The sequence below is a fragment of the Pteronotus mesoamericanus genome, unplaced genomic scaffold (genome assembly GCF_021234165.1).
Source record: "Pteronotus mesoamericanus isolate MK-2021 breed Mesoamerican mustached bat unplaced genomic scaffold, CSHL_Meso_final contig_52, whole genome shotgun sequence".
NCBI classification, from domain to species: domain Eukaryota; kingdom Metazoa; phylum Chordata; class Mammalia; order Chiroptera; family Mormoopidae; genus Pteronotus; species Pteronotus mesoamericanus.
This window is the reverse complement of record NW_026555189.1, coordinates 7,546,092-7,678,648: the sequence shown is the minus strand read 5'-3', so window position 1 is coordinate 7,678,648 and position 132,557 is coordinate 7,546,092. Positions and strand designations below refer to the sequence as shown.

General features: G+C 41.6%; 1 protein-coding gene across 5 annotated transcripts; it reads right to left on the bottom strand.

Annotated features, from left to right (window-relative positions):
* Positions 1 to 60,376: 60,376 nt before the first annotated feature.
* WDR59 (WD repeat domain 59) lies at positions 60,377 to 132,324 on the bottom strand. Of its 5 annotated transcripts, XM_054579187.1 has the most exons (27): positions 132,208 to 132,324; positions 123,974 to 124,023; positions 115,844 to 115,979; positions 112,426 to 112,511; positions 111,224 to 111,304; positions 108,204 to 108,241; positions 104,721 to 104,809; positions 101,463 to 101,579; positions 97,803 to 97,880; positions 95,040 to 95,196; positions 91,730 to 91,809; positions 90,603 to 90,732; positions 90,351 to 90,475; positions 88,540 to 88,704; positions 85,868 to 85,963; positions 85,559 to 85,715; positions 84,789 to 84,858; positions 79,956 to 80,109; positions 76,487 to 76,543; positions 70,803 to 70,936; positions 69,532 to 69,613; positions 66,745 to 66,857; positions 65,218 to 65,368; positions 65,051 to 65,123; positions 62,382 to 62,508; positions 62,084 to 62,226; positions 60,377 to 61,165 (listed from the first exon to the last, which is right to left on the bottom strand). In XM_054579187.1, the coding sequence occupies exons 1-27, from the start codon at positions 132,259 to 132,261 to the stop codon at positions 60,930 to 60,932; spliced, it is 2,979 nt and encodes a 992-aa protein (XP_054435162.1). In that variant the 5' UTR covers positions 132,262 to 132,324; the 3' UTR covers positions 60,377 to 60,929. The 5 variants fall into 5 exon arrangements, 4 of the variants coding, with proteins under 4 accessions (XP_054435162.1, XP_054435159.1, XP_054435160.1 ...); XM_054579184.1 differs by lacking the exon at positions 76,487 to 76,543 and having other exon boundaries at positions 60,377 to 61,241; XM_054579185.1 differs by lacking the exon at positions 76,487 to 76,543.
* Between the last annotated feature and the right edge of the window lie 233 nt (positions 132,325 to 132,557).

Here is a 132,557-nt window from a genome sequence, read left to right as displayed (position 1 = left end):
TCTCTCCGTTTCACAAGGGAAATATGGACCTAAAAGAGAAGAACCCACTGGTCATGCTAGATGGAAAGGAAAACAGTGTGCTCTCCAGTTTTATTTATAAGAGGGAAGCACTGCACACAATGTTACTTGCTCAGCAATTGGGGAATCTCCCTTGAATTCATGATTTGTAATCAAGGGATCCTGGTACTGAGGCTGCCCCATCCAGCTGACCTCAGTCTCTCTCAGGAAAAGGTATTTTCAGGGGCACTCTTGTTTATGCTCTTCTGGGGCTGAGCATCTATACCAGGCCAGCACCGCAGGGGAAGCCTGGCCCAGATACCTCGGGCAACAACAGATGTGCCCAAAGTCAGGAGAGTTGTCTCGTCCCTCTCTACCAGGCCTCTCCTGGCTCACCCTCAGGGATTAGGCAAGAGTTCGGCTGAGTCTATTGATCTGCTGTGGAAGGGTTGGAGGCCTTAGGTCACTCATGTTGCTTTTCTCAAGTGGAAAATACATAGTCACCCTTATGCCACTTCCACACCTACTCTGTTCCAAATACCATGCATATGCAAAAGCAGACACAGAGTCCTAGGTGTCCTCAAGTTCTTTCTGCTGCCAATATCTGAATGGCAAAATCCATTTGGATTTCTCACCATCACCCTAAAGTCCTATTGTCTCAAGTTAAACAAGCAATTTAGCCATCTATTCAGAATTGTAACACATTTCTTGCCATAGTTAATTCCACTGATAGAAATTTTATCCTAAAGATACACCATATAAAGATGTATGCATAATAATATTAAGTGCAACTTTGCTTACAGACTAGAAACAACCCAAATATTCATTAGAGAGGACTGATTAAATAAACGGTATATTCAGACAATTAAGTACTATGTAATGAGATAGATTTATGCATACAGAGAGGGACTAATCTCTAGGACGTTGTGAGTGGAAACAACAAGAATGGTGGGTATAGTGTACTAACAACTATTTTGCTATTTTTTAACCTTTAATATTTAAAAATATTTTTATGTATTGATTTGAGAGAAAGAGAGAGAGGAAGGAGAGAGATAGACAGACACATCAATTTGCTGTTCCACTTATTTATGCTTTCATTGGTTGAACTGGTTGATTCTTATATGTCCCCTGACTGGGGATTGAACCTGCAACCTTGGCATATTACTATGATGCTTTATCCACCTGAGATATCTGGCCAGGGAAAAAATATTGTTAATGCAAACAAAAGTGTATATGTAAGATATAAAACAAAAGTAATATAATTAACTCAATGAATTTGCCAACCAAAGAGCTAGGACACCTACTTCTATACTTCAAAACTTCCATCACTCCACCTCCTCCCAAGAGGTAATCACTGTCCTGACTTTTGGGCTTATCCTTCCCTTGCTCTTTTTTAAATATATTTATCACATCTATGTGTATGCCTATGCAATATGTTGTTTTGATTAGCTTGTCTGAGTTTTATGAAAATTACAGGATACTGTATTTTGCTTTATGTTGCATTATTGCATGTTTTACTCAATAGCGTTTTAAGATTCATCCATGTTGTTGAGAGTCACTGTAGTTCATCAATTTTCACTGCAATGTCATATTCTACTATATGAATTTCTTTACCCAGTTTCCTTTACTTATATATAGGAATTTGAGTTGTTTTATTTTTTTCTGTTATAAGCATTCTTGTCCATATGGGTAGGAGTTTCTATAGCCTATATACCTAGGACTTGCATATGTTATGCAAGCATTCCCATTTACAAGAAAATGTAGGTTAACTTCTAAGTGGCTGTACTATTTTACATCCCCATGAAAAATGAATGAAAATCCGCCAGTGTGGCTCAGTTGGTTGTAGTGTCATCCCATAAACCATAAGGTTGCAGGTGAAGTTTGAGGTCTGGGCACACGCCTGGGTTTGCAGCCCAGGTCCCTGGTCAGAGTGTAAATGAGAGGCAACTGATGGATGTTCCTGTCTCACATTGATGTTTCTCTCTCTCTCCCTCTCTCTCTTCTCCTTTCTCCCCATTCCCCTCTCTTTAAAATCAATAACCATGTCATCAGGTGAGGATAAAAAAATGTTTAAAGAGGTACAAATATCTCTAGTCCTAAATCTGGGAACAAGATGAGGATGCCCACTCTCATCACCGATATTCAACATTATATCACAGGTTCTACCCAGTGATATAAGGCCAACAAAAGAAATGAAGGACAAAAAGAGCAGAAATGAAGGCTTTAAATATTCTCTACTTATAGATAGCAGGGTTGTTTACATAGAAAATCTCAATTAATTTGCAAAGCAACTAGAACTATTAAGTGAATGTATTGAGTTCATAAGAACCCAAGTCAAAATACAACAAAATGAAATGAGTTGTATTTTAATTGTCAGGAGCAAACAAATGGAAAATGAAATTTTAAAACCCCACTTATAGTAATGTAAAAACATAAAATATATAAAAATAAATTTGATAAGTACATCCAAGACATCCAGCTGCAAACTATAAAATGCTGCTTAGAGAAATTAAAGAATATCTAAATAAATGGAGTTCATGGATATAACAAGTTCCCACATAATGGACTGGATTATTCAATATGAAGATCTCAAATCCTCCAATTAATCTACAAATTCAACACAATCCCAGTCATGATCCCACTAAATTTGTTGAGATTTTTTTAGAAACTGACAAACTATTATGTAATTGAAATTTACTAAGAGATTGGAACTCAAATGCTCTCACCAAAAAGAAAAGAAAAAATTTGAGCGACTTCTAAAATTTATATGTAATGTAAAGGACCTAGAATATCCAGTGCAATATCGAGAAACAACAAAGTTGCAGGACTTAATACTTCCTGACTTCACAATTTAATACATGTAAAACTACATATTCAAGACAGTGTGGTACTTGCATAAGAACCAACATGGGACAAACAGGAATCCAGGAATAGACCCAAACACATAAGATCATTTTGTTCTTTTATGGAGATATAATTACATACAGTAAAATTTGGCCTTTTTAATGTACAGTTAGTTATATAAGTTTGAGAGCATCTTTATACTATTGTGAAACTGAGTTTGTCTCTCCCTCTGCTTGTAAGTACCATGTTTTTATTATTGCTTTATAATAAGCTAACAGAGCTTCTGACACCTAATAGGTGCTTAACAAATACTTGTTGAAATTGAATTCCACTCTCTAATTCAGATGTTCCTCTCATGCCTATACTAGTGCAGTGGCCTGACAATCTCTCTTCCTTGAAGCCCCACTTCTTCCAACCCTTTTTCAACATCACCAAAGAACTGAGACTCCGTTTAACACGTCATCACCCTGTTCAGAAACTGTCAGCGACTCTCTCCTGCAAAAGTGATGAGATCCATATTGACCTGGGATGCAGGCCCTAACTAACTCTTCACAGACTCACCCCCTCTCCTGCAGAGGGAAAGGTCCTTGTGTCTCTCTGCCTGGCAGGCCTGACCCCTAGGTTCAAAGAGCCCCTGATTCCTTTACTGCCTGTAACACTCGCATTGCCCTCAGTACACGGTCCCTGTCCTATTACCCTCACTCCCTAACTAGACGGCGCCGGCTTGAGGGTAAGGAATGTTCCTCATGTTAATGTGAACCTCCAGCACTTTACACACAGTAGAAAAATCAACAAATATTTACTAATAATTGTACTAGTAAATATAAACACAAACTCCCCTCAAGCATACAGGCACACACAAAAAACACACATATATGCATACATTCTAAGCACTCTTGAACACTAACTATTTTGCCTATGGTAGGAAATCTGAAGTTAATATGTATCTTTTGTTTCCACATGTTATTGAATATGTACCTCATTCATTGTAAGATAAATCCTAGGTTTATTGTCTCTTTTTTAATGTGAGGTTTTTGTTTGTTTATTGTTTGCTTGATCTCATTTTTATGTGGAATCTAAAAACGAAAGCCCAGCTCTAGCTGGTGTGGCTCAGTGGATTGAGTGCGACCTGTGAACCAAAGGGTCGCTGGTTCGATTCCCAGTCCAGGGCACATGCTGGGTTGCAGGCCAGGTCCCCAGTAGGGGGTGCACAAGATGCAACCGCACATTCATATTTCTCTTCCTCTCTTTCTCTTTCCCTTCTCTAAAAATAAACAAATAATTTTTTAAGCCCAAACTCATAGAAAAATAGATCAGATTTGTGGTTCCAGATGTGAAAGCAGTCATTTTTGAGTCGAAGCCCTGAATTCACTGTGGGTCCTAATATTGACCCTGGTACTCAGCACATTTCTTAAGTTAGTGAACACCAGTTCCTCACCCCCCCGAAATTTTTTGGTTTAATTATTAAACAAGAAATATGAATAAGCAATGCATTCACATCATTCAGTATTTTAAAAGAGTAAATGTCCCCCAGCATCTAGTTTGTTTTTTTTTTAATGAGGTAACATTGACAAGAAATAGTATATAAATTTCTGGTGTACAACATTATAATTCTATATCTATATACTCTGTTGTGTGTTTACCACCAAAATTCTAGTTTCCTTCCATTACCATATATCTGACCCCTTTATCCAATTAGCCCTTCCCCCACTCCATCCCCTTTGGTTACCACCATTCTATTGTCTGTTATCTATGAGTTTGTTTTTGTTCTGTTAACATAAACTCTATCATTTTAGTCATTTTGACATCTGCAGTTCAGTGGCATTGAGTACATTCACAGTGTTGTGCAACTATCACCTCTACCAAAAGGAAACTCCATACCCATTAGCAGCCACTCTCTGTTCCCTTCTGACCCCCACCCCCACCCCAGCCCCTGGTAACCAGTAATCTGCTCTCCGTTTCTATGGTTTGGCCTATGCTGCATATTTGATATAAATGGAATCATAAAACATGTGACCTTTTGCATCTGCTTTATTTTACTTAGCATAATTTTTGAGGTTCCTCCACATGGTAGCAATTTATCAGTATTTTATTCCTTTTGAAAGCTGAATAATAATCCACCATGTGAATATAGCACATTTGCTTTATTCCTTCATCAGCTGATAGACATTTGGGTTGTTTCCGTCTTTTGACTATTGTGAGTAGTGCTGCTATGAATATTTGGATTCTTCCTATGTAATAAAGGAATAAAGACAACCCTGGCCTGGTTACCTCAAGGGCTGTAACCCAAATGGGAACACATGAAAGCACCTCGTGAGCTGCCTGGCCCCATGCATATGTGTAGTGGGAGTTGCTGGTGGTGAAATATTATGGTTATAGTCAGGATGATGGATATGGTATGGGCAGGTTCACCTGTTCCGGCCTCAGGGACAGAAAAACAGATGTCTCTGGCCCCAGCGCCCCCTCAGTGCCAGCTTATCACTGACTGCCCAGTGCCGGGTCTAGTGGAGACCAGCTGGTCACAACTGAATCTAGAAGTCCATGCTTGGCCATTTCAGATAAAGCAATCAGGGCAAAAGGGCCAACTATCTATGAGGACAATAACTTGCTTTGGGGATCTGAGTCATAATTTGGCCTTGCTACTAGGGTCCGAGTTATTTGCAGGTGAGTGGAATAACATTTAAACAAATCTTCTGGGTGAGGTGCATCTAGACAGATGGGATGGGCATGAGTGATCGGGGTTATTGAGAAACTCCTCAGTGCTCAATGCTAGACCAAACTACAGCACAGAGGGGGACCTTCATTGCCTTCATCCTGGCCAAGTGCCCACAACTCTTGAACAAGGACACCAAAGAAAGAGAAGATATCATCCATATGCCTCCCCACCCCCCGCAAAAGGGAAACGAATGTGTGGGCTGGGGAGTATTTGTGAAGCAATTCATTAAGAAGAAAAAAAAACTGTCTAAAGTGCTATGGTGCTAAGTGCAGAGAGCAGAAGGAATATATACACTAAGAAATGATAGTTTAGTGGAATTAAATAGGAAAGGCCCCAGGCAGTGTGTGCTCAAATGACAGCAAAGGGAAGGCTGGGATGGGTATAAATGACTCTAACAATCCCAGGGTATTTGCTTGGGGGTCAGGATCCTCATCTGATCTTTTGTGACATCTGTACACTTGCCGGGACACAGATGCTGTGAGGGGCTGGAGTTTTCCTCCCTGTACAGCAGGTGGTAGGGCCGTCCTCACCACCCACGTCTACGTTCCCATGCTCACTCCCCAGATCAAAGATGGAGAGGGAGCAAGGGAAGCTGGAGCCATGGAGTCTTGGCACCTTGGAGGCAGTTGGGGGCCTCTCTACTCTGTGACCTGAGTTGGCCACAATGTGATGGCACGAGCGTGCCCACCAGCTTCTTAATGCTGGCAGCTCTCATTCCACTCTGACTCTTGGCTGTTGAACACAACCGCCTCCTTGTGGATTCTAGCCCTTTCCCTGACGTCCATTCTCCTAATTCTCTGCCAGCCTCTTCGAGGTTACCTTCTTCCTCCCCCCCGCATTGGCATATTTTCTTTTTCCCACTTCCTCTGGGAGAGGGAGCTATTTAACAAGGTGGCCCCCATCTCATTCTTTCCCATACTCTTTCCCTTGGTGATGGTATCTACTTCCTTCATATTAACCCCTTCTAGTTATTGAATTCTGAATCCATAGCTCCATCTCCAACCTTTTCTCTGCCTAGAGAGGTATTTGTGACCACATGTGAACCGCCTACCTGCCCAACATGCCAAACCCAAACCCATCATCTTGCTCATAAAACCAGCTGTTCCTGTGTCCGCAGTGACATCATGAAACTTTAAAGACTTAGGGAGGCACCTCAGAACCCCCTTTTATTTCTCCTCTCCCACACTCCCTAAACCAACCAGCCACTGAATTGTGCCCATTCTACCTCTGAGATGTCTCTCATCTTCACCCATGTTCACCATGTGGGTACAGATCCTTATATCACTCACCTGGACCATGGAACCTCACACTATTTCATTCAACAAAGGGTGCTGGGGTAACTAGTTAGTGACAAAGGCAAAGTAAAGTATATGCATTGATTTGGAAAGTAGGAAGTAAACACTAGGGAAGCGTAGTAGAGCTGCCTGGTTCAGCTGAATATCTATCTGAGACAGTTGGGAGAATATGCACCAAGATGTTATTGGAAGTTACCTTCCATTTCCATATTTCTATTTCATGCTCATTTTTCTGAAACAAGCATGTGTAGATACTGGGATGAGGAAAAATGACCTTATTTAGATTAACCTTTATTTACACAGGTGACACACAAATGTGCTATTACTACATAAAAATTCTGCAAGGGACAAAAATCAGATCAAGGACTGGGTGAGGGAGAGGACTGAGTCCACAGGGGCATGAGGGACCTTTCTGGGGGCAATGGAAATATTCTATATCTTGATTTTTGGTGGTGGGAACATAACTGTATACATTTGTTAAAAACTCATACCTAAAAATGTATACCTAATCAGGGTGAATTTTACTGTAAGGAAATTACACCTCAGTAAACCTGACTGAAACCTAAAGAAGAGAGTTACATAATATAGAAGCTTTTAGAATGAATCAGGCAAGCTTTTTTTTTAGCCATCATGTCCCCAGACTGGTCCCTCCAATGTTACCTTCCTGACAAGAAATAGCCACTATTCACAGTTTGACCTATTTCTTTCTAGTTTTCTCCCCGCTCCATCCCCCACTTTGTACCCACATATAGTTTTTTCTTTAGATGCAACTGACATATAACATTGTATTAGCTTTAGGTGTACAACGTAGTGATTTGATATCTGTGTATATAGTGAAATGATTACCACAAAAAGTTCAGTTAATATCTGTCACTATACATAATTATAATGTTATTGTATCAGAGCTTTTAAGACCTACTCTCTTAACAACTTTCAAATATACAATACGGTATTGTTAGCTATAGTTGCTGTGCTGTACATTACATCCCCATGACTTACTTATCTTATAACTAGAAATGTGTGCCTTTTGACCACTTCACCCATTTTAGCCAACATCCCATCCCCTGCCTCTGGCAACCATCAAACTGTTCTCTGTATCTATGACTTCACTTTTTTTAAAGATTCTACATACAAGTGAGATCATATTGTACAATATTAGTCTCTCTCTGTCTATTTCACTTAGCTTTCAAGGTCCATCCATGTTGTCACAAATGACATTTCCCTTTTTATGGTTGAATAATATTCTATTGTATAAATGCATCTTTTTCTACTTACTAACATAGATTAGAAATCACTTCATATCAATTCATTTTCTTCTACCACTTCACATTATTCCACTGTGTGGCTATGACATAGTTTATTAAACCAGTCTCCTTCTTGCATGTGTACATTCGGATTATCACTGGTATTTTGCATTTATAAAATATTCCAGAATGAGTAGTCATATGCATATTATTTTCATATAATGATGAATGTCTTCAGGGTAAATTCATAAAAATGAAATTCCTGGGTTAAGGGCTAAATGCATTTATAGTTTTGTTAGGTAGGACCAAATCCCATTCCACAGAGGTAGTGCCCTTTTGCACTCTCACCGCTAAAATCTGAAAGTCAATAGAGTGTGTAGTCAAACTTTAGAATGCTTGCCCATCTGATAGGAAAGATATTATGTAGTCTTCATTTGCATCTGTCTCGTTATGAATCAGTGTAATTGTTTAAAAGCCTTTCTGCTGTGAGTATCTTTCCATTTAAATACTTCCTACATACTAACTGTTGCCATGTTCAGTTCTTTCCTAAAGCTTGCTCGCTATAACTCCTTCTGGCATTCAATATCCTCTGCCATTGATCTCAGTCCATCTTTCAACTGTATCTCCAATTCTTGTCCCATATCAGAAGAGCAGACAGACTGGATTCATTACCCTTAATAACACGCCAACTTTTCTTTCCTCTAAGGCTTTACTAATTTGTGGTAATACCTCTTTGGGGATGGCAGCTATTCTCTTTCTATGAGCTGATGTTTTATCTATATTTCAGTTTCCAGCTCAAACATCCACCCTTATTTCCCCCATTCATATTTTTTGTATTTGTTTTTAAGACATTCTCCTAACCGGATAGTAGATATTATACCAATGACTTTCTTTAGGGAAAGAGGGACATATCAAATCACTGGAGGAGGATTTTTCTTTTAACAAACATACTTGTATGTTCAGCTTATCACTCAACACCAGGTATATGAAAATATCTGGAGAAATTTGGCATGTTCTAGGGGATGTGGATACAGTGATGAAGAGAACAACAAGTTCTCCCTCCTTAGGAGCTTATATTCTGTGGGGGGAGGCAGTTGAATAAATCAGTAAATAAACAGGAAGTCACAGAGCAAAAAGCACCAATCAGAGAATTAAAACAGGGTGATGTGGAGACTTCGTCTTCCATTCAATATAGAGTAAATCAATGAAACCAAAACTAGTTCTTTGGAAAAATCATTAAAATTAATAAATCTACAGCCAGACTGATAAAAAGAAAGAGAACATAAGTTACCAATGTCAGGAATGAGAGAGGTGAGATCAATATCAATTCTACAGCTATTAAAAAATTAATGTTTTTATCATAAATAATTTTTCTCTAATACATTCCAAAATTTAGATAAAATGAACTCATTTAAGAGACACAAACTAATTTAGGAAGAAATAGATCACCCAAATAGCCCTACCACTATTAACAAAGTGAGTTTATAGTTTAAAAGTTTTTTTTTTGAGAAAAGCTGTGCACAAATAGTCATAGCAGCATTATTTAAAATACAGAAAAAAGTGGACACAGCCAAAATGTTCATCAGCAGATGAATGGATAAACAAATGTGGTATATTCATACAATGGGATACTATTCAGTCATAAAAAGGAATGAAGTTCTGATACAGGCTACCATATGGATGCACCTGGAATATACTACGCTAAGTGAAAGAAGCCAGACACAAAAGCAACATATTGCATGATTTCACTCATATAAAATGTCCAGAATAGGCAAATGTGGAGACAAAAAGTAGATTAGTGGTTGCCAGGGCTGGGACTGGATGGTTTGGGAGTGATTGATAATGTGTATAGGGTCTCTTTTGGGGATAAATGAAAAGTTTCTAAAATTACTTGTGATGGTTGCACAACTTTATGAATATACTAAAACCACTAAATTATATACTTTAAGAGGGTGAATTGTATGGTATGTGAATAATATCTCAATAAATCTGTTATAAAACAAACAAAACCCATCCTGCACAGAAAAACATGTCTGTTAAGAGAATGAAAGAATGAATAAATCTATTTACCCTGTATACTCATTAAAATGTATCTCAGAGTTTGTTCCAGAGTCAGTACTTTTAAAGTACCAGATGGGTGTGCAATAATTCTTTATTTTAAATCCATGGTGATGGAGGTTTAAATAATTTCTGATTTTTTCTATGGTAGACAATGCTGCATTGAATATCCTCATAGACAGGTCATTTCATAACAGCACTGTTATTTATAAGATCAATTCCTAGAAGAATAAATGCTAGGTCAAAGAGAATTTGTATTTTATTATTTTTTTCAATTTTAACCTAATTTTACTTAAAAACTATTTTTATTGTTCAAATACATTTGTCACCATTTTCCTCCCACCACTTTCCCCTGCCCCACCTACCCCCACCTCCCACCCTCAATCCTTCCCCACTATAGTTTAAAATGCTCTCTCAAAAAATATTTTAGACCCAGATGGCTTCCCTGATTAATTCTACCAAACATTAGCTTCACTGATCAATTTACTAAACATTTAAGAAAGAAATAATACCAATACCATGCAAACACTTCCAAAAACTGAAGCTGAGGCAATCTATTAACTCATACTTCGAGACCAGCATTACTCTGATACCCAAAGTAGATTTAAAAATCCCAAGAAAATAAAACTACAGACCAGCATCCCTCATCAATATCACTGCAAATATTCTTCAAAAACCTTCAGCAAAATGAACACAGATAATACGTCACCAAATGGGGTCTACTAGAAATTCAAGCTTGGCTTAATGTTAAAAAATTAGTCAATAATATCACCATATTAACAAGCTAAAAATGTAAAACCAAATGATCATCTCAATAAATGCAGAAAAAGCACTTGACAAAATCGAATATCCATTTCTCTTTTTTTTCCCAATTTTTTTTATTGTGGCATAATGCACATAACATAAAATTTACCATCTTAACGATTTTAAAGGGTACACTTCAGTAGAATACATTCATATTGTTGTGTATCCATCACTGTTCTCCATCTTTGTCACTCTTTTTGTCTTGCAAAACTGAAACTCTCTACCCATTAAACAATAACTTCCCATTCCCTCATGCCCATGGAAACCACCATTATACTTTCTATTTGATTTTGACTAATCCAAGTATATCATAGAAGCAGAATAATACAATATTTGTCTTTTATAACTGGCTTATTTCACTTAATGTCCTCAAGTTCATCCATGTTGTAGCATGTCAAAATTTTTTCCTTTTTAAGGCCAAATAATATTCCATTGTATGTGTATACTACATTTTGCTTATCCATTCATCTACCAACCAATACCCATTTCTACAATCCAATAATATTCTCTCATCAAAGTAGAAACAGAAGGAATTTATCCACTCATCAGTTGATAGATCTTTAAGTTGTTTTGACTTTTTGGCTATTATGAATAATACTGCTACGAACATTCATTTACAAGTTTTTGTTTGAACATATGTTTTCAACTCTATACCTAGCAGTGGCATTATGGTAATTTTATATTTAACATTTTCAGGAACTGTCAGGCAGTTTCCCACAGTGGGTGCACTATTTTACATTCCCAGGAGAAGTGTATGAGAGTTCTAGTTTCTCTGCATCCCACCAACACGTTATTAGCTGCTTTTTGTTTGTTTTTTAAATTACAGCCATCCTAATGGTTTGAAGTGGTATCTCATTGGATTTTGCTCTACAATTCCCTGATGGCTAATTAAGAAAGTATTAGCACAAGCATAGACAAATTGACCAATGGAACAGAACAAAAAAAACCTTAGCATTCCTCATTTGTTGCTGGGAGAGGTTCTCATTCATATGGGTAAAGAAAAGTATATCCTTATTATATGCTCATTGGCCATTTGTATATTTTCTTTGGTGCAATGTCTATTCAGATCATTTGCTCATTTTTAGATTGAGCTATTTGTCTTTTTATTATTGAGTTCTTTATGCATTCTGGATACAAGCACTTTATCAGATATATGATTTGAAAAAAATTAATATTTGAAAAAATTTTATCTTATTCAGTGAGTTGTTTTTTTTTCACTTTCCTGGTGGTGTCTCATAAGGCATAAGAGTTTTTCTTTTTTATAACATCCATTTTTCTATTTTTCTTTTGATGCTTGAGCATTTGATGTCATAAATAAGGAACAATCACCTAATTCAAGGTCATGAAGATATACTCCTTTGTTTTCTTCTAAAAATTTTATAATTTTTATTTTCACATTTAGGTATTTGGTTCATTTTGAGTTAATGTTTGTATATGGTGTGAAGTAGAGATAGAAACTCTTTTTTTTTTTTTGCATGATTTCTAGAACCATTTGCTAAAAAGGCTGTTTTTTTTCCCCCATTGAGTGATCTTGGCATCCTTGTCAAAAATCAATTTACCACAAATGTGAGGATTTGTTTCTAGATGCTTATTGTATTCCATTGATCTATAGGTCTAGCCTTATACTAGTACCGCACCATCCGATTCATGTAGCTCCGCAGTCAGTTTTGAAGTCAGTAAGTGTTAGTTTTCCAACTTTGTTCTTTTCTCAAGATTGTTTTCATTATTCAGGGTTCTCTGAATTTCCAGGTGAATTTTAGGATCAACTTCTCAGCTTCTTCCAAGAAGTCAGCTGGGATTTTGGTAGGGATTACAGTGATTCTGTAGATCAATATGAGGAGTGTAGTGGTCTGCTCAGGCTGCCATAACAAAATATAATAGATTGTGTGGCTTAAAAAACAGAAATTTATTTCTCACAGTTCTGGAGGCTGGGGTGTCCAAGACAGAGGTGCTGTCAAGGTAGGTTTTGTTCTGAAATCTCTTCTCTTGGTTTATAGGAAGCTGCCATTTCTGTGTGCTCACACGACTTCTTCTTATATATGTTCAGAGAGAGAGAGAGAACAAGCTCTTTGGTGTCTCTTTTTGTGAGGGCACTAATCCCATCAGATGAGGGCCCCACACTCATAACCTCATCTCATCTTAATGAACTCCCAAAAGCCTTATCTCCAACTGCCATCACATTGAGAGTTAGGGCTTCAGCGTATGGGTTGAAGGGAACAGGGCACAAACATTCAGTCTATAACATGGAATAGTGCTGTCTAAACAATATTAGGTCTTCTGATATTTTTCAGGATATCTTGGGATAGTTTTCCATTTTTTAAGTCTTTAATTTCTTTTGATAATATTTTGTAGTTTTTAAAATACAAGTTCTGCACATGTTTTGTTAAATTTATTCTGGAGTATTTTATTTCTTTTGGTACTATTTTAAATGGAATTGTTTTCTTTTTTTAAAAAATCTATTTTATTGATTATGCTATTACAGTTGTCCCAATTTTTGCCTTTTGCTGCCCTCTGCCTAGTACTCCCATTCCCTACAGCAATCCCCCCCTTAGTTCATGTCCATGGGTCATGCATATAAGTCCTTTAGCTTCTCCATTTCCTTTACTGTTCTTAACATCCCCCTGTCTGTTTTGTACCTACCAATTTATGCTTCTTAATCCCTGCACCTTTTCACCCATTCTCCCCCATTTCCCTCTCAGCTGATAACCCTCCAAGTGATCTCCATATCTATGATTCTGTTCCAGTTCTGCTTATTTGCTTAGTTTGTTTTTTTAGATTTAGTTGTTGATAGTTGTTAATTTGTTGCCATTTTAGTGTTCATAGTTTTGATTTTCTTTTTCTTTATAGTTCCCTTTAACATTTCATATAATAATGGCTTGGTGATGATGAACTCCTTTACTTTTACTTTGTCTGGGAAGCACTGTATCTGCCCTTCCATTCTAAATGATACCTTTGCTGGACTGAATAATCTAGATTTTAGGTCCTTGTTTTTCATCACTTTGAATACTTCTTGTCAGTCTCTTCTTGTTGGCAAAGTTTCATTTGAGAAATCAGCTCGTAGTCTTATGGGAACTCCATTGTAGGTAACTCTTTGCTTTTCTCTTGCTGCTTTTAATATTCTCTCTTTATCTTTAACCTCTGGCATTTTAATTATGATGTGTCTTGTGGTCCTCTTGGGTCTCACCTGTTTGGGACTCTCTGTGCTTCCTGGATTTGTATGTCTATTTCCTTTGCCAAATTAGGGAAGGTTTCTTTCATTATTTTTTCAAATAAGTTTTCAATTTCTTGCTCTTCCTCTTCTCCTTCTGGCACCCCTGTGATTCAGATGTTTGTATGTTTAACATTTTCCCAGAGGTTCCTAAGCTTACCTTCTTTTTTTTTAAATTCATTTTTCTTCTTGCTGTTCTGATTGAATGCTTTTTCTTTCCTTGTGTTCCAAATCATTGGTTTGTTTCCCTACTTCATCCTCTCCACTGTTGGTTCCCTGTAGATTTTTCTTTATTTTTCTTAGTGTAATCTTCATTTTTTTTCCCTTATGTATTTGCCATACTCAGTGAGTTCTTTGAGCATCCTGATCACCAGGGTTTTGAACTCTGCATTTGATAGGTTGGCTATCTGTTTCACTTAGTTCTTTTTCTGGGGTTTTGTTCTGTTCTTTCATTTGGGCCATATTTCTTTGTGTTCTCAATTTGGCAGCCTCCCTGTGTTTGTTTCTGTGCATTAGGTAAAGCTGCTTTGACTTCCTGTAAATTGTGTGGAGCAGAGCCTTAGGTAATCACCAGGGCAGGGCAACCTGCTTCACTGCTTTGTGGCTCTGTATGAGGAGAGGGCACAGAGAGGTGACAATGCCACTTCCTGGCTTCTGAAGGTTTGCCTGGCACTCACCCCATTTCCAGTCACTTCACCCACTTCCTGAATGTGACTGGCACCCTTCTAGCTGTTGCTTTGGTGGTGAATCCCAGTGTGGATGGGTTTATGGAAGTTCTAAGTCCACATGGGCCCTTAAATGGACTCTTCTGAAAATCTGGCAGTTTCTTCCACTGTCCCAACCTCCACTGGTTTTTATAGTCAGAAGTTACGGGGATTTATCTTCCCAGTGCTGGAACCCTGGGCTGTGCAGTCTGGCCTGGGGCTGGGATCGCTCACTCCTGGTTTTTATCCACCACACGTGAATGTGGGACCACCAGTTCAGCCACCTCTCCACACTTCTTCACCTATCTCAGCAACTCAAACCCTCCTACCCGTCTGGATGATTGTGGCTTCTTGAAATCCCTGGTTGTTGGACTTCTACACAGCTCGATTTTCTGACAGTTTTGGTTGTTATTTGTTTTGAGATATGGCTGTAATTCTCTCTGTATTTGCACAAGGAGGTGAAGCATGTCTTACCTATGCCTCCATCTCGACCAGAAGTCCTGGAATTATTTTCTTAACTTTATTTTCAGACTCCTCATGGCTAGTGTATAGAAATACAATTGGCTTTTGTATATTGATTTTGTATTGCACAACCTTTTGGAACTTATTTATTAGTTCTAATAGTTTTTAAAGTGAATCCCTTAGGATTTTCTACATTCAAAGTCAACATCTGCAAATAGAGATAGTTTTACTCCTTCCTTTTTTGGTCTGGATGCCTTTTACTTCTCTTCCTTGCCTAATTGCCCTGATTAGAACCTATAATACAATATTGAATGAAAATGGTGAGAGCAGACATGCTTGTCTTGTTCCTAATCTTAGTGGTAAGGCTTTCAGTCTTGCACGAAGTGTGATGTTAGCTATGGGTTTTTCATAGATGTCCTTTGTTAGGTTGAGGAAACTCCCTTTTAATCTTACTTTGTTGAGTGGGTTTTTTTTTCATCATGACTGGTATTGAATTTTGTCAAATTCTCATTCTGCATTTATTGAAAATTCATGTGTTTTTCCCCCTTTCCTCTATTGATGCAGTGTATTACATTATTGTTTTCAAATATCAAATGAATCTTGCATTCCTAGAATTAATCCTACTTTGTCATGTTGTATAATCCTTTTGATATGCTGCTGGATTTGATTTGCTAGTATTCCGTTAAGGATTTTGTTTATATATTCATAGGAGATATTATGTAGTTTTCTTTTGATGTGTTCGGTGTGGGTATCAGAGTAATACTGGCCTTTATAATGAGTTGGGAAGTGTTCCTTCCCCACCTTTTTTTTTTTTATAAATTGCAAGGAATTGGTATAAATTCTTCTCTAAATAGGTAGAATTTACAAGTAAATCTGGGCCTGGGCTTTTCCTAATGGGTGGTTTTTCAAATTAGTATTCAGTATCTTTACCTTTTTAGGTCTATTCAGATTTTCTACTTCTTGAATTAGTATTAGTAGTTCACATCTTTCTAGAAATGTGTCCATTTCATATAAGTTATCTAATTTGTTGGCACACAGCTGTTTTCTGTAAGGTCCTAGTAATGCTCCCTGCTTCATTACTGATTTTTGTAATTTGAAGTCTCTTTCTCTTTCTGTCTCTCTCCCCCTTCTCCCTCCCCTCCCTCTCCAGTCTAGCTAAAAGGTTTGTCTATTTAGTGTATTTTTCTTTAGAGAATCAATGTTTGGTTTTGTTGATCTTCTCTATGTTTTTCAATTCTCTATATCATTAATTTTCACTCTAACCCTTATATTTCTTTCCCTCTGTTTGCTTTGAGTTTAATTTGCTCATCTTTTTGTAGTTTCTTAAGGTGTAAATTTAAGTTATTGACTTGAGATCTTTCTTCTTTTTAAATATAAGTATTTAATAGCTATAACTTTCCCTTCGAGTACTGCTTTCACTACATCCTGTAAGTTTTGGGATGTTGTATCTTCATTTTCATTCATTTCAAAATATTTTCTAATTTCCCCTGTGATTACTTCATTGACCCATTAGTTATTTTAAAGTGTGTTAATTTTTACATATTTGTGAATTTCCCAAATATCCTTCTGCTATTAATTTCTAATTTTAACGCTTTGTGTTTGAAGAGCAACCTTTGTATTATTTTGAACATTTTTAACTTTTTGAGGCTTGTTTTATGGCCTGACATATGTCTATCCTGGAGAATGTTCCATGTCTACTCGAGAAAAATAAGTATTCAGCTACACTGAGTGGAATGCTTAGATATGTCTGTTAAGTCTAGTTGTTTTATAATGTTGCTCAAGTCTTCTATTTTCTTGTTAATTTGCCTAGCTATTCTATGTATTGTTGAAAGTGAAATACCATAGGCTCTAACTATTATTGCTGAATTGTCTATTTCTCCCTTCAATTTTTCCAGTGTTTGCTTTATTTATTTTTGGGCTCTGTTATCAGGTGCTTATATACTTATAATTTTTATACCTTCCTGGTAGATTCATCCATTTAATATTACAAAATGTCCTTCTTTATCTCTAGTAACATTTTCATTTAAAAATCTATTTTATCTGGTATTAGTACAGCCACTTCAGCTTTCTTTGATTGCTATTTGTCTGATACATGTTTTTTCATCCTTTTACTTTTAATCTATTTCTATTTTTTAATATAAAATATGTCTCTTAAAGACAGAATATAGTTGAATCTTGTGTTTTTTCTCAATCCAGTTTTACAATACCTGCCTTTTCACTGAATTGTTTAATCCTTTAACATTTAATGTTATTCATGACATAGTTGGAATTAAATGCTGTCTTACTGTTTGTTATTTATGTTTCATGGCTTTTTTTGTCCCTTCTCTATATGTTTCACGGCTTTTTCCCCCCTCTATACTTTCTTTACTGCTTTCTTTTGCATTAAGTGAATGTTTTCTAGTATACCATTTTATTTCCTTTAAGGATTTTTTTCCACTATATTTCTTTGCATTATTTTTTAGTAGTTGTTCAAGGGCTTATCCTATATATCTAAATTTACCACAATCCACTTCAGCTTTATATTAACTTAATTCCAGCAAGATGTAAAAATGTTACTTCTATATAGTTCTACTCACTCTTCCTACTTTTTTGTGCTAGTATTGTTACATATACTATGTCTATATGTGTTTCAAACCCAACAGTACATTGTTATAATTAATAGTTTATATAATTTTGTCTATAAAAGAAGCTAAAAAATAGGAAAGTATATATTTATATATTTACAGAGCTATGTTAACCTTATTTACCATTTCCAGTTCTCTTTTTTTGTTCCTGCATATTCCAATTACCATCTGGTATTATTTCCTTTCTGCAATACAACTTTGGTACTATCCACCTCCTATGTACTGTTATTATCACTTATACTAAATTTCTATATGTTATAGTTCCAAGAAAACAATTATATACATATTGTTTTATACAAACAGAGAGGATGGCCTATCATCACAGTAAAGATGACTCATCCATGGCAGAGAGTCTGGCACAGATGTAGGCAGATGTTTTGACAACTTAGATAGAGAGTCATTGTCTGAATCTTCTACTTTCTTAATAAAGTATGAAGCAAGGCCCCAAGTGATGATGGAGCATGGAACCGAAAGGGAGGCGCAGCTTAGTACTGGTGCTGTAGACAGTTGGCCAACAAGCTGGGCAATCATCTCTATAGCTGACTATTAGGAATAAAGTTTGTTGGGTGAAGTTCCAAGTCTATTAGTAGGTACTAAACTGACTTAAACAATCAAACATAATACTATGTTTATATACACGTACGATGGTTACTCTGGCTGGAGATAAGCCCCCAACTGTGCATAAAATCTGTACATATGTTGAACCCTTCCAGTGCCTGACACAGTAGAAGCTCTAGGGAGGTTATTGAATTGATTTGGATATAGAATGTACATTTTCTTTGCCTACAAAGAGAATCTTCTGATGAACTATCAGAAAACATAGACTTTGAGATATATTTCTAGGGTTAAGGATAACTTTCCGGAGATCTGTCCCCACACTCTACCCAGAATTCATAGCACACAGTAGGGACGCAGACATAAGTATCTGTCTACACAGGTATGCACAGTATGAAAATAAAGCTGGACAGTAGTTAAAGCAGTAAAAACAGATTTTACTCAGAAACTACTGATAGTAGAGAAAAGAAGTGACCTCCGTTTTTGATTTGTGCAGATGTGACTTGGCATTTCAAAGGGAGGGGAAGAGAGTGGGGACTTAAGCAGACAATGACAAAGGATTGGTCAGTGTAACTGTTGATTACACCAGCTGTGTCCATTGGCCGGCAATTATGAAAGTTAGGACTCTATCTTATCTCAGAGACTGAGGGATAGAAGCCCTTTCCTTCCTAATAGGAATGGCTTTCTGGTCCTTGGGGAAGACTCCTGAGTTGCAGGGGATACGTATATACATCCAAGGGACAGAGGAAGGATTCACAATTATAAGCCCTTTTCAGTAAATGCTCTAAGAAAGGGTGATCAAGGAGGGCCTAGAACGAACAGTAAATTTTCCTGGCAGCCTCAAGCTTTCTTAGGCAGACACTTCAGGGGCAGGGGCGTAGGGGAGTTGGAGGCACACTGGAGTCATCCTAGGGACTGGCCTTATGCTGCTAGAAGCCATGTAAGAGTTTGGACACAGTCCTTATGTGCTGAATTCTGCAGTTCAACACACAGGTGTATGCACACACTCACATTCTCATTCTGTAACTCAGTTCCCCCAGCTTTACAAGATCCATATTAAAATTCCTCCTCTCCTTTGGAAACCCCATGGGTAAGTCTTGAATGGAGCAACGTGTAGTCCTGAGGGCCGAGTCCTGGCATAAACGCAGGGCAAGGGCCTGCCAAAGAAGGAGATGGGCCACACAGTGAACTTGTGCAAGACCCTCCTGACTGCTTCCACTCCCATCTTTGGAGCTTGCTGGAGCCCAACCGCTGCCCAAGGAGCCCAAGGAACACAGCAAGTGACTTCCCAGCTCCAGTCTAGGATGTGGGCTTGCAGGTCCACATGGGGGAAGGGAGAAGCTCTCCAAAATGCCCATCAACCACACAGCCTGGGAATGGCTTGTCCCTTCTGCACTAAGGGCACCTAACCCAGGACCTGGCCTGCATGGCCAGTCCCTCTGGGCACTGCTGCTAAATGCTGATATGCCACCCTCCACCCTGCCTTCCTCCTTCAGTGTCCCCGAAATGGTCGGATGATCTTACTGTAACAATATTGAATGCTACAGTATGCAAGTCACTTCCTTGTCAATTGCACCCCATCATTCTGGTTATGTCAAAGACAGCCTCTGTCTGAGGCTACTAAGGTGTCTTTAACACCTTGCTGGAGATTAGAGTCTTGGGTAGTGAACCAAAGCCCAACTAGAATTTATTGACAACTATGTGACTGTTTTGTTTTTGTTATATTTTTATTTATAGTCACATTTTTTTTTTGCAAGGAATACTGGGTTTTCCTTTAGTGATAGTGATGTCAAGTTTTCTTTCTATACCATTTATTTTGGTTAAAAAAAAAAAAGTGGGTCCTTTAAAGAAAGTTACTACATATTTAAATAATGATGGGGTGGCAAAATCCATGAGGGTAGTTCCACTGTGCTTAGAGATCAAAAAGCAAGGCCCCCCGTATGTGTTCCAGGTGCGTGTCACCACCCGTGTGAAAGCCTCTTGGGAAAGGAAGGCTTTCTGCACACCCACCAGGTTAGAATAAATTGTAACTCTCCCTCTGCCCAGTGACCTTTGGCTGTATCCCAGCACCATCTGAAAAAGAGCCACGTTTTTGCAGTCATGCACGCTAGCACCTGGAGGGAGATGCAGGGGAGGAAATTTAAATGGGAATGGGGGGATCATCAGCTTTTGGGGTCCTGGGAGCCGCGGTCGTGTTGGGGCGCAGGATGGCCGCAAGGCTGGTGCGGACCCGGAGCGCAGGGCCCGCGCTCACCGCCCTACACCACTAGGTGGCGGACTCGCCCTCCCAGCAGGAGAAGCATGGGCGCAGTGGCCGCCTTGCACCTTGGATCAAGCCACTTGCATACCCCTGTCACAACCCTGCCCACGGGTCCTTCAGGCGGCTAGGCACCAGGAAGGAGGAATTCGGTCACATTCCCCTTCAAACCAAATTCCGGAACACCAGGCAAAGAACATGATCCTTTCCAGGATTCTTTACCTTTTTCGTACCTAGACGCCTTTAGAAACTTGGTGAAGCTTTGGTGCCCTTCTCTGAATAATGTTCTGAAATCCACAAAGTGTACAGGAATGAATAACAAGCCCAGTAATTGTGGAAAAAATGATGGGTACAAGTGATTTCTCTAGCTCTCTGCAATGACTGTAATGACATGAAAATGTCTTCAGTTTCCATTGGTACTGTTAATACCACTATGGTTTATTTGTTGCCTATATCCATCATTGAAAAAAAAATGAAATATCACTTAGGATATTTAGTTAATATAAAGACTTAGTTATTTTCCCATATTGGTTCAATGACTTCATGAATTCTATCTGTAAACCCCACATTAAGAAACCCTTAGCAGAAACAGAGGTCGTAAAGATGGGAAAACTGAGTGCCTTACATCCCACATATGGTAGCTCCAGCCCCTCCATGCCAGGACTTGTGGACAATTTCCTGATCTGTCCCAGCTTCGGTGCTCAGTGCTTCCTCAACCTTGACCCTGTGAAGCTGGCTATGAGAATCCCTGGACAGAAGCACAGCCCAGACCACCAGGGATGTAGGGTCATTCCTAAAATAAGTGGAGATTGGCAGGAGCCTAAAACATCATCTAGATGCACCCATTTGATCTCGAGCATTGAGGCACAGGAGGAAATAAGTGCCCAGTGTCTCACTGCTCACTAGGGGCAGAGCCAAGGATCCGCCTTCCATATCCACATCCCCATTTGAATCTAGAGGACAAATGGGGAGGGAAGTGTTAAGGAAGGCCTCCCCGAAGCAGGCCAGGGGACTCTCCAGAGCCAGCCTAAGTGCCCAGGTAGCCATGATGGGGAGTCTGGTTTCTGTGGGAGTAGGGTTGAAATTCTGAGGTGCTCACATAGACCTCCCCAAGAAAATGACATTTGAGCCAACACTTGGAAAAGGGAGGAACTGAGCCAGGAGGATTGCAGAAGAAAAAGTGTTTTAGAAAGTACAGAGGCAGAAATACACCTGGAGTGATCCAGAAGGAAGCCATGCAGCTGAAGCAAACAGAGCACGGGATGAGCAGGGGAGAGAACAATAGGCAATGAAGTCAAGGGGTAACTAGAGGCCGTGTCTACAAAAGCATCCCAGCCCTTGGCGGGACTTTGGCCTTTATGTGTGAAACATGGACCCAGCAGAGGGTTTTGAGCGGAGAAGGAACGTGATCTGACTTCTGTTTTAACGAAGATGATTACATGTTCCAGTTTGCCAGGGCCAGTACTGGCTTACTCCTGTTGCCCAGTGTAATTATTATTGGCATTCCTTTTTGTTCTCAAAACAAAGTAACTCATAGTCACCTTAGCAAGATCACCTGGATGCTGTGTTGAAAACAGACCGAAGGGGGCAGAGGTGGGAGGAGAATCAGTCAGGAGACCCCAGCAGTGATCCAAACAAAGGGAATAACTGGCTTTGACCAGGGTTGTGGTAACGGAAGTTCTGAGAAATGGAGGGATAGATCTACACTTTATTTATTTACTTATTGAAAGATTTATTTATTTTTAGAGGTGAGAAGGAGAGGAGAGAGGAAGAGAAACATCAATGTGTGGTTGCCCCTGCTGGAGACCTGGCCCACAACCCAGGCATGTGTCCTAGACTGGGAATCACACTGGCGACCCTTTGGTTCATAGGCTGGCACTCAATCCACTGAGCCACACCAGCCAGGGCTAGAATTTATTTTTTTTACATGTTAATTCAAGATGTCTATTAGACTTCAAAGCAGCCATTGGCCAAGAGGCAAATGTTGATGGTCCATGATGAGTTTCTTGTGCCTTGTCCCTTGCACCCCTTGCTGCCTGGCCCACAGAGAATTGTTGAGGAGACAGTTGGATATAGAAAAGAAACGATGCTGCAATCTGGGAGCGGTGGAGGCAGCCCTTGCACAGAGCTGGGAGCAGAGAATCCCTTATGTCCAGCAGTGAGCCAGCTGTGGGTGGCTGCGTTCTGCCAGCATCTTCCCACTCCAAGGAGAAGCTTAGAGTTTAGAGGGCACTTTATTCATTGTTGCAATATCCCTAATTGGACCTTCCTCCTGTGACTTCTCTTAGTACGTCCCTGGACTCCCATCAGGAACCATTTCCTTTCAGCAGGTTCTTTCCATGTCCATCCCCCAGGGTTTCTGCAGGTGTTTTATGAGAGAAGATCACTTGACCCATTATTTGCATTCTTATTTTGCACTAGGCCCCAATGCAAAATGCAGGGCCCCGTGTTAAAAAAAAATATTAGAAATATCAAGATGGGGGCAGCAGAGCATTAAACCAAGTATGAGGCCCTGTGCAGTGACACAGGTCACACATCCATGGAGTCAGCTCTATCTATAACAGAAAAGTGTGCCGTAGCATTCTGGAACCTAGGAGTAAAGGTCATGTGTGTGAGAAAGGAGAAGAGGATGTAAGCCAAGGTTAACAGAACTCTAAATTTCCATTTACACCTCCACCATGGATGCAGCTGCAAATGTTTCTTTTCTTTTTTAATTATGTTGTATTGATTATGCTCTTACAGTTGTCCTGATTTTTCCCCCTTTGCCTCCCTCCACCCAGCACCCCCACTCCCTCAGGCAATCCCCCCACCTTTGCCCATGTCCATAGGTCATGTGTATAAGTTCTTTGGCTACTCCATTTCCTACACTGTACTTTACATCCCCACGGCTACTTGTGCTGGGCTTGGAGGTTCCCAGGCAAAGCCAGGCTGTGAATCTAGGCTGGCTGCTGCTAGTGCCAGGCCTGGAGCTCAATGAGGCCTGTCAGTTGCTTGTTCAAGAGGATTTAGGAAGTTGAGAAGCATCAGCCAAGACCAGCCATGCATATGGAAGGTGGGCCTCTAAGTTGGATGGGTGAAGTCTCTGGGGATCTCCAAGGTGGGTCAAACAGTGTTAGCCAGGTTGATGGAATCTCAGATATGGCACCAGCTTGCCAGGTCTGTGGGGGGAGGGTTTAGAAAAGGGACAATGGCCTCTTCTCATCTTGCTGCCAGACACTTCATTTTCTCCTATATACCACTGCTACCTTTCAAGCTGCTTCCCTGTTGCTGGAGCTCAGAGGGAGTGAGTCTGAGTAGGAGAGTCTATGTGTGGGTCCTTTAAGAGGAACTGCTTGGGGCTCCAGAAGTTCCTTCCACCCACTCAGTCTCCACTGGTTTTTGCAGCCAGAAGTTGTGGGGACTTTTCTTCCTGGCACTGGAACCCTGGGCTGAGGGGCTTTATATGGAGCTGGGACTCTTCACTCCCAAGATATCCCTCCCAAATTTTTGTGTACCACACGTGGGTGAGGGACCAGCCCATTTTGCCTCTGCGCCCCTCCTACCAGTCTGGATGAATGTGGTTTCTTTAATTCTGTAGTTGTCGGATTTCCATTCAACTTGACTTCTGACGATTCTGAGTGCTGGTTGTTCTATATTTTAGCTGTAATTTTGACGTGGTTGTGTGAAGTGGAAAGCTCTGCCTGCCTATGCCACCATCTTGACCAGAAGTCCCCAAATGTTTATTTTCTGATGGACTTCCTGTTGAAAGTGAGTAGGTCAGAACCAGTGGGTGTCTCTTTTAAGCTTCTGGGTGACCTAGAAATTTGGGTCAACCGATCTTCTCTGATAAGACACCCATAGAAACCCTAAAGGATGGACATGGAATGAACCTGCTGAAAGGAAATGGTTCTTGATGGAGCCCAGGGAGGAAGGGCCAGTTAGTAACACTGCAGCAGTGAATAAAGTGCCAGGAGCCCCCTGCCCTGCCCTAACCCAATCTGGTAGGGTAACTGGAAGTCCAGTGAGGCCTAAGGAAGGTAACGCACAGTGAGTCAGGTGTGCAGAAATGAGAACAAGACAGGTCCTACCAAGGTCAAGGGTTGTAGGGATACTGCTTAGGAAGGGGTTAGGGAGACAAGATAAGTTTGGGGATCTTCTAGGGTATTTGCTTAGAAAATCATGATGGTAACTAGGCAAAGAGAGTAATTCTTCCAGATGTTCCCCAAAATCGAGGTCCAGATTCTTTTTCCCATCAATCAAGCCTGATCTGATTCATTCCTTTTTTTCTTTTTCTTTTTTTTTTTTTTGGCTTATGATCTTTGCTCTAACCTATCTCATTTGCTCTGAGCTCCCAGAAGCACTGCAACCTTTAGTTAAGAGTAGCAGGCAGGGGCCATTCAGGAAAACAGCAACCACAGTAGTTATTTTAACAGAGATAATTTAACAGGTATTGGGCATATAAAAAGCGAAAAGGGAATTCTGACCTGACACAGACAGCATAACCTCAGGAAGCAGCTCCCAGGGGGCTGAGAGAACTAAGGGGAGAGGCCAGAACCCAAAGCCTGCGGGAAGGGCTCTGGGGAACCATGGCCCAGGCCTGCGAGGAGAAGCCACTGCCAGGCAAATGAGGCTACCGTGGCCAATTCCCTTGGCTGGCACTGGGCAGGGAAACCCCATTTTTACTCCCCAGTTTCTACCAGGAACATAGGTAGGCACCTAACAGCAGCTGCCTAAGATTTTGCAAGAGCCTCTACATGACAACAGCTAAAGCTTATAAAGTCTAAAGGAAGAAGGTCCAAACATCATCCATGCCCTGGAATGGCTCAGGCCTCGGGATTCCCCAGAGGTCTTGGGCCTGAGACCCCAGTGTCACCTGGAGGCACAGAGGGTCCCTTGCTGCGCAGTCCATCACATCTGATCAGAGAACATGCGCTCCCTGGCTGCTCCCCATGGAGGAAGTTGGGCCTCACTGGATGAGCAGTGAGCCCGAGTGCCTAGGGACCTACTCTGGGGAGCTCAAGACTTGAAAGAGCTCCTGAGTGACGTAGCTGGCGTCCACATCCAACCTCCAAGGCTACCCTGAAAACTCTGAGCCTCCAAACCTGCAAACTGCAAATAAAAAGCCAGACATACTGAAAAGAAGAATTTGAAATGTCTGAATATCTGATTACACAATACCACTTAAGAACATACTGTCACACACAAAACCTACTTGAACAAGCCAGCTTATACTTAACAAATGATCGAATTGTCCCCAGATGTGAAAAGGCCATGGAAACTAGTGGCTTGGATGTAGGCCTGAAAAATAAAATTAAATTAAAATAAATTTGATCAGAATACCAACCCGTGTTGACTGGAAGTGGGTACAGGTCTAATAAAAGACATAATAACAAATGTTGGTGAGAATGCGGAAAAGCTGGAACCCGCATACACTGCTGGTGGGAATGTAAAATAACGTAGCGACTTTGGAAAACAGCCTGGCAGTTCCTCAAAATGTTAAACATAGAGTCACCATATGAACGAGAAATTCAACTCCTAGGTATACACTCCTATGTGTTTTACCCTCTCAGAACATCTTAATTTGGACCAGCCACATTTCCAGTGCTCAGCAGCCATATGCGGCCAGCAGCTATCATATTGTGCCATGCAGATGTAGGGCATCTGCTACACAGTTGCCACTCAGCTGAGTACTTTATATCCACATCTCCACAATAAAAACAACTATAATCAGCCCTTATTGCATTCTTCACACTTAATGCCATGCCAGGCATTATCCTAAGAGCTTCACTTGGATTATTGCATTAATCTTTATAGCAGACCTGTGATTACACACCATTGTTATGTTCACTTTCCACAGGAGGGAATTGAGGATTAGAAATGTTAACAAACTAGCCCAAAGCTGCACAGCTACTGAGCAGAGGAGCTGGCCAGGAAGCCTTAGGCAGAAGCCGCATTTGTGATAAGCCTCCACATGCTTGCCCAAATCCCCACACCCACCTTGCAAAGCAGGTTCGTGCTATGAGTCTTTTTGAAAAATATGTCGACCTATGTACTCTTCAGGCTGAGGTAGTAAAGACTGAGCTTTAAATATGCATTCATTTTGGCCAGCTTTATCCTTGCTACCGTAACATCACTGACTACTAATATACAGGTTCCGGCAGAAGCAATGCCCACCTGAGTGTGGTCGGTACCGTACAAGAATGTCTTGCACAAGATGGACAGCAGTTTGAACATCTCACGTAAAATGTCATGCAGTGTGCTTGAGTGTGATGGTGTTATGTTACCAAATTACATGGTTATGGTTTTGTAATAAAAGATTTGGTATAGATTACCAGCTCATAAAAAGGGGCGTTATTTGTGTCGGGCCCTATATTATTAAAAAATAGAGTGTAAGCTTTATTGCATCCATCTATTTGCTTTTAGCTCAGAAGCAAAAGACAATAATTTACATCCCTATTCATTTGATTTTATGGTTTCCAGTTAGGCAGGTTGTTAATTTTCAAGCAGAGATCAGAACAGGAAAGAGCTGTTTTTATTTCTATCCATGTTTTGCAATGTGATTTAAATGGTTCTCACAAAGGCTAAAATCCCTTAAACCATATCACCTTCAATCTTCTCCAGTAGCACGCAGGGCATTGCAAAACACGCGGGGCGTTGCGAAAGTAGCTATTTGATGGAAAGCAAGAGTATTACGCTCTGTGGCAACTTCTACACCACTTGGACATGGGATCCCTAAGATTAAGGAGGTTTTCTATTCTCTTTAGGGAGGAAAAAGCAAGAAAAGAGTGACATGATCCTTAGTTGCAGGTTCTGAAGCCCTTAAAATTTCTGGTATCATGTATATTCCAGGATTTTGCCTGCTCAGAATGGCTGACTTTAAAACATGGTGGCCAAACCACGATTTTGAAGTAGTGGTTTCTCAAATTTTAGGATTTGGAAAGAATCACTTGGAGATGTTTATAAAAAAACACACTTTTACCCCAACCTTCTGAGATGCTGATTCAATATCTTTAGGGTAGGCTCATGAATCTGCAGAATCTCCAAAAAATTCTCTCCTCCAGAACACAATTAGAAAATGAGCAAAATTGTTCAGAGTTCTATAAATTAGCCAAAATCTTGCAGAAATCCAGGGAGAATTTATTCAAGAAAAGTGGCCAAATCTTGGCAAGACTTGTGGTGTTTTTTAACTTGCCCTAGTCCTGACCCTCTCTTTCTCCTTCCATGGTAACGCTGAAAACCAACAGCCTGAAATAACGGGGAGATCCAGTAACCTGGCTGGTGGTTCCCTGGAAGACCACTTGTGAAGTTGTCTTATTTCACCTGACTTGGAGCTCATCTATTGAAAGAAACCTTTCCCCCTGGGGCATCTGTCAAAAACATTTAGAGGCAATTGTTTAATTTAATGGTTGCTTGAGGTGGTGAATAATGGCTGGGGCAAACAATATGCTTTATTTTTAAAAGGTGCTTCAAAGGAAAAGCTGGGTTATGAGATTTTCATAGAGTTGTGATGAGCGCCAGTAAATTCTTGGGCCTTTAGAAAGCCATGCATTGTGTTAGGTTGTGTGCATGCTCAAGAATGACATTACAGAGCCCTAAATTCTCACCTCTCACTGACCTTAAAGCTCTGCACAGGCAGGAGGTGAAAGCTGATAGAGTTATCAATTGCCTGGCTGAGTCCTGAAAGCAAACCCCCACAGGCACACACAACCCTTTGGCAAAGACTTATTGGTTCCAGGCATTAAAGAAAATCTCTGTCTGGTAATTAATTGACACTAAGCAAACTGAGCAGAGGCATCAATGGCCAAGTGGGAGCAAAAAATACAGAGATACTTTAGAAAGGTCACTAAACAACAAAACCAAACCCTGGTGGAAGATTGTAGAGGGAATTGATTTCCATACTTGCTGAATTAAATGATTTAAAGTGTCCAGTCTTCAATTAAAAATGATGAGACATACAAAGAAACAAGAAAGTATAGCCCACATACAAGAAAAAACAATCAACAACTCTTCTCAAACAATCAGTCAACAACAATCAAGAAAAACTCTTCTTGACAACACCCAGACAGTGGACTTACTGACAAAGAATTAAAATCAGCCATTTTCAACATTTTCAAATAACTAAATAAAACATTTACAAAGAACTAAAAAGAGAATTAAAGTTTGAGAATGCAATCTCACCAAATAGAAAATGTCAAAAGATAGAATTTATTTTTCAAAGAGGCAAATACAAATTCCAGAGTTGAAAAGCACAGTAACTGCAATGAAAAATTCACTCGAAAGGCCCAACAGCATATTAGAACAGGCAGAAGAAAACAGACACATAACTTGATAAGTCAACTGCAATTATCCAGTCTGAGGAAGAGAAAGAAAAATGGACAAAAATGAACAGAGCCTGAGACACCCCTGAGTCACCATTCCGTAAGCCAACGTAAGCGGAAAAAAAGGAAAGGAGCAAAAGGAATATTTGAAGAATATGTCTGAAAAGCCCCGAATTTGATTTAAAAAATTAACCTGCACATCCAAGAAGCTCAACAAACTCCAAGTAGAATAAACAGAAAGGAGCTCAAACCAAGACACATCATAATGAAACTTTTGAAAGAGAAAGAGAATATCTATAGCATTGAGAGAGAGGCGACTTGTCATGTTCAGGAGGCCTCAGGAAGTCTAACAGCTAAAGTCCCATCTGAAGCCACAGAGGCCAGAAGATTATGGGATGACATGTTCAAAGTGCTGAAAGAACAAATCGTTAATTAAAAATTCTATATTTGGAAAACTACCCTGCAAATGAAGGAGAGATTAAGATATCCTCAGAAAAATAAAAACTGAGAGAATTCATTACAAGCAAACCTGCCCTGCAAGACATACTACACAGAGTCGTTCAGGTCAAAATGAAAAGACACTATACAGTAACTTAAGTCTACATGAAGAAATAAAGAAAGTAAAGGCAACTACATAGGTTAACAGAAAATCCATTATTAATGCATTTTTGGTTGATTTAAAAGACAACTGCATAAAGCAATGATTATAAATCTGTGTTGGCATGCACATAATTTGTAAAGATATAATCCATATGACAATAATAGCATGAAGAAAAGGGTGACGATGAAGCTATATAGGAGCAAAGACTTGTGTATCATTGAGATTAAGTTGTACTAATCAGAGCTATATTCTTTAGGGTAAGATGCTAATTGTAGTTCCCAGGGCAAACATACACACACACACAAAACCTCAAAAATCCAATAAAAGTAATGATGAATTAAAATGGCACACTGGAAAATGTCTATTTAATGCAAACAAAGGCAGTAATAGGGGTGTATTTGAGGAAGAGTTAGAGGACCAGAAACTTGGGGAAGACTAATTTTTTAATCAAATTTGAGGCATTTTCAGTCATTATTCTTCAAATGTTCTTTTTGTTCTTTTCTCCCCTTTTCCTCTGAGACTCCCATGATGCAGTGTGAGAAGATAAAATGGAGGTGTGGGTGGGATCTCACTCATCTTGCAAAGCCTTGTAAGCTATGGCACGGAGTTCGGAGACTGTTCAAAGGACAGAGGTACAGTGGGTTCTGGCCTCGGACTCTCACTCTCTCTCTTCGCCCCGCCCCACCCCTGCCCCTCTCTCCCATAGATAAAATAAATAGCAGGCAGAGACTCTTGAGTGTCCCTCTCAGCTCCTGGAGACCTCTGACTGATACAAGTGTAACAGTGTATAGCCCCAAACTAAGAAAGTCCAGCTAGATTTAGATCATCAAATGATTATTCAAGGAAAGAACAACTTGAATAAGCAGAAGTGAGGCAGGAGATAGTCAGGAAGCAGGAAACTCCAGAGGTGCCCCAGGGCTAAGACAACACGGATAAAGGGCGGAGACCCTGTTCTAAGACTGGTAGTTTCTGCATCTGGAAAAGCACTGCATCCTCGTGGACCAGGAATGCACCTGTGCAGAAGATGCTACCTGACCCTTGCTCCATTATATATCATTATAATAAATTAGCATTGTGGGGGGACCCACCCTAAGGAAAAACAGCCTCTAGCCCCTGAGTTCGGGGCTGCTGCTACTGTGGCTGCTGCTGCTGCTGCTGTTAGGCTCTGCTCTGCTCTTCTCCGTTCTGCTCAGAGTCGGCCTGCTCCCATGTTCTGTATGGCTTAATAAATCTGCCTTTTTTCGCTTTCTGCTATAAACTCTGTGTTCGGTTCAATTTTTTGTCCACGATCACCAAGAACCTGGTTACTTGTGCCCACCTGCGACAGAAGAATAACCATGAGGGTTCATTCATTCACTCAGCAAACATTTACTAATGCCTTGCCCCATTCTTTTAGGTATTCGGGGATGACTATGCTAGTCATGATTCTTGGTTGCCATCAGAAGAAACAACTCTACACAAAAAGAGAATATTCTGGAAGAAGTAGATGGAAGGCAGGAGAACTAGGCTTGGAAAACAGACAGGAAACAGGGAGGCTGTGGACAACCAGTGAGCAGGAAGACAACCATCACTTTTTCGCAGAAACCGCTTGGTCGGGATGCTACCTCCACTCCCACCACAGGCCACTGCTGGACACCATCACCAGGACCAAGGTCTAACCTTCTCATTGTCTTTGTGTTGCGAGCTCAATATTCTGTGCCTGCCCCAGGTGGGAAAAGTCATTGGCCAAAGCAGGTCCTACGTCCATGCCCTGGTGACTGAAGACAGGGAAAGAGTGTTTCTTGCACTTTTACACTTCCATGGCGGGGAGAGGAGGGAGCTCAAAATTAGGAAGGGCCTTGGCAGCCAAAAACAACTACACATTTCAGTAAGAAAGGTGCTGAACTTGTCCTTTAGAAGTACCCAATCTTGGAGGAGACACAATAAATAAGTCAAACCCAACACAGAATAATAAACACAATATCAGAGACGTGATCAAGTGAAAGTACAGTGCCGAGGTTCTGAACACAAGCTCTGGGTACAACCTCCGGTTGCTTCCTAACTTGTTTTTTTTTTTTTTTTTTTTTTTTTTATCTTTTAAATAGATTTTATTTTTTACAACAGTTTTAGATTTACAGAAAAACTGAGAAGATAGTACAGAGACTTCCCATATACCCCACACCCCACCTCCCCTGTAACACCTTTCATTGGTACAATGACTTATTTGTCATGAGTAATGGACCCCTATTGGCACATTATTATTAACTGAACTCCATAGTTTATTTAGATCTCCTCAGCTTTTCCCTGTCTTTTTTTTTTCTGTTCCAGCATCTCACCTATACCGTATTACATTTAGTTGTCATATCTCCTTAGGCTCTTCTTAGCATGAGTTTCTCAGACCTGATTTCATTGCTCCTAGTGTTCCAGCTCTGGCCGCTGGGAACTCTTTCCACTGGCTCCTGTGTTCCTTTGACATATCCCCATCAAGGTAGGTTTATTGTTCGTTTGATCATTCTTTAGCCCCCCCTTACTTCCAGGCTCATCTTGTATATTTCCCCGCTCCAGTCCTGGAATCAAGTCATCTCTCTGAGGAGCTCGCGTTCCTTTGTGACATTAGAAACCAAAAGCAGGGCACCAGGTGTGCTCATTGCAACTGGGGTGTCTTTCCTTTTAGGCCCTCTTGGCTGACAGAGCAAGGAAATATATGTGTCTATACCAGTGCATGTGTATACACATATCCATAAATATTTATTTAACAAGTTAGGTTAAGCCAAACAGGAGTTCATAAGGATGTCCCCAACTGTGTGTCATTCCTGCATGGGCCAGGAGCAGTGCCTTTTGTCTCAGAACTGTCCTGTCCCCACCAAACACAATACCCATTCCTAGTGTGTGGTTTTTTAAAAGCATCTTTTCAGAAATGAATCACATCTGATAATGAGACCTTATCCATATTTAGACCTAAATGTACTTTTTGGAAATGAAAAAAGATTATTTTTTTTACTGCTAAAAAAGAAAAAAGAAAGAAAAAGAAAATGAAAAAAAAAAAGTTACCATGTGTTTATCGGTGAATTCACCTCAAGTATCAGATTTATAAAAAGGCTACTTGAAAGAGAAGTTTCCTCCTGGTAAGAATAGCCAGGAAAACTCTGAGACAGGTCAACAAAGGATGTGCCAGCCCTATCAGAAAGTAAAATGTGGCAGATTGTATTTTTCCCAAATCAATTACACCAGTCTTTTCTGTTCCACATGTTTTTCTTACAATGTGACCTTGCCATTTGTCCCACTGAGAGGAGGAGTCACGTCTCCTCTCCTTGGCCTTGGGTGGCACTGACTCACTCATCATCCGATGACTGAAGAGGATGTGAGGCTGCGTGGGTCACAAAGGTGAGGCGGCTCCTAGTTTCTTGGAAGCACTTGCTCGGTTACTCTGAACTACCAGGTGAACAGTCCGCCGTGCTGGAGGAGCCCAAACGAGCTCATACAGAGAGACCACAGAAAGACACTTCGAAGCCATGGAAGGAGAAAGAGGTTCTTCCTCCCCACCAAGCCTTCCCGAATTCCTGACTTACAGAGACTGTGAGATATAATAAAACAATTGTTGTTTTAAACGACTAAAGTTTTGGGGTGATTTATTTCCTAGCAATATATGCCAAAACATAAAACGTATATATAAAGTCTCAATAATTAAAGCAATGTGGTACCAGCACCAAAATAGACCAAAAGAAGAGAAAGATCAGAAATGGACCCAAATACACATAGGAATTTAGCATACTTAAAAAATGGCATTTCAAATCAGCAGGAAAGTTGGTCTCTTTAATAAATGATGTTGCAACAACTGGTACCTGTCTTATAACTTTGGAGTGGGAAGCCTCTGTAACTAAGCCTCCAAATCCAGACCTTTCCTTCCTGCATGGTCTTCGCATTGTTCCCTCGTGGCTTGGAGCGAACCACCTCCGAGCTCTCCTGCCTGCGAGCAGTAAGGGGTGGGGGGCGGTGCACCTGCATGGCTGTTACATCTTGCTTTCCTGCTTCCTAAGCTTCGTGGTCAAAAGCCTTGGGTCCAAACCCTGGCACGAATCCTCCCCAGCAACACCAACTCCATCTCTGATTCCTTCGGCTGGCACTGCAACTGGGTCTGCTTCCTAACTTGTTAAGAAAAGTTATTAACAGTAATCTCTTTGGAGGACTGTTATTAAATAAAGTATGCAAAGCAGTTAGCATAGTGCCTGATACACAGTGACACCCGAATAAATATTAGCAATAATTATTGTCATAGAAAGCCATGGGAGCACTACCAGACTGGCTGAAAAGTTCTTGATCACTCACACAAAACTCAGACCTAAGGGTTCTATCTACTCATTTTAACTTTGTCATTGGAAGCAGGTAAGTGACTCTGCCTAAAGCAGGGCCATGAACTACAATCGAATCTTCCACTATTTCCCCCAGTACTTCATTTAATTCATAGAAAAATGAACTGCATGGGATGGAATGTGTGTCAGGTTCTCAGAAGGTTTAGCAACTTTATAAACAAAATTGGGAGCCTCCACACTAGAAGGAAGCTGTTCAGGAAGCTTTTGAGAATCATGATGTTGGGGAGGAACTGGAATTGCAAGCACACACCCAACTATGCATGTCCAAAAAGGCCAGTGGAAATTCTAAAAACATTACCGCCTTCCCTGGCCCTCTGTCATTTTGTCAGTCTTATATTTGGGGATTAGGAGAAGAGTGTTTCCGTTTATGCTTCTACAGGCTTGTCCTGTGCTCTCTGTAAAGTCAAATAATGATTTCATACCTTGGTTTTATCCTGTCAGCAACACTATCCACTAGAACTTCCTGCAGTGGTGGAAATGTTCTGCATCTGCACTGTTCAACATGGTAGCCACAGCTATTGAGCACTTGAAGTATTGCTAGTGTGATTTAGAAACTAAGTTTTAAATTTTAATTAATTTAAATGTAAAACAGCCACATGTGACTAAGAGTTACCACGTGGGATGGTTACTTTTATATATCAACTTATGTGGGCTATGGAATGCCCAGATAGCTTTTAAGACATTACTTATGGGTATGTCTATGAAGGTGTTTCTGGAAGCAATTAGCATTTGAATCAGCAGACTGAGTAAGGAAGATCACCTTCACTACTGCAGGTGAGCATCAGCCAACCTGCTGAGGCACCAAACATAACAAAACAGTGGAGGAAGGGAGAATCACAATGCCTTTAGAGCAAGACCCTGTCATCCTCCATAGATAACTAGCCTTTTGAGAAACAGCTCTTGCCTGCTACTGGGACTTAGTAGAGACTGAACATGAGCATGGACCGCCAAGTTCCCATGCAATCTGAGCTGCCTATCAACATGAACTGGGTGATTGTTATGTGACTCACCAAGCCATTAAGCTGGGTGTGCACGGCAACACTTCACCATCAAATGGAAGTGGTATATGTGTGATCAGGCCAGCACAGGCCTTGAAGGCACAAGTTGCAGGAAGAAGTGGCCCAAATGCTCATGGTCCTAACTCCTATTATGCTGCCTTCTCTCACCCAGGCTGCATCTATGACTTCATGGGGAGTTCCCTATAATCAGTTGACAAAGAAAGAAAAGACTCAGGCCTTGTTTACAGATGGTTCTGTATGTTTTGTGGGTACCCTCCGAAAGGGGACCGCTGTGGCACTACTGCCCCTTTCTGGGAACTCGCGGCAGGATAATGGTGGAGGGAAATCCTTCCAGTGGTCAGAACCTCAGGCAGTGCAACTGGTTGTTTACTTTTCTGCGAAGGAGCAATGGCCATACAAGAAATTACATACTAATTCATAGTCATTGGCCATGGTTTCGGTGGATAGTCAGGGACTGGGAAGGAACATGACTGGAAAATTGGTAACAAAGGAATCAGGGAAAAGAGGTATGTAGATGGACCTCTCTGAATGAGCAAAAACATATGAAGATATTTATGTCTCATGTGAATGCTCACCAAGAGTGACCTGAACGGAGTTCCCTTGCTTTAATAATCCAAGCGGACAGGATGACCCATTCTGTGGATACCGGTCAGCCTCTTTCCCCATCCGCTTCTGTCACTGCCCAATGGGCTCATGAAGAAAGTGGTCACAGTGGCAGGGATGGGGGTTATGCATTGGCTCAGTAACATGGACAGCTACTCAGCAAGGCTGGCCTGGCTACCGCCGCCACTGAGGGCCCAACTGGCCAGCAGCGGAGACCAACACCGAGTCCTTGATATGAGACTGTCCTCTGGCTGGGTGCCCAGCCAGCCACCTGGTGGCAGGTTGATTACATTGGACCACTTCTGTCATGGAAGGGGCAGCGTTTTGTCTTTACTGCAAGAAATGGTTACTCTGGATACAGATTTGCCTTCCCTACCTACCGTGCTTCTGCTAAAACTACTGTCCATGGACTTCCAGAATGCCTTACTGCCATCGTGGTAATCTACACAGCATTGCTTCTGATCAAGGAACTCACCTCACAGCAGAAGACATGCAGGAATGGGACCAAGCTCATGAAGTTCGCTGGTCCTACCATGCTCCCCACCATCATGGAGCAGCTGGCTTGATAGAATGATGGACCAGTCTTTTTAAGACTCGGCTACAGTGCCTGTGAGGTGGCGATACCCTACAGGGCTGGGGCAAGGTTCTCCAGAAGGCTCTGTGCACTCCGAGTCAGTGTCCAATATATGCTGCTGTCTCTCCGATAGCCCAGATTCACTGGGCCAGGAATCAGGGGGTGGAAATGGGCGGGAGTGGCACCACTCACTATAACCCCTAGTGACCCACTAGCGGCATTTTGTTTCCTGTCTCTACCACTTTATACTCCGCTAGTCTAGAAGTCTCAGTTCCAGAGGGAGAAGCGCTTCCTCCAGGAGACACAACAATGATTCCTTTGAGTTGGAAGTTACGCCTGCCACCTGGCCACTTTGGCCACCTCATACCTCTGAATCGACAGGCAAAAAAGGAGCTACAATGTTGGGTGCTTGATCCTGACCCCCAGGGGGAAACGGACTGCCATTCCACAGTGAGCATAAGGAAGGGAATGCCTGTGGTCCAGGAGATCCCAGAGGGCATCTCGGCACAGCACCACGCCCTGCGGTCAAGGCCAACACAACACAACGACCACCAAATCCAGATAGGACTACTGCTGGCCCAGACCCTTCAGGAAGGAAGGTCTCAGTCACCCTGACAGGTAGAGAACCAGGACCAGCTGAGGTGCTTGCTGAAGGCAAAGTGAGTGCAGAATGGGAAGTAGAAGGTAGTTATAAATACCAGCTACAACCATGTGACTGGTTACAGAAATGAGGACTGCAATTGCCGTGATTATTTTCTCCTTATATTCTTATGACTATGTCTGTGATATATATCACATATATCATGCAAATACATATGTATGTATATATATATACATATATACATACACACACATATATATGTACTCACTCTCTCTGGAGAACCCTAACACAAGAACCAAGAGTCACCCTTAGAAGGAGCCTTTAGAAAGGACTTGGGTAATGGCAGAATAGATTCTAATAAGCTCAGTGGAAGACACGTTCTACTGATAATCATGATAATAACTAACATTTATGATGCTCTTACTTGTGTAGACACTGTTCTAAGCATTTTATGTGACTCATTTTTATACTGCTTTATTAAGATATAATTAACATACCATATAACTTATCCATTTAAAGTATACAATTCAGTGATTTTTAGTATATTCACAGAATTGAGAAACTATCACCATGATAAATTTTAGAACATTTGCATCATCCCAAAAGGAAAGCCTGTACCCATTAGTAACCACTTCTCATTTACCCCAGGTATCCCATCCCCCAGAAACCATTAATATACTATCTATTTCTGTATCTGCCTATTCTGGACATTAATTAATGCAGGGGGTACTGTTATTGCCTGCATAAGGAAAGAGAGACACAGAGAGCTTAACTAACATGTCACAGGCAACACGGGTAGGAAGTGGTATAGCTGAGATTTGAACCAGTCTGTCTCTAGAGCACACACGACATTCCCCAATTCTCATCAATGTGAGCAGCCCATGGTTACTGGGCTGTGTTTGAGCAAGCCACTCCCTGCATCCCAAGGAACTTGCAGGCAGTGCACAATACAAACCCCATATACCACAAAAGGAACGACATCTAACATATCTGAATGGAATACTGCAAACTAAGCACTCACAGTACAAAATAACCCCAGGAAGGAGATGGCCTCAGTTCACCAGCAAGATTGCTCCTGTCTTCCCTCCTAAGGATGCGGCTATGTGAACATTTAAGAGCAACCTACAGAACAATCAAAACGACGTTAGCTGGGGGAGGAGGGGTGTCCCAGCTTGAGTCTGAATTCTGTCCACCACTGAGACTTGGCTAGGTCTAGGCACATCTTGGCAACATTAGAGGAAGAAAAGAGCTGGCAGCCAGAACACCGGGTAGCTGTTTGCACAAAGGGCTGAGAAGCTTATGGGAGAGGCTACCTTTGACGGAAGGAGTAGCAGAACTGAACTGAAACAAAGCCTTAGCCACAGAACTGAGTCACCCCAGCACTCCCAGCTGCCTCGCCCTCAACGCGCCCCTGGCCCAATCCAGGACCCACGCCTGCATCCTAGGGCTGGAAATGATTCATCTGGTTGGTTCAAGCAGGGCTATTCGAGACAGTACACTAGCAACTCAGGCCCTCTCTATCTACTTTGTCTCAGGCTACAAGGTAGCCTTGGTCTCTCTGGGGTTCTAGAGCATCACCAGAACCCTGGTGTGAGCTGGTGGGAACAGCGGCAGGATGTGATGAGCAACTGGCTTTCCCAAGCACAGCTCTCACAGGAGGACCTGGAGGACCAGGAGGACCTGGGGGAAGGGAGCAGGCCTGTGCCCATCTCGAGTCCACCAAGAGGATACCTTCTGGCGGCCAACTGGATTGTGCACGCTCACACGCCGATGAGAGTCCACCACCACCGCCCCAATGCCCCCGCCCCCAGCCCTGCAAGCTCTTAGAAACGCTTAGGGGCAAGAATCTGTAGATTTTGGCTTATAACTGCTATGGTGATTCCTTGAAATTTCCTGTATCCAGCCTCTGGTTTGATGTTAAAGAGCAGAAAACTTATTCTAAACAGCTTTCCTACTTTCATTTTCTTTTCTCTGGATAACTTTTGTTTAATCCTCACCCAAGGGCATTTCATTTGCTTTTTTAGAGAGAGAGAAACAGAGAGAGAGAAATATGGATGTGAGAGTGGCATCAATTGGTTGCCTTTGTGCGCACCCAGACCGGGGGTCCACACTGGGACTGGGGATCGTACGCGTCCAGAGTGGGGCCGCAGACCTCTGTGCCCCTACCGAGGATGAACCTGAAACCTAGATACATGACCTTACCAAAATCAAACCCGCAACCTTTCGTTTGCTGGACAATGTTCCATCCACTGAGTCATACCAGCCAGGACTCCTCTGAATAATTCTTTACACTTTGCTCTACATTTTTGTTGTTGTTCAGCTAAAGTACTTACAACATGCCTGGGGTTATGCCAGGTCTGAGGATGTGGGGGGGATAAAAGGGGGCCCTTTCCTGGGTAGCTTATAGTCTCGGGAGAGAGGAGATGCCACATGGACGAGATCACACTGGGAGGGGAGAAAAGCCCAGGGCGGGGTGGGTGACAGGCACCCAACGTGGGGGTGGAGGAAAAGCACACAACATCAAGGGCCTCTCCTCTCTTTTCGGAAAGCCAGTTTTCCTCCTCGATGGTCCTGTTCCATTGCTTTATTCTTATGATCACCACATATAACCTTACACATTCTATTAGAATAAAAATGGAAAGACTATATATTATCTTCATTAGGTTACTCTTGAAAAATACACCCCTGAAGGTGGTAAAAAGATACAGACTTTATACGGTCAGTCAGTCCTGGGGATGGAAAGTACAGCACGGTAACTGTACAGGGCGGGGCAAAAGTGGGTTTATAGTTGTAAGTACCTGAAACAGAGTTTATTCTTGTATTATTATTTACTAATTATTGTATTATTTTCTATAGGAATAAGTGTTCCTACTTTTGCTCCACCCTATAGTTAACAATACTGCATTGTATACTAGAATTGCTAAGAGAGTAAATCTTAAAAGTTCTCATCACAAGGAAAGAATTGTATCTATATGTGGTAATGAATGTTAGCTAACCATTTTACAATATATGAGATCTGGAAAAAGTCCAGCCATTGTTAATATAATGAAAACAGTTTGCATGATACTGACTTAACCTGGCAGCCAAGGAGAGGGCACTGGAATGCACATGCATTAACAATGATGACTTCACTGTTCTAGTCAGTGTGGGTGGTAGATGCCATTGACTGAACATGGGTACTGTGTGGCTGTCTCATTCAAAATGACTAAGTGAGTAGAGCAACGAATCTGCATCAAATTTTGCGTTAAGCTTGAACATTCCTCCATGGAAACTATTCAGATAGTTCAGGAGGCTGCAGCTCTGGGCAACTGGTGATTGGCAGCTCCATCACGACAACACACCTGCTCATGCATCACATCTTGTGCATAGTTTTTTGGTGAAACATCAAATCACCTAGGTGACTCAGCCCCGCTACAGCCCAGATATGGTGCCCTGTGACTTCTGGCTTTTCCCAAAACTAAAATCACATTTGAAAGGGAAGAGATTTCACACCTTCTATGAGGTTCTAGAAAATATAACAGGGCAGCTGATGGCAACTGGGAGAACTGTGTGGTCCCAAGGTGCCTACTATGAAGGGGACTGAGGTGTCATTGTCCTATGTATAGTGTTTCTTGTATCTTGTATGTTTTTCAATAAATGTCACTATATTTCATATTACATGGCTAGCTATCTTCTGAACTGACCTCATATACATGTAAATCCATTGTATTGTATACCTAAGACTTATACAATGTTATATGTCAATTTTATCTCAATTTTAAAAATTGAAAAAATACATCATTAATATTTACTCTTTCATTAAACAAGGTTGAGCATAGCTTACAAAATTTGGTAGAGGAGTCATTCAACATTACCAAATATTTGGTAATAAGCAACCAAATATTTACCCCTTAGCATAAATCAGGGAAAAGGAAAGACCTGGTTAAGAACCAATTTCCCACTAATAACAATGTTTACCTTATTGACAATACCTGGTTAATAACCTAATGAGAGTAATCACATTATTAATAATGCTAACAATGTTGTTAATCAACACTAAACACTCAATAAATGCACCCATTTAGAACGTAGATATTCATTAGCTACTCAAATGCTGTTCAACCAAGCCTCCTTTTATGAGATCTTTAGAACTTGTACAGTTTAAAAGGAGAGAGTGTTTTCCTACAAAGCAAAGGCTCTTTCTAATTATACTTTTTGAAAAGCATTTCTAGCTAAAACTAGGAGAGTCTAACAAATTGATTGACCCATATTACCCGTTAACAGGAGTTTTTTGCTTCCATATGGAGAAGTAATAGTCCAGGATTTTTTTTTAAGTACATTCAGTTTATTATCATTTCATTTATTTTACAGTTTCTCATAAATAGATATATTTAAACCTGAAGTATTAACTTTATTGATTGATTGACTTTAGAGAGAGAGAAAGAGGGAGAGAGAGACATCGATTTATTGTTCCGCTTATTGATGAATTCATTGGTTGATTCCTGTATGTGTCCTGACCTGGGATCGAGCTCGCAACGTTGGTGTATCAGAATGACACTCTAGCCAACTAAGCTACCCAGCCAGGGCCTAAAGTATTAACTTTAAAAGCGCTGCAGTTATAAAGAGTTACAAATAGCTTGAGAGGAAGAATTAACAAAGGCTTAGTTTACCCATGAGAAAGTAGACCTTGAGTTACACTGTCATCATTTTCCTAAGGCAACAATTGTCACATCTGCCTTCTCAATATCAACTGCTTATCTGCATGGCCAGCAATCCTGGCTATGGTTCTAGCTTTTGAAAGTTTTTCCTTGTTTCCTATGTCCTTGGGCATTAAATTCTCCATCTAAAAGGTGGACGGGCATTCGGGACTCTTTTGCTCTCTTGTCCCTGCCTCGATCTATATATTCTAGGCCAGGGGAAGAAATTATAAAAGTGCTATCTATCTATCTATTTATTTATTTATTAGTTATGCTTGCTTGACACTACTCAAATTTACTATATTGCAATTCTGGAGATCAGAAGTCCAAAATGAGTCTCTTGGACCAAAGTCACTGTTTTAGCAGAACAGTGTTTCCTTGCCTTTTCCTACTTCTAGAGGCCACTCATATTTCTTAGCTTGTAGCCCCTTCCTCCATCTTCAAAGCACATCGCTCTGACAGCTCATTCCATCTTCATGTCTCTCCTCTACTTCTTATAAGGATGCCTGTGAAGGCACTGGACCCTTCCTGGCTAATAATTTCCTTATCTCAAGATCCTTAATAACATCTGCAAAATCACTTTTATCATATCCTATAGACTGAAATGTTTGTGCACATCCCCCCCGCCATTATTCATATGTTGAAACCTAATCCTCAATGTGAACGGGGATGAGAATGGAGCCCGCATGAATGTGGAGCTCTAATAAAAGAGCTCCCTCACACCTCCCCCATGTGAAGATGTAGGAAGAAGCCCGCTGTCTATAAACCAGGAAGCAAGTGCTCTGATTCGACCAGCCTCCAGAACTGTGAAAAATCGATTTCTGTTGTTTATAGGCCACCCAGTCTGTGGCATTTTGTACGGCAGCCCAAATAGACTAAGACACTGTGTAAAACAATATATTCACAGGTTCCTAGAATTAGGATGCACACTTTTCTGGGGGGGTCACTATTCAGTCTACCACAGTGAGATTTTATACTGTAAGCTGCCTCTAATAATACTTTTACAAATCGGTAGAAAGTGGAATTTGACTTCTGGTCTTGATTTTATTAGCTCAGCTCTTGTTGCCCAACTTGGCCAGAGCTAACCAGCCACAGGAACCTCTGAGAGTTTGCAAAAACCCTCTAAGATTGAGATGCATAAATATCACTCAAAAAGGTTAGAATGCATGTGATGGCCTCTCCGCTCTATGAGCTGAGCAAGGCATGGCTGGCTTACTTCTTTGCGATATTTCCAACTACACTGCCAAGATTATACACAATGTTCTTAATGACAAAGTCTTAAGAGATCATCAGAGTTTGTAAGGGAAAAAAAAAAGCTACTATAATAAAAATGATAGTCATCTTTTTATAGTCACTTCTATGAAAATAATAATGCCTCAAGCATTATTATATAAAATGCCATAATTTAGATTCTAGCTTGCATTCTCTTTTTAAAGAAGTACTGGTATACAAAATTTTTTAAGCTACCATATATATAGAATTAAGCAAGTATATGATTTTTTTTACATTTTGTAGTTTACAGAATAGATTATTTCAAATGTAATGGAAACTTCAAATGTTTCTATAAGACAAAGATAAATCAATGATAGAAATGGGCTACTTGAGCCAAGAGACTTTAATAATCTCCATTTAGATTGGGAATGCATTGTTTAATAGTAAAGGAAATAGTACAGGTTACTTTAAACAATAACTTTATCCAAAAGCCCCGAGGCCCACTCCAACAATCAGCGGATGTTAACAACCTATACAACTGAGTGAACAATGCCTATAAAAATGCTTTTGTGTCCAAGGTATGCAGATGTCACAAGCAATTTGTTGCACCACAGTATTTGTGTAAATGAGCTTTCTTCAGTGATCTCTCACCTACACATATGAAGAAATGGAAGGGTAGAAGGTAGAAAGTTAGAAGAGACAGGACATCCACCTGAGACAACTAAGATGTGTACCAAATACCAACGTCAGGTCACGGATTGCCTACTTCTGACTTAGTAATATGGTGGAAAGGTAGTCCTGAATTACTGTCCTGGCTTTTCAACGGAAAACTTGTAGTGAGAGACACTTGCTTCATTTCTCCCTGGCTACTTCTTTACCTGAAAAACATCAGTAAGAATGAGAAACTTTGAGGCTGGGTGAAAAAGATGAAATTAAGAAGTACAAATTGGTAGTTACAAAACAGTCACGGGGATATAAAGTACAGCATTGGGAATATAGTCAATAATATTGTAATAATTATGTAGGATGCCAGGTGGGTACTAGAATTATTTATCAGGGGGATCACTTCATGAATTATATAAATATCTAACCATCATGCTGTACACTGGAAACTAACATTTAATAATAATGAATGCCAACTGTAATAGGGGGGAGAAAAAGGAATGAGAAACTTGACCAGGGAACACTGCTCACACTTTAATTGGAGTTCTAAGTTTGATTTAGTAACAAATGACTCTGAAATGGGGGCTGATGAGGTGGATACAGGAACAAACCATAAGGATAGTGCAGAATTCAACGAGCTCTGGGCAGGCGGCAGCAGGACGGGCTGCGACCCAACCTGGGGGTAAGAGAAGAGGCACCAAATTCCATCTTCCTAAATCAGAAAGTAAAGATAGGTAAGGATGAAACCTGAAAGAGGACCAAAAGGTATGATGCCCTGGGTCAAGAAATGTATAATGAACTCCAGTTCAAAGATGTTGAGTTGAGAGCCACACACGTAGAAAGCCCTGAGCTTGTCCTTCCATGGTTTGGTGAACCGAAGTTCCCCCGCCCTGGCGGCCCTTCCCGGCCAATTGCCCTGAATACCTCTCACGTGGGGTGACGAGCTTGCGATGCTTACTCAGCTCCCCTTAAATAGATAAATGAGGCCTTGGCCGCACAGCTCGGTTGGAGCACTGTCCCATACACTAAAAGGTTGTGGGTTCGATCCCCGCAGAGGGCACGTGTTGGGGTTGTGGGTTCAACTCCCAGTTGGGGCCCATGTCGGGGGCAACTGATTGATGTTTTTCTCTCTCTCTTTTCTCCTTCCTCTCTAAGATCAATAACTGTATCCTTGGGAGAGGATTTTTTTTAAAAAATAGGTAAGTGAGTTTGCAATCCTAGGAAGGCATAAATAATAAACACACAGATGATGAGGAAATAAAGTTTTGATATAAACTGTGTCAACCCTGATGTGAAAAGGTGTATAATTGTTGTACTTCTTTTTATAGGCTTTATCCAGTTTTCAGTGGTTTGAATGAAGCATGTCAGACAATCTGATATACTAGAGAATTTAACATATACTTTTAATTGTAAAAGTTTAACTAATTAAGTGTACAGTCAACATTTAAATACAGAAAAATCTGATTTTCTAAATGTAGATGTTTGATTTTTAATGTATAGAAATGTTTTCACATTTTTATCTTACTAAATGTATATTTTGATTTATTGGACTTGTAAGAGTTATCTAAATCCCTCGCAAGACTTCGTTGTTAGATTTGTAAGGCTCTCTCTTATGTGTTTGCAACATTCAGACTTAAGGAAAGAACTTAACTTTCCTACATAAGCTGACCAGGAGAGTGGTTCTTTACAGAAGAAAACCAGCTAATGAATACAGAAAGGCTGACAGACTTGGAATAGCATCGTTCTGCAAACCCCAATAGACTAATGATTCTGGGCAACGACCCTCGCCTACCAAAACCACCAGGTGAAAACCACCAGGTGAAAAGCTGGGGTGTTATATTAACAATGGATGCATCCGGCTGACGAAACCTGAGCCCACAGACCATTTTTCACATCACAAAAAGGGAAACAACCAGATATTATGTGTCTCCTGATGGAAATAAACATTGTATTGAATGTATTTTTGCCAAAACCAAAGCTGAATGTGATTGAGTCTCTAAATTACAGTTGTCACATTTAGCAAATAAAAATACAAGATGACCAAACACTGCATGAAACATACTTACTCTAAAAAAAAATGTTCATTGTTTAGTTGAAATTCATATTTAACTGGGGGTCCTGTGTTTTGCCTGGAAACCCTACACTAGCTCTAACTTCCAAGTCACAGAAAATACACAGGAATGTAATCAGCAAAATTGAGAAGGGAAAAAACTCCACAAGACAAATGTCCTTTGATAAGTAAATTGCAAACAATAGTTTATTTGCTAATTGGAAGAAAAACTACTTGTTCTTTGATAGATGCATTGCAAGAATGAAAGGGGGAAACCCATGGATCCTTTGGATTAAAAAAGACTGTAGAGTCACCGCAGTAGTTTGATGTGTGGACTTTGGATCCCCATCCCTCAGTATCTGTGGGGAATTGGTTCTAGGATACAAAATCAACAGATGCTCAGTCCCTTACATAAAAAAAAAGAAAAAAAGTAGTATTTGCATATAATCTATGTCCATCCTCTTATATGCCTTAAATCATCTCTAGATTACTTATAATACCTAGAACAATGCACATGTTATGTACATAGCCATGCTCTATTGTTCAGGGATGACAAAAAGTCTGTACACGCACAGTACAGGCGCAGTGTCTAACTGCATAGCACACATACATCAGCGATCGTGTAACACTTTTTTCTGAGTATGTCTGACCTATGGTTGGGTTGACTCTGTGGATGGAGGCCTGAATGCACTAACTGAATATGTTAAAATTATTGTTAAAAGTAGTAAGTATCATGGTTGTGCTTCACAAAAGAATTATCTTTTAATGATACATACTGAAGTGTTATGGATAAAATGACACGATGTCTGAGATTTGCTTCCAAACAATCTTATGCAAAGTGGGATGGGAAAGGTGACAGGAACAGAGGTAAAATGAGATTAGCAGGTGCTGACCATTGTTGAGGCTGGGTGAGACGTATGTGAGGGTTCATTATACTATTCTATCTTTGTATATAGTTGAAAGTTTTAAAAAGTTTTTAAAAGGCGAGTGTTTAAGACAAACTAAGGCTTACATGTATAATTTAAATAGAATATCAAGACCCAATGAACTATAAATTTGCATGTCTCATAACAATTGAAAGAAATGATAAATTTAAATTATAGTTTAGTGAAAATTTTTATACTATATTTCCCCCCATCTGTTTACAGGCCGGTTAACTCTACCCAGTGACGCCTCTGGAACCCTGAGGGTCTCAGATGAGGAACTCCAAACTTGAGCAAAACAAGAAAAAAGGTCTTGAAGTTCCCAGGAATGGAACTGAAATGTACATGAGTAGAGCCAACTTAAAGATGGGGGACTAAGTGGAAGAAACATTATGGAAACAGAAAAATTGATGCCCCACATTCTTTAATTTCACAATGGCTAGAATATACATCCGAAGTCAGAAGCCTTCTAGCACTTAGAAAACTTGAAAATGATAAGAGCACACTATTAGTGCACCATCACACCGGGTTAAAGAACAATTTGGCAAATATTTATGAATCATTTCCCACAATAATTCATTTCTGATACCATAACTTATACAGAATACCATAATGATGCATACATGTTACACTACACAGTTGTCCAAACCCACAGAATGTACCCCAAGAGTGAACCGTAAGGTAAACTATGGACTTTGGGTGATTATGGTGTGTCAGTGTAGGTTCATTGATTGCAACAAATGTACCACTCTGGGGGGGGGTGTTGATAATGGGGGAGGCTGTGTATCTGTGGGGAGAGGGGGTATATGGAAATTCCATACTTTCCACTCACTTTGCTATAAACCTAAAACTAAAAATAAAGTCTATTTTTTTTTAAAAAAAGTGAGGTTCCTTTCAACCATCACTACCAATCTTGGTCTCCCTGCAGTTCTAAGGTAACCATGGTTATTGGTTTAATGTGTGTCCTTCCAGAATGTTCTCTATGTATTTATAGCAATATACATGTGCCATAGAAAATGCACAGTGTCATACTGTGGGCTTCTGTCTGCTTGCCTTGTGTCCTTTTCTTGCTGTCATTTGACTGTTAAATAACCCTGATTAAATGGTAAGTGATTATTAAGCTACTGACTGATACCACTTTGCTCTGTGACCCTTTTACACATCATTTGCTAAAAACAAAATATTGACTTTTACAATAACAAAGGCTACCAACATGTTAACAATTTGGCTGCGTAGATAAAAACTTGCTCTGTTACTTTGAAAGTGGCCATCAGTCTAACAAAATGTGTCGTACCTGTGGGTGAGACAGAGGGAAGCAGGGCCTGATGCCCACAGGCTGGCCTGGCACCTGCGGCCGGTCTCGCTGTTCTCCTGGGGGACGTTGCCGTCAGACAGGGCCACTTGGGAATCATGTTGGGACACAGATAAACCCTGAACACCACCCGGACCACAAAATACCAACCATCCCCCTCTCCCAGCCAACAGGAGTAAGTGCTGCTTCTTCGCCATGTCCAGCTGTAGCCCGATTCTGGCCTCCCCTTCTTGTAATTGCTTCATTAACATATCCAATCACAGAATTATCCTTGCTTCTGACAGGAATATAACATCCAACCCAGACAAAACCTCCATTCCATGAACCCTCATCAAGATTACCTCACGCCCTAGCTGGTGTGGCTCAGTAGATTGAGCCCTGGACTGCGAACCAAAGGGTCGCTGGTTCGATTCCCAGCGTAGACATGCCTGGGTTGCAGGCCAGGTCCCCAGTAGGGGGCGCACAAGATGCAACCACACATTGATGTTTCTCTCCCCCTCTCTAAAAATAAATAAATAAAATCTCTTAAGAAAAAAAAAAGATTACCTCACGCCAGGGAAAACCCTGTGGTAAGGTCCTTGTAGCGCCCTCTCACCGAGACCCCCGGCTCCACCGTGGGCACCGTCCCTCTGCAAGGCGCCACAGGCCCGACTGTCCGCCCCACATGTGGGCCTCGTGATCTTCATCTAGGCGGTATTGCCAGGGGTTTTCTTAAAAACTTTAAAAGCAACGGATCCTGTCCCCAAATACTCATGGGTCAACCCTCATTAATGATGGCCTCCCACGGTGGATTCCGCGATCGCCTTCCCAGCAGCCGCCTCCCACCTCTCTTTGTAACCGCCACTAATTTCATTCTTTCACTCAGCCCACCTGTTCAACGCCTTGGGGTCCAGGGGTCCCCCAGACCCAGATCCTCTCTACGGGGCCAGGGTAGACATCCTCTCCCAGGGTGCGCAGGACTTTCTGCGTGGCCCTGTGGGTCGGCGGCCACATGCTTTCCCAATGGCTGGGCAGAGGCAAGTCTCCACTGCGCCCAGCAGCGCGAAGCCCTCAGCAGCCGCCCAGGATCGGAGGGGCGGAGGGACTGGAGTTGGAAATAGGATTATTATTATCCCTGATTAAAAGTGTGTATATGCACAGTTTTTGGTTTTAACAGAATTGAAATACTAACATAAATATAAGTTCTTTACCATTGCTTTCTTACTTAAGGTATTACCATATTTTGCTCCAAATTGTCCCAAACATCTTAAAATTCAAATTTCTTGAAATAGTCTTCGGCTAGCTTGTTTGAGGTAAAATCTTTTACTTTTTATAATGGTCTTTTGAGACTATTTTGGAAGACGAGTCAAGTTCCTTGGTGGCATTGTTATTCCAAGGACTACGTAATGTATACATCAGGACAAAACTCTTTAGGGAAGGACTTTTAAACAATGATTTTAATTGTCACTCCCTATTAACTAAGCTATTAACCATAAAGTAATGACAGGTTGATTACTTCAGACCACAACAATGTCACATCTGAAATGTAAAACACACCCATAGATTTACCTTGTAATAAATCTGTTCAATAAAACTCTAAAAAATATAAGCGCTTATCTTTGAGTATGTGCTTTTATAACCCATATGAACATTTTGTCCCAGGTACAGAAATCCTGTTTAAAACAAAATTGAGGAAATAAAGTGGTTTGCACTCAGCTGCCTCTAATACACAAAATTCTTCTTAGCCAAGCACCGAGCAGTCAGTAAAACTTTGCCTTGTATTTTTTAAAAAGTTGTTTGTTCATTTTTGGCAAGGAAACCTTACAATATTTAACTAGTTTTTTCTTTTCTTTTTACATTGAAAAGTCAAGGCAACATATTAAAACCTCACACTACAAAAACTAAAAGTTAAAAAGTAAAACTATGTTCCACCCCAAAACCCTCTAGGCCTATTCTCCAGAGAACATTCCTTTTAACAGTGTATCCTTCCAGAAATTTTCTATGCATTTATAAATGTATATATCATAAAAAAGAAATAGGACCACCCTTTACACATGGTTTGTCAGTGCGTTCTTTCACTTGACGTATACGGCAGCACAGAATCTGCATCCATGCTTTCTGCTGCGGCGTAATATTCCACTGCATGGACACACCAGTTATTTAATTAGTCCTCTATTTATGAACATTTAGGTTGTTTCATTTTTTTCTCTATAATAAATGATATTAAAGTAAACAGCCTCATACAAACATTTTTGTGCATTTGTGTAAGGGCATCTGTGGAATAAATTGAGTCAAAGCGTTGGGTATTAAATAGTTTGAGAACTATTAACAAACTGTTATCTAGAGAAGTCTACACCAATAATGTGTTTTTCTCAATTTTTTTATCTTTGCCAGTCTAAGTGGAAAATGGCATTTCCTCTGTGTGTGGGCGTGCGTGTGCATACATACTCTTAGCAGGTACCCAAGGAGTGAAAGGCTCCTGCCATTTCTGAACACGGTGACCCAATGAAATAAATCAGGGTAGCAACAGGGATGGATACTATTTCAAAAGTTTATCCTTATTTCTAAGAATGATTAATCGGCTTTTCAGCCTAATGCGGAGAGATTAATTATATACTGAGCAGTGCTTTGGTGTCAGTTTCTGATTATTCCTTGCTCTTAAAATGTCAAGCTAAGAATTAAGGGATCTGTCTAGATAACATAAGGAATAATTACAGTTTTGATTCAATTATTTAGAAATGTCAGCACATGTCACTTGAACTCTTGATAATGAGGACAATTCATATTGTATATTTATGTGAAAAAGGCAGTGTCGAGAATCAGTTGAATGGAGAAGTGAGCATAGTAAATCCTCAAACTTTTCTCACCTCTTATGAATAGCTTTGGAAGTTAGTAACTACTACCACTAAGGGAAATTTTAAATCCCTTACCGAAATACATTTAAGTAACTTTATTTTTTCAGATGTGTTTTAGACGGATAGAAAAGTGACAAAGAGAGCACAGTTCCCATATGCTCCCCACACAGGGTCCTTTTGAATTACACCTTACATTATATTTGCCACAATTAACGAACCAATATTGATATGTTACTATTCACTAAAGTCCATACTTTATTCAGATCTCCTAAATTGCTCCCTCTTGTACTTCTTCTGTTCCAGGATCCTGTTCAGGATGCCACATAACACTTCCTTGTAACTTTGGCTCCTCTTAGCGGTGACAGTTTTCCAGACCCTCCTTGCCTTTGATGACCTTAACAGCTGAGAACTACTGACCAGGCACTTTACAGAACGTCTGGTGTTATGGCTCTGGGAGAGGATGACCCTAGGGGTAAAAATGCCCTCGTTATCACACCATATCACTCTCATATCACACTGTCCATGCAACTAATTACTGTTGCTGTTGACCTTGATCACCGAGCCGAGTGAAACACATTTATAAACTTCCTGTGTTGACAGAAGTGAAGATACAGGACATGATGAGTTGAGTCCTGAGTGTTTCCAAAGTAAACCCTCTGATGGTGGGGTGCTTAGGGGGCAGGAGACCCCTAATTCTCCAGCAGACCCTGCTAAGGGAGCAGTTAAGAACTCTATGCCAGAGCATAACAAACTCTGAAGCAATATTGGAAATTTTGAAATACATTGTTCAGGGGATGTAAAGTACAGCATAGGGAACACAGTCAATATAATGTAATGACGATGTGCACTCCCGGATGGATCACTTCATGAATTACATAAATGTCTAATCACTATGCTGCGCACCTTAAACTCATGTAAAATAATACTGAATGTCGACTGAAACTGAAAAAATAAAAATTAATTTTAAAAAATTAAATAAAAAGAAGCACATTGTTCAAAATAACCCCATTGAGGCAAGTCCTGTCGCTCATACCTCTGAGAGGGGGACACCGAGGCCCAGAGCAGGGGACACAGGCCGGCCGAGACGCAGTCCACGCGGCCTGGCCACAGGGTCCGGGCTCTCACACGGCGGCGCACGCTGCCTCTCCAATGCTGTCTTCTGTCTTCAGTTGCACTTCCCGGATTACAGGTGAGGCTGGGCACTTAGAAAGAGAGTCAGGGCGAGACCCCAGAATCAGAGTCGGGAGAAACGGGGGTGGAGGGACACCACGCTCAGAGCAGGGGCTGAGCAGCACCCCCGGTGCCAGCAGCAGGGGTCCCCTCGGGGTACAATTTAGACATGACCCTTGGCTGGGTTGCCAGGTTTAGTAAATAAAAATACAAGATCTCCACTTAAATCTGAACTTCAGATGAACCAAGAAGTGGGTTCCTACTGAAAGGGAAATTTGCCGGGCATCCTGTATTTCATCGGGCAGGCCTCCCTCCCTCCCTCCCTCCCTCCCTCCCTCCCTCCAGCTGGGAGCCCTCGGGCCTGACTTTCTAGGCCCCCTAGAGCTTCTGAGTCACTTTCCATAAATCTCTTTCCTGCTTGACATAGTTATGGTGGAGTCTGTCATGTGCCACTAAAGCCCCTCACAGTGTGACTCTATCAGTGCGGGACAACGAAAAAAAGATCTTCAAGGTCATGTTTCAAGAAAAAATAATGGGAGTGAATACAATTCGTGGTGTAAGAGAAGAGTGCCATGTGCTTAATGCAAAGCGTCTTCCTAGAGAATTCCACCTAAGGTGTCATAACATCTGCTTGCTTCGTGGCCTTATGCTACATGCCTAAACTTTACTGGCTTTGCAGTTGGTGACATCTGGAAGACTTGTGCGCCTTTACTTTATAGGTGAGTAATTAGAGATGTTCAGAGGGACTGTGCCTTCCCTAGGCTCACGTGGCAAAAGCTGGGGTGAGAACAAAGGTCTGCAGAGTCACAGATGCTATTCCCACTGCTCCAAATTCCTAACCCAGAAAGCCCTTGTTACAATAAGCTTAGTGGATCCTAAAATGTAAGCTCATAAAATGCCAGGAATCATGTCTAATTAACAAATGTGTTCCTACAAAAGGTAGGCACAATTCCTAAAATGAAACATATGTTAAATGGAGGAATGGAAAAGTAGAATCAGACCTCAAAAGGTCAACAGTTATTTAAGTATTAATGTATTAAGGCACACGGAATTCTTGCCAACCTAAAGTTGGTCTTTGGATGAAAGCACATAATAAGGCAGGCAGAAGGAAAGGCAGTGAGTTTCATTTATCAGGATTTTTATAGCCTCCTGGTGCAGCCTCCTAACTGATGCAAGAATTCTCTCTACAACACCTTTAACAGATGCTACCAAGAGAAGAACCCTTCTAGTGATGGGGAGCTCACTACCTTACATTGGACAATTTTAAGTTTCCCTGGTGTGATCCAGAGACCCCAAATCCCTCCACCGTGCTGAAGTCGCCTTTATCTTTAATACCCACATAAGGCAGTTCTGGGCTGCCTCCCCCAACATTCTCATGGATTTCCTGGCACCGATAATCTAGGCACTCTAGGCTAGAGCTTGTTCGCACACACCTCAGTGCCCGCCTTCACTGTCTTCTCTTACTCGTCACTTCACACCGTCCTGAACCTCATTCTTCTTTTTTCATTCCCCGCAAACCCTCAGGACACAAAGTCACTGTGTGTGGCAGACTTACTGTAGGGTTAGTAGCAGCTGAGGGCAATTACAGCACAGAATAGAAAATAACATGGAGTTGAAGGTTAAGGATCACTGCTCCGGGAAATTGTTCAGCCTTTCCCCCCGAGCCTACTTCTCACTCAGGTGTCCCGCCAGGGGCTGCATTTTCTGCCAGGTTGCTCTCCCCCCGCCCTCCTCACCTTGCTTCCCTCTTCCCAGTGCTCTACAGGGGACATAAAAACGCCTCTCATCTTATCAGAGAGGAATAGTGAGCTCTAATTTTTGTTTATTTTCCTCTCTGACCACACTGGAAGCAGCACATCTTTCATACTCAGAGAAGCTAATCAGAGTTATTTTCCTACGTAGAAATACTCTAAGATGCGATAGGCAAATTAGTAATGTCATGACAATCAATTATTTTATTTTCCTGCTACCACTGATCTATTTCCTTGTAACCTGTTTCCATTAATTCCACTTTTGACTTCTGGAATTACAGAATAAATACAATTTACTTTTAGCCATTATAAGTCAGTGTTTCGTGTCTTCTCTGTAGCTTCTCTTTGGCAGGTCAAAACTTTCAGATTTTTATAATAATTCTTCATTTTATAGTTTCCAAACTCTTAAACATCTTTCTTATTCTTTGAACACTCTTCCTGTAAAAATGCCCCAGAATTGAACAGAATGGTCTACATGTGGGCTGATAAAGTGACAAATAAGAGTATTACTACCGTGCCTGGTGTGGCTTAGTACATTGAATGCTGGCCTGCAAACCAAGGGGTTGCCAGTTCATTTCCTGGTCAGGGCACATGCCTGGGTTGCAGGCCGGGTCCCCAGAGCGGGGCACGCAAGACGCAACCACACATTGATGTTTCTCTCCATCTCTTCCTCCTTCCCTTCTCCTATCTCTAAAAATAAATAAATAAATAAATAATCTTTTTTAAAAAGACTATTACCTCTCTTCATCTAAGCAATCTAAGAGTTCACTGACTTTTTGGCTATAGATGCACATTGTTGGCCCATACTGAGCACAATGCTAAAATTTCTATGTCTTTTTCACAAGGACTCCCTCATCCTGAACTTTCTACTGTTAATTGTTTACAACTTCAAACTTCGCACTCAACCTTCATAAAACGTATCTTTTTAGTCTGAATCCATGCCCATTATGTTTAGTTCTTTTAAATTTTGATTTGATGCAATTATCTGACATACAAATTAACCATCTCAGATCTGTTTTATTGACCAGTCCTATACAAACATGTTTTCTAGTGAGCCGTCAGAGGTTGGCTGCACATTCTTCCTGGTAAAACAACGTGATGCGGCGAATGTCCGGCTAAACTACAGGAAATCCAGGTTCCAGTCCCAGCTTTGTCATTCCTTCTGTCACCTTGAACATAAAGTCTCTGAGCCTCAGTCTCACCAACTGTAAAATGGGCTGTATCCCTGGTAGGCCCGTGTGAAGGTCAATGGTTAAAATAATGAAACTACATAAAAAGACATCTACCTGACTTCAGCTTAACATTTTTATTTTACTTCCTCCTTCGTTCAGCTTCTGCCTTTCTCATTCGCTTCTAGAATCAATATTGGTGGAATCCTCTGAACCACCTTACTGACCAGGTGCCTAGATTGATGTGACCTCATCCATATCCTTAATAACAACTATATTTTAACTAGGTTTCTCATTTTAAAAGGCAGTTTAAAGTTAATGGTAGAAGCTCAGATTTTAGCAATAATGTGTGAGAAATGTTCATACTTAAGAAGGTGAGACACAGGATTTCAAAGGGCTTTGCTTTTCTGATGGCATGTGTTTGTTCAATCCCTGGATCGATGACTCTAAGGAGAATTACAAATGAGTAGATCCTTCATTGCATGACTACAGAAACAGACATAGACTAGTCTAGATTAAATTTCATCCTCAACCTCATTTCAAACTGAAAAAAAGTCACTTGGATTCACCAAATCTAGATCTCTGCTGCCACCTAGTGTGAATAATTTCTCAGCTTTGCAGATGTAAATAAGGACGTGTTTGCTCTAACAATTCCACTTCGAGTTCCTTAGGCCATCCATCTCTAGTTCAGGATTTCCAACTCTGTCAAAGCCTTTTGTGAGGAAAACAAGGCAGAGTATATCATTAAGGTCTGTTGGATCAAATGTGTCCAAAATTTTTACAGAAGGAAAAAAGTTTGATTCCTTTAAGATACAGACTGGCTCAAGCCTTCTAAAGCCATTAGGCGTATTAGTTTCTGGGACATTCTGCTGATGGAAAAGGAAATCCACTTCTTGTAGACATAAATGTTGATCTTTTCTCCCTTTCTTCCATTTCTGATCTCCATTAGGAAAAGAACAGAGACAGTCTTGAGGGTGCTCTCCATCAACAATTCTATGTTAAGGAAGTGACAGAAGAAAGTCAAATCTGGTCTGGCCTCAGCCTAAGCCAGAATTATCCCTCCTTTGGACAAAGGCACCAGAGCACCCCAGTGGCACGGGCCAGTTTATGCCAGCAGAACTTTCCACCTTCTGAAAGCATGGAGGGTGAGAGGTGTATAAGAATAAGCTGGTTGCTGGAGAGACAGCAGGAAGATAATTTTCTTTATTTCATTGCATTGTTTCACTGATTGCAGTGAAAATCTTTGTTTTTAAAGAAACTAAGAAAATGATACCCAAAAATCAATTCTGAAAACTAGAAACAACCCAAATGTCCTTCTGATGAGGAAACTTAAGAGTTAAGAATTTTTAGCCCTGACCTGCATGTCTCAGTTGGTTGGACATCACCCCGCACAGCAAAAGGTTGCTGGTTCTGTTCCTGGTCAGGGCACAGTTGCAGGCCAGGTTCCTCTCTTTCTCCCTTCCTCCCCCTCGTTCTGAAATTCATTGCCCTTAAAAATAAAATAAACCCTATTTAGAAAATCACCTAACAACACGGTGGATAAAACAAAATAGCAACAAAATTTAAAATATTTCTATAATTTAAAAAATAGCCCTGGCTGATAAAGCTCAGTGGATTGAGTCCCAGTGAACTGAAGGGTTGCCAGTTCAATTCCCAGTCAGGGCACAGGCCTGGGCTACAGGCCAGGTCTCAGTGGGGGAACATGAGAGGCAACCACACATTGATGTTTCTCTCCCTCTCTCTAAAAATAAGTAAATAAAATCTTCTTTAAAAACTAAAGATTATAAAAATCTTCTCTTTAAAATGTGTGGGTTGCCCTGGCTGGTCTGGCTTTGTGGATTGAGTGCCAGCCTGTGAACTGAAGGGTCACTGGTTCAATTCCCAGTCAGGGCACATGTCTGGGCTACAGACCAGGTCCCCAGTTGGGGGCTTGTGAGAAGCAACTCAAAGACATTGATGTTCCTCTCCCTGTCTTTCTCCCTCCCTTCCCATTGCTCTAAAAATAAACAAATTTTTTAAAAAATTTGGCGGCCAAATAGACTCTGTGAGCTCAGATGTTACTTTCCTTCTCTGTGCTTTCCTTCCTTCTGAGCAATGAAGGACTAAAGTGTGGAAGCAATAGTGGGGGTTGCATTTCAGCACAGCCCCAGGCCAGCTGGGGGAGTCGGAGGGGCTCCAGCAAGCCCAGATAGATCACTGAGGCCTGGGAGTTGAGTGGTTAGGATGGTTAGGGAGGAGGCAGAAACCCAACAGTGTCTTAGAGCCCAGGAAAAGACCCCCTCAGGGGCTCCTCGCCCCAAAGACAGCCTTGTTTCCCGTGCCTGGTAGCAACTCCCAGCTGTATCACCTGCAAAAAGAGCACTCTGGGGAGATGGGGACGGAGCCTGCGAGGACTTAGACAAGGGAAAAGTGAGGCCTGATGGGTGGGAGGCCAGCAAAAGAGTCTGCTCTCCTGGAAGGTGGGTGGGTAAGGGGCAGCCGGGAACAGCACTGCCTGGGGACAGCCATCAGCCACTCCTCTTGTGCCGAGCTGAGTCTTGCTGATTTTACTCCCTAGAGATCTTTGGCCCTTCCACCCTCCTCTCCATTAAGTTGGGGATTTTCCAACTTAATAGGGAAAAGAGAATAAAAATTCAAATAGACCAGATATGGAACCTTGCCTATCCTTTATGTTATGTATCATCAAGCCAAAGATACTGTCTTTGATGATGACTGCTGTGACTGATTTGAACAGTTAGTGGTTTTTTAAAAATTAAAAGCAGTGCTCTGTTATTTGTGTGGACTATCCCTTATGCAGTTGGTAGATAATAGAAGCCTGAGAAGACCTGGCTTACAGGTAGAGTTCAGACTCCCGGCACAACGTTCGGGACCCACTGTGCTCCGACTCCAGCCCTGCTCCCCAGCCTCAGTTTTCAGCGCCAGCCCAAGTTTTACCTGTACCTTCACCTGTACAGCGCCTCGAAGTGCCATGCTTGCTTGTCCATCCTTGCCTTAGCCCTTCCCATCCCTGCCTCTTGTCTCTTCCCCACCTGAAGAACACTCACCCTTAGATTCGGCCAAAGCCTCTTTCTCTGCACAGTCTCTGCCTGCAGGGGAGTCCCTCCTTCCTTCCCGCACACTGCACACTGCACACTGCAGTGTATGCGTTTATGTAAACCTTGAATCCCTGCTACAGTCTACCCTCCAGCAGGGCGGGGACCACGTCTTTTACGTTCACCTTTGTCCAAGTGCTCCTCTCATGGTAAATACGTGATGAATTAAATCAGACCTTCTTAGATTTAAGGGAAAATATCAAATCAGTGATATTGCAGCGAAATAAATGTGCCAGTATTATGGAACGCCAACGGGATAGACTTAGTTCTCATTCTGATAAGGACAGTAAGCTTGAAGGAGAATGAGGAAACTAAGGTGTGTGTTTTCTCTCCTGGGATCTGTCCTTTGAGTGTGTGTATAAGACCCTATTGCCAGCTCCAACTCTGAGTGAGGTATGAAACGGTAAGCCATAAAGTAGAGGGTGTTATTTATAACCCTGTTTTCTTAACTATCTTTCCACTGCCAGCAAAATCAATCTTCTAAGAAATTGTTCTGTTGCATAGAGACCACTAATGAGCTCCCCCACCCATCAGCGTTGGTCTCCTGACAAAATGAGCGACTCCTGTCTTTCCCTCAAGCTCCTGCTACATTAAGCCACTGAAAAGGAACCAGCTTCCTCCTAAATTCCGCCAGCCACCCCGGGAATCGCTGGACACTAAGGAAAGGAGCTCTTAGCATGTGAACTCAGCATTTTTATATTAGATGAAATTTTTCCAAAAAAAGTGAATGCACCATTGATTCTATTTACGTAGCATTACCAAGGAAAGTATCATAGGTTTTATGGGGGTTTGAGGACAGGGGAACAACATCAAGTTGGTGGTTACCAGAAGGCTCAGCCCTGCCCCCATTCTTTCATTCTCAGGCCACCTGAGCAACTTTTTGTTTCTGGTGCACAAATAAGGCTGCTAGCCCTGTTTTCTTTGCCAAGTTCAAGGGTACTTTGGGACATAGCTTGTACTATTTGTTTAAAACAAACAAACAAACAAACAACAGAGGACTTCAGTGCTTGTAATAATCTATTCTGAGGCACAGATAATACTGGCCATAGCCAACGTCCAGGCCAACATGTTTTCCAATAGTGAATATTTTTAAAATATTAGACTTTAGTTCTGGTAACTCAGCAACTCAAAAGAAATATATATATATATATATATATATATATATATATATATATATATTTCAAAAGAAAAATATATATATGAAATATATATATATTTCAAAAGAAAAATATATATATATTTGATATATATATACTGAAAAAAGACAGAGATGGTATGACTTTGGGTATTGGACACACAGTGCAATATACAGATCTAGTATCAGAAATCTACACTTGAAACCTATATGATCTTATTAACTGGTGTTACCACCATAAATTTAATTTAAAAAAGAAGACATTATAAATAGTTTAAGCTTTCAAGTTCTTAATACCCATTATTAAGTTTTTTTCAGTTTAGAAGACAAGGTACCTGTAACAATAAACTAAGACAATAAACACATCTCATTCTTGATGGGGACAGACAGGGACATATTTTTACATTAGCTTGAACAGTGGGGAACAGGGAAAGATTGTTCTCTGCAAGTAGTCTGATTTCACAGAGGACCACAACAGACCCTTTATCTCAGTGAAATTAGCCAATCTAGTCTGTGATCTCCATGGTAGCAGTGTCAACAAAAACAAGCGAAAGGCAAAGAGTGAACAAGCTCAGGTTTCCTTGGCTGCCTCCTTTACCAGCACCCAATGTGCCTGCTGTACCTCGTTACTCAGTTCCCTCCGCGCAGACCCTGGCTTCGGACCCCAGGGCAGAGCGCAGGGCTGAATCTCTGCTCTCACTGTACAGGACCTTGGCTTTTCTTATGTCACGTGGTTTTGTGCCCAGTCATACAAGGGACAAAGTATACACCTCATCCAAAGCAGTGTTTTGAAAATATTTTGACCACAAGCCTCAGTAAGAAATTAATTTACGTTGTGACCCACTATACACATGCACAAGTGTGTGCATATACACTCTGAAAAGTTACGCAAAACAATGTCTACCCTAACTATGTATGGTAATTCTGATCATTTTTCTTCTATTTTATTTCATTTTTTTAAAATTAAGGTTAACACCTTTTAATGCTGGTTTTTGTCCACTAAATTAATTTCACAATCTATTAATGAATTCTGACCTGTAGGTTAAAGCACAATGTAGTTTAAAACACATCGTGAGACATGTAGCTGCATTTTGGAAGTTAATCAACTTGAAAAGTCTAAGAAACAAATACAGATTTCAGTAGCAATATCAAGAAGATTACATTTTCCTGCCACATACGAAATGCAAAGCGTTGAAAATGATTCTGAAGGACTGGTAGGTATCTGAGTCACGACAGTTGGAACGCAGATAAACACGGGGCAGAGTCTGTGAAGGAGCCCAAATGAAGAGCGAAGGGACTCACCAGAGCTCAGCCGACCTGCCAGCGGCCACGGAGACTGTTACACCAACTCTGCGGTGCCCCCTCGTTTTCCTGTTACTGAAAGAAATCATTAAAAGACTCTTGGGGTTGAGAAGCACCTTAAATGTCAAACTCTATTTTCTTCTGCCAGATGACAAAAGTTAGCATTTCCTTTGAAAATCTGAGCACTGACTTTGTTTCTGTCCAAGAGTTCACTTCAATTAGAAGAAGGGTGAAAAAAAGACTCACGAAATCATTGTTCAACTTACTCTTTTTTAAAAAACAATTACTAGAATTTTATTAGCCAAGGGAGAGCAAGGGCAAGAGAGATAACGAACAAAAAATACATCTTAAGAATCATTAAGTACACCATATATTTACAATTAAGTATATTTTAGAAGACCACTGTCCATCAGTTCATGAAATGTACCAACTTACATCATAGGCCCACGTGTCAACTAAATTAATGTCCACTGTCCTTTGGCTCAGGAGACTGTCCTTTGCATCTGACCTTGGTCTCTGTAATGGCATCAGAAACGATGCTGTTTGGTGGCTTAAGGTTAACACGGCTCTGGAGGCAGGTGCTTTTCTTCAAGGAAACTTCTACTTGGCTACACAGCTCTGCACACCTGCCCTCATCCACCTTCAGCGACATTCATGCCACCAACAACCAAACCGAAGACAGCGCCAAGGCTCATGAAGCTGGTGAGGGGAACACACCCCGGTCTAGTTAGGAATGGGTTCTGCGGCCTCTCTCCCCTGGCAGAGAGTCTGTCACCTGGCACTTGTGGGGTCCTCCGGGATTTCCGACAATTCCCACAGACTATAAATTCAGAACGTGCTTTCGAGCAGGCAGTGACACCCACACCCGGTGGGACACACCTCCTGGGTCCGAAACCACTCCATCATGTGGCTTGTATGTCCCCCATGCCCGCAGGTCAGGCAGAAATTGGACGATCCTCGAACTGCCACGTGGCAGATGGCGCACTGGAATGTGAAGCCTTTGCAGATGGTGCACTGCGTGCCGCGAACCTCGCTCCGGCAGTGGCTGCAGTACACGCCAAACTCTGGAAACAGTTGGGGACGGCCAAAACAAGAGACATCGTGAGTTTAGTTCTGCAGAAGCAAACCGGGCCCTGTGAGCTAAGGAAGATGAACACATCTTAGGACTCTGTAGTATCCTATTAGGCCAATGATTTTCAATTTTCTTTTTTTAACCAGCGGAACACCTTCTTTTACAGCCTCAGTAAATGTTTTACAGAGGAGCTGCTGTCACGGGATGGCAGGGTGTGGGCAGCGGGCGCGGCAGGTGCCTGGCCCTCACAGATCCCGGTCAAACCCCCCAGTGCCTGCAGCGTCTCATTCCGCTTCCCACCTCAACGGCCGCAGGGGCCTGCCGCATAGAAGGCGATGAACAAATGTGTGTGCAGAGAACTGAAGGACTCAGTAAACACTCAGATGAGAGCTAATTGGTCTTCCAGTCTCTTCCCTACCTGCCTGCCAAAAGACCAAGCAGCAGGGCAGGACACCTCAGTGCCCTGCCCACCGCTGGGGAGGATGTCAGGGCCAGTCTGCTGGGACTGGCCCTCAGCCTCCTGGAAGAGACCCTGAGGGCTGATCCCACCCCCCGCCAGCACAGCCTGCCAGGCGGCCCATGTCCACTTTCCGCCTCCCCCTGCTCAGCTCCCTGCTGCCCTGGGGACCCTTTCTCCACCCCTATCCCAGCCCTCCACTGCGCTACCTCTAGTGCAAACGTTCCCGTGTGCCCTACATACTCTTCTCTGGGGGAGCAGGGGCAGGAGGGGTGGGCGCTGTGTCCCATTACTGTCTCCATCCTGTCACTTTTCCTCTTGAGGCTAATGCCACCTGGCTTCACCAGCTTTTCCTCTTTTTCTCAGCTGTCATTCCAAGTCTTATGTTATGGATAAGTTAAATTATAGAAGCTTTCAGATAATGACAGAAAAAGAAAAAAAATGCATAGTCACCGATGCCTTTGTGGGGATCGGGGGGACAGGAAACAAACTTCAGCACTTCGGCTCGCTTCTCCCTGAGACCCCAGCGATAGAGGATTTCTCCATAGCATTTCTTAAAGTCATCAAATTGCTGGGTATTGGCGGGGTCCAGAAGCCTGGATAAAATTCAAAAGAATTCCTGTCAGTTCCTTCAAGAAGAAACAAGCTCAATACCAAACGGCCCTTTATATACCTTTTAAAATGCAAGAGTCCTGATTTGGGAGAACCTAAGCACTATGAAATGACAGCTCTCACCTGCAAAGGCCGTTACCTTTTATTTCTGTCATGCTGGTCACGTTCTCGCTCACGGGGCTCATTGTAGGTCAGACTCCCAAAGCGGATCTCTTCTGGCGAAGACTCTCCCCAAGGTGAAGATATATGTTCTATCTCTCTCCCTGCTAAAGAAAATCAAATGGGAAGGGAAAATGAAAGTCAGAGAAGGCATGAAAAATACCTAAAAACTCTCATAAAGCAGTGCAGGTCGTTCATTCCTCAGAAGAAAAATAAGCCAAGTTTAAGATGCTGAGAAATATAACTAAACAGAACCCTTTCCTAGCCTAACCTTGTTGTGTAGGTATTTATTATTAAGATAACCTGATAATTAAGTACACACATAATAATTAAGCAAATTATGGTACAGTGATATAGCTGCCTATCAGTCATTATTTATAAAGACATTTTTCATATTTAATTTTTATTGTATTTTTTCTATTACCTTTTAGTCCCCGTATACCCCTCTACCCCCAGCAATCACCACGCTGTTGTCCATGAGTCCTTTCTCCTCAATCCCTCCACCAACCGCCCCCCGCCGCACCCCGCTGTCCGCCTGCTCTCCATCTATGCGTCTGTCCCCATTTTCCTTGTTCAGTTTGTTCATTAGATTTCACATATGAGTGAAATAATGTGGTACTTTTCTTTCCCTGGCTGGTTTTTTCACTTAGCATAATGTTCTCCAGGTCCATCCATACTGTTGCAAAGTTCAATTTTCTTCTTCTTTTTTTTTTTTTTCCAGCTGAATAGCATTCTATTGTGTAAATGTCCCATAGTTGTTTTATCCACTCATCTACTGATGGGCACTTAGGCTGCTTAGTGAAAGAGCTGCTTTCTATTAAGCTCTTACCATCTTGGTGATTGTAAATAATGTGGCTATGAACACGCGGATGCTCATGTTCCTTCGAACTAGTGTTTTCGGTTCCTTCTGGGAATATATCCTAAGCTCGTGGGTCAATATATCCTATATAGCTGGGTCAAAAGGCAGATCCACTTCTAATTTTTTTCAAGTATCGTCATTCTGCTGCCCACAGTGGCTGCACCGGTCTGCGTCCCCTCCAACGGTACAAAAGGGTTCCCCTTTCTCCACATCCTCACCAGCATTTATTGTTTGCTGATTTATTGATGACAGCCATTCCGACAGGTGTGAGATGATATCTCATTGTGGTTTTAATTTGCATTTATTTCTCTGATTAGTGACATTGGGCAACTTTTCATATTTCTTTTGGCCATCTGCATGTCCTCTTAAGTGTCTATTCAGGTCCTTTGCCCATTTTTTAATTGGGTTGTTTGTTTTTTTGGTGTTGAGTTTAAGCTCTTTACACAGTTTGGATATTAAACCCTTATCAGATGTATGTGAATATGCTCTTCCATTCTGCGGGTTGTCTTCTTATTTTGCTGATGACTTCCTTTGCTGTGCAAAAACTTTTTAGTTTGATATGGTCCCATTTGTTTATTTTTTTCTTGCTTCTCTTGCCTGAGGAGATATATCTGATAAAATATTGCTACAAGCAATGTCCAAGATTTTGCTGCCCAAGTTTTCTTCTATGATTTTTACAGTTCTGGGTCTAACATTTAAGTCTTTGATCCATTTTGAATTTATTCTTGTGTGTGGCGTAAGAAGGTGGTCTAGTTTCATTTTTCTACACATATCTGTCCAATTTTCCCAACACCACTTATTGAATAAACTATCTTTAGCCCATTGTACGTGCATGCTTCCTCTGTCAAATATTACTTGACAATAAAGGTGTGGGTTTATTTCTGGGCTTTCTATTCTGTTCCACTGATCTGTGTGTCTGTTTTTACACCAGGACCATGCTGTTTTGATTACTATGGCCTTATAGTTAGTTTGATATTAAACAGTGTGATTCCTCCAACTTTGTTCTTCTTTCTCAGGATTACGCAAATTATGGTATAGTGATATAGTAGCATATTAGGCAGTCATTGTTTATGAAGACGTTTTAAGTGACATGAGAAAATGTTCATGATAAAATTAAAAACAGAACACAAAATCACCTATACAGAATGAGCCCTCCTCCACCCCACATACACAACGACTGGAAGAAAATGTTCAGGAATGTTAACAGATGTTATTTCTAGGTCGAGCAATGAATAATGACCATTTTCTTCTCTAATACTTTCTGCTGTGTTTTTTCTTCACTGTGTATGCATTACTTTTAAAATCAGAAAAATGAAGATCATCTTTAAAAAAATTTTTTTGTAATCCAGAAAATACAAATACTCATTAAATAGATCTTTATGGTCAGCTGGCATCAGACTCTGCTTCACTTCTCAGCGATGAAAGAGATACAGAATACAGAGTGGCAGGTGACCACAGCAGGGGCACATGTGCTGGAAGAAGGATGGGGTTAGGATTTCGGGGTGAACACTGGAAAGTCTCACTGTCAGTTTCTCAAAGTCATTGGGATGTAAAACAACCAAAAAGGCAGAAAGACCTTCCAGAAACTGGCCTGTTTAAACATGAAAGTCCAGGCCTTGCTGACTACAGTATTGCCATCCTACTAAATGTAAAGAAAAATGACAAAGAAACAATCAAACAAACAAAAAAGGAGACTATTCATTAACTAAAGATTACGTATTATTAACAATTCACATGCAGCTTTTCGAGAACTAAACATCCGGCGTGGGCTAAGTCGGTTCCATACCAACCTATATTCCATCCACCAGTGTTGAGCCCTGGGTCTGACATGCTTGAGCAGGAACCAGAGGAGGTGAAGCTGGGCTACGAGCAAACAGGAGCAGCATCAGAATACCATTCCCCATGGCAGTTTACTTTTAGGGAAAGTCAGACACAAACCAGAAAACTACAAGCTTACATATCGACTATGGGAAACCACGAGATTAGATGAACGGCTGGGAAAAGGCCCCAAAGGGTTTGGTATTCCCTGAGGCCGAGACTGGGCTTCAAACACACTGCAGAGCATGGCCAATGTCTGCACATCCCGGAGCTGGCAGTAATGAGCCAACCTGGAAAAAAAGGTGAGAGGAGAGAAATCAAGTCAAGAGAGGAGATGGAGGAAGGATACTATCACCACCATGGCGGGTTGTTGTCTTAGGAGGAGAGAAGAGAAGATGCTTAATTCTTCCTCCAAACCCCCTGTCAGCTACCAGGGCTTTCTATACATCTGGAGGCTTGGTCTACTTTGAGTCTGGCTAAATTTGCTTTGGAATAGAATATATCAAAGTATTACAAATGACCCGGAAAACTAATCCGAAAGCTTCTGGTTGGCATCAGGCATGGGCTCAGACTTGAACATAGCTTCTCCAAAAACCAAGCAGACTAAACTAACATCTGAGTGAGGCCATACGTGCTCTCCCCCAAGCTCCAAACTCCAAGGCAGAATCGCAATGCTTTCTAGAGGTTCCCCTAAACTTCATCCACACAACCTAAAGCTACGTGATGGTGCTCAGAGAACACTGTCCTACTACGGTATGGTAAGCAGGCAACAGACTCAGGAGGTGGAATTGGGAATATGAGCTATTAAATAAGAACAATAAGGAATGGTTTTACCTTTTAGGTACTCATATCTCCTTTGTTCCTTTTAGGACCACTATGCTAGAATGTGAGGTAGGGACCAGAGGGACTTGGCCTTTGTGATGGAATAATATTGATACTTTCCCATCAAGCAATGTCTAATTATTTCTGAAGGCATTTCACACTCAATCTTATGTGAGCCTTACAAGAAGTGTGTAGAACAAGCATTGTCATCCCTGAGCTACTCTGAGGAAACTGAAGTGTGAGTATATGATATCCCAGGTCTGGCCTCAACCAGTAAGTAAAGAAAACCTTCCCCTGAAAAACAGGCAGAGCTTTTCTGCCTCTCTGTCAGGCCCTGGGCCTCGCTGTTAGGGAGATTCAAGTGGCTTAAGGTTGTAAATCATTTCGCACATTATATTCCCAGTATGCCATATTTCAGTGCAATACATCAAATGCAAATTCAATGTTTGCAAGAATTGTCTAAGAGGGTGAAAGCATCATGGCCTTCGGAAAACACAAAGCCAACACGCAACTCTCTAATCTTCTCCTGGGGTGAAACGCTACAGCACCCGAGAAATTTACCATCTCAGGAGCTCAAACTCCTGAGTTCAGACTGATGTCACTTATGGGCTAAAGCATAAAAAAGGACACACGAGTCTGAAATCCTTGTTACAATGACAAATACTGCATAGTTCCTTGTGCTATAAAAAGTTAGTGGGCAGAGATTATTGTAGCACGAAAAGGAAAGCTCTCACATCGACCTCTCAGGCCACTGCCCTTTCCCCTTAGACAACAGCCTCAAAAGTGTTGACAGACCTAAAATTCACATCACTCATTTTTCCTACTTTCAGCTCGCAAAACCTACAGTGACTCCAGCAGCTGTCGCCCGAAAGGATGTCGAGCCCAGGGTGTTTCCAAATCTGGATCAGACTTCGGACCAAGACAAAGATCTGTAGCTACTGTAGCCAGCGACCAAACCTGGGCAAATCAAAGAGAGACACCGAGACTCAGACTGGTGAGGACAGGAACAGGCAGCGTGGAAGGACCCCACCTCTCTTCCACATACGTGCCCCCCTTGCTACTCTGAGAGCTGCAAAGCTGGCAGCTTACAGCAATGCAGGATTTCAGGCCCCACTCCAGACCGACCAAATCAGAAATGGCATTTAACAAGATTCTTAGGGGACTGTAACATTTGAGAAACACTAGCCCAATAAACTTGGATTAAGCAAACTTCAGAGAAATGACACTGTGTAACAACTTCAACAGGGTGTCTATTGAAGCACTAACTCATGTGACTTTTTCTGCAGCTTCATTGGTGAATTGGCAGGGAGGAAAAAAGCATTCTGTATCATATTAAAGACCTGTTCTTTAGCAAATAATGAAGAACTGCTGCTTTCCTTACAAAAGTTTCAGTGTACTCTCAAACTACAGAAAAATAGGCCAAGGCAAAATAGACTTGGCTTTCTTTTTTTTTGACACCAAATCTAAGGAATATCTCCTCACAAATTTGAAATCTCATGGGGCTTGGTGACATCAAGCAGAAACCAATGTCCTTTAGTGGCTGTTAAACCTGAGATTTAGCACACATCTAATGCGCTGTGCCATCAACAGAGCCCACTCCCCTCTGCACCATTCAAAATGGAATATACTTTTGGGAAATCTTTCTTAGTAGCAACACATCATTGTATGCCAACTAACTGGAAAATGTTATATTAGACTCTGTGAGATACCTGAAAAGGAGAAATGCAGACTTTAAATCAAGGAGTTTAAAATCTAAGAAAAAAGAATGTGCAAATAAAAATACTGAAAAACAGGCAGAGAAACATATCGGGTATGTAAAAAAATTAAATTACGTGGCATCAATATTGTTAATGCACACAAGTATTGGTTCTAATGCGAAACCTGAGGTTCTGCTCATCTCTGTAATAAATGACCCACTTACATGGTTGCTAAAAGCAACAGGATAGGATGTTCACTACCCTGGCTGACAACTGAGGCCTGTTATTTCCTCACTTATAATATACATTTGTTAATAGCTTCAACAGAAGTAGTTGACACTTAGGCTTATTTCGGCAACTCATTGCAAAACAGTAGGCACATCATCTTCAACATGTGCATGAAGAATAGAAACATTTTTTCAACCATTTGCATTGATGTCATTTCTGTCCCACGAAACAGTGACACACCACAAACAATGATGATAATTGCAAGAACAGCAGTAGTAGTGGCACCACATGTTAGGTAATTACCATCTATCAGGGCCTTAGAAGTATTGCTCCTATTTTATAGTTGAGAAAACCGAGGTTCAGAAGGAGGAAGGGGCTGCCTAGAATCACATAACAAAAAAGTAACTAACAGGGCCCAGGTTTAAACTCAGGTCTGTCTAAATTCAAGGGAAGGGTCTTCCCACTTTACCTTGGACTAGCCTGACCTTCCAAATTAACTTAATAAAAACTTAAAAAACAAAGCAAAGCACTTTAGGAAGTAATTTTTCAGAACATAAATGTTTGGTAAATGCAATCCTAAGGCAGACCCATCTTCTCAACGACCCTGTGAGGTAATTACTCTTATGGTTCCCATTTCACAAACAGGCTGACAGAGTCTGAAATAATTTGCCCAGGATCACACGACTAGGGTGCTGAGCTGGACCTATGCATCCTGTTATACATTCCACAATATTTCTACTACTTTATTTTGTTCTTAGTGTTTGCAGAACTTTAGGTGGCTGGGTCCTTATAGAAATAGGTTATATTCATGACTTCAAATTTCACCTAATAGGTTTGAGCAAAAACTTGACAGTATTTATTATGGGATCAATGGAAATCCTAGGGATCTGTTACAAATAGAAATCAAGGGAAGGCCTTAGCTTGAGTCATTTGGAGGGTTATAAGGGAAAAAAACTAAGTGAATAGGGTAACAGCTAGCAGTTTCCACTAAAGACTAAAGGTGCAATAGACACATGACATGGATTAGTGGTCGCCCAGGGCTGGGTGAGGGAAGAAGGAACTGAGAACTAAGGGGTGTGGGGTGTCTTTTTAAAGTAAGGAAAATTTCTAAAAGTATTTGTGGTAATGGTTGCAAACTCTGTGAATATACTAAAAGCCATTGGATTGTACATTTTAAATGGGTCAATTGTAGGGTATATGGACTATATCTCAATAAAGCTGTTAAAAAACAATATAGGAGTAGCTTGCTTTAATATACTGATGTATTCCTGCAAAAATGAAGATTTAAATTTTTGTAAGATCATATCATATTTTTTAAACTGAACATGTCTAAAGGAATGTTTTTGTAAACTTGTTATTAAATGAAGCATTTTTTAAAGGAAAAAAAAAAGAACTGAGAGTACCAAAGGTAAAGATACAGATCCCAAATTTAGGCATGTAACAATCACCATGGTACTGAAAAGAAAAGAGATGTAATAAAAAAATACTTAGTAAATACTTTAGGATCCTCTCAACTAAGCACTAATAAGAAAAGCATCCAAGAGACTTAGAAAGCTGCTCTAGCCCTGCAGTTTGGCAAAGAAAACAGGAGAGAAACTGCAAAATAGGAGAAACATCTTGAAATGTCACTAAACTATAACTTTAAAGTGGAAACAACCTGCTCAAAAAGGAAAATCCAGATCTCCAGCAAAAGGAATAGACAATACCTGGACAAGATCCTTCCTTCCAACAAGCAAAGCAGAAGTAGCATTCTTCTGGCATGTTTCTTGAATATCATTTACGTTTAATCTGAAATTTTTAAAAAATTAAAAAGTATTAAAAAGTTTCTTTCCAAATAAAAAAATAGTAATAATTCTTTCTAGTCTAACTTTCTTAATTATTCCTGGTTTAACCAACAGACAAAAAACTGCCTCTTTGGTTGTCACTCAAAATGTTTTATTTGTATTGGCCTGAAGATCCCTTTGAATGTAACAAGAAGAAAATGCGTAACTACCAGCTGATGTTGTGCAGTGGGTTCAGGCCTGGGGGAAGGTAAAATTGCTTACCTCTTTGATGCCAGGAGAGGAGGCCAGACTCAAAAATCGGTTTGCCAACCCACTCCTCTATGGAGTTCCCCAGGCTTGAAGGTTGACTAAAAATGGACTGAAATACATACAGCAGCATTGCTTCTCATGCAAAGAGTAGTATGCTGTGTATATACTACACAATAAATATAGTACTTTTTGTTCCGTGTTCAAGTTCATGAAAAAGGGGAACCACAGGCCAGCCTCTGTATGCTTGTCACTCACCTCCCAACTCCCTTCAACCAAAGCGGCTCTGCTTTATCTATTTTACTGATTAGACTTGGGAGGCAGAATTCTGAGACTGTTCCCAAGATTTCTGCCCCCTGCTATGACTACCTTTTATAAATCCATCCCCTTAAACGTGGGCAAGACGAGTGACTAGTGATGAGATATCATTCCCGTGATTAGGTTATTATTAATTGGTCTTTGAATTTGTCAAAAGGGAGATTATCCTGAGTGAGCCTGACCTAATCAAGTGACACCTTAGAAGGTGGACTGACCGTGAGATACTCCTGCTGCTCTCAGAGAAGATGAAGTTCACCTAATTCAATGTCTGCAAGAAACCGAATTCTGCTAACCACCCAAACGAGCTGGAAGAGGACCCTGAGCATTAGATAAGCACATCGCCTGCTCCACTCCATGATTTCAGCTGCAGAGACCTGAGCAAGGGCCCAGCTAAGCCCTGCCCAAACTCCTGACCCCTGGACATTGTGAGACAATAAATGCAAGCTGTGTTAAGCCACTAAGTATGTGGTAATTTGTTATGCAGCAATAAAGCTAACACCCCGGGGCTTCTCCTAAAACTGCTTTCAAAGAAAGGGTTCCAGTACTTAAAAAAACAAAACCAAAAAAAAACCAACTCTGATAATCATGCCTAAATGACAGCCATGGTATATGTGAAATTTTGAACTTACATGTACAGTTCTCCCAATGCCTTGTGAACAGGAAGAAGGCATGCGATATCCTGGATGATAACTTTCCCAGCAGCCTTGATTGGTCGATTGCCTGAGTCTGATCCCTCGCGCTTGCTTTTCCACCTCCTTGATTTCTGGGGGAGATGACAAGATATAACTAATGGGGACTTTGCTGAATGGAAACCTACAGTTGCAGAGCACATCATAGTTGGGTCACTGGTAATTTGCAGAGAGTTTGCATTACATCATGCCCACAATTATACGAATCAGCATCTGTAGGAAACAAAAGGATAACAAAGGGCATTGAGCTCTTGGTCCAAAAGCCTAACAGGAAAACAAGCACTTGTTGCAGAGCTGTGTGCATTCTGCAGGTGCTCAAAAACAGACATCTTGAAGCCAGAATTTAAAAAAATAAAGACAAAAAAGAACAGCAGGTAAATAAGTTAGTAAAGACTACAAAAATGTGGGAGAACAACTTTTACAGCTAGGTTCAAAGTTCTTGCTTGAAACTAAACCAAAGTTCTCTCCCTCCTAAGAGAGTTTTAATAGGCTTTGTTGCAAATTTAATCCAGACGTAGTGTGGGTCCTGCAAACTTTAATCTACGGTAGGCAGACAGAGAAACTTAGCAACTCAAAGACAATTATCCTGTTTTTCCTAGCAGACTTAAATTGTTTCTAAAAGTAATCATTTTAGAATGTCAAAAATACTTGAGCAGAGGGATGTGAGTAATGGAGATGGAAGATCATGAGCAATTATCTTATTTTCCCAGAGCCTTGCCTACAAATAGCTATGTAGGAGCCCGTATGCGGGAAATGAGAGCTATCTTAGAAAATGAAAATTATTAGAGTAGCACCATCTGGTATCTTTAAAATGACAACCAGCGAAGGGAGTGGTATTCTATTTTATTTTATTGCCAGAAATTAAAACGGGGGCCACCAAAGTGACTCACCTCAGGAGGAAGGAGACATGTTTGTTAACAAAGGGTACAAAAGGAGCTGGTAAAGGGGCCTGCCATTTGGAGCCAAAAACCCAAGGTTTACAGGTCTGTTTGCCACATGTACTGGTTCAAGGTGACCCTGAGCAAATTACTTCTTTGCTCCGAATTCAGTCTCAGGTCACACTCTCTTCATTCCCTGATAACGTGTGGCTCAGAAGGAGCTGCTGTTCCAACCTCACAAGGTTTCTAAGGGTACAATGCAAAGGAAAGTATAAACTCTGTAACTGAAAAAGCACAATTTAAAAGTCTGTAATTTCTATGAATGTGTATACACCTTCAGAAAGTTAGATTAGATCATTATCTTGATGACTCATGAATTCATTTTCAACAAGTGATTTTTATATAATCACTTTTTCATAAATTAGTCATAGTCTATATTCAGATCTCTATGACCCCTGATGTCTCAGCTAATCGCCAAAGTTGCCCAATGCATGTAACTCCTGTAGGATCAGTAAGTGCTATGGAACCTACTAAATCCAAGATAGCTGGCCTTAGTTCAAGAAAGGCAAATGAAGACATTTGGCTGAAATATTTGAATTGCTTATCATAATTGGTAAATACATATGCTTCATTATCAATTTGGACCTTAACCCATCTGCTCTTAAGAAGCAGTTCAGTTGCTATTTACTATTTATCTATACACAAGACATTATTCTATAATGTAAGAGGAAGCTTCATCTATTATTGTGGTTCAATTCTCTGCTAGCCCTGGTTATTTTCTAAATTTGAATTATGTGCACACTATCCTTTTAGCCATAGCTATACTGATGTGGATGCAAGTAAGGAGAGAATGTGCTAAAGAGCAAACAACCTGTCAGAATGGACTGGAGCCAGGCAGTGTTAACCAACAGGAGATGACCTCGCCATGTGTGTATACTGGTGTTATGATATGACTGGCTTTAGTAGCGAGGGTTATTTAGCGGAGACAGGAACAGCACAATGTGGTTAACTAGAACAGGGGGCATATAAGTACATACATTCATTTCACTGTGATTTCTATCCAGGTTTTCAGGAGTTTAAAAACCCCAGAAAACGACAAACCTACAGGTCCCACATAACTGGTCATCTCACATGAGATTTAGGGTACTGGACGAAGGGAGGGAGGGAGGGAGGGAGGGAGGGAGGGAGAAAAGAAGGAAGGAAAGGAAGGAAAGGAGAGAAGAGAAAAGGGAAAGGGAAAGGGAAGGGAAGGGAAGGGAAGGGAAGGGAAGGGAAGGGAAGGGAAGGGAAGGGAAGGGAAGGGAAGGGAAGGGAAGGGAAGGGAAGGGAAGGGACCTACTACACTAGAAAGATTAGACTAGGAAGGGAATATAATCGTGTGGCTCGGTCTTCCAGGCTTCTAAAACACTGTCCCAGGCAGTCATTCTGGTTCCCTATTGCAAAGCGAAAATGAAAAGCACTTAAACAATTGAGCAATAAATTGGTTCTGTTTAACTAAATAGGGATAATAAACAGAAGCTCACAAGGCATGGGGTCATAGCTTTCAGGCCACAGTGAAAACCACCACAATACCCTGCCTTTTTAAGCAAACCCAATGAAAATATAATATAAAGCCCCAAGTGCTGAAAGCGGTTCATTTGCAAATAGACTAGCTCACTTAAAAATGTTTTTCCTTGGCAGACTTGCATTACTTCTAAGAGTGATCATTTTAGAATGTCAGAAATACTTGCACAGAGGGACGTGGACAATGGACATGGAAGATCACGAGCAATTATTTCCCCAGAGTCTTGCCTACAAATGGTTACATAGGTGCCCGAATGTGGGAAACGAGAGATGTCCCACAAATCCAAGTGTACAGACGTTTGACTTAGGATTTAAAGGCTTGCCTGTCATTAGCATCTTTAGCTCCTGCCACGGACTGCTTACTATGCGAGCATTAGCCTCGCTGCAGCTCTCACAGAGGGGTCGTGGCTGCCATTATTACTCCAGGCCACACTCGTAAGAGCTGAGATTTGAGCACAGGCCTGTCAGGTTACTAAGCCCATATTTGTTAACCTGTTTTATGATTTTAAATTAAAAAGAGAAAAAAAATTAAGTCCTGACTAAGCTATCTGTAAATATGTAAACAGCTTGGTCCATTTTTAAATGGATCCATTTCTGCATAGAAGAAGAACAGCATCTGATTTTAGTGAGGCCTATCCAACACACCATCCTCTGCAATTACTCCCTTCTACAGTCACTTCTCTGCCAAGCACCGTTAACTGTCCGCTACGCCAGAGCAGTGTGCCGCAGGCCAGCAGGGGCCAGCAGCTTCTGCGGCTATGCGGCTTCACACTCCCACGCCATGCTCAGCGCCAGGTGCAGCATTCCAGGCCAGGTTCAAGAGCCTGCACCTCAGGCTGTTCAATCGCCTTTATGGACTGGTTAGGATCAGGTGCATTCACAGAGAAGACTCCGAGTCCAATGAGACTTGTTAGGACTCTGCCCCACCTGCAGTCATGGGTTAAAGAGATCAGGAGAAATAACCAATATGAGTCATCCGTAAGCACTTGATGAAAATGTAAAGGTAGTGGCCTTGGACAACTATCTACAATTATCCTTCCTTGGATTATGGGAAGCACAGTCTGTATTTCCTGGGACTTCCTGGTCAACTTCTTGAGAGACACCAGGTTTCTAGGTGCCTCTCTATTTAGTCTGTTGGATATATAGGTGAAGTTTTATGAAACCTCAATGACCTCCCTTTCAGCCTATAAATAGGAGAAGCTTCCCCAACACAGGGTCACCAAATTATAGTTGCCACCAAGAATCAAACTATAAAAGCAATTATGGGACAGCAGTATTCGTTCATTTAATCCAGCAAGGAATACTTTATCAAACATCTTTAAGCGATCACAACGTAGTTTCTTTTTAAATGTGCTGGCTGGTGGTTTTAAAATATGGAATATCTCCCCTACAGTCTACAGGAGTCAATCAGTAATCCTGCCTAGTGGCCAATTACTCTCTGGATTCAAAGAAAACAAGGCTGCCTAAATGAAGATTGCTAAATTTCAAATCCTTGATGCTCCGTAAAGAGCATGGACTATTTTTCAGGGTGTTTCTTCTAAAGCTTTGGCAATAAAAAGGGTTCATATTCCATCCACACTTCCCTAAGACTTCCTTTCCCCTTAATATCTTGTGGCAATTTTAGGAGTTTCTCTTATCTGTGCAACTGTCAGGTGACGACAGGCAGAGAACAATGACACACCAGTCTGAGTGCGGCTCATCTTTCCAGGTGAGGGGCGGGCACTGAGGCCCGAACACCGCCTGCACCTACTGCGCTGCTCCAGTCTCACTCTGACGGGCTACAACATGGATGCATTTCTGTGCAGTAAAATCAGTATCTCTGGGAAGCAGAGGGCTCTGCATTTCTCTTAGGTCTTCTCAATGCCCCATCAAGAGAAAATGCCCTTCCCCACAGATTATAAGCAGGGATTGAGAAAAGAAGGACAAAGCAAGACAGACAATTATCACATAATGAGCACTGGGATGCTCCTCTGAACATACCAAGAAGGGGTTCATGGAATTACGGGAAAGAGGACAGGGAAGAAACGAGTCAGGGGGAGGGAGAGGGAGGGAAGCATTGGTGCAAATAGCACTGAATGACAACCAACAGCCAGCTTGCAACTGTACCACCAGTATTACTGCTACAATCGGAGGCAACATCGATGCCGATAAATGGGTTAAATGTAAAAACAGCCCAAGAATAAGTCACCAACTGCTTTGCAGCAACCCCATCAACAATGCGTCATCAGCAGAGTGGGCAGTGAGTCTAGATGAGTTCCTGTTGAAACAGCAGCAGGAGCAGGGACTGCTGGAAAAATCCGTGGCGGTTCAGCAGTCGGGTTGGCCGGGACAGGCGTTTTGAGGAAAGGTGGCCACACTGGCAGTTCCACCTGCCAAGTTGTTGGCAGCAGTGGTGCTTGCTCATCAGGGCTCCTGATTTCAACTGGGTTTTATGTGAAAAGGCTGTAACTATTCCCCTAAACATTTTTTACACCAAATGAAATTTACATGAAAGCCTCAAGGCCACCTCGCACAGCCTGAGGTCACCGTGGCACTGCTGACACGTGAAGCGGGCGGGAGAGGAAGACAGAAGAGGGGAGATGGCCGATAGGAGTAAGAAAGGAAGAAAAGGAAGAGAGGATGTCCACAGCACAGGCTCTACTGTCAGTGCAAAATACCGATGGTAAGGGGGAAAAAATGTGTTACAGATAAGTCCCAAAGGAGAAAAACTAGCTTATGTGTCATGCCAATAAAGCAGATGGGCACTTCCTTCTTTGAATTAGACGGAGATGATAAAGACAAGACAAAATGGTGGAAGCCTCTTATATCTTCCTCTGCTTCCCCAATGCCAAAAGCAGGCTTTTGAAAGCTCTATGAAATTATACAAATACTCCAAATGAAATCAGGTGAGCTAAAGGTTTACAACTGGGGTGCTTTCCAAGAAACCAGGTACTGAGTTTCAATTTCAAAGGTCCATTCATAGTCCTTAATGGCATCGGTAGTCACCCATCTGAAACTGTCAGGGAACAAGGAGCCAGGCCTTGGTACATGACTCCCAACAAGGGAAATTTACTGTTGCTGGTCCTGAAACCCAGCCAGCTGGTCATTTCAGGTTCCTCAAAGCCAGGCAGGTGGCATTTTATTCTTGGGCCTTTGGGCAGAGACAGGATTAGTCAAGGAGAGCATTTGCGCAGCGCACAGTACCGGGAAGTCGTTAATTGCTTGTATGGACCAACGTCGCCGGGCAGAGCGAGGAGACATCTGTGCGTGAAAACGTTACACCCAGGAGGAGGGAAGAAAAACACCAAGAAAATTAAAAGGGAAGAATATAGAATAAAATGAAAGCTTCCCACACATGTGATGGATTAAAAGGCACCACAATATACTACAAAATCGAGATTGAAATGACTACAAAATCTGAATCTAACACAGCAATAGGTGGATTCCCCCACCTCCCACCCAACCCATCACACTCCAAAACCAGCCCCAACCTCAGTGTTCTTCAGCCCAAAACACACTTCAGGATATAAGGAGGCTGACGTCCACACCGCTCTGACAAAGGAACTATAATCAAGCTCTGTGGTTCTCTAACGAGGATTAGGACCATAGGGTAAGTGGAGTGAGAGTGGAGCGGGTGTGTGCGAGAAGACTCTCATTCCTAAAAAGGAAGAGGTTCTTCCATACACTCAATACCACATTTTTTGTGTGTGTGGTTAATGGGCACTGGAGAAACTGGAAATCTTGACCTTGGGACAGCCTGACTATTTTTATAGTGAAGCCATGAGGAATCAAGAGCCCCCAAAAATGCAGGGAAGAGTGGACTACAGCAGAGGACCTAAGGACATCCTTGCTAACCATATATGTGCATCAGTGTGAAACTGGGAGCACAGACACTATTTACGGAAATCAGAAATTATTCTAGCAACTTCAAGACCTCCCCAGTTATTTACATTACAGCTCTGTTAATAACATAAACTGAAGCAAGTGGGGGAGGTTGCAAATTTTTTTTACATGTTTATAGGGTAATATCTAACGTTTCCCAGGAGTTCTGGGCCTTCCAATTTACCCTTAGAATATGCAATTATTTCATCAACTATTAATAGTTGGTCCAGTTACCAAATGAACGCTATCACCTCTCTGTGTTTTCTAACTTCCTATAAAAGGTGTCTCACATTTTTAAAAAATTTTGTGAGCAACCTTGCAATTCCATCTGGAGAACATTTGGCTTAACATAATAACATGACCTAAGCAAAGCAGGTTAAAAACACAAAAACAAGAGAAAGGGACAGTAATCCCCAATGGCTCTATATATTTTTTGTAATTGCCAAAATATGCTATAATACCTTCACTGCTATATTTCATTACAGTTGTATTTGTTTTCTTTATTCGTATTCACTTAAAGATCTCAGGGATAGAGATATAACAGAGAATAGAAATATGAAGGAGAAAGATCTGGACTGAAAGTAAAAACAAAGAAATTTAGTAAACTGAAATCATTCCCAGAACCAAAGTAATGATAGTGATATTATTTGATCCGTGAAACTAGACTCCTTGAGGCACAAAACCGTACTGCTATCCATAGGGAGAGTTAGATGGCCTGTATACAGTATCATGGCTGCATTTCATTTCTTTCATCCTCCACCTTTACCCCATATAAATGGGATGGACATGAACGAGCTTCAAGGAGAGATGAATTTATTTCAAATTCATCACAAAATAATTGAATTGCTCATTTTAACATCTTAATAGGTCAAACCAACTGAAACTTTTCTTTAAGATCAAGAATGGTCAAATATCACCAGTTTCATATGATTTAACCTAAAATTTATTCTACGTCATCCACTGAAATGTGCCTTCTTTCCCCCAGGCTTCTAGGGTTCTTGTAATGTTCTATTTCCTGGCTGGTATGACTGTTAGTTCACTGAATTATACGCTTATGATCTGAGAACTTTTCTGTACCTAGATTATATAGCCATATAAAAGTTTCATATAAAATTATAATAAAAGTGTCTCCCCCATTTTACTTACTCACTATCTGAAATAAAACTTAAAGACCACTTACAATGTCATCCTCCGGGAGGATCACAGCCCATTTTCGGTAGAGAAGCAGCACAGTGGTAACCACCCAAACTGAAATACACAGTCCACCCCGGGTCCCTCTTTATGATTACGGTGTTTGTAGTCAAAGAGGCCAGACCATCAAAAATGTGAGTGTAGGAATTACAAATGCTCCTGCATTAGGAGAGGTCCCAAGTTGGAACTAGAGTGATTTTGACTGAGCATGGCCTTTACACACTGTCACAGAGTCAGAAGTTCCAGACCATGTATTGTGCCCAATCTGAATCCTAGCATGAGTAGCACATGACATGATTCGAGGGAATTCCGAACTGCCTCTTGGACTAAAAGGTTTCCTCAATCTGGCTGTGACACTGAAGAAAATTCCCATGTTTATCTGACCGTGAGTTCGTGCGGCTGGCATGCGTGTCAACTGAAAAACGGCTTGGTTCCACCAGTTTATCAAATCATCTAACCAGTGAAGTTACCAGCCAGCTTGCATTAAAAAAAAATTTTTTTTAATGTAAAAGATTTGCAAAGTTATGGTGCTCCAGGAAGGTCTGTGACAGCCAGAGGAGTGGAATCCATTTCAGCAGGGATGTATAGAAGGGGACTAGAAAAAGTTGGCCAGAAAGGCAACAAAAAAATCATTGTCCATGTTTGACTGAATGGTTTTGCCCACTCTGGCCCTGTCTTAATCATCAGTTACTACCACTCATTTCGGATGATAAAGTCAGGGATGGCCACCTATCAGTGTGAACCCAAGAAGGTCCGATAGAATACTGCAAACAGAGTGAAGACACCTCCAACACTTACTAGGAGTTGGTTTATTTAAAATAATTCAATTAAAATTTTTAATGAAAGTCAATCCATCATTTCCTAATTAGTGGGGAAAAACAACAAAGAATCCCTATGAACTGAGTTTGTGAGTAGCTCAAACATCATGTCAGTTAAAAGCCTGTTTAACCCAGACTCTCAATCTGACGAGAAAGAGTTCTCAGAGTCCTTCCTACGCTCTGCCAACATTCTCTGCATTGTTGTCGCTAAAGGCTTCTGGCAGTTTAATAGCTACTTTAGGGATGATGAGTTCCTTGAGAATCCAGGAACAAAAGGACAGGTTCAGGTGATTTTTATATAAAATGGTCCATTCAAATGCGTACTTCATTGTAGACTAAGGAAAATTATAAAACCTCTTAGAGATCAGCTTTAAAACTTCTCACAGATATGAAGTTCCAAATATATCAAGATCCCGAGCCTTCAGAAATACCCCTTAAATTGTTGACAAAAATCAGAATACCAAGGAAAGACCTGAAGCTAAACTACTCTATCTGAAAGAATGAGAATCAACTTACTAAATGGGGATTACAAAAATAGGGTTAAATGGAGAGAGAAGACTATGGATTATAAGAACTAACATTCCCCCCCCCCCCCCGCCACATAAAATTCACAGCAGTTAAAACCAATAGAAAGGCCTAAAACAATGGTCCTTCTTTAACAAACTATTTATGAAAGTGAAAGACAAGAGGGGGTTACTAATTTAGCTGCTGTGGGTAGCAGGCAGGAAGACAAGGAATCCAGGGAAGGGATAAGAATCAGGGGCCGTGGCTCTGCGGCTTACCCGCTCCTTGTAGTAGAAGGAGCTGATGGAGACCTGCTCTTTCTCACTGCGAGTGGGGCTCCCACTGTACAAACGAAGGTTCCCAGGGGCCTCTGTGCGGATCTTCATTGGCGCAATCAAGCCAGTATGATACGCAGACAAGGCCGAGAGAGATCTGTGGTTGAAAATGCAACATTATCCATACTGGCTTCGATCTTTCCATACTTCTAAATCGTGCTGTTCTTAGCACTTGATGAAACCAGGAGGAAAAGATGGATAAAATGGAGAAAAAGGGAAATTCCAAAAAAGAACCAAATAGAACTTTCAGAACTGAAAAATACTTTATCTGCAGAAGTAGAGAATGTTTCTATGATTATACATGCATACATAAGAAATTCAAAGAAATCTACAAACTACTAAAACTAATATGTGAATTTAGATACAAGGTCAATCCATAAAAATCAACCGTTTTTCTATATACTAGAAGTAAACATTTGGAAAATAAACATTTAAAAAATTTACAATAGCATCAAATACCTAGGAACAAATTTAATTTAAAAAATGTGCATTGAAAATACATAATATTACTGAGAGAAATTAGAGAAGGCCCAAGACAACAGAAAAGTATACCATATTAGTGGATTGGAAGACTCTATATTGTTAAGATATCGATTTTCTCCAAATTGATTACAGAGTCAAAAGAATTCCAATCAGTGGCTGGTGTGGCTCAGTGGACTGAGTGCAGACCTGCGAACCAAAAGGTTGCTGGTTCGATTCCCAGTCAGGGCACGTACTTGGGTTGCAGGCCAGGTTCCCAGCTGGTGGTGTGAGAGGCAACCTATAAATGTATCTCTCACACATCAGTGTTTCCTCTCTCTCCCTCCCTTCACCTTGCTCTAAAAATAAATAAATAAAATCTTTAAAAAAAAACCCAAAAACCAATTCCAATCATAATTTGATCTTTATCAAAGAAACCAATGAGCTTACTGCATCTTTTATATAAATGTAAAAGTATTCAACACAATCCTGAATAAAAATAATAAAGCTGGAGGACTTACACTACCAGATTTGAAGACTTACTATATAAAGTTACATTAAGAGTAGTGTTGGCATCAGGAGAGACCAACTGATTAAAGAAAAAAGACTTAGAAATAAACCCACAAACATGATCATTGACTTTCAACAAGTGTATCAATGCAGAATAAGAACAGAAAAATCTTTTCCATAAATCGTACTGAATCAACGATATACCTCTACTGAAGAAAAAATAAAATTTGACTCCCAGTTCACATCATACACAAAAATTAATTTGGGGTTGATTACAGACTTTTAATAAGAAATTTAAAACTATAACCCGTTGAAAGAAAACACAAAAGAATAGTTTTATGACCTTGGGGTAGACAAAGATTTTTTTTTTTAGACAGAACACAAAACCATTAACCATAAAATTTAAAAAGTTATGAATTGGATTTTATAAAAATTAAAAATGTTATTCATCAAAAATCACTAAGAAGAGAGACACAGCCACAGATTACAAGAAAATCAATACATACATCTAGCAAAGAACTTGCAACCAAAATGAAAAACTACCATAAATAAATAATAAACCCTGACTGGTGTGGCTCAGTGGACTGAGCATCAGCCTGTGAGCAGAAAGGTTGCTGGTTTGATTCTCAGTCAAGGCACATGCCTGGGGTGCAGGCCAGGTCCCTGGTTGGGGGTGTGCTAGAGGCAACTGGCCAATGTTTCTCCCTCTCCCTTTATCCCTCCCTTTCCCCTCTCTAAAATTAATAATGAATAAAATCTTTAAAAAATGAAAAAATAAAAAGTGAATAAATGAATAATAAACAGTCCAAAAAAATGGGCAAAATACTTGAATAGACACATTTCAAAAGATACCCCAATGGTCAATTAGCACACAAAACTGCCTCAACATCATTTGTCCTCACCAGGGGTGATGCAAATTAAAGCCGCAAGGAGATACTACCACACACCTATCACAATGGCTACAGTTAAAACAACTGAAAATGCCATGTTTTGGAGAGGACGTGGAGCAACCAGAACTCTGAAACACTGCTGGTTGAGTGTAAAATGGTACAGTACAAACACTGGGACAGACTTTTTTGGGAATTCTAATAAAATTAAACACACAGCTATCCTATGATCCAGGGATTTGACTCCTTGGGTAGAGAAATTAATACCTACATCCATAAAAAGACTTATATTTGTAGGTCTACAGAAAACAGGTGTATGAATAAACAAGCTGTATTGTTTTAATACAATGAGCCTATGAGTACATGCAACAATGAGGATCAATTTCAAAAACATGAAGTTGAGCAAAATAAGCCAGACATAAAATAGCACATGCAGGATGGGGGGAGGTAAGAGATAAAAGAAGAGATTAACCAAAGACCACTTATGCACAACACAGGGACTCTGGGGATTGGCCTGGGGAGGGGGAGGGGGGGCTCAGTGGAGGCAGGGAAAGGGAGGAGAAGCAGGAACTGTAACAGCGTAAACAATAAAAATAAATAGCACATGCTGCATGAGCCTATTAAGATGAAATTCAAGCACAGGCAAAACTAAATGACAACAATAGAAGTCTGAGTGGCCAGCTTCTTCTGGGCAAAGCGACCAGGGAGGTTTCGGGGTGAGGGCAGGGCTCTGTATCTTGAGCTGGGTGCTGGTCATCAAGGGATACACTTCTCATTTTTGTGCTATAAATTATAACTCAATAAAATACTGTCAGTATGCACAACATTCTAATGGAAACATTTCCCCCTCTGGTCTGAAATTCAGATACAGATATTGTTATTTTCCTTTGAAAGTAGGTGATTGTTTTCTAGTCGAACCTTTCAAATAAGGAACTCAGTGTAATGTAAGGGGTCTCTAGCACTTAACTCCTGGTCCTCGTGGGTCCACACTCTCCTCTGGCCGGGTGACTGTGCAGACTGGCAAACTCCCAGACAGCGGCGCCCAGGCATTTGATCCAATCTCCTTTCTCCCTGGTTGGTTCAGCCAGTCATTCCCAAGTGTGCTAAAACGCTACACCAGGACATCCAGGTGTTTGTAGGAGGGTTTAGAAGTTATCATGGTCACCACACTGCAGAACTAGAAGTATGTAACTTATCATATTTAAATTTTAAAAACCAGTAGAATGGGAGACGTTGTGCGTGCGTGCGTGCGTGCGTGCGTGCGTGTGTGTATGTGTGTGTGTGTATGTGCGTGTGTGTGTATGTGCGTGTGCGTGTGTGTGTGTGTGTGTGTGTGTGTGGTGGGAGAACAAGGGTATATGGGAACTATCTATAATTTCCACTCAATTTTGTTATGAATCTAAAATTGCTCTAAATGGTAGTTTATTAATTTAAAAAAAACCCGAAAACTTTACAATATGACACAATAATTCTGCTCTTAGGTAATACCCAAGAAAAATGAAAATATATGTCTACACAAAAGCTTGTATACAAATGTTCATAGCAGCATTATTCATAATACACAAAAAGTGGAAATAACCCAAATGCCCACTGACTAATGAATTAATAAATAAAATGTTTGGGGGGAAAAAAAGAAATAAAGTACTGATACATGCTACAATATGTCTCATCCTTAAAACATTATACCAGATGAAAAAGCCTGTCACAAAGGACCACATACTATGTGATTTCATTTACATGAAATGTCTGGAATGGGCACATTTATAGACAGAATGTAGAAAAAGAGTGTGCCCAGCGCTGAAAGAATAGGGGACTTTGGGGGACGGGTGACAGCTAAGGGACATGAAGTTTCTTTTTGGAATAAAAACATTCTAGAATTGGAGTGTCGTGATGACTGGATATATCTGTGAATACACTAAAAACCACTCAATTTATACACTTTAAATGGTCAACTGTATACTATGTGAATTATACCTCAATAAAACTATTAATAAAAACTTTTTTTTAAAAAAGTAGTAATAATAAGAAACGCTGTTGGCACAGTGTTCTAAACACATTACAGGGACTAACTCATTTAATCTTCAAAGTAAAAGAGGTAGGTGCCACTATCATCCCCAAGTTATTGCCGAGGAAAATCAAGCACAGTCCTAAGGTCATAAAACTACAGGGCCATCCTGGTCAGGTGGCTCAGTTGGTTGGAGCATTGTTCTATACACCAAAAGGTTATGGGTTCAATTCCCAGTCAGGGTACACACCTAGGTTATGGGTTTGGTCCCTGGTCAGGGCACACACAGGAGGCAACCAATCAATGTTCCTCTCTCCCTCTCTAAAGTCCATATTCCCACTTGCTATGCTAGACTGCCTCTCAAAAAAATAAAAGTAGAAAAATAATGAAGACTAAACAGAAAACACACACATTAGACTATTAAAAGTGGCTTTCCCTGGGATGTATTAAAAAAAAAAAAAGGAACTTTCATAATTTAATTTAAAACTTCCTTATTGTTTGAGTTTTTCCAACATATTACTTATACAGTTAAAAAAAAACAAAAAACTTAAGCACATTGCAGTAACGCTAGAAGTGGTATGTTGTTGTTGTGGAACTACAGATGATCACTTACAATTTTTCTAGTTTTATTTAATGTTCAAATAATACTTTAGCAATAGGGGAAAAGCACATTAAAAAGAAACTTGCTTTATTCTGACAACAGCTTTTATCAAGCTACTCCTTCTAGTCGTTTGGTCATAACTTCATGATAGAAATCTCAGCTTAGTTGCAATTTAATGAATCTTATCTTTCTCAAATAGATCTAAAAGGTATTTACGAAAGCTAAAATAAATTGTCCAAAGACACAATCAGTGGTTATTCCCAGATGTCTGCCTGCTTCATGAATGCAGTTTACATCTGTACCTCCAGACTCACCTCGGAGTAGGTTCTGTTGGAGATACTGCTCGATGCATTGTCATAGGCCTTGTGAAATACACCAGATACCCTAAGGAAAAAGACATCGCATGTGCGCATTAAGGTCAATGAGCTCGATGTGGGATATCCTAAGGCAGCACTGGTCAGTCTTTGTCTGTTTCAATATAGCTGAAGGACAGAACACATTTCCGCGAGGTGCCAAGGCTCATGACCGCAGCCATACGTAACAAGGACAAAGGCCAGAATCTCCATGATCCAGGAGAGATGGGAGGTATGGGGTTTGAGAAAAGCCTTCACAAGTACTTCATATTACCCGGCTAGGGGACCTGTCCCCTGTTCAGAATCAGGACTCTGAGCAAGATTCAAATTCACACTCATCAAGACTGTAATTCTGGTGAACACTTGTAGGCATGTCCATAGACACCAGCTGGTGTCAGAACATATAGCAGTATTACACAAGTCTTTGAGTCCTCAGGAAATAAAAATGGAAAAAAAAAAATGCTCTCTTTCAAAATCTTCAATCAGAGCCCTGGCTCAGTAGACTGAGTGCCAGCCTACAAATCAAAAGGTCATTGGTTTGATACCCAGTCAAGGCACATGCCTGCGCTGTGGGCCAGGTCACCAGCTGGGGGGCTTTGAAAGGCAACCGATATCTTCTGCACATCGATGGTTCTCTCCCTCTCTTTCTCCTTCCCTTTCCCTCTCTCTAAAAATAAATAAATAAAATATTTTAAAAAATTCTAGAATCAGAAAACTAAAAAGAGACCCACCTGCTCCACAGAACCTGGCCCCTGAGGTCCTTGGAAAGGGAATATTGGCATCCTGGTATGACCCATACGCAGTGGTTACCCGGGCAAACGTGGGTAAGGGGGGTGTGACGGAGTTTGGGAGTGCGAAGGGGTTGCTGGACGCACTGTCTTCTTGATTCTGAAATTTAAAAATCAACAGACTAAAAACCACAAACTCTCAAAGCTGAATTACAAAATAAAGACACATTATTACACATCAGAGTGCCCAGGAGTTAAGGGAGGAAGATACAAAACAGAACACCAAAGCATAGATTGATACAAGAATATTACCACAAAAGACTCAAGACAGGAGACAAGCTGGCGCAGGCAGGGCTCCAAACAACTTTGGTTGCGCTTCACTTTTTGCAGGGAAGTGTCTTTCAAGATCTGGAAAAGGCACAAAACAAGGTCAAAAATAGCAACATACTTTCCCCTATTTCACTTTTATTCTTCAAAGCCGTCAGAGCACTGAAGATGCAAGGAGACTGGAACACGGCCATGCCTGAGGATTCCCACACAACATCCCACCCTCCACCTTCTCTAGAGGCTCTGAGAGGAGGTTCATTTCTGAGCCCAATTCGAGAAGCCGTTTCCTTAGCCAGGGCAGGCACACATGCTGGTTTGGAGAGAGCATATTTCTAGTAATGGAATGAATATTCTATTTATAGTGAATTCTACTCCTTTCTTTATCTCCTGCCCTACCCTGCTCCATGAGAAATCTCAGTACCTTAGAAGTAATACCCTCTGGACTGAACTGAAAATTGCTCTGAATGATACATACTCATATAAGCTAGGGGGAACAGATTCCACTTTAGTGAAAGTTACAATGTATCCTTTTTTGGGTTCTTTAAAAATACAAATCCTATCATTTTAAGGCACTTGCTGTACATATAAATTGACATACACAAACTGAAGACAGGCACGTAAATTGGCCCTCTGCTGCCCAACATGGAAGCCATTGCTCACGTGGGCACACCGAGCATGTGAAGTGTGACTGTCTGGACTGAGGTGTGCTGTTGGCGTAAAATTCCTACCAGTGTTGAAGACTTAGTACAAAAAAAAAGGAATGTCAACTATCTCAATAATGTCAATTTTCATCCTGATTACATGTTGATATGCCAATACTTTGGGTATACTGGACTAAATAAAAATATTATTGAAATTAATTAACCTCTGACTTTTACCTTTTTGTGTGTGTGGGTACTAGAAATTTTAAAATTACATGTGGCATGCATTATATTTCTATGTCCAGCGCTGAATTCAACCTTTAAACATTTTTTAAAATCTATTTATTTTTATCCTCACCTGAAGACGTGCTTATCGATTTTAGAGAGAGGAGAAGGGAAGAAGAGAAAGAGGGAGAGAAACACTGATGTGAGAGAGAAACATCGATCAATTGCCCCTCATACGCCCAACTGGGGACTGAATCCGCAACCGAGGCAGGTGCCCTGATGGCGCCGAGACCTTCTGGGTTACAGGACGATGCTCCAACCACCTGAGCCACGCCAGCTAAATCCAACCTTTAAAAACACTTCCTAATCCTACCATTTTTATAACCACAAGAAAAATATATTTTTTTGTATGTCTAAACAAGACAATGAAATATTCAAATTCCAAATACAAAATGCCAAATACCACAAAATCTGAGTAATTAACATTTCAGAGATCCTTACAATACTTGAAATATTTCTTGATTACATAACTAGGTATGGTGACAGATGGGTACTTGAAATATTAGGAGGAACACTTTGTAAAGTGTATGACTGTATAATCACTATGCTGTACACCTGAAAGTAAAAATAATATCAAATATAAACTGTAATTGAAAAAAAAAATTTATTACAGGTCATACTCCAAGAAGATAAAGTGCATATGAAACAAATTAGGCAAAAGGTGAACAGCATTCAGGTCAACTTGGCTTTGTCAGGACATCTCAGTTACCTCACACGTGGCGCTGCTCACGCTGAAAAAGGTGTATCGCCCGCAGCCCACCGGGCTTCCTCATGGGATCCTGCCTGACGTGCTCTGCGTGAACTGACAAATCGGGCTTCTGAACCTGTGGGTAAAGGCCAGATGCCGGGCTTCTCTGCTCAGCGCTGCCATCCTTCCACACACTCAGAGTCACTAGAGGATGGCGCTGTCTCTTTTTATGGAATGGGTTTTTTTAAAAAAATAATCTTACGCATTTTTTCCCTGATTATAAAAAATCCTTTATCACCCCATCTGGTGTGGCTCAGGAGATGGAGCACTGTCCCGTAACCAAAAGGTTACGGGTTTGATTCCTGGTCAGGGCACATACCTGGGTTGCGGGTTCATCCCTGGTCTGGGCACAGGTGTGTGCAAGCCCCGGTCTGGACATGTACGATCCCCAGTCCCAGGATGGATCCCTGGTCTGGGTGTGTATGAAGGCAACCAATCGGTGCTTCTCTCACATCCATATTTCCCTCTCTTCCTTCCTCTCTCTCTCCCTCCCTCTCTCTCTCTAAAAAAGCAAATGAAAATGTCCTCGGGTGAGGATAAAAAAATAATTAAATAAAATCTCTTTTATCTTCAGAATACATTTTGCTTATTGTTTCCAGATAAATGAAATTGTATGGCAAGGTTCTTAACCTGGGATTAATATTTAGTTTTAATGAATCTCTGAGCAGATTATATACAATTTTAGAACTGCCTATTATTCATATGAAATTTTCTGAAATTATATGCAACATTTGTGCAGATGTTTCTGGGAAGGGTCCATAGTTTTCATTAGACTTTCAAAGAGTGTCCATGATCCAAAAAGGTCAAGTTTTCTACACAAAATGAATAGCAAGTGTTAACACTGCAGCGTGTCAGGACAGATGACTTCAAAATCTTCTCTATCGGTGTTTTCATTCAGCTTCACTACTCACCTCAGGTACACACGCTCACGAGCAGAGCTCTCTTACAAACACCAAGGAGAATATATGCACATGGATTCCCACCTTTAGCAGCTTAGCTTTCATCGTGGACGTGATGGTTGTGGGGTTGATAAACTGGAAGGAAGGGGCCGCGTTGTTTGGATACTGCGCAGGGAACTTCACCAGCATCTTGACACGATGGCCGCTGCAGTGCACGGACACCGTGCAGCTCCTGTCCGCTGCGTCCATCTGCGAGGGGCAAAGCGACAACTGTTCTGGAGACAAACCAGGAAGGGTTTGTAGAAGCAAATGGATTTAAATTAGCTAACTGAACATTCTTAGTTCCTGAAACCTCCAATGACGAAGGCAGAATCTCCAAAAACAAATTAATTGGGGAGATGTGGACAACTCATTAATCTTATCACTGATTTCTTTTCCTCTTTTTAAAAATTCATTACTTTTTATTATATTTTTTTCCATTTCCATATATCACCCCATACCCTCTGCCACCTTCACCCACACCCCTCGCATCAATTTTAAAAGTTCAAAATATTCTGACTTAAAAAAAGTTTCATCCTAAAGTTGTGAGGTAGACTGAAACATATTTGTTTTGAGAAAGGAAAATAAAGCAGGAAGAAGTTAAATACCTGACTCAATTTAAAAAGAACTCTTCGGAAAATCCACAGAAATGGACAGATTAGTGGTTGCCAGGGGCGAGGGAGAGCGGAAAATGGGGAATAACTGCTCATGGATAGCGGGTTTCCTTTGGGACGATGAAAATGCTCTGAATTAGACAGTGGGGATAACCGCACAACTTCGTGAATACATTAAGAGCCACTAAATTGTACACTTGAAAAGGGTAAATTATGGTACGTGAATTATATCACAATGATTTTTAAAAAGCACTCCTGGGAAAGGAATCAAGATTTCCATCTTAAACTCTGTCACCAGGTATCCATATTGTTTTCAAACTGGGACAAAGGTGCATAAACTGAGTTGGTATTGACAACCAATTAATCTAAGAATCCTGTATCTCTTTCGATTTCTTGTGCTGCCAACTAGAGAAGACACCTGGGGCACACATATGCAGGAAATCTGGAGACCTGGACTCAAATATTATCTCTTCCACCAAATAGCTGCTGACCTTGGACAAGTCATTTCATCTTTTACTCTCTCCATTTCCTCACAGGTAATGTGGGGATAAAAAGCACTTATTGAAGAGCTATATTAAAGGACAAATGAGATAAATTTGTAAGTGTACACATCCATGCCTACTGTTAACTGAATCTGGGCAAAAGAAAAACTAATTTAGTTTTCAAACTCCTTCATTGAGAGGCTCAATTCTCCGAAGCAAAGAATTTCGATTTCTGCCCAAAAGGAAAAGAGTAAACTTCTCCATGCGTGAAGTAAACAAAGAGGTTTGGTCACCTTCTGTGAATCTATGAATCTAAATCATCAAAGATATAATGGGCCTTAAGGGAAGATTGGACAACAAGGCACAGAAAGGCCTGATGAGTCAGGAGGTTTTGGCTTCCGAACACAGCTCTGCTATTAACTTCACCAGTAACCTTTGCCAAAGCACCGAACCTTCCCAGATCTAAGCATCTTCATACACAGTAAATGAGGCATTGGAGCATCTAAGATTTTAAGACACACAAGCATCAGTTAATCCCTTAGATCACCTTATGAGAAAGCAATATGGTTAGAAAAAAATATCTGCATTTGTAAAACATCCATTTCTTTAGAAAAATCTAGGAAATAAAAAAAATAAGAAGAGAGACTTCTCTGTTAGAGCAGCAGAGCTATTTGCTAGCTGAAATCATAGCTGAAATAGTCCCCTCTCCCAACAAGTGCCGTCTGGGAGCATGAGAGACAATTCATTAAACTCGGGGTACCTCCACGTTCACATTCCGGATCTGCACATTGATCAGGGAGAATTCCTGCTGCAGAGTCTGAGGCAGCCCTGGTTGATCTGATTTCTTCTCTTCCAGGAGGTTGCTCAGGGGGTCTTCCTTTAAGACTAGCAAGAGAGTTCAACTGTTGGCAAACATCTTTAAAATCAAGTTAGAGAACAGCTTTAAGGCATCTTCCACGCCTCTGAAATGTGTAGAGGGCACCTCCTCTACAGCATCCATGTGACCAGTTACCTTCTTCCTCTCCGTGGCCTGAGCCGTGCGGGTGATCTGTGTCTTGGGTGTGCAGGATCTTCTCTGGTTCCGGCAGAAGAGAAATGCTCTCGATGAACTCAACACTATCTAATATGTCATTTGCACAAAGCTGCAACAAAGGGTGGAAGATCTAGGTCTAGAGAGGCCAGTGGAAATGGTCATCATATGTGGTTAGAGTTCTGACTTAAAAATGGGGATCATAAAGGACAAAGATGTCAGCCAAAATCTGATACAATCAAAATAGGTTTTATCTATCGCCAATGCTCCCTGGTTAAATATACAGGAGAACAGACTCTATTATTCTGCCCTGGAATTTTTTCATCCTGTTCATAGTTTATGCAAGCCTCAGAAAACATTATTTTAAATTCTAAGCCTTGATGGAGTTATTCAGCTAACCCCCCAAATTTCATAACCTTAAAAGCATTTAAAGCAAACGGTACATTTTGGAGCAAATAGATTTAAAAGGCAGCAAGGTAATGACAATTGACCAAAATGCTCAAGAATTACTTCGTACTAAGCAGTGTTATGAATTTTATCCAGAATTTTCTATCCATTCTGTATGGACTGCTGTGGGGAAGGCAATACAAGTAACACCTGGTTCTTGCCTTCAAAAATGTAACCACCAAACGAGAAGACAGAACCCTGAGATGAGGCACAGCAAAGCAGTGCGTACCAGGTACCACTGTCATTCATATAAAAAACAGATACCACCGATGGGGCAAAAATTGGAAAAAGCTTCACAGGAACAGTGTCACTGATGGATGTAGAAGGCTCTAAACATTGAGTAAACTTCCTAACCCATTTAGAAGAGAAAGAAATGAAGTCCACGGGCCATTTGCTCAGTGTGCTCCCCACGCCCTCTCATACCAGAACAAAAGAAAAGACATGCAGAGGTTTTTCAGCCTTTCAGCGTTGAATACTGAAGTTGGCTCTTGAGGACCCAAAGCCTCTCTGTGGCACACACAAGCCACTTAGCCAACCAGCGAGTATGTATTAAATACCTACCATGTATCCTCTAACCTCCACAAATACCAAATTTTGTATTTTTTTTTTAAAGTTTCTATTGTATCTGGTTACATTCCTCCACAACAGCAATGAATACTTACCCTCTGCATCTGGGAATCCACCCGCCACATTCTCAAGGTCTGATCTCGGGACCATGTAACCAGTTGGTAGTCCTTGGACCCTAGAAATCACCAAATAAAAATCCTGGAAATTTTTTTGGATTCAATGCCAATTTTGCTACATGTTGCAATGGACTGAGATTCATTTGTCCATCCATCCACTCAACAAATATTTATTGAAAATCTATATGCCCGGTACGGTTCTACAGCATGAATACAATAATCTCTGTCTTTATAGATCTCACATCCCAATGGTAGAAACAGAAAAATAAGTACATAATAAAATTTCCGGTAGTGACAGTGTTATTTAAAAAAATCACAAGATAACAGACTGATGGGGGAGCTATTTTTAGACAGAACTCCCTGAGGAAGTCACATCTGAGCAGAAACTTAAATGAAGTGAAATAATAACTAGCAAATTAGCAGGTGAAGAGTGATGCTGGGGTTTAATGTCACATTAAACTTTCACCTCCACAAATGTTCTTCTTTTATGTGCTCCAGAGGAGCTGGGGACGAATACAATTTTTGTAAAATGAATTGTTTTAAATGCATCATGATATCTTACTGTTTAATTTTTGGTAAAAAGATGATGCATGCATCTCTTTATAAAATAAATCTTTAATGTTCTGAGTTGACTGAATTATATTTTCACATATTAGGTCTGGTCAAAGGGGAATTATTCTGAAAGGCTCAGAGTGCTTTATGAAAGATCAGGACATGCCAGGGTAATTATCTAGAATCTCCTTCCTGGCCTCTTCAGAGAGTAAAGAATTTAGAACTAATTTTACCCAATTTCCTCTTTTTTCCCCCTGCTAATTCCCTCATTTTATAGATGGGAAAACTGAGGAAACAGACCACGATCTGCCCAAGGTTAATAGGGTGAGTGAGGGACAAAAGCTCCTTTCCTTCTCTGTCATTGCCTTCAATCAGTGTTTTAACAGGTCCCTGTGCAAACCTAGCAAGAAAGAAACTACTGCCTGTTATGGGTCCCACCACCTAGACTCAGGGTCACGTCAACAATTTTCTGACTCCCCATCTGGCCTCTCTTCATGTCCCTGACTTTGAAAAGCACCTAAGTCCTTTCCGAATTCAACTCCTCTACTTGTGCCTTCGGCCCTATCTTATTTCACTTTCAAAGGTCCTTGCTGTCCCACATACTCCCTTCCTGGTATCTTCTCCTTGCCTTCAAATAGAGAGGGTAACAGCCTCTGCCAATCACCCTAGTTGATGCCTTGCCTTTGAAGCCTACTTCATTCATGAAACCAGTTTCTGCTGCCTCTGTTTAGCTACCTTACAATCTAGCTTTTATTCTCAATCTGGTTTCGGAACTCCTCTCTTGGTGATCATGAGGCTTCCTATATGCACAGTTAAATGTTGGTCCCTATTCTGCATGTTAATCCTTCAGCAATACCTGACACCAGGGACTGCCACTTCCCTTAGGAGGCTCCCAGTCCCTTGACCACAACGTGCTGATTCCTTCTACCTCTCTGAGAGCTCCTGCACACAGTGAAAACCAAAATCAAGGTCTGAGGTGGTCTGATAAAAACAAAGACGATACAGCCATAAAAATAAAGAGTAAAATACAGGAATGCATGAAGGATGATTACATTCACAAAAGGTTCAAAAACAAGCAAATCTAAACAATTCTGAGGAATGCAACAATGGGTGGTAAAACTAAAAAGAAACAAATCACTATCATAATAAGTGTTAGGACAGTGTTTACTTCTCAGGGAAGAGAGGGGATTTTAATCAGAAGGCTTTTGGGGGTTCCAGCAATGTTCTTCTTCTTGACCTTGGTTGTAATTACATAGATTTTCACATTATAATTATTTTTTTATACTGCGTTTTATGCAATTTTCTAGATGGATATTTCACAATAAAAAGGAATTTAATAAAACACCTATAACTTGTACGCAAAACTTCACTACTGGCTGGACAGTCCCCATCTCCACAAGTCACCCGACTGGCTTGTAGACATAGATAACTGAAAATTGGTTGCTAACAACTTTTTCAATCCAAATCTACAAGCCAACCTCTCCGTGCCAGACAGTGGGGAAACTACATTATCTGTTCACTAGGGCAAAACGCATGAAAATAAGGTGAAAGCCAAAGTCGTGCATGCAAATTAATGGCGTAAAGACCAAGCAGCCTCATGTTTCTAGAAGCAAGAGAAATTATGGAAATAAAGATGGGAAAATTAAGAGGATGATCAAAAGGGTCCTTTCAAAAACAATTCTGGGAGTCAACAATTTAAAAAAAAAAAAAGACTTAATGGATGTTGTTTAAAAAAAATCCTGGAACAGGTTTATGAAGGCCACAAACGAGCTAGGGTAAGAGGATAACTGCCCCAGTCCCAGGTCTACCAGAGGCCGCTCCTGGGCTCTGGACAAGTCACACCACTCTACTGCCTGGCTTTCCTTCCATAATAGGGAAAGACCAAGAAATACAGTTCTGCTCTGTAAAACACTGAGAGAGCATGGCAAGGAGATCTCAAGAAAAGAGAGGCTGCAATTAAATTCGCATGGTGAGTTGGTGGAAAAAAACTGAGGCAGAGGGCTTTCCAACTCCCGTTGTATTTCTGACCCTGCATTAGTGAGGGCTGGCTAATTAAGCTGCAATAACAAATAACCCCCCATCTCAGTAGCTTTAAAGCAAGGATTTCATGCTAACTCTCTACCTCTACCTCATCCTCACTCCTAACCAGGGTATTTCCACCTGGAGTTTCTCCAGCTGCCATGGCAGAGGCAATGAGAGCATGTAATTGCACACTGGCTGTTAATACTTCAACCCAGAAGAGACCACATGATGTTTCATGTTTCATGTACAAAGCATGTCATTGGACCAAACTTATCTTCAAGGGGATGGGAGGTAAAATATAACTATATGTTTGTGATGACATTGGGAATATGTGGTGGGCAGCGATGGCCTCAGGTCTCTCTAATCAACAGAGTGGCAAGGGGTAACTGCCAAAAGCTTCTGAGGGCAGTGACCCCAGAGTTTTCAGCCCCAGAAATGATCCAACAGCAGGTCTATCAATTTCTTATAGATCTCTTCCACACAGCAGAGACTACACTGTACTTAAGAGAAGAGGAAACTTAGGAGAAGACTGACAGCCCACACCTTCCTTTATTTAACTGTGATTAGAGGCAGCAGACCCCAGAGTCTCTCTTCCAAAACCCAGCCCTGTTTCTACACCCTGCTCACTGGATCACACAGCTGGGTGTAGATCCCTGGGAGCTGCCACGGGACAGGCTCAGAAGGAAATCAGGCGGCGGTCCTAGCTCGCACTCACCTTCCTTCTGCTTCCTCCACTGGAACTCCAGAACCACGTCGTCGTGCCCCACAAAGGTATGGACTGGGGTGTTCAAGTCAAAGACATTCCACAGGAGAAGACTATTCTCCCTCCGCAGCTGGGGAACCATCACAGTCACTAATCCGTTGCTGAAAGGCTACAGCAAGAGAGGGGAAAGCAGGTAATTACCCCGGGGAACAGGTACTGCGGTAACTGAGTTGGAATTCTTTCCTGAAATAAATTGGAGGATGGAAGGCCCCAACCCAACTGGGGAAAATTTTTCCAAATATCAGAAGGTGACCATCACATCAACTTTTTCTTTGCTTCTGGAAGGGACCACATCAAGTTAAAAAATAAATAAATAACTAAATAAGGATAAGCCAAATACTTGAAGAACTTTTAAAATCTTTGAAATAAGCACATGGCTCCCTTGCACACGGGAACACACTGTTTCACATCCTAGCCGCACCCCCAGAGCCGCCTCCATGAGCTGTGGCGCGCCCTCCCGGAGCGCGCTGCAGGGAAGGCCGCAGCAGCCGGCATAATTCCTGTCTTGTGGAAGTGCACGGGGTGGGGGGTGGGGGGGGGGGGGGGGGCGGGGGGCACGCCATCCGCACGAAGCACGCCCTTCCCACTGCCCCCAGCACCACAGCTATTCAAAAAAACCTTCCAGTTAGTTTGAGGTCTGACAGGTTTTACTTACTGACACCCAAGCTGCTAGGTAGCTAAGAAGCCCATGTGACTGAGTGACTGACTGTTCTTTAAGGAATAACCCATCATCACCCAGGAGCACATTTACCAACCTCCCCTCATGGCAGCACTCCTGGACTTCTCTGTTTATTTTTTTAAAGCAAATATATTAATTCAGAGAAGTATTTCAATTCATAAGAACAAAGGCATCATGCTAAGTGAAATAAGCCAGTCACAGACAGACAAGTACCATACAATTTCACTCATATGTGGAATCTAATGAACAAAATGAACTAACAAACAAAATAGAGAAAGACTCGTAGATAGGGAGAACAAGACCGACAGCTGTCAGGGGGTAAGGGATGGGGGAGAGGAGGGGTTGGGGAATTGGGAGGGGGGTGAAGGGATTGAGCAAAAGAGAAAAAAAAAACAACTGTTGCTGACAAGTGTTCCCAGATGCAAAAGCCACTTAATACCCAACTGATCCTCTATGCTCCACAAAGCCCTGGGGTGACAATTTAACGTATACAGGTAGCTTTATTCATCCCTGTGCTCCCTTTCAAATTGACTCTAAGAGAAATATATTACCTCTGATCAGAGCTATCAATTTGGTGATTGACAAATTGTTTGGAGGTTGATAACAGCCTACCCCCTATATTCATAGCATTTTGTGGCTTATAATATATACTTTTTTCAAAAGGAAGGCATACTGTGCATGTAGTACTAAATGTCACTGAATTGCTCACTGTAAAATGGCGGATTTTATCACAATAAAAAAAGCAGGCATCATAAAAATTATTATTCATATCTTACAAAGGTGAAAACCACTGCTCAAAAACATCGAGTTCCTTGCCCAAGGCCACACAAATATTCGATGTCTCACTGCAGCATTATTCATAGTAGCCAAGATATGAAGACAACCTAAGTGTCAATCAGTGGGTGAGTGAATAAAAATGGGTATCTACACGCACACACGCACACAATGGAATATTATTCAGCCATGAGAAAAAAGAAAATCCTGCCATTTACCACAGTGTAGATGAATCTTGAGGGCATTATGCTAAATAAAGTAAGTCAAAGAAAGACAAATACTGTGTGGTATCATTTACATGTAGAATCTAAAAAAAGCTGAACTGAGCTCTGGCTGGGCATAGCTCAACTGCTTGGAGCGCTGTCCTGATACTCCAAGGTTGTGGGTTCGACTATCATCAAGGCACATACAAAAATCAATGAATTGATGCATGAGTGTGTGGAACAAGAAATCTCTCTCTCTCTCTCTCTCCCCCCCCCTTCTTCCTCTCTCCTTCCCTCCTTCCCTTCTCTTTCTCTCTAAAATCAATAAATAAAAACTTAAAAAAAAAAAGGCTGAACTCACAGAAACAGGAAGTAGAATAGCAGTTACCAAGGCTGAGGGGTGAGGGAGAAAAAGAGACACTGGTCCGAGGGTACAAACTCCCAGTTATAGGACCAAGCTCTGGGACTCTAATGTACAGTACAGTGATTAAACATAATAATACCGTATTATATACTTGAAAGTTGCTAAGAAGTGGTAATTATGTGATGGAGGTATTAGCTAATGCTATGGTGGTAACTGTTTTGCAACATGTATCAGAGATCAACATGCACACTTTGAACGTACACAATGCTATATGTCAATTACAGCTCAATAAAGCTGGGGGGGAAATGAAGTGGCATTGCTGGACCCAAAACCCAGGTCTTCTGAGTCTAAAGCCAGAGCTCTTCCCACCACAATCCACTGACCACACGCCCCTCCGCCCTCGGCTTCCATCGCACTCCCCTCCGGTCATCGGGGCGCACCCTCGCGCTGCCCGGCCTCCCAGCCTAGCTACGGTTAGCAACGCTAGGGCCGAGTCTTACCCAACTTTACAAGGGCAAACTTCTACGTACAATAAAAAACACCTTCTATGCCACCATGACCACCTTTGTCCCACCCCTAAATCAAGACAGAAAGAGAAAACAGCCTCATACAGTAAATAAGAAGTGGTCCCTGGGCCCTTGAGCCCAGAACACGGAGACGGAAGTTCCCCAGTATGAGACAGGTGTCACACTCACAGTGTATCTGGCCTTCCAGACAGGCACTTGGCAAGGGAGAATATTGAGGTATTTCCGAGGTTGGCGGTAATCCCAGAACTGGAAGAAAGAAGGATAATTGTGAAATAAATGCCATTAGAAATCCCAACTGTTGCCCTGACTGGTGTGGCTCCGTTGGTTGGGCATCATTCTACAAAGCAAAGGGTCCCCAGTTTGATTCCCAGTCAGCACACATGTCTGGGTTTCGGGTTCACTTTTCAGTGGGGTTCATACAAGAAGCAGCCAATCAATGTTTCTCTCTCACATCAATGTTTCTCTCCCTCTCTTTCTCCCTCCCTTCCCCTCTCTCTAAAAAATAAATAAAATCTTAAAAAAAAAAACCTCAACTATTGCAATAAGAACTCAATGCATTTTGTCCTCTAAAGCAGGGGTCCCCAACCCCTGTTAGCAACCCAGCCACACAGGAGGTGAGCAGAGGTGAGTGAGCAAGCAGGTTCCTGGTGCCAAAAAGGTTGGGGACCGCTGCCCTAAAGGTCCATTTCAATAGTGCATCTCAGTTGGCCCCCACAGCCACGCTACTGGGACAGAGACAAAGAAAACCTCCATTTTCCATTTATAAACATTCCAGGAGAATTTCTGGACTTCATGAAGACCACCTTTGCAGTGGGTCCCTGTCAGCCTGCCTGCTAAACAAGATTCTAGAGGAACAGTAAGAGTGGCATGTTTCCAACCTGCATCGCTTTTACACCAAGTAGGGTAATTTAATAATAGCTGAAATGTACGGACTACTTACTGCACTTCGACAGATGTTTAGAACTTTAAGGTTTTATCCCATTTAATCTTTACAACAAGCATAAAATGGGGTTACTAATCTTTTTTGCAAATGGAGAAACTAGATTACTAAGCCATGTAACTTGCCCAAGGTCACACAGGAAAAAAGGTGGCTATGCGACAATCTGCATGCCCACCTACCCACTCACGTACAGTCATTCACCCACTGCTACATGAAAGCTGTGGAACTGGAAGCTGCAGTTAAACAAAGGTGAGCCAGATACAAACTCTGCCTTTGAGATGCCTATGCTTTCAATGGAGAGACAAACACACTTGAGTTCGAGCAGCTGTCATGAAAGCCCAAAATGGCAGCGCACCAAAGGCAGGAGGACCAAGACTAAAACTCTGAACTATGAAGGTACCAAGAAATTATTTTCACCCTGACTGGTTAGCTCAGTTGGTTAAAGCATCATCAGCTCACTTGGTTAGAGCATCGTCCCTACTGCCAAAGCTATGGGTTCAATCCATGGTCAGGGTACATACAAGAATCAACCAATGAATGCATCAAAAAGTGGATCAATTTCTCTCCCTTTCTCAAATCAATTTTTGAAAACTATTTTCAAAAACATGCCCTGGCTAGTGTGGCTCAGTGGACTAGCTGGTCTACAGACCAAAAGGTCTTCAGTTCAATTCCCAGTTAGGACACATGCCTGGGTTGAGGGCCAGGTCCCCAGCTGGGGGCATGCAAGAGGCAACTGATTGCTGGATCTCTTGCACACTGATGTTTCTTTCCCTCCCTTTCCCCTCTCTAAAAGTAAATAAAATCTTTAAAAGAAATTTAGAAATAAAATTTAAAAATACATTTTCAAAAAAAGAGACAGAAGCCACTTTGGAAAAGTTTGGCAGTTTCTTTAAAACTTAAACACACACCTACTCTCTATAAGACCCAGCAATCCCACTCCTACATATTTGTCCTAGAAAACTGAAAACTTCTATTCACAGAAAAATCTATAAGTGCATGGTTAGAGCAGCTCTATTCACGATCACCAAAAACTGGAAACAGCCTAAATGTCATCCACTGAGTCAACAGACAATAAATTATAGTATAACCATACAATGGATTACTACTCAGCACTAAATGGTATATGAACTATTGATTCTTAAAACAGCTCGGACAAATCTTAGAGATGTTATGCTGAACGAAAGAAATCAACCTCAAAGAGTTACATACTGCATGATTCCATTTTGATGACATTCTCGAAAGACAAAAAACTACAGCAATAGAGAACAGACCCACGGCTGCCTGCAGTTAGGGGCTGGAGGAGAGTGTGACTATAAAGGGACAGTGTGCAATAATTCTTCTTCCTTCCTTCTGACAACTCTTTTTGCCAAATTCAGGCCCCATATCCAAAGTTATAAAATTGTTAAGATTCCTTTTCCGTCTATACGACTTCTGGGTTTCCCAGATGGCCACAGGGTAGAGTATAGCTTGCTCCCTCAACTTACCAAAGAAGGGAAACTAGAAGTAACTAGGGGTGCTTAGCAGTCTCTAGGTTTTTGGATTGCAGGCCAGCGCTCAATCCACTGAGCCACACCAGCCAGGGCTTCCAGGTTTTTGATTAGTTTAATACAGTGCTTTCCTGCTATCAAGTCCAACAGAAGTGAAAAACTAGCAAATAAAAGGAAAGTTCAACCTCCCTTGGTTAATTATTTACCAGTAAAATATTGTTACTAAGAATGCATTTCAATTGTTGACTTTTTCAGGTTAGAAAGAAGTATATCCATTTTCATTTACAAAGACTAACATGACAATTAAGAAAATTAATCTTTTTTTAAAGGGTAGGGGTATAGGGACAAAAACCCACATCCAAAACAAACAAACAAAAAAAAACACTTCTGGCACATAATCATAAATTACAACCCTAGGGTAAGGGTATGGGGACAAAAATCCAAATCCAAAACAAACGAAAAAAAACCCCACTCTGGCACAGAAATGTAAATTACAGCTCGAGGGGATTTACAAACCTCAAGACAGAAGTAAACTTAAGCCTTAGTAAATGATTCTAGTTTTGCTAACCATACCAAAAAGAAGTATGTGCCTATGTAAATAAAGCAAAGCATTAAATTTATGATGCTGAATCACAAAATTGCTAAACAAATTTCTGTGGTCAAATCTCTTGTCCTTCCAGGCAGAGGCCTGGCCACAAAGAGGAACCGTAGAGAGATGTCGGCTCTGTGCCCTGCATCCTTTCCAATAAGGAGGCACATGGCATCCCCTAGTCAGAAAAGAAAAACAAACAAGAAATGCTACACTCTGAAACAGACCAAAAATAATAGGGTCAACAAAAAACATAAAACCTTGAGCATTTCCTGTAAGTTAGACATTCTCTAATAAAACAACTCTCTTCCTGACTTCTGCAATGCTGATGTCTTAAGATGTCATAACTTTGCGGATATATAATCATGTTGAGAAAATTGCTGTTTTTCCACCCCCAATAGACTAATAGTAAACTTGGTAGCCTTAACAATTCTGTGGGCTTTTCTCCTTTATATATATAACTGTTGTGGGGTTTTTGGGTTTTGTTTTTGTTTTGTTCTTTTGCTGAGCCAGTCTTTCTGAAACTTGACTTCCTGGCAACTACTTTGCAAGTAAACTTCTCTTCCTTTAAACACTTTTGTTTCTGACTTCCTTTCACAAGGGGAGAGGAACAAAGTCCAGGAGCCATACAAGATACATGCTACTACATCACTCCTGCTGGTCTACTTATCCCGGTTTACTTGCTCAGCTCTCCAAGATGCACAAGAACCCCTGAAACACGCACACAATGCTAACATCCTATAGCTTTCTTTCAAAGACAGCGCTCCCTCCCAAACACAGCTCCCCAACCTCCCCACTGGGGTACCACTCACCTTGACGGAATTGTCTTGACTAGAGGTAGCAAGAATGTGCTCACTGTCTGGGTGCCAGTCCAGGCCATGGATTTTGGAGAGGTGGGCTGCTAGATATTCCACCGCTGTACTGGGTTTCTGCAAAGGATCAGCACTGTGTGTTGTCAATTAAGGAAAAACTCACTGAAGGTCTACCATACAACTATCTGCTGGGTGCTAAGTGGGGTTGCAAAAATACTACAGATACTGTCTGTATCTTTAAAAAACCACTTTGTTTTGTTTACAACAAACAACACTTATCCAGCTCTCCTTCACGCATGCCCTGTATACAGTCCTGGAGCCTGACTTCTTTCTGCTCCAGCCCCTGCATGGCTTTAATGAAGGACAGGAGATAAGGGGCTCTTTTGCCCTTTAGTATTATGGTCTATAATTCTTGCTCCCCTTGCTCACATTCACCTAAGAAGAGGGACTGTAACATCTGGACAGATCCAACCTCAGTCCTAAGGCTAAAACTACCACTCTTACTGTGACCAAGCCCCCAAAAGAGAACAAACACACATCTCAAAGAAAATAATACACAATTAATAAGCATGTATAAAATGAACAAACTCAAAAGGAAATTTCATAAAAATGCATTAAAACATTAAAAGATGTTTTAAGCTATTAAATTACAAGATATCTGTAACTAATACTCAAGACAGTGAGTCTGCATTTATCGCTGAAAGTGTACATTTAAAATACCACAACGTTTTTGGAGAAAAATTTGATGATTTTTATCAAGAGACTTAAAATTTTCCTTTCTTAAGAGCTTTAGATACAAAAGATGCTTACTCTTGGTGTTATATGGAATACCAGAAAACCAGAAATAATACAAATAGTAGGTGGGGAATAATTAAAATTTTTAAATCAATTATAGGACAGCTATCTGACACAGTATGATGCAGCCATTAAGTTATACTTAGAGATTATAACATGAGGAAATGCATCTTATAATGTTAAATGAAAAAGTATACATGTATATAATACTATGTATATAATAGGATAAACCACAGTTAAAAGAAAAAAGGCAGAAGAAAATAAAATATCAAAATGTTAGGATTTGGCCCTGGTTGGTGTGGCTCAAAGGATTGAGTGCCAGCTTAGGAAGTGTAAGGTCACTTGTTTCATTCCCAGTCAGGGCACATACCTGGGTTGTGGGACAGGTCCCTCATTGGGGGCATGTGATAGGCCATCAATGGCTGTTCCTTGCACATCAATGTTTCCCTCCCTCTCTTCCTCCCTCCCTTCCCCTCTTTTTAAAAATAAATAAAATCTAAAAAAAATGTCAGCATTTGTCTCTGGATAATAGGACTATGAATGATTTTTATTTTCTTTTTTATATTTGCTACAAAGAGCATGTATTACATCTATAATTAATATTAGTCTATGAAGTTAAGACTAAGTCTCCAGAACCAGCCTCCCTGAGTTAAAAATCCTAGCAGCAAACTGTGCCTGAGTTTACTCATCTGTAGAATAGGGATAAAAATAGTACCTACTTTAAAGACTAGTTATGACGAGAAACAAACCAATACACATGAAGTTCTCAGAACAATGCCTGTGCATAATCAATGCTTAGTAAACATTACTATTATCAGGCACACATGAGCCTGAAGGAAATCCAGCACCACCGCGGACACTGCACTGTGAGGGCCTCCGGGGCTCGCTGACACCAGTGCTGCTTTGACTCTAGCAAGTGCCAGAGAAGTGAAACTCATGAGGGTTACAATCCTTCTGAGCGGACGTCCTATGTATTGAGAGCCAAAAATGAAGTTAAAACCTTTTAAACAAAATAGATGAAAGGCTTGCTGGGGGAAGTCAGGGTGGGTAGAGGACCAATGAGAAGAGTGGGAAGGAACAGTCTGGCAGTGTGTACTACGAGATAAAAAACACAGGTACTGTTCTGAAAACCCGGTACTGACAAGAGTTCCTTTGCCTGTGACTCTAAATACAGTCTATAGCACTAGGTATGCACTACAAGTAACCACACATTTTATTTAAACCATTTACTATATTTAAATGCTATGCTAGTGACAAAAGGAATAAAACCAATTGCCAATTTAAGAAATATGGAGGATAGGAAAATGGCGATTACAGCCCTGGCTGGTGTGGCTTGGCGGACGGAGTGCTGGCCTGTGAACTGAAGGGCTGCTGGTTTGACTATAAAATCGCCTTCCCACTAAGAGCCACCTGAGGCAGACAGCTTCGGCCAGCACACCGCTTCCCCGGCAGGGGCTGGCCCCCAGGGCAGCAGACCCCCAATCTCTGCTTCGCTCCCCTCTCTGCTCTACAACGGAAGGACTTGCTTCCCTGCTAGGAGGGAAAGGGAACAAGGCGTCCAGAAACAGAACTGAGACGTTGCAGTCAACACCCGAGTTGGGGCAGTCCCTGAACAAGTTTTAGGAAAACCCAAAAGTAGGTGCTCCCCATGAACACTGAGGACCTCCAGCACCAGGGCTTCACAAAGCAGGAAGCGATGTTTAGAGCCAGATCTTACAGAAGCCAACCGTTCTATGCGTTACTACCCCGTCGTCTGGCAGTCAGATATGGGGGTGGCCCTCTCCCTGCATCATGACTGTCACTGATGCCGACATACCAAGTGTCCAAACACCTTCCATCACAACGGCCATCGAGAGCCCCGCGCCTCTTCCATGCATGTCGGTTACATGAGCCGCTGCAGGGAGAATATATGGTCTGCAGCCTCTTCTGAGGTTGATAGGTCAGCGAGGCTTCTACGGGAGGATTTGTGCCGCTGAGCACCCCATGCCTCAGCGATTTATCCCAAAGATATTCAGGGTGGTGTATGTCCTAGAACAACTAGTTTTCACTCCGCAATCTGGGGCAGTTGACCATCCTAGAAAAGTGTCAGGTCCCCCAGGTCTGCCCTCCTCAGGGATATACTATTATCATCATCTTTACTTTAAAAATAAGGAAATGAAGGCTTGGAGAAGTTTAGTGACTCACCTGATATCACACTTAGGAGGCAGCAAGATGGGACTAACTTCAGTCAGGCCAGGTTCATTTTCTTATGCACTGATCGTAAAGCCTCACTTTCCTATCTTCCTTCAACACCAGTTTGATCAGGAAGCAATGTCACCTGGTACTCTGATCTTAAAATGGCAATTTACGATGCTGCATAGGGCACCCTAGGCTCTCAACACGGGTCCTGCTGCTTACAACATCCTCCTTGTACCCTCTGGGAGGGATTAAAGGCCACCTGGGGGCAAAAGAGAAACTACTCACCCGCTTGTCCCATATCCGTACATCCCCATCATGACTGGTGGCAAGGCAATTTGCATTTTTTTTATTCCATTTGACCTGTGAGGCACCCGCTGCAAAGAAAAATCAGGGGAAGAAAGCTGCTGCTCTCAATCCATTCGGAACCAGAGGGCAGCACCTCCAGGGGGCTGGATAATGAGCTCTGGTTGAACTGAGCACAGAGCCCTTCAGGTTTCTAGAGTGGCACCAACTCCACCATGAAGTGAAAATAAAGCCAACAAATAAGTGGATTAAGTAACACAGGGGAAGAGGATCAGAGTCAGGTAATTGAGGAAATAACCTTGCTTGGGAAAAAATCTATAGGGTGCCTCCAAGCAGCATCAGCAGAAACTGCAGCTTCTTAGAGAGCAGAAGCTGAACGTGGCTCTGCTGGTTGGTAACTGACTCATCACACAACCTGGCTCTTCTTCGTCTCCAACAACCACATTTGCACTTCCAACTCTAAGAGCCTCAGCTCAATGCCTGCTCCTTCCTTTTTATTTGGGCAGGGCAGGGGGCCGGGGGAGGAAGAAACAGTCTTGGAAAAACAAAGCCCACAGCTGAAGCTCTGATGAAAAATAAGCCCCAGGGTTGCCCAACTCTGCCCTCAGAGAGGGCTATGTGCGCCCCCCACGCCCTTCCCACCCATGGCCACTGGCCCTGCATTCAATCAGAGAAAGGGAATACCCAGGCACTGTTGGACGCAGGCCTTTCCCACACTGCAAATACAAACAATGACAGAAGAGCTACTACTTAAGAGAGGAGGCACATTGTAAGATGACAGGAGAGGTTGAGAAATGCGGAAAACTGGGACATGACAGCAATTACAGCTGACTCTTAGAAATAATCAGGTTAAGTTAAACCAGAGCCAAACAATGGTCCTCCCTACCTTTTGTTATTCTGGCTCAGATAATACATGATATTTCTGCTTTGACACCTCTCCCTTTGGGTGGGTGTTTATTATTGGGGACACCACAGCAGATCTGGGCTTTGCAGAGCAACCTGATTCAAGAAGTCTGGACAGCATGACAGATAAAGACTTAGACGCAAACAGGAAGTGGAGTTGAGGTCCAGGAGTTATCTTTCCTTACTTCTGGTGAAGGTATTTGTTTTTGTTTTTTTTTTGTTGTGTTTTTCCTTGAGACACAGGGCATCATAAGTCATGTAAGAATAAGTGGTGGAGACCCCTTAAAATGAAGAAAGGGAGTGTATTACTTAGTAGACCGAGGTCTTGTTTTGTTTTTTTGTAAGAAAGCAGTATCAGCTAGAGGATGAGTAAGAAGAGTCTGCTTGATCTCCTTGTGACAGTTACTTGAAAAGATCCAATAAAAGCCCTAGCCAAGTGGTTCAGTTGGTTGGAACCAAAAGGTTGCAGGTTTGATCCCAGGTCAGGCACATACCTAGGCTGCAGGTTTGATCCCCAGGTAGTGTGTATATGGGAAGCAACTGACCAATGCCTCACACTCTCTCTCTCTCCTTTCCTTTCTCTCCAAAATCAATAAACATATCCTCGGGTAAAGATTAAAAAAAAAATTCCAAGGAAATACTTTTCCCAGTGGGGGATCTGTCAGACCAGGAAGCCTCCCAGAGATTCTGGGAGCCCCCTAATTCAACCTGCTCCACTAAGATCGTGACACCAGGGCCCATCAGCGGTCCCAGACTGTAAGGGTGCTCAGGCACAGCCAACTCTCTGGAGCACACACGGACGTGTTCTTACTGACTCCCCACTCTGCAGGTGTGAACAGCGTGCTTCCAGGGCGTTGGGGGCCAGAGCTGGGGAGCAGCAGTCTCCAGGGCTGTACCTCTCAGGCAACGTTAGATGCGGCTGCTAATAAACATCCGCAAGCCTCTCAGGCGCCTCCTTTCTCCCGGAGCAGATTTACCACCACTGGAAAACCTCATTTAGGTACAAAATGAAGGAAGTCTCCCACTTCTATTTTTCAAAAGGACTTTTAACAGAAAAGAAGGCAATTTGAACAAGTAGGCTGAAAAACAGGACTATTTGTTTTTACAGTTCCTCTATGACCATCTAACTTAGAAATTTATTAAGTGGAAATTACAAAGTTAGAGGAATGTAGTTGAAGCATTTACAGGCCATTTATATTTTTATTCAGTTGCATGTCTTCTGAGACCATGTGTGTGGACTAGTCTACGCCTGAGATTGTAAGTGCCTACAAGTGGCGGGGGCAGCGTGGTGAAAGGGGCACCAGATCAACAGAATTGTTAACCCTTAGCACAGAGGCACAGGTGCTTGATTCCATTTACAGAGCATCCCTTCAGGTCATGCAGACCTTGGTGTATAGAACTGAAGCAGACAGACATGGTCCCTAACCTTGCAGAACAGATAATCCGGCCTTAGATGAGGCGGTGTGGAGATACAGGTGGAAAGAGAAGAATCACGTAATCATTTTGGAGTAAATAGCAAATGTAACAAGAAGATACAAAGGAGCAAGCAGGATTTAAGAGACAGATAATATATGTTTTTATCAAGGATGCCAAAATATAATACTGATGATTGGGCTCCATCACTGTGAGTGAGGTATGTCAGTTCTACACCAAAGTTTGACTCTCAGGAACTGGGGCGAACACTCCACAACAGCCCCAGTGCAGAATCCCAACCACAGTCCACCCCAACTGAGCAGTGAAAACAGGCATATCAGAAAGTAATTTCAAAGACTCAGTGCATCCATATAAATGACACTGTGCACACACACTCAGCACCATTTAGATTGTGGGGAAGCCACAGAACAAGTAACCTGGTTTCTTCAAATAAATAAACTGCAGGAAAAGAAAAAAAGAGAGGGAGAAGAACCCTACCCAATTAAAAAAGATGAGGCATATATCAACCACTTCCAAGTATAGACTTTACTTGGATCCTGATTGAAGTAACTGTAAAAAAAGAGAGAGAGAGACAGACTATTGGGGAAATCTGAATACTGCTTAAATATATATGATGATAAAGAGCTACTGTTAATATTTTTAGGTATGTTAATAGTATTTTGTTAAAGAATTCTTCTCTTGCAAAAAAAATACTTTCTAAAATATTGGTTGATAAAATAATAGGATACCTGAGATTTGCTTCAAAACAATTCCCGAGAGGACAGGGTGAGAGGTGGGACAGTGGGTGGGGACCCAGATGAAACAAGATGGGTGGTATGTTGACAGCTGTTGATGCTCGATTATGAACACAAGGTACTTCATTTTCTATTTTTATATGCATTTGAAATTTTCCCAATAAAAAGTTTAAAAACAAATCAATTTGATTCTTGCCTTAGCATTGTGAAATAAGGTCCTGATCACAACTCAACAGTCCTGACTCTAACTTCTAAGAGCAGCCTGAAGCAAGCCGCGTGCAATATGGGGTTTACGATGTCACTGAGCCACAATGAACCGTGGGGCACAGGGCAGTCAGTGTGAGAGCAGGGATGGAGGGATAGAATAAAGACAAGCCGGGGAGTAAACACTCACCTACAGCAGACAGTGCAATGGTAGGTTTCCTTGTGTCTCTGAAATATAAAAGTCAGAAGTCAAATGCCCAATTCATATGCTACCATCCACTGGATGCTTTCGCCCTCTGCACTTTACTTTCAGTAGGGACCTGGAGTTCAGTGGGAATGTGAGGGCCTTAAAAAGAGCATAAAGAGAAGCTTCTCTTCTGCTCTGGAGCACAGTCCCGTGGACCGAAAGCTCATGGGTTCGATTCCTGGTCAGGGCATATACCCAGGTTGCAGATTCAATCCCCCATGGGGGTGCGTATGAAAAGGCAACCAATCAATGTTTCTCTCTCACATCAATATTTCTCTCTCACATCAATGTTTCTCTCTCTCCTTTCCCCTTCTCCCTCTCTAAAAGCAATGGAAAAATGTCCTTAGGTGACGAATACATACATACATACATACATACATACATACATACATATATAGAAAGAAGAGGAAGGGAGGGAGGGAGGGAGGGATGAAGAGAGGGAAAAAAGAAGCTTGTCTCTCTCCAAGAGATGAACTTTGTCAGTCACTTCAATTGAGGCCAAGTATGAATTTCAAATCATACAGCTGTATCCACAGAAAACAAATTACATGATTCAGCACAGCTTGGGTGACCCCAATGTCAGAGCAGAAAAAGCCAAAATACCTTCCTGATGTCATTTCTCTGAATGGAACAAGGAGGCAGTCATGGAGGCATAACTCTGCAAGAAGCTTCCCAACAGCATTTCAAAGGTGGAATCAAAAACCACTCTGATGTTCACAATAGCCAAAAGGCAGAAGCAACCCAACTGTCCATTGGCTGGTAACTGGATAAACAGAACTGTTACCATACAATGGAATAGCATTAGGCCTTAAAAAGGAAGGAAATCCTGTCACAGGATGCAACATGGATGAACCTTGAGGACATTAAGCTAAGTCAAAAAAGTCAGTCACAAAGGACAAATATTGTCTGATTCCATTTATATGAGGTCCCTAGAGTAGTCAAATTCATAGAGACAGAAAGTAGAATGGTGGTTGCCAGGGACTGGGGAAGCAAGAAACGGGAAGCTGTTGTTTAATGAGTACCATGTTTTAGCTTTGTACGATGAAAAAGTTCTGGAGACCTGCTGCACTACAATGTGAACATACTTAACACTATTGATTGTACACTTCAAAATGCTGAAGGTGGTAAATTTTGTTTTATAACCACAACACACACACACACACGCACGCACACACGCACGCACGCACATGTGTGCAAGAAAAAAAAACAAACCTGTTCCTGGCCCTGGCTGGTGTGGCTCAGTGGACTGAGTGCTGGCCTGGGAAACAAAGGGTCGCTGGTTCGATTCCTGGTCAGGCACATGCCTGGGTTGCGGGCCAGGTCTCCCGTTAGAGGGATATGGGAAGTAACCGATCGATGTTTCTCTCCCTCTCTTTCTCCCTCCCTACTCCCCTCTCTAAAAATAAATAAATAAAATCTTTAAATAAATAAAGCCTACTCCTGGATACCACAGGAGACTTTTGGAGAGGCTCTCCCTACAAATGGAAAATGACAAAATTGGGCAGCACCGTCGGGCTGGGAGGGCCAAACAAGGCAAACCTGCAGCTTATACTTACTATTTAGAAAAACTGAAAAGGAATCTCAGTTCGGTGTCTTTTAATCTTCAAGTTATGGAAACAACTGTTTCAAGGTTAGAGAAAGGAACACCCTACCTAACCTTGCCCCACAGCTCCCTGGGGGTTCTCTTTCTTTAAAAGTTTCTCTCTTCCACTTCCCTGGATTCTGGGCTCCTCTCCTCCCTCTGGTGCTGTTCAAATCTTCACGGAATGCAGGCAAAGTCAGCTATACACACCCTTACTTTCACTCATCTGTCACACTTGTCATACCTCAACATGTGCCTTGTCTTCTACCTATAGTCCACCTTTCAGTGTAAAATATCACAAAACCATTGCCATTTGGGAGCAGAGCAGCCTTGTGAGGGGCAAAAGTGTCCTGTCTGGGTGACTCTACAGACGATACCCTCTAGTTAGTCACGTCTTAACTGCTATGGTAAAGGGAAATTTGCTCTACAGAGAGAGAGGGGAGTAGATGTTTACTAAGAATTTACAAGAGACTCACAGAGAGGAGGCTGACAGCTCTGGGCGGAGGGTGGCGGGGTGGAGGAATCAAGCAAAAATTTAAAAAAAGAGAAAGAATTCATGGGCATGGACAATAGGGTGGTGATCGTGGGGGAGGGGTAGGTGGAGGTAAAAGAGGGTATGGGGGAATACATGGTAATGGAAAAAATACAATAAAAATGTAAAAAATTTAAATTAAAATTAAAAAAAGAGAATCTACAAGGTGCTAGGCCCTGGGCTGGCGCTCTTCACCCCATGAACAGTAACCCCGCCAGGTGGCTCTCAGCCCCTCTAACAGACGGGGAAGTGAAGCCTCACCAAGCAAGTAAAGAGCTGCGCAGATGTGCCTCGTAGCACTGCCTGCTGCGGCAGATGTGCGTCTGAGCCCATCACCACCCCCGCACCGCCACCTGCCACTTCAGTAAACTCCAGCCTGACTTTGAAATGCCAGCGCTAATGTTCTTTGCCAAAGGAATCTCCCTGGCTGCCGAAGCCCACACTGTTAAGCCCATTTTGCAAACCACTGTGACAGGACTGACGTGCCAGAGATTTAAAGCCCTTGGGGACAACCAATAACAGTGAATAGCACCCCCATTGTTAGCCCTCAGGGTGGGACATCTCTGAGGTGGAAGCTTTACATTGGCTCCTAGCAGTCCCCAGTAAGACTAAGTCCCACCTGTTCACACTAGTTCGTGTGAACAATGCGACCTCGACTTGTGGCCTTCCCCATCCTGTCTCTTCTCCACCCCCAAAGGCATTTCTTTCACCTCCTAAATAATGTATCTGCAAAGCATCCTTGTTTCAAGGTCTGCATTTAGAGGACACCAAACTACGACACCTGATCTCTATAATGAAGGTACCAAATCGTGCCACAACCATGTAGTTATGCCTCTTAACTGTTCTTACTTGATATCCCAAATGTAGATGTAGGTGTCCACGGAGCTGGTAACCAGGAGATCTGGTTCAAACACTGCCCAGTCCAAGTCGCTGGGAACACAGAAATAAACAGAACAATGAAGAGAAAAAAATTCAGAGTCTGGTTCCAAAACACTAGCAGATTTAGTCTCTAGTGGCTTCAGAAAGTCACTGTTAATGGCTTCTTAACATGTTCTGGCTGGGAATCTCCAAAGTTCTTTGGGAATGAACAAGACTTAACTGAGCTCCGAAAGAAACTTTCAGCTCCTTCCCCTTGTCATCTCCAACTATAGTACACGTGCTCCCGAAAAAGAAGTGGAGCGTTTCTATTTAAAATACACACACACATACATACACACACACACGCATGCACACAGGCACAAATTGTACAGACGAAACAAAGGAAAATTCTTGACTTTTCACTTTCTAAATCATACTCAGCCACAGGTACGCTGAGTAAACCCAACACCTCTTAGGGCGGTGGCAAACTGACACGTTGCCACATCACTTTCAAGCAGGGCAAGTAGGCCTCTGGTCCCCTACTCGTGCCTTCATTCCTAGAAAGGCGGTTACTCCACAACCAGTTAGCCCAGGCAGGTGGTCTAGCCTTTCCCATCACCTCTTACAACCCCGTCCCCACCTTTACCACCCCTGTACCCCCTGCTGCTCCTTCCCGGAACAAGTTTTCCCCACCCAGAAACAGGCACCCAGGGTACACTCCAGAAGCCAACTGGAAGGCCACGCACAAAAGGCAACCACGTAGCTGGGTAACGGACGGAGACTCAGGAGCCCCGTGTGGTGACTCACAGCTGCAGAGAAAAAAGCAGAAGGCTGCTCCCTGATGTCTCTGCCCCAGGCACCGCCGGGTGTGACCAGAGGGATTCTGCTGGTATAATTTCTGTGGCATCATTTCTCCCTCCTGTGGCAAGAATCGGCCCTAACCCTTACTCTGTACCTGTCTAAGTATTTTCTGGGATCAGAGTTAACACTCCAAGGATGCTGGTTCCTAAATACCAGTTGTTCTTCGCGGTGAAAGCCATCACCTCGTTACAAGCTAACGACCTGTCAGCCACCCAGGGCCAAGAAAACACAGAGAGTCAAGCTGTGGGAGGAGGTGGACGTTTTCATTTCACTCCCCAAAGGACTGTGGCAAAGCAAGGCAGACCAGGGAGCTGTGGAGGGCTCCTGCCTACCTGATCACACGCGTATGGCCTTGTAAGGTTGTGCCAACTTCCCCACTGCCATCTTTCCACTTATAGAGGTCGACCCGTTGGTTACTCTGAAAAGAAACAAGGAAAAGAAGGTAGCTGGTGGTACCTCAGAATATATGCTCTCACCCCAATCTGCTGAAGGCCAAGAAAGGGAAGCCACGTACAAACCAACTTACAGGGCAAAGATCTTACAGACTGAGTGTGTGAGTTACAGGTAATGGAGATGTCCCCAGACCACGGGAGGAGCCTGCTCTCCATTCTGAAGGTCACACACATCTCTCTCACACCAGATTTTTTTTAGCTCACTCTTCCTATTATCAAGTGTCTAAAGTCGATCTACCATACTTTAAAAACACAGAGGCACAAAGAAGGAAACAGAAACACCACCAAAGGGGTGTCCTAGAAAGCAGAATTACACAAGACTCCTTCAATCAGGCCTATATCAAATGTCTTAAAGACTTAAGCAGAAGGTCACAGAGAAAAGGGGCCAGAAGAAACAAAATGTACAGTAGGAAGAAAGAGAGAGAAAAAGGCTTTGATCAAACTACATTTCACTTAAAAATATAAATCAGCAAAGACTCCTTTACTACCATGAGTTTATGAAACACACTGACAGGGAATAAAGGTTACTAATAGACAGTCCGTTTAATAATTTCTGAACTGATAGGTATATAACTAACTTTCATGTTAGCTCAGAGTCAGATGAATGTATAACGTTTTGAGATTTTTATCCTGAAATGCCTGATTCCAATTCTAAATCAGTAAGATTCCCCTGAAAAGGTTAGGATTCAAAATAGCTTCCAGACCTGGCTGGTGTGGCTCAGTGGATTGAATGCTGGCCTGAGAACTGAAAGGTCACAGGTTCGATTCGAAGTGACAGCACATGCCTGGATTGTGGGCCAGGTCCCCAGTTGGAGTGTGAGAGGCAACTCATAGATGTTTCTCTGGCACATCAATGGTTCTTCTCCCTTCCCCTCTCCATAAATAAATAAATAAAATCTTCTAAAAAAAAGTTCAAAATAAGAAATTTCCCTCATTTATAACATTTCCAAAGGGTCTGCTAGTGCCAGCCTCTGAACTAGGCACCCTAGCAAACTCCTCTGCTCTTTCCCACCACACTATACACTACACATCATCATCCATGTCTCATATAAGTGAGACAGTAAACTGAACTTCATTAAAATTAAATACGTATCAAAAGACACTATAGAGAAAATGAAAATAATCTGCAGAACTAGAGAAAATATTCATATATCTGATGAGTGTCTAGTATCAAAAGCATATAAAAAACTATTATAACTCAAAAGCCAAAAAGATAAACAACCCTATGCAAAAATGGGCAAAAGGCGAGAATAGACATTTCTTAAAATATATATATAGATATATATATGTATAAATATATAGCTATAGCTATAGATAGATAGCTAGATATGCAGGAGGGGAGAAAATAAAAGATATGCAGATGGCCGACAGGTGCACGAAAACATGCTCAACATCATTAGTTATGAGGGAAATGCAAATCGAAACCACAGTGAGGTATCACTTTACACCCATGAGGACAGCTATAATTTAATTTAAAAAAATAAAACAGCGAATAGCAAATTTTGGTGACAATGCGGAAAAATTGGAACCTTGTGCATTGCTGGTGGGACTATAAACAGTTCAGTCACTATAACAACCAGTCTCATGGGTCCTCAAAAAATTAAACATCTTTATCATATGACCCTGCAATTCTGCTTCTAGGTATATACCGAAAAGAACTGAAAATAGGTACTCAAAAAAAGTACGTGTGCACACATGTTCATATCAGACTACTCACAAAAGTCAGCCCAAGAGTCCATCAGTAGATGAATGGATAAAAAAAATGTAGTCTCTCCATAAAAATGGAAAATTGTTCAGCCATAAAAAAGAGTGAAGTACTGATACCACATGGATGAAGAAGCCAGACACTAAAGGTCATATATTATATGATTCTGTTTATATGAACTATCCAAAACAGATAAATCCATAAAGACAGAACACAGACTGGTGGTTGCCAGAGTCTGTGAGGAAGTAGGAATGGAGAGAAACTGCTTAATAGTAAGGGATTTTACTATGGGACAACGGATATTTGTAAGCAAGATAGAGGTGGTGGTTGTACAACACTGTGAATGAAGTAAAGGACACTGAATTTTCACTTTGAAATGATTGTCTTTAAAGAAAAAAGAAGGGGGCTGTCTTCCTCACCATTCCTTGCCACTCCTAAACAAACGCAGTTAAACCACTGGACCACGTACCAGGGGGTCAGCCCACACCAGTGTTTCTCCACTGGGGGAGATTTTGCTTCCCCAAGACCTTTGACAACGTCTAGAGACATTCTGGGTTGTCACAATGAGGTGGATACTGCTAAATCTCCTGCAGTTCACAGGACAGCCCCCGCCACACAGAATTACCTGGCCTCACGGGTCAATAGTGCCAAGACTGAGAAATCCTGGACCAAATGACCAGGGACTGAGGGTGAGCAGGGAGCCAAAGGGCCTCAAGGTATAAGCCAACAAAAAGAGCATCCTTCCTAACACGTGTCTAGGGTTCAAGTCAGATAGCCATATTCTTATTTTGGAAATGATGGGGAAGAGCAGCTTTTGGATCCCTCTAAAGCTAACAATGTCACTCTCTTTCTCTTCTCAGACGTTTTCTTCTCACAGTCGTTTCTGATAAAAGACCCAGGCAGTACTGAGAATGGTCACATCCCCTGGACAATAAGAAGTGTTCCTTTAAGTACTGTCCTTCTGGCCCAGCATAAAAGGAGCCAAAGGCTGAGATCCCTAAGTGTCCTAGGAGAACAGAATACTAATAGAGGAAAGATACCAGAGTCTTTTTTCAGTCATGGGGTTCCTTAGAAAAACCTAATAAAATGTATGCATCTTTTCCCTGGAAAAAACTTATATATAAACAGGTACATAAAATTTCAGGGGGCTAACCAATCTAATGCATCCCAATCAAGAAAGAACCTCTTGCTCTGAGGCGAAGGGTGTATGGCATCATATGATCCCTCTGAAAGCAATGAGGGGCAACCACAGCGGGCTCACCAGGGCCCGCGCAGGACGGGTTTCAGAGCCGCTGGCTGGTTACACTGCTGCTCCTGAAAACAGGTTCTCATCACACAGAGAATTGGAGGCATCTACCCGCTTTCCTTGCAAAATCTGGATTAAGTTCCTAGAAACACAAGGTCTGACACCCATGGTACCAGGAAAACCTTTTCATATACTTTTTTTGTCTGCATATCTTCCTTTTAGAACCAGCCACACCTCTTTTCCACTGAGAAATGAGGGTTACATTCTCTTCTCCACGTAGGTCATGTACTTTTCAGCCCCAGATCACACATTTAAAAGCCTTTTTCTTACTCCATAAATAAACTCACCGAAGCTGCAAAGTAGTGCGCAAAGCTGTCATGAGGGTTCCACTGCACAGCTCCAATGTCCCATTTGCTCTGGCGAGAGATCTTGCGGTGACCTTCGAAAGGGGCGTCTAGATTAACGATGTACAGGAACCGGCGGCTAGGAGGACAACATCAACATGATGCCATTATAACAGCATTAGCGTAAGGATAGAAAGCACATTTACAATTACATATGATTTGCAAGCAGTGCTCAAAAACCCCCCAGATATATTTGACCATTTATCTCCTCTGAACGGCATGCGGGTAACAAGAGTAACTCAAGGTGGCCGTAGGACAAGCAGTAGCCCCGCCCCTGTGAGAGCCCACCTCTGGCCGACGTCTCCCTTGCCACATCCAGGAGCATCTGACCTCTTCCCACTGCACTCAGCTCCATCTTTGCCCTTCCCTCATCCCTTCCCAATCCCCCAGCCAGGACAGCAGCTGCTTCCACATTACTCCCAGGACATGGCTTGCGCTTTGGCTGCAGCGCTTATGTATGTAGCAGATCTACCAATGTTAAGGCTCTTGTCCTGACCCAACCGATTGTTTGGAGTACAGACTAAGTCTCGAATATCTTTGTATGACCAGAATCACTAGGCAGAGTGCTTCGCATTCAACCAATAACTGTTAAGTTAAACACATCACTTATCACTTAACCAAATATCCTGTAGAAAATCTCAAATTCCCTTGCAAATCGTCAACCTGAAAAGGAAGCTAAATGAAGTCTATCAGGAGGGAAAGTAATAAACAAAAAAAGAATGTTCTCCCTCTGGGGAGCGCGCCGTGACTTTCCCAGCCCCTCCTCTTCCCCTAGGTGTGTTACCTGCGCCTTTCTGTCTCCTACACTCCAGGGGCCCTTCTTTTGCTTCCGTAACTTGTTTCCTGAGCCTATGCAGCCAGCTGGCTCACCTCTACTACCCCTGTACCTTTCTAAACAAACTTTCTCCTACAATCTGAAAAAACAGCAATAAGGAAAAACCATATTAAGTGTCAATAATGTTCAAGGTTATCAATTAATATAAAGGAACCAAAAACAGGAATATCCTGTGTTCGCTTTGTTTTTTTCTTTTTTTTTAATGAAAAAAAAAAATCCATGGACTTCTAGTCAAGATGGTGGCAAAGGCAGACATGACTCGCCTCTTTGCACAACCACATCAAAATTACAACTAAAATGTAGAATACTCAGAACCATCACTCAGAACCATCATAAATCGATTTGAATGAAAGTCTGACACCTTACAGAATTAAAGAGACCACACCCACTGAGACTGGTAGGAGACCAGCAGACACAAAAATGGCTGGTCCCTCACCCATGTGTGGTGGATAAAAATTTGGGAGGAATATCTCAGGACAAAGGAGTCCCAGCCCCAGACCAGGGTTCCAGTGCCAGGAAGATAAGTCCCACAACTTCTGGCTGCAAAAACCAGTGGGGATTGAGTCAGTGGAAGAAACTGATGGAGCCCCAAGCAGTTCCTCTTGAAGAGCCCACATATGGACTCACCTACCCAGGCTCACTCCTTCTGAGCTCCAGCACTGGGATAGCAGCTTAAAAGGCAGCAGTTATATACAGTGAGAAACTTAAGTGTCTGGTATCAGGGCAAGCAGAGGCTACTGTCCCTTTTCCAAACCCCCACCAACCCACATGGCCAGCAAGCTGATGACATATCTGAGACTCCAACAACCTAACATTGTTTGACCCACCTTGGAGATCCCCAGAGATGCTGCCCCACCCAACTTACAGGCCCATCAAAGATGCTTTTCCACATGAATGGCTGGTTTTGGCTCATGCTTCACAACTTCCTAAATTCTCTCAAACAAGAAACAGCTGGCCTCAGTCAGCCCCAGGCCCAGCACTAGCAGCAGCCAGCCTAGACTCACAGCTTGGCTTCGCCTGGGAATCTCTAAGCCCAGCACAAGTAGCAGCCATCTCAGATTGCTTTATAGCTCAGGCATTGAGGCCCCAGGCAAAACAAAGATGGGGGCTCACCTTGGCCTACATCACCTGCAAAACACCAAAGCCTGCGCACCCAGTGGGCAGCTGGAGCACCACCACCCTGTCCCCGCACAGCTGATACTCCACAGTGGGAGGAGGTTGGTAGTAAGTGGTAACAGCAAAACCTTGCAGCTGACTGGCCTGGGTAAATCCCTCCCATTGATCTGCCAACAGCAACCTAGGCTCAAGTACAAGAGCGTAGGCTCAGCCCACATGAAGGGCACACCTGAAGTACCCAGCTTGTATGATAGGGTGGCTGTGCCACTAGACCCTACCAGACACCTGCTACATTAGGCCAAGTTACCAAGACAGAGAGTCAAAGCAGCTCTAACTAATACATAGAAACAAACACATAGAAACAAACACAGGTAGGCTGCCAAAATGAGGAGACAAAGAAACATGGCCCAAATGAAAGAATGGATCAAAACTCCAATAAAAGGGAATAACGAAATGGAGATAAGCAATTTATCAGATGCAGAGTTCAAAACACTGGTTATAAGGATGCTCAAGGACTTAGTGAGGACCTCAACAGCATAAAAAAGATCCGGTCAGAAATGAAGGATACACTTAATTGAAATAAAGGACAATTTACACGGAAACAACAGTAGAGTGGATGAAGCCTAGTATCAAATCAATGATATAGAACATAAGGAAGCAAAAAACAACCAATCAGAACATGAAGAAAAAAGAATCCAAAAAAATTAGGATAGTATAAGCAGCCTCTGGGACAACTTTAAGCATTCAGACATTCTCATCATAGGGGTGCCAGAAGGAGATGAAAAAGAGCAAGACATTGGAAATCTATTTGAAAACATAATGAAAGAAAAATTCCCTAATTTGGTGAAGGAAATAGACATGCAAGTTCAGCAAGCACAGAGAATCCCAAACAAGATGGATGAAAAGACACCCACTCCAATATACATAATAATTAAAATGCTAACAGTCAAAGATAAAGACTCTTAAAAGCAGCAAGAGAAAAGAAGTTAGTTACCTACAGGGGCGTTTCATAAGACTGTCAGCTGATTTCTCAAAAGAAACTTTTCAGGCTAGAAGGGACAGCAAGAAGTATTTAAAGTCATGAAAAGCGGGTACTTACAGCCAAGATTACCAGCAAAGCTATCATTTAGAATTGAAGGGCAGATAAAGAGTTTGCTGGACAAGAAAAAAACCTAAAGGAGTTTATTATCACCAAATCATTAGTATATTACATGTTAAAGGGACTTTGTAAAGAAAAAGATCAAAACAATGAACAATAAAATAGCAAAAACTACAAATGTATCAACAACTGAAATCTAAAACACAAACTAAGCAAAGAAGAAGAACAGAGACAGAATCATGGATACAGAAAGCGTTTTGATGGTTGCCAGATGGTAGGGGGGTGTGGGGAAAAGGGTGAAGAGGTGAGGGGATTAAGAAGTATGAAGAGGTAGTTAAAGAATAGCCATAGGGATATAAAGTACAGTACAGGAAATGGAGTAGCCAGAGAACCTATATGCATGACCCATGGACAAGAACAATGGTCGGGGGACTGCCTGAGGGAGTGGGGGTTGCTGGGTGCGGGGGTGAGGGCAAAGGGGAAAAAATCAAGACAATTGTAATAACATAATCAATAAAATATAATTAAAAAAAAAAGAAAAAAGCCCTAGCTGGTGTGGCTCAGTAGATTGAGTGCTGGCCTGTGAACCAAGGGGTTGCCAGTTTGATTCCCAGTCAGGGCACATGCCTGGGTTGTAGGCCAGGTCCCCGGTAGAGGGTGCACGAAAGGTAACCACACATTGATGTGTCTTTCCCTCTCTTTCTCCCTCCTTTCCCCTCTCCTTAAATATAAATAAATAAAATCTTTATAATAAATAAATAAATAAATAAAAAGAAAAAATCCTTGGTGTGTGAATTAACATCTCAGCTGCCATCAGCTACGGATTCATTATTAGAGAGCAATCTAAGCCCCTGGATATCAGTGAAGATAGGTAAGCTCAAAAATGAAGAAAAAGATTAATAGTTACTGCTCAGAAAAGATAGGAAATGAAAAGTTAAAATGGCATGGGAAACCCTAGCAGAAACCCTGGGAGGGATGATGAAGGGAGAAGAACAAATGCATAGGTAAGACACGAATTCATTTAACTTCTGAAGCTTCTAAAAGATGCTGCAGAACAAAGACCTCGAAACCCTGGCTGGCTGGCATCTTGCCATTAGAACGAAAAGTGCAAAAAGGCTAAGAGTCAAACATAGGGGTGTGTGTCAACAGGGGAGCTCAGGGACATTCTAGAGCAAATACAAAAAAGAAAATGGGCACTTGAGGAAAAACATGCCCGATTGAACATATGCGTTTATCTTCATTCCCCTCTTAAGACCCACTAAATCAGAGTAAGAACATAAAAGACAGAAACCCACAACGACAAAGAAATGAGAGAGGAAATGAAAAGCAGATGGACAGGTGGTAACTGATCTAGAGCAAAGACGCGAACGCCCAGGTGGCTGCAGGGCGGTGCGTGAGAGGCCCGGAGGCTCACAGTGCCAGGGCTGCTCAGGCGCTGGAGCTCCCGGCTGCGGGAAAGGGAACCGAAAGCCGAACACAACCAAACAAGGAGAACTGTCTGAAAGAACTACGGAGAGGCGTTTAAGGCACCTCCAGCACGGCTTCGCCACCTCTCCTCCTCCCACATAGAGGGTAGGTGATGTGCTTTAGAGAAATTGCTTCAGAGGAGCCCAGGCCTGGGCCAAGAGGCCCAGCAGAAAGCAAGTGATAGGGGCTGTGCTCTCGACAGAACGTGGAGGCCTCTCCCCCTACTCAGCACTCATGGTGCTTAGCCTGTAGTCTTTGGTGACTAGTGACAGGATTCCTCTCAGAAGGAAATGACCAGTCCAAGAAGAAGCAAACAAACAAACAACAACAAAACCTCAGAGGTAATGACAATTAAGGTACCCCCAACAAAAGGGCCTGGTTCCCACGTGATCTCCCTACAGTGAACCCCACCACCTCCACCCACATGAACAGATTCCAATATTCTCTAATACTAACAGCCCAGAGCCCAGAGCATCAGTCACCAGGGGAACCCTCGGAGACAAAGACCAACACAATCAAAAGAAAGAAAAAGGAAAGGCAGGTAGCTCAGAGGAAAGAAAAAAACCTAGAATTAACATTCTCAGAGAGGTAAAAGAGGACAATGTAAAGAATAAAGACCAAGAAAGAGCTCTTGGAAAGTAAATAGAGAAATAGAGAAATCTGATAGAAAGGTTGGAAGTTAAAGTTAAAGAAAACTCCCAGAATGCAAAACAAAAAGACCAAAAGAGAATCCACACAGGATATTCAACTAATAGTAGCTCCAGAAAGAATGGGAAGAGGAAATAATGGGGGGAAATATTGAAGACATAATGCAGAAAAACTTATTCAAACTAAAATGCACAGATTTGCAGATTGAAAAGGCATTCCAAGGTGCTAAAAATGGTTTTCTATCTTACTTGGAATGTTGATCACATGGGTGTACATATTTGTAGACTTATTTGAGCTTTTCACTTAAGTATCCACTTTACTACACATATTTTAAAGTTCCATATAAGAAACAGAGGCCCTGGCTGGGTAGCTCAGTTGGTTAGAGCATCATCCCAATACACCATGGTTGAGGGTTCACTATCCTGGCAGGACACATACAAGAAACAGCCAATGAATGCTTAAATAAGTACAGCAACAAATTGATATTTTCTTCTCTCTCTCTCTCCTCCCACTTTCTCTCTCTCTCTCTAAAATAAATTTTTAAAAAAGGAAAGAAAGAAAATGAAATGGTGAACTTCATGATCATGTTGAAAAATAATATGGTTGTACACATCATAACAGGAACACCTGCACAATTCCATTTACATAACCTCATTCTCTCCTAGAATGCTACATCCACATTAGTGAATGTTGAGAAGTCTAACATTTGAGAGACAGATAGTCCAGAGCATCTGAGTATACAAAGACTGATGCCAAGTATATGTTATGATTCCTTTTTTTTTAAAGATTTTGTTTATTAGAGAGAGGGTAAGGGAGGGGAAGAGAGGGAGAGAAACATTGATGTGAAAGAGAAATATTGATCAGTTGCTTCTCACACATCCCCAGATGGGGACCTGGCCCACAACCCAGGCATGTGCCATGACTGGGAATTGAACCAGCAGCCTTGTGGTTCTCAAGCTGGTACTCAATCCACTGAGCCACACCAGGCAGGGCGTAGGTTATGATTCTATGGTTTAGATAAAATAAGCAATAAAAAAGGGGGGGGCCCTGTAAATGTCCACACATGAATGTAAAAAGCCATACACAAAAGTCATCACAGTGAAAATTTCACACCCACTAGAGATAAAGATAATACTAGAGGCAAAGACAAGATTTGAAAGCTTCCAAAGAGGAAAAAAAACAGATCACATATAGAGTCCAGAATCAGAATGGCATAAAACCTCTCAGCAATAACTTAGATAAGGAACCCCAAATAATTTTCAACCCACCAGTTGTTACATGACTATATTAGAAGGGGGGAAGGGCAGGGGTGTGTGTGTGTGTGTGTGTGTGTGTGTGTGTACACACACACACATACATACATACACACACACACATGTTAAATCTTCATCTTCTGTTGTAATAAGTCAATTTGTAATGTCTACAATAGATTAATTGAGATATAATAGGAAATGTATACTATTTGGAAAACTGGAGGCAATGTTAAAAAAACAGCTAAAAATGTCTCCAGGAGTTGCTTCTGGTGAGTAGGATCAGGAGTGGTGAAAAGGCAAGGCTAGACTCTACTGTCTGACAGTATAAGCCTTGTAATGTTTCTTGACTTTTTAAACTAAATTTTTTTAAAAAGCTTAAAAACTGAGTAGGAAATTAATATAACATACCACTGAATTGTACACTTTGAATGAGTGAATTGTATGGTATGTGAATTATAGCTCAAAAAAGCTCTTTTTAAAAAAGTGAATAAGGCCCTGGCCAGTGTGACTCAGTTGGCTGCAGTGTCGTCCCATAAACTGAAAGGTCATGGGTTCATTTCCCAGTCAGGGCACATCCTAGGTTGTGGGTTTGGTCCCTGTAAGGGCATGTTTGACAGGCAACCAATTGATGCTTCTCTCTCTCATCAATGTTTCTCTCTCACATCGACATTGCTCTCCCTATCTCTCTCCCTCCCTTCCCCTCTCTCCAAAATCAACAAGAATGTCCTCAGGTGAGGATTTTTTTTTAAATGTTATTTACGGGAGTAGGGAGGGGGCAGAAAAGAGACATACCACTTTCTCCTTACCTATGCACCCAATGTGACACAAGAAAATGGTAGCGTTAATTGTCCCTGGGAGGGGAGTCAGAGGGAAGAGGGAAACTTTTTTTCATTGCATATTCTTCTGAATTATTGAAATGTTTGCTACGTGCTTTTTTTTAAGGTAAATTAAAACATGATTTCAAAATAAAATAATGAGGTTAACAGAAAATACTTCATTGGTTTATAAATGCATTCATAAACAACAAAGTTCACTAAAATACAGATGCGTTGAGAGGTAGGGGTATTAATCCAGAGCACTATAAAAGGAGAGGGGACTCTGTCCATTCACTGTTACCACACTGGCACAATGTTAGGAAAATTAGCAAATTCAGGGATGGTCCTTAATTGTCAGAATCTCACAATTTTTGAGCAAGAAGACACTACAGAAATTAAGTAGTTCAATTTACTCATGATGAAATCAAATTCCTTCTTGAGAAAAGCAAGCCTAGCGAGGCCAAATGAAATGTCCAAGGGATCGTAATTAATGGCAGTGCCAAACGAGAACCGGGATCCCTTCTATCTTAGTGACTACCTGTTAAACTGTACCAGCTGGCACCCTTCTAAAGAGTCTGGGCAGTAAAGAGAAAACTGCAATTTCAAGACCAAACTACCAGTTACTAAAATTTCAAAGGAATTGTATTGCTTACTTATTAGGGCAGAGACAAAAATAACTGCAAATAATCCCTAAAAGTATCCCTGAGGTCACGAGGGTAGCAGAGCTCAACTCTATGACCATAACCCTTAAATATATGAGTGTTTTTCAATTTCCCAGAAACCTCTTAATTTGCTATTTGTTCCTGGAAGTCATGGCAGACAAATAGCAAGCTCACTTACCCAGAAAGCACTGCATGCTGCCCCAGACAGTCCACAGACATTGCAGTGGCCTGTGAGAGAGAAAACAGATTCAGTTCTGTGAGCAAAGCCAGATCAAGTTGGAGAGGACAGGTAGGTAGTCAGTCACCATTGGGTCTTCCTCTTGCCATGGCCAAGGCAGTCCCCAGCCAGCAGGTATCACTAGTTCTCTAGAGTGGATACTTCTACCCCCTTCTAGTTCTCATCCAAATCTCATATTTAAGCCCTGGCCAGGAAGCTCAGTTGGTTAGAGCGTTGTCCTGATACACCAAGCAGGTTCAATCTCCAGTCAGGACACATATAAGAATGAACAAATGAATGCATAAATAAGTAGAACGAATCGTTGTTTTACTTATTCTCCCCCTCTCTAAAAAACATTTTCGATCACTCTCTAAAAAAGAAAAAAAGATCAAAAAATAAATTTTTTTAATAAAAATTAAAACATTGTAAAAAGCCAAAAGACATAAACTGGCATTTCATAGAAGAATCAAATTGCCAATTAAACATATGAAAAGATACTGATCTTCATCAGTACCAGGGAAATACAAATTAAACCCAAATATGATAAACCATTTCATATGCACTAGATTGGTGGAAATCTGTTAGATGTAAGGACAAGAGCTTGATGTGGACAGGAATTTTTGTCTGTTTTGTGCATGGCTTATCTTAATCCTTTCAGGCTGCTATAGCAAAATACCATGGACTTGATGGTTTATAAACTACAGAAATTTATCTCTCACATTTGTGGAGATTGGGAAGTCCAAGATCAAGGTGCTGGCTGAGTTGGTGTCTGGTGAGGACTCTCTTCCAAGCCCAGCTGTAACCTCATAGGGTAGAAGGGAAAGGGAGCTTTCTCTGCGCAAAGGGCACAAATCCCATTCATAGGTGCTTCACCCTCAGGACTTAATCACCCCCAAAGGCCCCACCTCCTAATCCAAAACCTTGGGTTTTAGGTTTCAACATATGATTTGTGGAGGGATACAAATATTCAGGCCACAGCACTGCTATACCCACAGTATCTATTATACTATAGATTCTCAATAAAGAACTGCTGAAAAGATGAGAAATTTAAATATCTGATAATCCCAAGTACTGATGAGGATATGGCCCAACAGGAATTTTTTAAGCACTGCTACTGGGAATATAAAATCTCAATCAAAACAACTTAGCCTTTGCTAATACGGCTGAAAAATATGCACATCCTAAAGCCCAGCAATTCTACTCCTATGTAAATACCATGGATATATATCATCATCTACAAAATCAAAAAATTGTAAACAACCAAATGTCCCATGACAGAGGGATAAATTGACTGTGGCACAGCTGGGGAATAGTACTTCATAGCAAATTTAGTAAACCACAGGCACGTCAGTCAACATGGATGAACTTCAAAAATAATGTAGGGGAAAAAAAAAAAGAAGTCACAGAATTCATATCATATGACACCGTTTAAATAATGGTCAAGAACTAGCAAAATAAAACAAAGTATTACTTACATTTACATGTATGTGTGATAAAACTACTTTAAAAAGCAAAGAAATAATTAATCCAAAATTCAGGACAGTCATTGCCTCTAAAGGGCAGTAAGAGAGGGACATATTCTGGAGTATTAGTTATTTCAGGCTTCAAAATAACTAAAGTGGCCTATTCCTCAAGGTGTGTGGAGGGCACATTTTATTGTTTTTCTTTCCATGGTACAACATCACTGATACATAATAAATAATTTTTAAGGAAAAACATTTTTAAATATTTAAAAATGCCTTGCAAAGACTAGACCACAATATGAAGAAGTGAGAAAGTTTGCTTAAAAAACTGTGAAAATCTTAGTAGAATTTGTAAGACCACAGGGAAAAGAAACTGTATATTAGCACTATAGACTAGCTGATAAACTAGCTTCCTTCAAGGGCACAGCTTAACAATTCTGAAACCACATTTAAGCAAATGGATGGAAGGTGGCAGGAGCCAGGTCTCTGTTAGAGCGGGAGGTTAATGATAAGCAAAGGGTGGAGGCCACAACGACCCATGTGAAATGGAGGAGAGTTAAAAATATAAGTATAAACTGATGTTCAGCTAAATGCAGATAAAGTTGGCTATGTACAGAAATATTTAGATATATGTATATACATGGGTTTGTACACGTATATATATTTCTTGCTTTGTCAGTTGAGGGGGCCTACAAGGACACCCCAATAGCAATGAGCACATCTAGCACCAGATCTTGGTTTCTAATATACTTCACCAACCAAAAAAACCAAAGCTCCTTGAAGAAATGGTTAATTTAAGGACTGGGGCAGGAAACATACAGAATGAGAGTTGAGCATCTTACAGTGCCAGAAACTATTTTTAAATTTAAAAGAAAAAGGGGGTATGCCAAAGAACCACCCAGAAGAGCTTCCAGTGGTGAAGGCTAGAATAATTTGGGCAAGAAAATAATGGGATTATAATCCAAAGTATAAAATAAATATCTATGAATTCATACTGATATAAACAAAAAATTCAATAAATAAATAAATGAGGGAGAATAACTCCCGTCTCTTTACGTATAGGCTGTATACAGAGAGCATTTTCCAAAGAGTAAAGCAGTTCCCCCTGATCCATAGGGATATGTTCAAGATCCCCAGTGGATGCCTGAAACCATGGAGAGTACAAACCCTCTATGTACTATGCTTTTTCTTATACATGCATACCGATGACAAAAAAATTAATTTCTAAATTAGGCACAGTAAGAGATGACAAGACTAATAATAAAATAGAACAATTATAACAATATACTCTCATCAAAGTTACATGAATGTGGTCTCTCTCTCACAAAATAGCTTATTGTATTATACTCACCTTCTTTTTTGTGATGATATGAAATAATGCCTACATGATGACATGAAGGTAGGTTAATGACCTAGCATTAGGCTACTGTAAGGGTTACCTGAATACAGGCCCTGTGATACCTCCACAGTCTGGTAACAAGAGGGCTACTAAGTGACTAACAGGCAGGTAGCGTATGCAGCATGAATACAGTGAACAAGGAATGATTCACACTCCAGGCACGATGGAGGGGGCAGCGCAAAATTTAAACATGGTACACAGAAAGGCACCAAATTTAAAACTTACCTATTGTTTATTTCTGGAATTCTCTATTAATTTTGGACCACTCTTGACGGCAGATAACTGAAACCGTATAAAGTAAAATGGGGGGGGGGGCTACTCTATCACACAGACAAAGGGCAAAAAGAATATGGTTACAGTAGGGAAACCTGACAAGCACTACCTCGGCCAGGTGACCAAGTCACACCAACAGTGACATGTTCACAGTGTGTACTCTTGATATTATGTGACGAGAATGGCACTTGTAAACTCTGGGGTATTCCTCCAAAAAAAACCATAATCCCAGTCCAATCATGAGAAAAACATAAGACAAAACCCAACTGAGGGACATTCTACAGACTGTCAAGGTCATTAAAGACAAAGAAAGTCTGAGAAATTATCCCAGCCAAGTGGAGTCAGAGGAAACATGACCACTAAATACGATGTGGTATTCTGGATGGATTCCCAGAACAGAAAAAGGACATTAGGTAAAAACTAAGGAGTGCTAAGTAAAGTATGGATTTTGGATAATAATAATATATCAATATTGATTAATTGCAGAAAAGATAGCATACTAGTGTAAGATGCTACTAATAAGGGTACAGGTATATGGAAACTCTATGTACTGTTTCCAATTTTTCTATAAACCTAAAACTATTCTAAAATAAAAATTTAAGCCCTGGATGGTGTGGCTCAGTAGACTGAGTGTCATCCTGTGAACCAAAGGACTGCTGGTTCAATTCCCAGTCGGGGCACATGTCTGGGTTGTCAGCCAGGTCCCCAGCTGGGGGCACGCAAGAGGCAACCACACACTGATGTTTCTCTCCCTCTTTTTTTCCCTCCCTTCCCCTCTCTCTAAAAATAAATAAATAAAATATTTTCTTAAAAAAATTTTAAATTTTATTTTAGAGAGAGAGGGGAAAGGGGAAAGGAGAAAGGGAGGAGGGAGAGGGAGAGAAACATCCATTTATTGTTCCACGTATTTATGCATTCATTTGTTACTTCTCGTATGTGCCCTGACCAGGGATCAAACCCATAACCTTGGCATGCCAGGATGGCACTGTGACCACTGAGCTACCCAGCCAGGGCTTTCCATTTAATTGAGTTTTAAAATTTATTCATTCAACAAACATTTTTTGAGCGTTGTTGTATACCAAACACTATTCTAGGCACTAAGGTTATGGTAGTCAACCAGTCTCCACCCTCAGGGAATGTACACTATAGTAGGGGACAAATATGAAAATAAACAAATGGTGAGTGAGAGGAAAGTGGTGCAAGGTGTGATCTGAGACAGAGGCAGGGACCAGCACACAAAAGAATCCAAAAGAAGGAACTTATATTCTATTTTAGGTACAACAGGAAGCCACTGAAGGATTTTCATCAAAGAAGAGATACGAAGAAATTTATGTTTTAAAAAATCACCTTGAAGAAAAAATAAATTAAAAAAAAAAAAACAGAAAAGAAAATCACCTTGATTTTCACAGCTTTAATCATAATTGCCAAAAACTACCTAAATGCCCATAAACAGGTGAATGGAACCACAAATTGTGGTCTATATATACACTGGAATACTATGGGGCAGTAAAAAGCAATGGATTAACAGATACATTCAACAACATGAATGACTCTCAAAAGCACTAGGTTAAGTAAAAGAAGCCAGACTCAAAAGGTGACACACCGTATGTTCCATTTGTTACAGAAATCACATCAGCAGGCTGCCAGGGGATGGAAGTAAGGGAAGGAGGTTGGCTACACAGGGGCACAAGGGAGATTTTTAGAGTAATGAAAATGTTCTGTATTTTAATTGTGGTAACTACAGGACTACATACATTTGTCAAAACTCAACAAATTATGCACGTAAAAAGGTAAATTTTATTGTACATTAATTATACCTCAATTAACCTGGATTTTTAAAAAAATTATTCTGGCTATGTGGAAGATGTATTGGAAGGGGGCAAAAAGCTGGGGTGCAGAGAGACAAGTCCCAGAGCATGTCCAGCTACTTTGGATGTATAGAGTTGTCACAGGTGCCAAGGTAGAGACATTCAGCAGAGTTGCTATGAATCATTCCTATTGTCATCACAATACTCATATCCTGTAGTATTTTTGCACTTATTGTTGAGATAGAGACCTGTTAACAAGCCCTGGCTGGCGTGGCTCAGTGGACTGAGCACCGATCTGCAAACCAAAAAGATCTGTTAACTGCACATTCTGCCACCTTACCTCTCTTTGAGAGTTCAAACTGTTCAATCTCTACCATACTTTCAAATACCATAGACAATAGCCACAACTGGTTATTTAAATGGCAGTTCATTAAAATTTAGTTTAAAATACACCCTGGTTGGTGTGACTCAATGGATTGAGCGCTGGCCTGAGAACCAAAGAGTCGCTGGTTCGATTCCCAGTCAGGGCACATGCTTGGATTGCAGGTCAGGTCCCCAGTAGGGGGTGTGCAAGAGGCAACCACGTACTGATGTTTCTCTCCCTCCCTCCCTCCCTTCCCCTCTCTAAAAATAAATAAATAAACTTCTTTTTAAAAATGAAGATTCTAAAGTCAAATTTCCTTTCATACACAATCAGAAAAAAAATAAAAATAAAACAATAAATCTCGGTTGCACTAGTCCCATTTCAAGTGTTCAGTGGCCACATCTGTTATCACAGAAAATTCTACTGGATGGTGTTGCCCTAGAAAATTATCTCTACATTTTCTTACAGTGTTAACATTCATTGATTCCAGGGATGACTTCAGAATAGTTGCCAAACAGCACAGGTTTTTCATTATTACAAGGTATTGTTTTATAAAGTGAATGATGCTTGAATAAGCTGTTAAGAAAAAGAGTTTCACATTTCAGGCTGGGGTTTTTCACTGAAAAACCTAAAAGCTTAAATTTTCTTAAATGATTTTTAAAAGAAGCAGGGTGTTTGAAAAGTTTATTGTTTGGCCGTTCTTTTCAGAAAGGCAATATTAAGAGTTTCAACTTTTTGTTTCTGTTAATGAAATAGTTAATAAAATGGGTCCTAACCCCTCTTAATTAGCACCAAATTCAACCACAAAACCAGGCTAATTCCTGCTAAGATGTACCCTTCCAAATGAATAGAAAAATCAGAAAGAACAGAAACTCCCACAAGGAAGATAAATTACCCAATTTACTTTGTCCTCTTGACTTTGGCAACTGCTGTTTTGGTTTACTTATTTGACACTACTTCATAGCATCCTAAAATATGTATCAGCACCTTCTCTGCAGGTTTCTTCAATTACATTTCTATCGAGAAGTAAGGGGAGACTGCCTGGATTTCTATGAGAATTAAAGGGTTTACAGATTAGTAGCTTCCAAATTAGCAGGCTCAGAGGTACCATATATGATTTTTTTTCTTAGTCCCCAGTGAAAGCAATTAACAAGGATAACTGGAATATGGTTCTTTTTCCTTAGGAGTCTGGCACCTCCCTAGGGAGAGCTGGCCTCCCAGAGACACCATGCTGACAGCGCAAAGGGCTTCAGGATCCTTCAATCAGAACGCTGCTGTCCAAGTTCTCCATGGGAACTACGTAGCAGAGAGCACCATAGGGCAAACTTGTCCGTGGCTCAACCACATACTGTCTTCATGGCAAAAATGGGATGGGGTTTTAGAAAGAGGAAACCCCATTACCTTGTTGTAATACAGATTTCCCTTCAGAATAAATCACCTGAGTATCAACACAGTGTGCACCTTGCAAAAGAGCTCAATAAATCCTTGTTGAATAAATGAGTAGAAAGTCTGACACACAAAAGATATTCCAGAAACATTAGTTCAATAAAAAGAGAATCACCCAGCATGCTCTCCTCTCAGGAGCAGGCCTGCACCTTTCCTTCCTACTCTTCTTCCCCAAGGCCTGTTACCTTCGCCTTTCCCTCTCCTAAGTTCCAAGGGCCCTTCTCTTGCTTCTATAACTTGTTTCCTGAGCCCACACAGCCCAGCTGGCTCACTTCTACCACCTCTGTAACTTTTTAAATAAGTGTTCTCTTATAATTTGAAAAAAGAAAAAAAGAAAAAGAAAATAACACAGACACCGTCCTAGGTGCTAGGGAAGGGGTGGGTGGGTATTACATGTATTGAGGAACAACTGTATGATAGGCTCATACAGTAGGAAGCACAGTAGTGTAATGAGGCCAACAAGAGTCCTGGGGCCAGATGCCTGCCTGAGTTCATATCCCAATGGGGCCACATAATGGGAGGCCTTGGTCAAGTCACAGGATCAGCCAAACCAGGATCAGCTTCCTTGTTTGGAAAAAAGGGATAGCATGTACTTATCTTGCGTGGTTCTTCATGAATTAGAAAAAGAAAATGCAGAAAAATGGCAGCACAGCATATGAAACGCAGGAAATAGAAAAATGGTGAAAATCTCTAGTAAGTGCTAACGTTCATTGAGGCTTACTACGTGCCTGTCACTGTGACACACATTCTAAATGTATGACTTCAAAATTCTCACGCCAATCCTATGAGGTAGGTACGATGCACACTTTCTCGGAGGTGAGAAAAACTAATGCACCGAGGGTGATAGCAGGCTAGAGACTAAGCCGGGATTCGAACCCAGGAGATACGTGCAGCGCACACTTCTATTCATTCACTACACGGTTTTTCCACTATTCTAGTTATCAGCAACCACTTAAAGCTTAGCGACTGAAACAGGCACTTTGCATTCAGTTTTCTATCAACTCCACCCCAACATCTTGTGAAGCAGGGTTAAGTCCCATTGCCGAGGCTCAGAGGAGTTCTGCGACTTGCCCAAAGTCACTAAGGGTGGCCCCGGCCTCAAAGAGCAAACACTCCCTTGCTCACCACCCTGGCCTTGGGAAGCACCCCCCTGCCCACTCGCGCGCCATCTCTGCGTTTCGATGTCCCAAGGCAGACCCCACTCTCCCCGTACCCCCCGAAAGCCTGTTCGTGCCTGGCCCAACCGCCAACGGTCAAGATTCCCCGCACACTCTCTGGTCTGACCGATCTAGGCCACCCTCTTTTCCATTACCCCAACGCCAGCTGAGAGCCAGGGTCGGGGGAGGGGTCGCCCCGCGGTCCCCAAGACTGACCCGGCAGCGTGGGGGAGGGGAACCCGTGAGGGCGCATGCCCAGAAAGCTCCATTTGGTCCCCGGTTCACCTGCGAGTCTCGGAACTCGACCACCACGTTCTCGCTGCTCCATCGCGCCGCCATCTCCCGCCAGGGTCAGCCCGGCCCAACGACTGAGCGTTCCTACCACCCAAACCCCCGTTCCCGGCCTCTGCGAGCCCCACGCAGCCCACTGGAGAGCCCTGCCACGCCACGCCCCACCTCCGCTTCGCTGTAAACCATTGGCTGACCCAAATACTGGCTCCGCCTCCTTCCCGATTCCTCCAATTGCAGCACTGCGCCTACCCAAACAGGCACGCCCCCTCCACCTTCGTCACTACGCTCAAGTCACCCAAACTCCTCACAACTGAGGACACACGCCCCCTGCTGCAAGATCTGCT

Coding starts and splice junctions, on each gene's coding strand:
- WDR59 (XM_054579184.1), bottom strand. CDS start 132,261: ATGGCGGCGCGATGGAGCAGCGAGAACGTGGTGGTCGAGTTCCGAGAC. Junction 111,305..112,425: donor GGCCATACGCGTGTGATCAG/GTAGGCAGGAGC, acceptor CTGTGTTCCCAG/CGACTTGGACTGGGCAGTGT. Junction 65,369..66,744: donor CGACAGCTGCTGGAGTCACT/GTAGGTTTTGCG, acceptor CTTTTTTTCCAG/GTTGGCTCATTACTGCCAGC.